The 144,179-nt window shown below is 36.6% G+C and overlaps 8 protein-coding genes across 18 annotated transcripts; 5 read left to right on the top strand and 3 right to left on the bottom strand.

Annotated features, from left to right (window-relative positions):
* The first annotated feature begins 8,260 nt into the window (after positions 1-8,260).
* Positions 8,261-14,164, top strand: LOC129744304 (threonine--tRNA ligase 1, cytoplasmic-like). Of its 3 annotated transcripts, none has more exons than XM_055736771.1 (6): positions 8,261-8,480; positions 9,421-9,466; positions 9,533-9,924; positions 11,974-12,051; positions 12,123-13,563; positions 13,878-14,164. In XM_055736771.1, exons 1-6 carry the CDS (start codon positions 8,463-8,465, stop codon positions 14,021-14,023), a joined length of 2,121 nt encoding a protein of 706 aa, XP_055592746.1. In that variant the 5' UTR covers positions 8,261-8,462; the 3' UTR covers positions 14,024-14,164. The 3 variants fall into 3 exon arrangements, with proteins under 3 accessions (XP_055592746.1, XP_055592745.1, XP_055592744.1); XM_055736770.1 differs by lacking the exon at positions 8,261-8,480 and adding an exon at positions 8,760-8,867; XM_055736769.1 differs by lacking the exon at positions 8,261-8,480 and adding an exon at positions 8,774-9,142.
* A 127-nt stretch (positions 14,165-14,291) lies between these two features.
* On the bottom strand, positions 14,292-52,582 carry LOC129744302 (E3 ubiquitin-protein ligase Su(dx)-like). The gene is made up of 6 exons (XM_055736768.1): positions 52,043-52,582; positions 19,023-19,206; positions 18,385-18,866; positions 16,238-18,195; positions 15,979-16,177; positions 14,292-15,893 (listed from the first exon to the last, which is right to left on the bottom strand). Exons 2-6 carry the CDS (start codon positions 19,054-19,056, stop codon positions 15,624-15,626), a joined length of 2,943 nt encoding a protein of 980 aa, XP_055592743.1. The 5' UTR covers positions 19,057-19,206; positions 52,043-52,582; the 3' UTR covers positions 14,292-15,623.
* Positions 52,583-53,638: 1,056 nt separating this feature from the next.
* Positions 53,639-58,270, top strand: LOC129747172 (ATP-dependent RNA helicase WM6). 3 transcript variants are annotated; one of them, XR_008737450.1, is made up of 8 exons: positions 53,639-53,746; positions 53,993-54,230; positions 54,432-54,836; positions 55,785-55,903; positions 57,153-57,284; positions 57,344-57,746; positions 57,811-58,163; positions 58,226-58,270. XR_008737450.1 is itself a non-coding variant. In XM_055741219.1 (7 exons), the coding sequence occupies exons 2-7, from the start codon at positions 54,032-54,034 to the stop codon at positions 57,822-57,824; spliced, it is 1,272 nt and encodes a 423-aa protein (XP_055597194.1). In that variant the 5' UTR covers positions 53,639-53,746; positions 53,993-54,031; the 3' UTR covers positions 57,825-58,270. The 3 variants fall into 3 exon arrangements, 1 of the variants encoding a protein (XP_055597194.1); XR_008737451.1 differs by having other exon boundaries at positions 57,811-58,159; XM_055741219.1 differs by having other exon boundaries at positions 57,811-58,270.
* Positions 58,271-59,611: 1,341 nt separating this feature from the next.
* Positions 59,612-63,690, bottom strand: LOC129744946 (uncharacterized). The gene is made up of 5 exons (XM_055737733.1): positions 63,228-63,690; positions 61,756-61,943; positions 61,574-61,691; positions 61,174-61,516; positions 59,612-61,107 (listed from the first exon to the last, which is right to left on the bottom strand). Exons 1-5 carry the CDS (start codon positions 63,290-63,292, stop codon positions 60,841-60,843), a joined length of 981 nt encoding a protein of 326 aa, XP_055593708.1. The 5' UTR covers positions 63,293-63,690; the 3' UTR covers positions 59,612-60,840.
* A 1,368-nt stretch (positions 63,691-65,058) lies between these two features.
* Positions 65,059-66,178, bottom strand: LOC129747781 (NADH dehydrogenase [ubiquinone] iron-sulfur protein 6, mitochondrial-like). The gene is made up of 4 exons (XM_055742126.1): positions 66,101-66,178; positions 65,563-65,802; positions 65,295-65,474; positions 65,059-65,232 (listed from the first exon to the last, which is right to left on the bottom strand). Exons 1-4 carry the CDS (start codon positions 66,161-66,163, stop codon positions 65,161-65,163), a joined length of 555 nt encoding a protein of 184 aa, XP_055598101.1. The 5' UTR covers positions 66,164-66,178; the 3' UTR covers positions 65,059-65,160.
* A 759-nt stretch (positions 66,179-66,937) lies between these two features.
* Positions 66,938-69,878, top strand: LOC129745178 (uncharacterized). The gene is made up of 4 exons (XM_055738103.1): positions 66,938-67,459; positions 67,522-67,800; positions 68,040-68,582; positions 68,688-69,878. The coding sequence occupies exons 2-4, from the start codon at positions 67,560-67,562 to the stop codon at positions 69,230-69,232; spliced, it is 1,329 nt and encodes a 442-aa protein (XP_055594078.1). The 5' UTR covers positions 66,938-67,459; positions 67,522-67,559; the 3' UTR covers positions 69,233-69,878.
* A 114-nt stretch (positions 69,879-69,992) lies between these two features.
* Positions 69,993-113,422, top strand: LOC129745544 (sodium-coupled monocarboxylate transporter 1-like). Of its 6 annotated transcripts, none has more exons than XM_055738668.1 (9): positions 69,993-70,199; positions 106,407-106,868; positions 106,935-107,000; positions 107,070-107,121; positions 108,911-108,978; positions 111,600-111,754; positions 111,815-111,955; positions 112,018-112,921; positions 112,983-113,422. In XM_055738668.1, the coding sequence occupies exons 2-9, from the start codon at positions 106,407-106,409 to the stop codon at positions 113,004-113,006; spliced, it is 1,872 nt and encodes a 623-aa protein (XP_055594643.1). In that variant the 5' UTR covers positions 69,993-70,199; the 3' UTR covers positions 113,007-113,422. The 6 variants fall into 6 exon arrangements, with proteins under 6 accessions (XP_055594643.1, XP_055594645.1, XP_055594644.1 ...); XM_055738670.1 differs by lacking the exon at positions 69,993-70,199 and adding an exon at positions 84,708-84,840; XM_055738669.1 differs by lacking the exon at positions 69,993-70,199 and adding an exon at positions 96,379-96,494.
* On the top strand, positions 84,851-87,800 carry LOC129745545 (uncharacterized). 2 transcript variants are annotated; one of them, XM_055738671.1, is made up of 3 exons: positions 84,851-85,132; positions 85,326-86,627; positions 87,122-87,800. In XM_055738671.1, exons 2-3 carry the CDS (start codon positions 85,331-85,333, stop codon positions 87,175-87,177), a joined length of 1,353 nt encoding a protein of 450 aa, XP_055594646.1. In that variant the 5' UTR covers positions 84,851-85,132; positions 85,326-85,330; the 3' UTR covers positions 87,178-87,800. The 2 variants fall into 2 exon arrangements, with proteins under 2 accessions (XP_055594646.1, XP_055594647.1); XM_055738672.1 differs by lacking the exon at positions 84,851-85,132 and having other exon boundaries at positions 85,204-86,627.
* Positions 113,423-144,179: the final 30,757 nt, after the last annotated feature.

A 144,179-nucleotide genomic window follows, 5' to 3' on the forward strand; every position in this document is an offset into this window, starting at 1 on the left:
AAAATCATGAGTGGGGGTGTAGGTCAGTTCCATTCATGGAGGAAATGCGTTAGGGGTCATCCAAATATAATTGGTACAAATCGAAAAGGAGTGGTTTATTGCTTAAAATTGGCAACGTAGAGAACGTCAGGTAATACTGAATTGTAAAATTTCATTGTTTGAAGCAATGCATCTCTGAAAATAGGAAATATCTGGATCAAGGATAAATTTGAATCCTCGATTGAATGGAGAGTAACAAATAGGTTCTATATTAGTTTTTGTTTTTTAACAAAGGTTTGTATATGTTCATCAGTTATTAATGATTAATTTAGCTCGACACTAATGCATTTTTAGAACTTTCAAACGCCAAATCACCAAAACAAAAGATGTTTGACAAAATACTGAAAAGGGTGGCAATGGATGTATGGGCAACATTTCATTATCGAATCTCTGAGATTGGCCGAAAATACTGATCTGTGTAAAACTTTCGTCGAATAAGACTTGATTTAGGGGTGCCCTAATAAGCTCACAGATTTTTTACGTCAAGATCTAATGTCATTCAATAAAATTGTTTGACGAAAACTAACTTTCTGGGACTTACTTGTATTTTTCAAAAAAAAAATTATTGCTTTATATAGCATGTTTCAGAGTTTCCTTTTAAAAGAAATCATTGACCCATCTTAAACAAAAATTTTGAAAAAAAAATTATCCTTATAAACTTACAAAAATAGCAAAAACTTCAAAAATAGCAAAAACAACAAAAAAAAAGCAAAAATGACTTATAGTATTCTCTACAATGACCTATTGACAAAAATAGTCAAAAGATAAAAATTACAAAAATGACACATATGACAAAAAGGAAAACAATGTCAAAAATTATAAAAATTATAGTAATTACAAAAATGACAAAAATAACAATAAATGACAGAAAGACGGATATGGCCTATTAACACGAAATGGTCAAATGACAAAAATGACAAACATGACCGAAGTGACAGAAATGACAGAATGAACAAACAAGAATAACAGATACAACAGAAATGACAAATTTAAAAAAAATAACAAAAATAATTAAATAACAGAAAAGGAAAAAATTAAACCAATGTCACAAATGACAAAAAATGAAAGAAATAACAAATAACGACAAAAAAGATCAAAATAACAGATTTGACCTATTGACAAAAAATGGCCAAATAACAGAAAAAACAAAACTGATAAAAATTTCACAATCTAAAAATCTGGCAAATGACAAAAAGGAAAAAAAACATACAAAAAATGACAAAAAATGACAAAATGACACAATGACAAAAATGACAGAATTGAAAAAAGTACAAAATCAATAAAAATAACAGGAAAACCCGGAAGGAAAAACATGAAAAAAATAACAAAAATGATAAAAATGATAAAAATGACATAAATGACAAAAATAACAAAAATAAGAAAAAAACAAAAATAAAAAAAATGATAAAAATGACATAAATTACAAAAATTACAAAAATTACAAAAATGACAAAAATGACAAAAATGACAAAAATGACAAAAATGACATAAATGACAAAAATTACAAAAATGACAAAAATAACAAAAATGACGAAAATGATGAAAATGACAAAAATGATAAAAATGACAAAAATGGCATAATGACATAAATGATAGAATATACAAGAGTGACAAAAATTACTGAAATGGTGAAAATTTAGAAAATGACAAAAAATGACGAAAATTGCAAAAATAACAATAAATAACACAAATGGCATAAGGACAAAAATGACAAACAATAAAAGATATGACCTATTTTACTAAAATTGGTCCAATGACAAAAATGACAAAAAAATGAAAATGGCAAAATGATAAAGTGACAAATGAGACAGAAATGTCAAAAAAGAAAAAAAAATTACGAAAATGACAAATATGACAAAAATGACAAAAATGACAAAAATGACAAAAATGACAAAAATGACAAAAATGACAAAAATGACAAAAAATGACAAAAAATGACAATACTGACTAAAAAGGACCAAAAATGACTAAAAAGACAAAAACTACGAAAATTGCTAAAATGACAATAATGACAGATATGTCGTTATGATAAAAAATGGTGCAGAGACAAAAATGACAAAATGATAAAAACCAAAAATATGAAAAAAAAAAAAAAAAAGACAAAAATGTCAAAAAGAAAAAAGAAATAACAAAAATGATACAAATAATAAAAGTGACAAAAAGATAAATTTGCCAAAAATTGACAAAAATAATAAAACCTACAAAAATGACAAACAAAAATGAAAAATTACAAAATTGAGAAATATGACATATTGACAAAAAATGGCCAAATGACAAAAATAACAGAAATGGAGCAAAATTACAAATGAACAAAAGTGACAAAAATGACAAAAATAACGATAAACAACAAAAATTTCAAAAAAAGACAAAACTGACAACAAATGGTGCAATGATAAAAAGGACAAAAATGATGAAAATGACCGATATGACCAATTGACATAAAATGCTCAAATGACAAAAATATGAAAAATAACAGAAATGACAAAATTGACAAAAAAATGACAAAAATGACAAAATAGACAAAAATGACAAAAAGTGGCAAAAATGACAAAAATGACAAAAATGACACAAATGACCAAAATAACTAAAATGACTAAAATAACATAAATAACAAAAATGACAAAAATCGTTTACATTGCAAAAAATAACAATAAATCACAGAAATGACAAAAAGAACAAAAATTACAAAAAATAGCAGATATGACACAGAAAATGGTCCAATGTCAAAAATGATAGAAATGGCAAAACGATGAAAATGATAAAAACGACAAAAATGACAGAAATATCAAAACAGAAAAAAAAAATGGCAAAAATGACAAAAAGCAAAATTTGCAAAATGACAAAACGACATAAACTACAAAAATGGCCAAATAGACAAAAATAACAAAAATTACAAAAACGGCAAAATGATAGAATGCCAAGAATGATAAAACTAACAAATATGAGATATATGAAATACTGACAAAAACAAATATATAATAATAATAATGATAAAAAAAATTAAAAAATTCCAAAAATGATAAAAGTAATAAAAGTCACAGAAATATCAAAAATGACAAAAAAGACAAAGTGACAAAATTGACAAAATTGACAAAAATGACAAAAATGACAAAAATGACAAAAATGACAAAAATGACAAAAATGACAAAAATGACAAAAATGACAAAAATGACAAAAATGCAAAATGACAAAAATGACAAAAATGACAAAAATGACAAAAATGATAAAATGACAAAAATAATAAAGATGACAAAAATGACAAAAACTGACAAAAATGACAAAAATGACAAAAATGACAAAAATGACAAAAATGACAAAAATGACAAAAATGACAAAAATGATACAGATGACAAAAATGACTAAAATGGCAAAAATGACAAAAATGACAAAAATGACAAAAATGACAAAAATGACAAAAATGACAAAAATGACAAAAATGACAAAAATGACAAAAATGAAAAAAAATGACAAAAATGATAAAGATGACAAAAATGACTAAAATGGCAAAAATGACAAAAATGATAAAAATGATAAAATGACAAAAATGACAAAAATGACAAAAATGACAAAAATGACAAAAAGGACAAAAATAACAAAAATTACAAAAATGGCAAAAATGGCAAAAATGGCAAAAATGACAAAAATGGCAAAAATGACAAAAATTACTAAAATGACAAAAATGACAAAAATTACAAAAATGGCAAAAATAGCAAAAATGACAAAAATAACAAAAATGATAAAGTGACAAAAATAATAAAGATGACAAAAATGACAAAAACTGACAAATAACAAAAATGACAAAAATGACCAAAATGACAAAAATGACCAAAATGACTAAAATGGGAAAAATAACAAAAATTACAAAAATTACAAAAAATTACAAAAATTACAAAAATTACAAAAATTACAAAAAATTACAAAAATTAAAAAAATTAACAAAATTACAAAAATTACAAAAATTACAAAAATTACAAAAATGACATAAATGCTAAAAATGACAAGAATTACAAAAATTACAAAAAATACAAAAATGACAATAATGACAAAAATAACGATAATGATAAAAAGGACAACAATGACCGATATGACCTATTGACAAAAAATGGCCGTATGACAAAAATGACCATAATAATAAAAATGACAAAAATGACACAAAAGACAAGAATGACAAAAAACAGCTATGACCTATTTGACAAAAAATGTTGCAATGACAAAATGATAAAAATGACAAATAGCTTAATTTATAAAAATGGTAAGAATTGCTAAAACGACAAAAATTACAAAATTGACCAAAAAGACAAAAAAATTACAAAAATGACAAAAAATAATAGAGTGCCAAAAATGATAAAAATTACAAACATTACGAAATGGAAAGGTATAAAATATTGACAAAAACGACCAAATGACCAAAATGACAAAAATGGCAAAATGATAAAAATGACAGTTCTTCTTTTTGGCAGTTTTTCTTGATTGTCCTCAAAGTCCTCAAGTATCCGTTACGTGTCATCAAATATTGCTTACTGACATCGCAATATGGGCACAGATGTGCTGACGAATGAGCCATTATGCCCGTTATAATATTTATGACTTTTAAATCTCCTGCAACATATCCATCGAAGTTTTGCAACTGTAGCCATTCCAAATTGGAGCAATATTCTCATATTTTTCTTCCAGTTTTGGGGCAAGAGCAAGAATCAAAAGCCTAATAGTTGATTAAATAATTTGACGTTATTATACTATAAGCCTAATGTTCATAACTATTTCTAAAATACCTTCGAACACCGCCATCCTTGAAACGTTCAGCTTTGTGCTGCTGTCCCAGTGAAATCACCGACAAAGTTATTTTAAAAGAACCACCTCCACCGTCCAATCCAAATTTAAAAATTCGTTCTTTATCAGTCATATTTTGCGAGTCTCGAATCTTTTGAATAATTTCTTGTACATCGACATAGTATACTACAGGTGCTTCTTTGACGCTTTCGTTTCCTCCCATATCACCCAACTTCTTTATTTCGAAGAAATCGTTTAGTTGCCGGTTATATGAGCCTAACTTTTCTTTAAGATTAGGCTCAAAATTTATACCCATTTTACGGAAATTTCGAGTAATACTATGGGTTTTCCTCACGCTTAAGTTGTTGTCAACATTCATTTCGAACACATTCTGGGCAGATACAGGAGCAGTTGGTTTCAAAGAGCTATGAGCTCGTATGATGACTATTACCCATAGATTTACTATTACATACACATTTGTGCTGAAAATTCTATCCCAAACAACTTTATCGAAGTCCCAAAAATGATTCAAACTACGCCTGGAAAGAAATTCGTTGTTTAGTGAAGCGGAATTGAAAAAAAACTTAAGAAACATGGAAAAATTTCAATCAGTCTAATGAAGTTTTAGAACATTGCCAATAACTATTCAGGATCAACTCAAATCTTTTTCCAGTCTTCCACAAAGTTGTCGGGCATGAAATTTTCTATAAAGTCATTGAACTGGGTGATTGTCGTAAAATATGAGTAGTCAGAAAAATCCATGGTCATAGAACATAAGGTCGAAAAACCCCATTGGAAATTTAATGCAAATTGACTTAAAATTTAAAATCGCTCTAATTTCAAAAAAGCCCGATGAAACATTTTCAAATTTTCAGGATAGATGCCTGAATACTATATCTTTCGAATGTCGAGTGCCGTTTTGGTGGTCATTTTTTATTTTTAATAACGTATTTTGGCACACCGTGAAAAATATGACAAAAATTACAAAAATGGCAAAAATAGCAAAAATGACAAAAATAACAAAAATGATAAAATGACAAAAATGATAAAGATGACAAAAATGACAAAAACTGACAAATATAACAAAAATGACAAAAATGACCAAAATGACAAAAATGACCAAAATGACTAAAATGGGAAAAATAACAAAAACTACAAAAATTACAAAAATTACAAAAATTACAAAAATTACAAAAATTACAAAAATTACAAAAATTACAAAAAATTACAAAAATTAAAAAAATTACAAAAATTGAAAAAATTACAAAAATGACATAAATGCTAAAAATGACAAGAATTACAAAAATTACAAAAAATACAAAAATGACAATAATGACAAAAATAACGATAATGATAAAAAGGACAACAATGACCGATATGACCTATTGACAAAAAATGGCCGTATGACAAAAATGACCATAATAAAAATGACAAAAATGACACAAAAGACAAGAATGACAAAAAACAGCTATGACCTATTGACAAAAAATGATGCAATGACAAAATGATAAAAATGACAAATAGCTAAATTTATTAAAATGGTAAGAATTGCTAAAACGACAAAAATTACAAAATTGACCAAAAAGACAAAAAAATTACAAAAATGACAAAAAATAATAGAGTGCCAAAAATGATAAAAATTACAAACATTACGAAATGGAAAGGTATAAAATATTGACAAAAAACGACCAAATGACCAAAATGACAAAAATGGCAAAATGATAAAAATGACAAAAATGATAAAAACTACAAAATTGACAAAATGACAAAAATTACAAAAATGAAAAAAATGAGAAACTTGACAAAAAAAAGACGAAAAAGACAAAAAGGTCAAAAAATGACTGTTGGACAAAAAAGCCTACTGACAAAATGATGAAAATGACAAAAATGGCAAAAATGACAAAATCAATAAAAATATCAGAAATGACCAAAAGGACAAAAACGACACAAAGACAAAAATGCCAAATAACAGAAATGGAGTAAAATAACAAAATTAATTAAAACGGACCCAAATGTTAAAAATTTCAAAAATGATAATAATAACAGAAATGACGTGAATGACGAAAGTAAAAGAAATGACAAACATCACAACAATGACAAAAATTATAAAAATACAAAATTATCAAAAATAATAAAAATGACAAAAGTAAAAGAAGAATTATAAATAATAAATTTAAAAATTACTTGAATTGTCAAAAAAAAAAAAAACAAAAATGTCCAGTATGCCAAAAATGTCAAACATTAGAAAAATGACCAAAGTGAAAAAGTACAGGAATTTCAAAAACGACTGTTCGGGCTCGGCCGATGGGGGGGGGTTCGGATTTCGAGGGATTTCTTCCCGTCTCCAGTCGACGGCATCAACCAACACAGGAATCCGGGGTAAGTCGCCGACTCTTGCTGGCAGAACAGCTGATCACCCGCTTGGGGGGAGATTTTGTTTGCACTATTCGGGTTCGGGTTCTGCTTGCGAGATAGCACCACACACTATGCAATCGATAGTTGTTGCCACCAAATACTTTTCCCAATTTTCGGAACTATTTAAGAAGTCGCTTGATTGGACTTTAACTAATTTATTGGGAACGAATTAAAATGCCGTGCGTTCAATTCAACTCTAGATTCTATTCTACTTATATCTAAAATGGCTTACTACACTATTATGTGAGAACTCTCTCAGCGTTATGTTTAGTGTTGCGAGAGAGTTAATGTTATTCTAGGGTACATGTACAGATATTGATGTTTTCGAACAAATTGATTACAGTGTCAAGTGAACATAGAGGACACATATTACAAACAGAAACAATTCAGATTTCCTGATCGGTGTAGTATCGATCAACGACCAAAAAGACAAATATTACAAGAATGAACGAAATGACCAAAATTCTAGAATTTACAAAATGTCGAAAATGACAAAAATTAAAATTTTATTTTCGTATCATTAGTCATTGTTGTTTTCTTATAATTTTTATCATTTAAAGCATTCGCATTTTTCTTCCTTTTTGTTGTTGGTTTTTTTTTTGAAGTTTTGTCATTTGATTGGCTTTGTGGCGGTTTTTTTGTTATTTTTGTAATTTTTTTCCTTTTTTAGCGCTCTTGTTATTTTCGTCATTTTTTATTTTTTTGTCTTTTTATTCATTTTTCGCATTTTTGTCATTTTAGTCTTTTTTGTCACTGAACAAAGCTTTGGAATTAGCTCTGGACTTGAAATATAAGTGCTGAGCTGAGGTCTGAAACTTGAGACCTGAGTCATGATAGGTACATGAAATACGAGACATAAGATATGAGACAAAGAGGAGAAATTATGCTAAACAGCCACTGTGCTTAGGTGTGAAATGATCAGCACCAGCTATAATTTTTGTGTCCAATTCAAAAATGCTTCAAATCCGCCCAATGTGAAATGGCAACTATTGCGTTTGCGCACTTTTTCCATTTATGTCACATTTTCCTGCTAAGGTAAAATAACATAGCAACTTAAAACAGAAAACACGACAGCCGATCATTATTTGTGCAAAGTTTGTTCCGAAAGTAACGTGAAAAACGCACTCCAGCGACGGGAAATAAAGTTCCACAAGTCTTGTGTTGAAGGCTAAAGAGGTTGAAAAATATTATCAGTTGAATACTTGATTTGCCACAACTTTCCGCAAAACCGGTGAAAAATGGGAAAAAATAATAAGGTTAGTTATGGTAATTATCGATTAACGTTGATTAAGGCTTGAAATTTTAACATAAATTTGTGTTGAGAAGCGCTGTTTCCTGCATCCGGAAAAAAGTTTGTCTGGTGAAAACGCCTAAAATGATGCAATTTGCATTCAAACTTTCGAACGCATTATGTCCCATGGAGCAAACAGGAGGCAGCGCTCCGTCCGCAAACTCCCACCCTGTGTTGGTTAAAAAAAATAGGGTAAACGTCATCGATCGATTTTGTTCGTACACCGATGGGGCGGTAAAGTGACAGCAGCAGTCTTTCCACTTTTTCCGTTCTGCTGTGTTGTGCAAAAGTTGAGATGACCGAAAACGTGCCCGTTGCCGAATTGCAAAATCTGGACCTAAACCAACAAAAGGCATGAACCAGTACTTCTGTTATAAGTAAAACTATCTTAAAAAACTGTAGTGCGTCGAAATGCGACTACTGTTGGCGGTATCCGGATGGTCCGGGACTGCCAATACGCGTTCCCATTTTACTTCCCTGCTAGCGTTGCAGCAGTTTCGTCATCGTCAATACCATCATCAGCAACAGCAGCAGCAGCAGCAGTTGCTGGAACAACCAATACTAGTAAAATTACCAGCTGCCGGACCGTTCGGATTGTTCGGTTCTCGGTGCCAGTTCGCTACCCTGGTTCGTGTTTATGGTCCCCGTATCACCAACCACACCTGGTGCACTTTGTTTTGTGTTCCAATTATGTTCTGATTTGAAAATATTCTGTGAACCGGGTGTAGTTTTGCTTGCGTAGCAAATTAGAGCTAGAGATAGTGCCCTTTGTTTTTTTATCTAGTGCCATCTCATCAGGAATGTTGAAACCGGTTTTTTTTTTCTTGAGAGTTAACGTTTACTAATTTTGTTTTATTTATGAAAAAACAGATTACCAACAATAAATTTTCTATTTTACTTTTCAGGCCAGCAAGATGAAGAAAGAGAAACAGAAAAATCAGCAGGAAAAAGGTACTTTCAATTGTATGATGCAATGGAAACTACCTGATTAATGATTCATCCATTTACTACCTATAGCTGGAAATGCGAGTGCAACTCCAAAGGCTGCTCAACCGGCGGAAATGCTTCCCGAGTTTATCGATCACCGTATCAAAATCTACGACGAACTGCGGGCCCAATATCTGGACGAGCTGTCTAAGAAACACAAAAATCCCATCAAGGTAACCCTGCCGGATGGTAAAGTCGTAGAAGCTACTAGCTGGGAGTCCACTCCGTATGATGTGGCCAAGGGTATCAGCCAAGGGTTGGCGGACAATACCATCATTTCCCGGGTCAATAACGAGCTGTGGGATCTTGATCGACCCCTGGAGGGCGACTGCAAGCTGCAACTGTTGAAGTTCGACGATCCCGAAGCGCAAGCCGTTTTCTGGCATAGCTCGGCACACATACTTGGCGAAGCCATGGAGAAGGTAAATTTTTTATCTTTTTAAAATATTCAATTTTTTTTAAATCATTTTAGTTTTACGTAAAATACCTAATTTTTTGTTGTTGTTATTAAGTGTTCAGTTAATTTTATGGTTTTAGTTTCAATACTTTTTTTTTAATCATAGGTTTGTTTATTAAGGCATATAGTTTCAATACTTATTGGAATTAATACCAATATGAATATTGGTTTCTTTTAAAATGCCTCATTGATTGATAGATGTGATTGATAACTACTCTTATCTATCTGCTCTTGCAATAAGTCAATTTTATTCAGTTGCAACAAAAATTACAATATGACCATTTCAAATATAACCTAGCCTAACAGCATCTCGGATCATCCCGCAAATCCGCGCTTGGAATCGAATTTCTGCGGCTCCTTTAGGCATAAATTTGGCAGAATTATCCTCTCCCAAATGGGCTTTTTCCATGCTTTTCTCCAAATCAGGCATATCCGTACTCGGCATGCAGATTACCGGAAGCACTAAGAAGCTCATGACAACACCAAATCTGCCGAAACGCTTTAGCTGTTTCTGAAAAACTTCCCTGGGGAAATGACGTTCCACACTCTCTCCGAAGTTTTTCAAAGCCTCTCCGAGGGATTCATAATATATATCCAAGAATTCCTCATAGTGCTTGGCACGTAGCTCTTCATCCGTTGAAAGAAAAATAAAATACACCAAATCCAAAATCGGAGAAACATAACGACACAGCTGCCAATCTATCAGGCAAATGTCTTCAAATGTTGAACCCTGTCAAAAGATTAAAAATGTTCAAAATATTCATACCACATTTTAACCCAAATAACTCACGTCTTTTCCATAACGATAAAGCATGTTATTGATCCAGCAATCTCCGTGGGCCAACACGGCATAGGGTTCGGCTTCATCAATTTTTACATCTTCCTGATACAACTCATGAATTTTTCCTCGAATACCGTTCAGTTTCTCGGTGGTTGCCTTGTCAGTACTTTCCAGCATTTTCACCAACATCTCGCACGTGCCATTCATCATCTTCGCAATGCTTTGTGTGGGGTCATAAGCAACTAAATTTAGAAATGGATCCGAATACTGTTTTAAAGGTTCAAACAATTCGGGAGCTTCAGCTTTTAACGCAAACGAAACCGCATGAAGTTTCCCCAGTTCTATCATCAGAAGTTTGGTTTGCTGATATCCAACCGGTTCCAATTTATTGCACATTCTGAAACTTTTTTCACGTAAATCTTCCATTATGACAACACCTTTCATTTTTGTTGGATCGCAATGAGCATAATACGTTTTAGGGTAACTCCAAAATCCTTTTGATGAGCCTTGTTGGAGGCCTTTATCCAGTTGAAACTTGTTGAGCGTGGGTAAAATTCTGTTGTAAGCTTCCACCTCACGATGGAATAAGCCTATTGAATACTGCCTTCGAGCTTCGTTATTTGGCAATGTTTTGCCAATTAACACCAGATCAGCTTTGCCGTCTTCTCGAATAGTTGCCTTGAATATATCTCCGATAAAACCATCTCCTTTGCTATCTCCAGTGTCGACTTCTAATCGGTACACTTCTGGCGTAAAACCTTGCTCTAGCGCGACTTTTTTCAACCCATCTTGAATGTACTTTGGAAAACTGGAGGACATTTTTGAAGTTTTATTGAACTCTTTAAGGCTTAAATTTCTGCACAAAATAAGAAAACAATGCTTCTGCACTTCGTTTATATTCCCGAAAAATTTTGCATCGCTTTTTTACACTAATCCTCAAGATTAGATTCAGGGCCAGATTCAATTGCAACCATCTGGTTGTACTCTGAAGACATGATTATACGATAACACGTATCACTAACTCGAGGTGCATAAAACGATGCCTATATAGCCTATGCTGATAAGTTTTCTTGGTTAGGAACCGATTGGATTCAATTGAGTATAATTAAGTATGGTGTTCTAGATATATTTGTCAGTTTCTAATTCAATATGTTATTTAGTTCGTAACCACAAAAACTCCAAATTGTTTTAAATGTGATATAAGAAGCCTAAATGTGTTTTCTCTCTTCCCAGCGCTATGGAGGTCATCTCTGTTACGGTCCTCCAATTGATAATGGATTCTATTACGACATGTTCTTGGACGGAAGTGGTGTAAGTTACATATATTGATTTTTTTTTTTGAATTCTTTTAGTAGGTATTAAGTACTTTTCCATTCAAACAGATTTCCAATCAAGATTACGGAGCACTGGAATCCGAAGTTAAGAAAATTGTCAAGGAAAAGCAACCTTTCGAGCGATTGGAAATGAAAAAGTCCGATCTGCTCAAAATGTTTGAATATAACGAATTCAAATGTCGCATTCTGAACGAGAAGGTTACCACAGATACTACAACAGTGTATCGCTGTGGTCCGTTGATCGATCTTTGCCGTGGACCTCACGTACGTCATACTGGCAAGGTTAAGGCTTTGAAGGTAGTCAAGAATTCATCCACATACTGGGAGGGAAAGGCCGACGCTGAAACGCTGCAACGTGTGTATGGAATTTCCTTCCCAGATCCCAAGCAGCTTAAGGAATGGGAGAAAATACAGGAGGAAGCAGCTAAACGGGATCACCGTAAACTTGGCAAGGAGCAGGAATTGTTCTTTTTCCACGAGCTGTCGCCGGGTTCTTGTTTCTTCCAGCCAAAGGGGGCTCACATCTACAACACCTTGATGAATTTTATTCGCAGCGAGTACAGAAAACGTGGTTTTCAGGAAGTCATTTCGCCGAATATTTACAATGCCAAACTTTGGCAAACGTCTGGCCATTGGCAGCATTATGCCGAAAACATGTTCTCCTTTGAAAGCGAGAAAGAAACCTTCGCTTTGAAACCGATGAATTGTCCAGGTCACTGTTTGATTTTCGATCATCGTAACCGTTCGTGGCGCGAACTTCCACTGCGTATGGCAGATTTTGGAGTTCTCCATAGGAACGAACTTTCTGGTGCGTTGACGGGATTGACACGTGTTCGTCGATTCCAACAGGATGATGCCCATATTTTCTGTATGCCCGAGCAAATTCGCCAAGAAATTACCGGCTGTTTGGACTTTTTGCGTCATGTTTATGGTATTTTCGGATTCACTTTCAACCTGGTTCTGTCCACCCGTCCAGAGAATTTCCTCGGAGAAATCGAAGTTTGGAACGAAGCTGAGAAAGCTTTGGCTGAATCGTTGAATGCTTTTGGTGAACCATGGAAAGAAAACCCAGGTGATGGAGCTTTCTATGGACCGAAGATTGACATCACGATAATGGATGCCCTCAAACGGAACCATCAGTGCGCTACTATTCAATTGGATTTCCAGTTGCCAATTAGGTTCAATCTGAACTACATCGATGATAATGGCGAAAAGAAACGGCCGGTCATTGTTCATCGCGCTGTTCTGGGATCAGTGGAACGTATGATTGCTATTCTGACTGAGAGCTACGCTGGAAAGTGGCCATTCTGGTTGTCTCCACGACAAATCATGGTTGTTCCAGTCGGACCCCAGTATGATGAGTATGCTGACACGGTACGTCAACGTTTGCATGATGCTGGTTTCATGGCTGAGGCGGATCTGGATGCTGGTGATACAATGAACAAAAAGATTCGAAACGCACAGATTGCGCAATTCAATTTTATCCTTGGTAAGACGAGAGATCAATTCGGTATCGAATTTTGAATACGGCGAATGCGCCAACATAACTGTTTCGAGAAAAACGCGTTCAAAGTTTGACAGCTCCATAAGCTCCCAGCAAAAATTTTATTTTGTTTTCTTTATTTCTCGTTAACCAAAAATATCCCCGTTATCGTTGTACACTCAAAATGTAGGTCTTCGAACGTACTTTATCACCCAACTGTTTACTCGATTTGTTTACATTTGGCGCATTCGCCCTTTTCAAAATTCACTACCGAATTGTATTATTTGATGAACATGTTTTAATTTTTTGCTTGATTTTAGTTGTTGGTGAGAAGGAGCGCAGCTCTGAAACGGTTAACGTTCGTACTCGGGATAACAAAGTCCATGGCGAAGTAACAGTTGCCGAACTTATCGTCAAGCTTCGCCGCTTAGCGGACGATTATGTACGAAGCGAAGATCAATTCTAAGACAAAGTAAGTTTACCTTTCAAATATTTTCTCAGCGCATTTTGTTCCGAATTAGAAGAATCCTAAACAAAGTGGAACTGTAATAATCGTTCACATAAGTTATTATTTGATAACCCCTTCAAATAAATCAATGAACTTTAAGTCAACTGTTCTACCACTAATCCGAACGCCATAAATGTAGAATTTTGAACTGTTTATTTTTAAAGGATTTTTCTACCATTAAACATATACAACGTTATTTTTTATGACATTCTGCTTTATTAGAAAAACAAAAAAAAACATAATAATACCCTCTATTGTATACAATCCCTCTTGATGAGCACAACCTATTTACACCGTTAAAAAACAAACGTTTAGTACACAGTTCTTCTGTCTTTAAAACTTATTGAAACAAAGGCTTACCAGAACATGTTTGACATTGTCGTTTCTGGCAATATTTTTTTTTTTCTATGTTGCTAGCAAGCAATTCAATTGCCTATAGTCATCATTTTTTTCGACTAGGGTCTTCTTGAAACTATCGAAAAACAGTTGCAGCTCTTATACTCTCGTACTGCTCTAAACCATTCAGAAAAATAAAGTATTCTTTTACAATGCTCCTACATAGAAAATTATGTTCTATTCTTCTTTTTTTAAAGTTTTTTGAGTTGTGATTGTAATCTTTGTTTTTCGTTTTCATTCTGCACGAGTCAAGACATATACAGCAAATGTGGCTGCTACTCAACACGAATAGGTATTATTTATTTTCTTTGTAACATGGCCCCAAATTTGTGAATTGTGGTAGACAAAACCCAGTAAAAACGGTCATATTGAACAACTGTGGATATGGAAATAATTAATATGTTTAGGTTGGAAACAGTTATGAAATCTAGTTTGAATTAGATTTGTTGTTGTCGAGTTTTCTTTTGTTAAAATTTCGTAATAAAGCAGACTAAGTTAATACGCATTTTGTTTTTAGTACAAGAATAACACTATCATAGACAACGATTTTCAATAGTGATGCGGTGTTACTTTAAAGGATTTTTTTTTCTTTACAAGATTTTCTACTTTAACTAGGCCTACAGTGTTGCATTATGTACAGGTTGGTTCAATTATACAATAATTTTTAATTGCCTACAAATTTATCACGTTTTTTGGAACAGGGAAATGCCGATTTTTAATCTAATCTGCGCATTGGTTTAAAAAATATTTACAGTATAACGTTTAATTGCGAGCAATGTCCTATGCCTTAATCGATTATTTTATATCATTTGCAAAAAAAGAAACTCAACAATTATTCAACTTCAAAATTTTGCAATTTCCGAAATATCTTTCAAAAAGGACCGGACGTTTAAAATATACAGAACTTTTGAGAAAAAAAAGAAACTATTATTTTGGTCAACGCTAACATTTTCTTTTCAAATGCAATTTATTCCAGTGCAACACCAGTGAAAATCTATGAATCTTGTGTCAATGTGTAAACGCTAAGCTTTGGATGCAGAATTCAATCGATGCTTCCACGTTGTAGACTTTCAACGGTATTGTTTAGGAACGAATTATTCTTCACAAATGCTTCCCTCTCAATGTCTGCACCCTTCGTTTGACCTAATACAGATTGCATAGTTTATTCCTGACCAAAGCCCTCAGTCTCTTCGATGGCGTAGTTTAGCTTTTCGACCAACTGATCGTAGCTTTTGTACGGTGGCAAATCCAGTCGATTGAAGCAGGTATGCGACCTGGGTAGCCACGTGTCCTTGCCAACTTTCTCGATACAGAATCGTTGCGGTCCATTGGATCCCATTAGTTCGGCAAAACCACCCACTGGTACCCGACAAGTCCCGGTCACGAATTGCAGGAGCCGAGCCCGTTTCTCATTATCGGTCTCGCGGACAAACTGTTGGGAAGAAGGAGGGATTTAAATATTGCTTAGAAATTTATTCCCACAGGTACTGAACAAAAATCTTCAAATAAAACCGTACCTGCCAAAACCAAACCACTTGTTTGCTATTACGATTGTAGTGCCTGTAGATGGAGTTTCGTTGCCAATCGTCAACGTCGATTTCTTGCATACCGCAGAGCATCAGTTCGAGCTCACGCTCGTCGAAGTATTTTAGCCACTCCAAAGGCACCACCTCGTTGAAACCATCCAGGAAAGTTTTGGTTTGCTCTTCGATACCGCTGCAATTTTAAAACAAACGGTTAGACATTTTAAAAACGAACTAGATAGTTCCGACATACCGTGTCATCCTCCATTCAGTCATTAGCGAAATGTACTCTTCTTTGTTTTCTTCCGTAACGCGTTCCTTATCGCCTTCTTCCTTCAGCTCGTGATGAATAATCTGTCCGAGCACTTCAAAATCAACGCTAAACCATAGCTCTAAGCCGCATTCGTCGATATTATTGTCGCGCACCCAAATGAGCGAGTTGTAGAACTCCGGATCGATCGATTCGATATCTTTGGTAGTAAGCTTCTTGTTTAGCATCCGTTTGTAGAACGGCATAGTAAAGCCGGAGTAAATAAACCTTCCATGGTACAGTGCCATGGCGATAAATCGACCGATAAATTTGAAATATTGCAGGTGGTCCGGATTGACGTAACTGGCAGGATTGATTTGCAGGCTGTAGTTGTTCTTATTAGCGTACTCAAACAAACAATACATGGGGTTAAGTACTTCATGGGACAGCAAGAAAAACCATTCTCTTGAAACACCACCGTAGTCGAGTCCTTCTTCGCCACGGAATATGATATACAACCTACGACGTAGTTCGTACGCAGGTAGTCGCATGATTTGATGATAGGAATCTTCAAACAACGTTTGACGCGTGAGGGTAATTTTGATATGGGACGCAAGGGCGTTACTTTGGCAAAGATACCGAAACTGACTTAATTTCCATCGGAAAGAACGCTCATAAGCTCGCGGGACTCCGTAGACACCTTTTCCACCTTTCGGTGCACCAGGCCGTGGGTCATCGAACGTAGTTTTACGATTGTTATGATCAACGAAAAATCGTTCTCCAGTTGCAGTATAACGTATTTCCCATCCTGGAGGAAGTGGCCCTTCGGCAAGCATGCTGACTTCTTGACCTTGGGTTCTAGGATCTTCCCATTGGGTGGTACGGTTTTTATGATTGACAAAGTAGACACGATTATCAGGCTGAACGCGTTTTTCCCAACCATCCGGAAGCGATCCTAGTCCATCATCCTCTTCCTGAACTGGTGCCGCATTTGACTGTTGAGCATGCTGCGGATAAAGGAATCTTTGATTGCCCTGGGAAATAATATGCTGACGTTGACCTTGCCAATGCTGAAAATGCATCAAACGTTCACTGTTTGGTCGTTGCCAGGTTGTTGTACGGGTATTGTGATCTACATAGTAAACCCTACCCCTAGCATCTCGACGCATTTCCCATCCCACTGGGAGTGGTTGTGGTTTTTCCCAATACGTAGACCTAGTATTGTGATCGACGTAATAACGACGACCATACTTATCCACTCGCATTTCCCACCCCGTTGGCAATGGCTCATCATCGACCTGCTGTTGTTGAGCTGCTGCTTGTAGCATCATTTGTTGGTCTGTGAGACTACCACCCATGGGAACCAACGCACCTGCTGCATTGACATTCGCAATTTGTCCTTGGACGGGACCACCATTTATCGGAACAATTACACCACTTTGACCATGATTAGCACCGTTGGGAACTCCATTTATTAACGAATCTTGTGAAGAGTTTGAATATGCTGGACCAAGCCGAGGATGTCCAGCGGCCATTGCTGGATGCACCACCTGAGCTTGCTGCTGTTGTTGTTGCTGTTGATCCCAATTGATACCACTGCTTCGTCTAACTGCGCCCGTTGCAACACCGACCATTGGCATGGATGCACCATTTCCCATTGCTGCTGCTGCTGGTAAGCCTCCAGCATTGGAATGTATGCTCAAATCATTGAAATTAGCAGCTACACTATTGACGGACGCACAATCGCCCGAACTGTTACCACCGTTGTTACTGCCAGTAGATGGGGAATGATGAGGTTGCAGAAGCTGTTGTCCACTCGACGTACCACTGCCTGGTGGTTGTAATTGCGACTGAGCGGCTAATGTTGTAGTGCCACGTAATCGCATACGAGCACGAATACCACCATTCAGGATACTACTTCTGCTGCTACTGCCGGCACCCATAGAATCCATCGATGAATGCTGAACGATAATGAAACATCCATAATTAATATACAAACAACACTTGGACGGTAAATGTTATTGATTTTCTCACTAGTTACTGCATGAATGTGATTTCATCAGATACCAAACAAGTTAATTATGTCCGTGTACAAACTCTGGGTGTACATTCAAAAATGAATGAAGTAGTCTGTCATGACAAATACTTACTCCGTTGCCGTTGACCTGACCCGGGATGTGTTGACCGGAAGAGACATCACCACTGCTCATAGCAGTCCCGTTGCCACTTCTTAATGCCAACGCTCGCAGGTCGATTCGCAGTCCATTCAGCACCACCACAAGTTCTCCTGTTTTGGTCGGTTGCCTTGGTTCACCCGCCTTCGAGGAGCCATCCGTCAACAAATCCATGCTGAGCTCCAGGTTGTCCAGCACACCGTTGTAGTGTTCTAGGATGTTGGCCAAGAAAACGGTTTGCTGGCCCAGAACCGAATCTTTTCGGAAACTCGAGTGATCTAGCACCCGAAAGTGGATAACGGAGCTTGGCGAAACTATCACCGTGAACCGTTCGTTCCATTTTGGAGCGTTCGTGTTCTTGAGAAAGTCGGTCTTGCGGCTACTTTTATTGTCGATGAATATGTCTACGTAGGGATTTGGCTTCAGAAAGCCGTTATTCCGAAGCGAAGCGTGCTCGACTGTTGATAAGGTTAGATCAGTTAATTCAAATTGAAAATAGTTCGATTTAAAAAAAAATAGTAGGTAATACCGTGCATAATTTTTGAAAATATTTAAATAAGGATTTTAACGTCACCAACATGTTTTAAAATAGAGAGATTGTAACTTGAACTTACTTGTTACGCTTAATTGGTGACTTCCTTCCTCCATTGGTAATAGCTTCCTGGTTCCTTTTTTATTAAATTTACTTATTCAAGTGCTGTTAACTAGCCTGAAGATTAAACAAACTAACAGGCCAATGTTTTTCAGTTACAAATCGGCGTTTGAATTATTCTTTTCAGTTTTGTTTTGTTGATGCACCTGTGATACATATAGAGAAAATAACATAAATTTTATGAAGAATCCATGAAAAAATATTTTGTGTTAAAAATACATATATGAGGTCATGGTCGTAGGAACGGGGGGGGTTTTGGGGGTTAAACCCCCCCCATGAGAGTCCAAAAAAGCAAGCGAGCTATTCTACTCTACACCCAAAATTTCAAATTCATCAAATTATAATAATAGAGCAAAAATAATCAAGAGCAACTATCTGAACTTAAAGCTAATACCAAAACCTCAAGACCCATTTCAAAATCAAAATTCTGCTGAAGTTTTTCAAAATTTTCTCACTTGTTCATAGAATAAGGTTGTCAGATTTTTTTTCTGCACGTATCCGGCTGTTTAATATAAAAACCTGGCAAAATCCGGGTATTTGATTTCAAAATTGTTGAACAAATCCAGGCAAAAACCGGTCAATTTTGGTCAAAACCTAGGAATTGCTCATCAAAAATCTAGGAAAAAAAAACTTAAAAGACCTTTCATGATATTTTTTTTTAACTTGCTGCAAAAATTTTGGACGCAGAAATAAAAAATAAATTACAGCACAATTTGTTTATTTTTTAGTTTGATTTTAGATCCAGAATGAGAACAAACCCGGCAAAATTGGGGCTTTTCCAATGAAATCTGGCAACCGGGTCGGACCGAACTTTTCCCAAATTTAATATTAAATATCCGGGCCAATCCGTTTAAAACCAGGCAATTTGGCAACTTTATCATAGAAAATCAGGTCTGTATTTGGAATTTTGGAGGTTCTTGTTCCATATTCATATAACCAAAATTGTTTTAGGTACTACATATTTTCGTATTTCTGATTTTGTATCAAGTTTAGGATTCTTGATGTTCAGTTCGAATGATCATAAGAAATAAGGAATGAAAAGCTGCTTTGAAATCCTTGTTCGAATTCGGTTTTGCATTTCATATCAAATTAGAATCATGTTTTTCGAAAATTCAATGCATTTTCAATATTTTAATATTATATGGAAAAAGAAGAAAATTGTTCTATATTAAAATTCAAAGTTCTTAAACTTTATTCTAACACAAAATTTAAACATTTAAAGCTTCTAAGTGGCGATCCAAATTTGAAAACCAGATTCTGATTCATCATTCGAAATTCATATTGTAAATCAGATTCACAAAACAGATTAAAAATAAATAAATGAAATAATGTATTAAGATTAAACCAGAACAACAGAATTTAAATAAAAGATTCATGAATGAGGGCTCTAAGATTTGGCTCATGAAATTCTGATCTGGATTTAAGATTTGGAAATCGTATTTTTTGTATATTTCGGAAATCGTATAGAAATTTGGAAACAGATTCAAAGTTCAATTTTTGAATTAAGGTTTAGAATTCAGAAAAAGATTTAGCTTGTGAATGAGTTTTTCAATCAACATAAAATTGTTGAGAAATTTATGAGAACATTTAAGAGAGTTAAAAATAAACTTAAAAATTTGCTTGTCAATTAAATTCAGATTTCAAAATTTATATTCAGAACAAGTTTGTACACACAATTTAGCTGGAAATAAAATATTTTCTAAGTTTTGATTTATGCATAATATCCCAAATTATATTAAAAAAAAAATCATCCACATGATTTTAAGTATGGAATTGTTTTTTATGAAAATTATTGCCTGTTTAAGAAACATGTACCCGATCTTCACCTTAAAAATCTGCAGAATTTTTTTATTTTTTCGATGTATTGTTTAACATTATTATTATTGCAGCTTTTCTTAAAGCCAAATTTCAAACTAAAATCATAAATTTAGTTTAAGTTTGCATCAAGCAAATTTAAATCAAAAAATTTTTAATCTCTTGCTGTTTTTTTTTGAAAATTTTATTTCTTTTCATCAATGGTTAAAATCTTGGAATTTGCAAAAGAGTTTAGAAAATTGGGCTTGTTTGATTTGAGTATAGAATAAGTTTTTTTTAAAGAAGTTGAAGGCTACATATTTTTTTAAAATATGTCTTTAATGGTACCAATTCATCATTACATTTATATTACATTATTACATTAAATTAGGTGATCAGTTCAATAATGAACTGTTCAGAGCCTAATGAACTGTTAGTTTACTAATTACTAAAATTTATTTATTCGACTTAAATTTGCTGAGCGCAATAAAGTTTTTTTTAAGTAGGAGAACATCCTGTGATGTCAAAAAGAAGGCTACCCTAAAAAGAATTTATTTTATGCTCAAATCAAATAACTTTGATCAACCAAACTTTAAAACAAATTCAACAATTTTAACCATCGATGAAAGCAAATTTCATATTTTGTTTTTAGCGGTTTCATTAAAAAAATTTAGCTCACCCTTTAGGCTAAGGACCACTTTTCAAAAGTTACTTTTTTATGGTTTTATTAATGACACTTTACCATCCTTGTGGCACTCGTGTCTTCTCTTAAGTTATAATTTCATACAAAAACTATTAATAAGTAGTAAATAATGAATTATGATATAGTTACAAACATAACTTGTTTTAATTTTTTTTATTCGTGTGTTTTTAGACAAAAAATCATAGGCAAAAATTAGTCACCAAAACCCCCCCCATGAGTCGGTTCTTCCTACGGCCCTGTATGAGGTGAATTTAATCCCTATCATATACGCATAAACCATGCATCGTTTGCAAAAACAGATTCTGAAGTCTGATGTCGATACGACGTCCGCCGGTTGGAGAATCCAGAGGTTAAAAGGGTATACGTTGAAAGCCTCGGAACTGCCGACAGACGAAACAGTCAAAGAACAGTAGTGTGGAATCAAGAATGACTTTATCACGACGGTACTCTCGGTAAAGTTTGTGGAAGGAGAAGTGAATGGAGCAGGCGTGTACCGGGTCAGCCAAAGCAGCCGCCCGCTTACGATATGCGGAGCTGGAAAAGGCAGTTAAGCTTGTAGACGAGACCAGAGAGCCTGCACAAACTCCATAACCGAAGGAATAGAAAGAGCAGCCGCCAATGGAGATATCCGATGACATTTCTCGCCACCTTAGTGGTACAAGGACTAATACAAGAATGCCGCTAAAAGACCGAGCAGGTCAGTTATTGACCGATCGAACAGATCAGCTCAAACGACGGACAGAGCACTTCGAACAACTCTTTCAAGTCACGATTAGCGATGGTCAACAAAACCCGCAGCTCGAAGCGCCAATAGGAAGTCGCATTAATGACGTCAACTCGAAAGCGCCCTTGCTGAATGAAATAGCAGCTACAATCAAAGCCATGAAATCCAACAAAGCACCTGGGATCGATTGCATCTCTGCTGAAATGCTGAAAGCCGACCTTGCCTTGTCAGCACAAATGTTGTATCGTCTTTTCGCTGACATCTGGTCTATTGCAACACATTCCCGGCCGACTGGATGCAGGATATCCTCGTAAAGGTCCCGAAGAAAGGAGACCTGAAAGAGTGCGGTAACTGGCGAGGCATAACGTTGATCTGTACAACCCTCAAAGTACTCTGTAAAGTGACCCTGAACAGGATCCAGGAGAAAATTGACGCTACCCTCCGATGGCAAAAAGCTGGATTCCGATCCAGGCGATCATGTGTGGACCACATCACAACGCTACGAATAATACTGGAACGAATCAACGAATTCCAGGACACTCTTCTACTAGAGTTCGTTGATTTCGAAAAAGCATTTGACCGACTCAGTCGAAAAGTAACCTCCACTGAGAGCTAAAGGCTACATTATCGTGTCGCAAAAAATCGCTTTTTTATAAGCGTTCAAGTCGATTTATTCCATAAATCCGACCCGGAATTACGGATAAAGTTGTCGTGGTGATAGGTTGATAGGAAAAATAGAGAAACTGTCCCGTTACACCAGCTTTTTCTTGAAAAACTTTATTAACACCTGCTCTTTGTTTTGATTAACCTCAAAAAGGGGCCTACTCATTCTTTCGCTCTGACCAAAACATCCACCAGTGACAAAAGAACAGCACTGGTCCTAGTGGACCATGAAGGACGCACCCCCCGGGAGTGGGGGGGGGGGGGGGGGCACCACATTTGTGGATAGTTCTCCATTACCCCCCTACATGCATAGCTCGGCATTCGATGGGAAAAAACGATGGCTGCAAATACGACGTCCGGGAGTTGACCCAGGCGAATTACCCAAGAATCCGTTTTTTATTGCTAATGCAATTGAAAACCAACTAAAGAAAGGATCTCTTAGAAAAGAGCTACAATTAAATCTGGAAAACAGCGGGAAAAGCTACTCTATCTCCACGTATAATGTGGAGCTATTTGAGCTTTTGAAGACCATTACCCGTCTGGATCTCAACACAGCAGTCGAGGTGGTTGACCACCCCACCCTGAATAAGATTCAGGGGATGTGCTACCAGGCGGACACCGTTGATCTGTCACCTGATTGTAGTATCGAGCTTGGGCCGTCGGGTAGGAGACGTCGTTCTCCGTTGCTCTCTCCAGTATAACTAACCTCATGTTCATACTCTCGCATCAGTCAGTAGGTGCAGAGCTCTGAGCCGTCAAACGTAATATGTTAATTTAGTACAATACTACATTACTTTTTTCTTTTCTTATTTTTTTTTTGTTATTAGAAAAGATTCTTAGCATTTACTCTTTCAAATGTTATTTCTGAATTTGCAAATAACTGGCTCTTGTAGTGTCTCCTCCAATCTGGGTACTGATATCTGATTTGTCAATCGAGTGTGGTGGTTTCGATTATAGCATCGACGATACGAAGATAACTGGATCAGGGCGACAAGCCGTGCCTTCGATTAAATACTCTCCAACATATCTCGACTGACCCCTTCGAACTATCACGCAAGGACTGGTCAACTGTTTTTTCTTTTTCGCCTCTTCAATCTATTCAGACATACCGTCACGTTACTCACAGTAACACATTCTCTATCTTTTTCTTCTTCTAACAGAATTTCAACTGGACAGCATTTCATTGTAGATACCATGACCAAAAACATCCTTGAGAAAGTTCCTGAACTGTCGAGAAGAAGGATGTCACTGATTCAACAAAAATATCCAGTTCACATCGCGGTGTACCAATGGAAAGCCTTTCAAAATCGAATGGTTCACCGTTTAACTTCACCGCCCTGTTATGGCTAATAATGAATCGTATCAACCCAACTCTTCGCTGATAGACCCCGAACCGTTTCTACTGATGAACGCTGGCCGAAAAACCCAAGGTCTGTGTTAACCAGTTAACAGCTTTATGACCTCACTGAAGTCTGTTTTCGTTTTATCAACGTCGATATGGTGGCTAATGAACTCAAAGACGGGCTGAGCCCGGTTGATAATGTGCTGTTAAAGTTGTTCTATAGCAACACAGAAAGGGTCTTCTATACTATATCAGTTCATCCATATCCGCCCCCTGACCTGTAACGCGCTTTGATCGAGTTTTCAACATCCAACCCTCTCTCACACCGAAATTTTCAAAGCAACTAGGACAACCAGAAAATATTAAATTTACTTATCATAAGTTTTTCCATTCCTTAGTAAACAAGTTTCAATTTCCCTGGTCGATGAATCCTTTTTCTATGAGGCTGTTTGTAAACCGTTTATCTTTATCTAATCATCAGGTTTTGAACATCGGTCTAATGGTTCATGTTCGGTTAATTGACAGGTCAATCGACCAAGCAGTTCTCTCTATATGAGCAAATCCCGTTTCTTCTATCGAATCAAGGCTTCGTGCGTTGATCTTCATCTCTGTGACTAACTAACATCACCCGCAAACAGGCTTGATTTGTTACATAAACACACCCGAGAATATAAGGTTCAACAATTAATTTCTCGAGTCATCGAACGCCATCTGACGCATATGCCAACTTAACCTGATTTCGAATAAATCCCCGCATCGGTCAAAAACACGGCTCCCGAACTCAAAGAATTCATTCTTACCCATCAAAATCCGAAACATTCCTATCAAAAGGCTCTCCAAACTTCTTAACAATTATATCGTTCACCAGACTCTCCACTATCATGTCGGTTCAACTACCTAATCCATTTCAACAAATTTCATTCCCCCGACATGGCTAACATGACGTTTATCTCTGCAGTGAATCCGAGAACATTCTCGTTTTGAGATAATTAACAGACTGACTGTGTTCTCTCCATCACCCTGCTAACGCTTTCCTTCACAACATTAAACTCAGCAGATCTACTCTAATTACCAAACTAGAACTAACGAAAAACTAATAACTTCTGACTCTTCATATAACCTTGTATTTACATATTTTCGGTTTTAATTTCCTCTTAGAAATGCCATCTCTAATTGGAATTAAATTTTAAGAAATTTACTCCCGGCATTAACTTCACAAGATACTATATTTTCTTCTATTACTTTCAAATTTCCAATATTTCATAATATGATTGGCATTTTCCTGTCGGATGTTTTTTTTTTTACTTGCAGTATTTTACTTCCAACTTTCATATGTTTAGCACCACAATTTCAATATCAACTATAAACTTCGAACTTTCAAGCCACTACCAACTTTTATCTTTGATTCATGCTTTTCAGAATCCAATAACCAATTGCAAACTTTAGTTTAAAAAAACAGTTTGCAACTAACAAATTCAAATTTTAAAGTTGTTTTTACGGATACTTTTTCGATCACGTTTCAATAATTGTACCATTCTCACATTTCAGAGTTTCATTTCTTGCATTGCATTTTCATTAATTCAAATTCTGCTATCAGCAATATAATCTGTGCTTTGAGTCCCATTTGCTCCCGAAGTCATCATACAATTTTTTTCATAGCTTTAGTCTTCAATTTCATACTTCCTGTTTATCCATTGACTTCTCTCATTCAAATCCAAATATGTATACAGTATTTTCGATATTTTTAAGCATATTTCAACTACAAGCAGTCAATCAAAGATTTTTTTCCTATTCCAGATTCAATTTGGAATAATTGCTGAAAGACTGCAAGTTTCATATTTCTGTTTATTTTTCATCCAATTGTTATTCTAATATGCAGTTTAACTTACATCTTCATGCTTTCAAGGAAATCTCTTTTCAACAAATATACAACACATAGAATTATATCTTTCAACTTCTATCTTCACCTCTTGACCTCTAAAGTTCAACTTTTTACTTTTTACTCACTATTAATTTCCTCTCCCATCATTTCGTTTATTTCAATTCCTTTTAAAAACTTCAACATTTTCACTCGATTTTCAAATTTACCTTTCTATTTTGTTTTTCAAGCATCATTATCCTAATTACCCTCCTTGCAGATCACAATTATTCATTTTTCAACTTATAAAATCATCATCTCAATCCTCATAAATAAACATTTCGGCCTTGATCTTGCAACATTTTATCTGCAATCTTTCAACTCATGATTTCCCAATAATTTACACGTTTTTGTGAATGGAAGAATATTTATCTTAGATATTTTCCAACCGAGTCAAACATTGTCAACTGGCAGCCCAGTTTACAAGCCTTCAAATTTCTCCACACATTGAACTCACTCTGTTTTGAATGCACTTTCTTTCTCTTTTGTTCGACCATCGTCGTTCCTTCTTCCATCTATAAACTATCTTTCCTTTCTTTTCGCATAGCAGCCAGCAGGGTACCCGCATTTAACCGATATCAGTGTTTTCCGCTCTGCCGTCTTTCATCCTCTTTCTTTCATCCGCATTTAAGCGATTCTACTTTTTTCCTGCTCTCCCGCAGAATAGAACAGAACCTTCTGTCATCCGCATTTAAGCGACTGTTCTATTTCCTTCCAATTTTCATGTTCCTGCTATTACGCAGAATGGTGTCAGACTTCCAATCTTCCGCATTTAAGCGACTGACCCATTTCAACTTACATGAATTCAACTTCTCAAGCTTTTTTATCCAAAAATTTCTACGGAAATACTTACATTTTCATCCTCGTCGTCAAATGTAGTATCGAGCTTGGGCCGTCGGGTAGGAGACGTCGTTCTCCGTTGCTCTCTCCAGTATAACTAACCTCATGTTCATACTCTCGCATCAGTCAGTAGGTGCAGAGCTCTGAGCCGTCAAACGTAATATGTTAATTTAGTACAATACTACACTGATGAACTGTTGAGCGAATTGAAATCACAGGGAGTGATAGCTGTTCGTCGAATTACTCGTAGAGAAAAAGAAAAAATCATCAACACTCCCCTGATTGTTCTTTCCTTCTCGGGAACACGACTTCCAACGGAAGTATATTTTGGTTGGACAAGGGTGCCGGTTCGAACATATTATGAATCGCCGATGGTGTGTAGGAACTGTCTTGAATACAGACACACAAAAAAGAGATGTACGAATAAAGCAAAATGTACCCGTTGTGCTAGAGACCATCCATTCGACCTTGAAAATCCCTGTCAACTCCCATTACACTGTCCACACTGTCCTGAAGGCTTCAATGATCATTCTGCAATCAGCCGAAATTGCACGAAGTTCCGAGAAGAGGAAGCTGTAATCCGCATTGAAACAGACGAGTCATTAACATGGTCTGAGGCTCGAAAGCGAGTCACAGCAAATCAATCCAACAAACCATCCTTTGCAGCTACAGTCGTAGAAAGCGCTGCGGCCGACGTCCAGCGAAAGGATGCACAAATAATGCAGCTCACAAAGAAGGTCGAGAAGCTTACGCAACTACAAAATGTGTGTGATAGCATGGAAGCTAGGTTCGAGAAACTGAAGAAGATGTATGAACGAAAATGTATTGAGTTTAACGCTCTACGTTCAGGAATCAACGAATCCGTGGCCGCCAAACCTGTTGCTGCATCGTTCAAGAAAACTCCAATAATATCCGCTCCCGAAATTGCACTGAACACACGCTCTAAAAGCAAAGCAACATCGGCAAACATCGCTATTCCCAAATCTGATCTTAGCCAAAACATTCCAAAAGGAAAACGAGGCAACCGATCTCCTTTGGATACAGAGCCAAAAAAGTTTATATGCACCTCCACCAACGAAAACAACTCCGAATCGCAAATGGACCAATCCAACAGCGACTCATCTGATTATGAAATCCCTGAAACCCCTGTGACAAACAATCTTGGAAGGAGCTCAAGCGAAAACAGCTTATTTCGTCTTGAACAAGGATAATATCTCCAAACATCTACGAACAAGAAATATCTACCACCTCTCATCCATCTGTAAATCCAACATCCATAATGGAATCTCAAAACGTCATCCAACATACCGGCAGTCACAGCACCAACCTCAAACTGGGGCAACCAGTTTGGAGTTACGAGAACCAGACACGCTTCAATCCGTTCCCACCCCAAGTTACGCCCCTCTTGAGCTTGAGCTTGAGCTTGAGCTTAGATAAACCGTACATTTCAGTAGTTGCTACTCCGTGATTGACAAGAACCATCAAAATTGCACATAGATCCAAATAAATGGGGCTTGGGATTAGCTTACCATTTTCTGTGTGCACGTTTCAAAGGTTCCTTATCTTAAATGGTCAATAACGGCGCCGGCCACGTCCTTACGGTTCATCGGGGAAAGGGAAGGATTGTTAGTTCGACTTCCGTTGCTACTAGAGACCGAATACACCTCTAAATCTCCACGGTCGTCACAGGAAGGGTGGTTTGTTAATGGGAAAGGTATATAAGATCTGGATTCCCTTTGGGAAGGGATGTGATCAAAGCAAAGTTAAAAATCGTCGCGTCGCACACTATCGAGTACATCGCGTTTTTATACGTCCTAACTAACAATGTACTTAGCACCGGCGTAACTCACTGAATTTTACCGCGCGCTTAAGACGAGAAGAGCAAAGCGTCCTAACGTGGCACTGTCATACACGTACAATGCACTTGGCAACGATGCAACTCACCGAATTTTATAACGCGTTTTCTAAAGTTGTGGATGAAGTATAGTAAGACAATTATTATGAAAATATTTTAATGCTGGTTGGAGTAGCTGGAACTTAATGAAAACGTGTGCTCATTAAAATACCCGAAAAATGCTAAAAACTCGGTACGAATTAATTTAAATATGAAAGAAAATTGATTTTTAACTGGTGGCTACTAGCTCCTACTTGCATAGCAGCGGCGACTAGCAAAAGTACAACTATCAAAAGCTTCGCTTTAGTGAACTTCCTTTCGAGCTTACTATACTTATTAGGTAGTGGGAAAGAGAAAAACAAGATACATAAAATTAAAAAACTCTCGATCCTCCTTTCTCACTCTGCTTCAATTGGAACTGGGGAATCAATCAATCCCGACCATATGAAACCATTATGATAGAAAAAGAAGTTAAAAAATGGAAATCTCTCACCGGTTTTCTGGTTTCCTGCTGTTGACTGGAAAGGGTGGCTCGCTGCGATTTCGAAAGTTCCATCTAAACATTGGCCTGTTTCGAAATCCAATTGGAATTATTAGCTGTCATCGGGGAGACCATTTAGCACAAAAGTATCAAAGTGGACTTTGAAAATTTAGCGAAAGCTTCACCACACCTTTATTAAGCTTTTTAGCACACACGTTTTAGCACAATTACAGCACTTCTTAATTTTCATCTGTTCTCTTATTCTTTTTCGAAACGAACATCGAAAATAACATCCAAATAACAGCGAATTTAATAAAAATTTGAACGCGATTCCACTTTTTAAGAGAGCAATAGCTCATCGCGCGGCCGAAACAATACTTCACGCAAAGAAATTCAGCGTATTTCATCAAATATTAATAAATTTATTGGAGCGGTGAAAACAAACAGTCTAAACATGGCAATGTTGCCATCTCTCCACCACCCCAAGTTACGCCCCTCTTGAGGATAGTAACTTGGGGTCACAAGTAAGTTCCGATTATAATTCTAAACGACCAGATCCCAACTCTGTTGACCGTTACAGATCCAGTACTCTTAGTAAAACGATCAGCAATCAACATCTCCGGACTTTATCGCCAAATTGGGACCCTGGCGAAGGGACCAGTACGAGACGCTTCCCACCGACAACTGCGACAATGATTGGCATTACATCAGCATCAGAACCTTCCATCAACATACCTCAACATCGTCTGCAGGATCAACCACCCACCTGTAACCGTGGGGTCGACGACAACTGGAAACCGAGAGTTATGGCTGTGCACTGGAATATAAGCGGCTTCCCAAGCAATCAAAAGTTCGGATAACATTCCTCTATCAGGTTTGATCAGCTTAATCGAGTATGCTAATATAACTTCTTTTCAGCTCAATTTTTAAGTAGTTAAACGAACTTTAAAGTTGACAAAAAGTTCGCATAAATTGTCAAACAACTTCTAACCAGCTTCAAAATCCACTTTATAAGCAGCATAAAAAATCGAAAAAATTACTGTTCCGCTCCTTCAATTGCCTTCTCAAGTCTACTATTTTGATTCATATTAATCAACTATATTTGTTACTAACTCACATTACATTTAAAAAACATGTTCTTACCAGGCCTCGAACCCGAGCTCACCTCTTGAAAGTTGAAATCCATACTTGTTGCCCTATATGAACATCATGAGTAGGCAACGATTTTACTCGATGTGATGATTTTCTTTAAAACGACTTTCAGGTTCTTTATTTCTACTTAATTCCCACTTTCAAGCTGTTAAAAAGTTCTTCCGGAACTTAATGTGTACTTCATATAGTTGTTTCCCAAGTAACCGATGTGTTTATTTATGCAAACACGTGTTGAAGCTCGAAAAAAGTAGATTTAAGCCTTTAAATCTACTTCAAAGTTTCTATAATACGAAGTTGCTTTGGAACGCCCGTTGGGACTAATTAAAAACTTTCAAGTTTACAAAATAGTATAACAGAGACTTTTTACGAACTATTGAGCTGTACAAAGAGACTTGCAACCCTTTGATAGCTACTTGATTTTGAAAAAAATGAGAAGTACGTAACAAGTAGATTGTTTTTGTTCATACAAACTTTAAAGTTCCCAAAAAGTAAAAACAGAAACCAAAACAGTACTTTAAAGCTTTTTTTGAGTATTGGCTGAACTTGATAAAGAATGAAGTTCCATGGACCTCGAAAAAGCGTTTTGAACAGCAAAAAAGTTCCACAGAACTTTTGTACAGCTATATATGAACTTATTAGTTCGTTCCTTAAGTGATATTCGAACTTTTGGTTGCCTGGGTTAAGAGGGCATCTTGCAGAACTACAAAACCTCATCCTGAACGATAATCCTGTGATCGTAGCCTTGCAAGAAACCAAATGCAGTATCAACGACTTTCCCACGTGTAATCTTCAAAAAGACTATCTTTGGAAACTCAAGGCTGGCCCCTCGTGTGCATCACAACATGGTGTAGCGTTAGGTGTACGATCCGACATACCGCATACATTTCTGCACGTACCCACCGAATTGCAGCTAGTGGCAGCCTCTTTGAATCATCCTGTTCAAGCAACGTTCGTGTCAGTATACTTATCTCCCAACGGTTCTCCCCAGCAATTTTTGACCAACCTCCAGGACGTTATGAGAACACTTCCTTCACCCATCGTCTTGATGGGAGATTTCAACGCCCATAGTCCTATATGGGGTAGCTCTAAAACTAACATAATGGGAGAAATGATCGAACAGTTCATAACCGATCACAACCTCACACTTCTAAATACTGGAGAACATACACGCCTCGATCCAGTTACTGGATCAACTTCCCCTCTGGATCTGACGTTGACATCCAACTGTTTGGTCAATAAATTTGTCTGGAGCGTTGACGACGACTGTAGAGGTAGCGACCACTTTCCAATAAAAATATCAATGCTCGCAGAAATCCAATCAACAAGCATCAGAACCCGCTGGAAATTGGAAGAAGCTGACTGGGAACAATTTGAATTAAGCATTCAGGAATCTCTGTCAATGAATTTGGATTTTGATAGTAACGAACTTCTTAAAATTTATTGGTATTCGGACGAGAGCCGTAGAACAAACTACTCTGCTTGGCAGTTAGAACAGGATTAAATTTATTTCTAATGACATACTTATTCTTAACATAGAATCGCTTACTATGATCTAATTAAAATCTAGGCGCAATTCAACACCACATGTTTCAACACTCCTCCTCGTCTAGATCTCCGATGATTCCAATTCGTTCACGCAGGAACTTGATTCGCTGGTGCTGCAACGGCTTCGTCAGAATATCTGCTTGCATGTTTTCCGTCGGACAGTACTGCATGTTGATAAAACCTTTTTCATGAAGATCTCGGACGTAGAAGTATTTCGTCTCGATATGCTTGCTCCGCTTCTCGATCCGATCACCTTCGACGAGCTTGATCGCACTTTGATTGTCCTCGAAGATGGGGATTGGCGTGGACGTATCTTCTCCAAAATCGGTTAAAAGCTTCTTCACCCAAGTTAGCTCTTGACAACCTGCGGTGAGTGCGATGAATTCCGCTTCAGTGGTAGATAAGGACACACACAAGTCTGTCGGCGAGATCCCCAACTAACGACACCTCCTCCGAATCGTATCAAGAAACCAGAATTGGATTTCCGGTCACGATGGTTACCAGCCCAATCAGCATCAGCATACATTCCCAGACCGGCTTGAGTGGCTCCTAGATGTAGGCGATGTGAACTGGTTCCAATCAGGTAACGCAAAACCCGTTTCGCTTCTTGCCAATCTCGCTGTGTCGGACGACTTGACTTCTGAGCTAAAATGGACACGCTAGCTGACACATCAGGGCGAGAGTGAACGGACACGTACAGTAGACCTCCGATGAGACTGAGGAAGTTTTTGTTGTTCGGAATTGATCATCCTCCTCCTCCTCCTTCTGCTGTAGGTGTGCAGGGTCCAAGGGAATTTTCGATGGTTTCGCGTTTTCTAATCCGAACCTTGCTGCGAGTTTCCGGATGTACTTCTGCTGGCATAACGAGTAGCTTCCATTTTCTCGTCGTATGTCGATTCCCAGAAAATGTTTGACCTCTCCAAGATTCGTCATCGCAAAGTTCTTTTCCAACACGGCAAAAATTTGTTGGAACTCCTTCTCCGTTTGTGTGGCAATTAGGACGTCGTCTACATAAATGATGATGTAGGCGAAACAATTGCCCCGCTTTCGAGTATACAGGCATGGATCAGCTTCGGACGACTTGAACCCCATATCTCGAAAAACGCCGTCTATTCGTTGGTTCCATACACGGGCCGACTGTTTCAACCCGTATAGACTCTTCTTGAGTAGGCAGACTGTGTTGGCTCCTCCTTTAGCGTACCCCTCTGGCTGGCGCATGAAAATGGTTTCCTCCAGTTCACCGTTGAGGTAAGCCGTTTTCACGTCGACGTGCTTCACAATCATACCACGACGACTTGCCACAGTCATCAGCGTCCGGAATGTGACCTGCTTCGCGACCGGGGCAAAAACTTCATCGAAGTCCACCCCGAACTTCTGGGTGAATCCTTGAGCGACCAGTCTGACCTTGTGCCTTACGATGTTGCCCTTCTCGTCTTGCTTCGTTTTGAACAGCCATTTGCAACCGATAGCCTTACGATTTGGGGGTAACTGGACCAGTTCCCAGGTACCGTTGGAAATTAAAGAACGGTACTCCTCGTCCATCGCGTCTCTCCACAAGGCAGCATCCGGTCCGGCCCACGCTTCGGTTGGTGTGCGTGGATCAGCACTATCCGCTGTGCGCCTCGCGACCAGTCCCAGCTCAGCATGGTTCGCCGCTGGTTTGGATACCGACATCGTTTGGTTGGTTGTACCACTTCCCATACGATTGGAGGACAAATATTTGCTCGGAACAAGAAAATCTTTTAACTTGCCTGGAATTGCGCGCTCCCTTCCGCTTCGCCTCAACGCCTGTGACACGGGCGGATTTGAAACTGTTTGCGTGGGGAGCGCAGAGGTTGTCACGTCACTGGATGGGAAGTTTTCTTGGCTGTCTTCTGCTTCAACAAAACTATTGTCGCTGACCTCGTCAATGGGAGGTACATCGTTCGGCTCACCATCGGCGTCGTTACCTTCAACCTTGGTCCCATCGATTTGCACATCGCCACTCAAGTTTAACGGTACCAACTTGGGGCGGCGTGCTCCGCTGGCTGGATCCTTGGGTTTCTCACTGATGAAAGTGACGTCTCGAGAAAAAACAATTTTCCTCGACTCCGGATTCCACACTCGGTAGGCCTTCGTGTCTTCGTCGAATCCAGTGAGAATGCACTCCACAGCTTTCCGATCCCACTTCCGTCGTTTCTTTCGTAGGAGAGCGATTGATCAAATAAACTGCTGTTCCGGTAGCCTCAGCCCAGAATCTCTTCGGTAGATTGGACTCGAAAAGCATACACCTCGCCCGTTCCACGATGGTTCGGTTCAACCTCTCCGTCAGTCCATTTTGCTCCGGCGTGTATTCCGTCGTTGTTTGATGACGGATTCCTCGACGACGCAGACGATCTTGAAGTTGCTTGTTGATGAATTCCTTGCCATTGTCCGTGCGTAACGTTTTCACCTTCTTTCCCGTTTGGTTTTCCGCCATGCTCACAAAATCGTCGAATGCTCTGCATACTTGGTCGGCTGATTTTTCCGGCAGGAAATAGATAAAAACTCTGCGAGACTTATCGTCAGTGAAAGTCAGGTAGTAACGACTGCCACCGAGCGATTCCGTTTCCATAGGCCCACAGATGTCAGAGTGAACCACTTCTAACAGTTCACTTGCACGCGAACCAGACTTGCTGAACAGAAGTCGGGTTTGTTTTCCCATCGCACAGATTCTGCAGTTTTCGTCGTTGGTCGTAGCTCCAGCATCACTCATTTCGACACCATTCACCAAACCGTTTCTCAATCGTTTCAGGCTGCTAAAGTTGAGGTGACCCATACGCCGATGCCAAAGTTCGGGACTTGTTTTCGACGAACATGACAACGCACACGACGACTCTAGTTGGTTCAGCTTGAAAAGGTTTCGCTCACGACTTCCTGTCGCCATCACCGTTCCTTCATGGTTGGTAACCTTGACACCGTCGATGTTGAACGTCACTGTGTGCCCCCGTTTGACAATTTGATTGACCGACACCAGATTCGCCGATAACTCCGGAAGTACTTGTACATCGTGCATCACAATCGGAGGGTCTTTCGGACAGCATTCGGGCAAAATTTCAACTTCACCTGTGGCGACTACTTTCATGGCTCCTTTGTTCGCTGCTATAACCGTTCCGCTGGACTTCTTGACATTCAGCAAATTTTTCTCCGACTTCGCAAAGTGACACGATGCTCCAGAATCAAAGTACCAGCTGTTGTCTTCCCCAGCAAACGTGGACAAAACGGTGCACCAAGCATTACCTGAGCGTTTCGAAGTACATGCTTTGGCAAAGTGACCGAATTTTCCACACCGTCGACACTTGGGACCGTTGCTTGATGATGGTTTTTCCTCGGGCTTCGGTTTGTGACCATGCTTTTTCCCAGCAAAAGCAACACCAGACGACGGCACTCTCGTTTCTTGCAGCAATTTGGTCTTGATGATGTCCGCATTTATCGCTGCTCCAGAATTTTCAAGCGCCATAATCATGGGGCGATACTCCTCAGGTAAACCAGCGAGCAACAACGTGCCCACCCATTCGTCGCTGATATCGAAACCAATGCCACGCAACTGATGTGCGGTTGCTATGACACTGTTTACGAATGTTTCCATGGAATCACAACAATCCAAATTAGTTGTGATAAGTTTTCGCAACAATCCAACTTTCCGGGTTAATCCGGAATCTTCAAATGCTGCTTCCAGGCGTGACCACGTTTCTCGAGCAGTTCGCACGTCCCTCACATGCACGTAATTAACGGGATCGAGCAGGAGAATAATTTTCCCACGTGCTCGTCTATCCTTATCTGCATCCACGTTCTCGAAACTTCCGTCAGGGTTCTGACCCGGCTTGACCGCTTCCCACAGGTCTTCCAGCTCCAAAAATGTCTGCACAGCGAACTTCCAGGTTGACCAGTTGTCTCGTCCCATCAGAAGCTCGATCGACGGCAGAGCCATGGAATTCTGGCTGCGACTGTGACCGGCGCCCGGCGCGTTAACTCCGTTCGGATTGGTTTGACCGTTCATCCTAAAACTGCTTGATGATTCAAATCTTCAGTTCTTGATGCGCTTCGATTTCTTCACGAACTCTCAAAAGGCCCATAACCTATTGGTATTCGGACGAGAGCCGTAGAACAAACTACTCTGCTTGGCAGTTAGAACAGGATTAAATTTATTTCTAATGACATACTTATTCTTAACATAGAATCGCTTACTATGATCTAATTAAAATCTAGGCGCAATTCAACACCACGTGTTTCAACAAAATTATTAAAAAAGCCGCCCATGTAAGCATTCCAAGAACATCTGGATGTGTCGGTAAGAAATCCTTACCTTGGTGGAATTCAAACATAGCCACGCTCATAAAAGATCGTCGTAAAAAGCTAAGAGTTCTTAGAAAACCATCAACCACCCACAAAAAGCTACAGCTCTGAAGGAATTCCAAACCACTCGAAACCTCACACGATCTGCAATTCGACAAGCCAAAATCTCATCATGGGAACAGTTTGTGGAAGGAATCAACCCAAACACACCAACACAGGACATCTGGAGAAGAGTCAATGCCTTGAGAGGACAACGTCGATGGCGCCAACCCTCCTTACTAATCAGCGGAAAAATTATTGAAGATTCTTTAGAAATTGCCAACGTTTTCGCGAATCAATTTTCCCAAATTTCTGCAACCGAAAATTACAACGTAGAATTCCAAGCACATAAACTCGAAGCAGAAAGAAATCTGTTGTCATTTGAGGGAGGAGAAAACCTGGAGTTCAACACTGCGTTTAAAATCGAGGAACTTTTATGGGCTTTAGACCGAAGCAATGGCAAATCTGCTGGATCGGACATGATAAGCTATCCGATTCTGAAACGTCTACCGTATACGGCAAAACTTACCCTCCTAAAAGTCTTCAATGGGATATGGAATTCTGGACAACTACCGTCTGAATGGAAGCACGGTATCGTAATTGCCATTCCTAAGCCAGGTAAAAATCCCAGAATAGTAGACAATAACCGCCCAATAACCCTGTTAAACTGTGTCGGAAAAGTGATGGAAAGAATGGTAAATAGACGGCTGACAGATTTACTCTTCAAAAACAATCTCCTTAAAGCAGAACAATACGCCTTCTTATCCGGCAAAGGGACAGATGCTTATTTCGGTGACCTGGAACTCTTACTTCATCCAGTGTTAGAGAAAGGTATGCACTGTGACATGGCACTTTTGGACATCAGTAAAGCATATGACCAAGCATGGAGATATTTGATCTTGTCAACTCTGCATAAGTGGGACGTGAAAGGGCAAATGGGAAAGTACTTACAAAGCTTCTTGAAAAACCGAACATTTATTGTTTCTGTAAATGGAAAGGAATCAGAATCAAAAATCCAAGAAAATGGAGTTCCTCAGGGGGCTGTGATATCTGTGACCCTATTTCTCATAGCTATGAACTCATTACTCGACAGAATTCCAGTAGACGTTAAGGCGCTAATATACGCAGACGACATTCTCCTTATAGCGTGGGGAAAAGATCAAAAGGAGATAAGAGCAAAAATTCAACATGCTGTTGAAATTACCAATCGCTGGACCAAAGAAGTGGGATTTACGCTGTCTTCAACAAAGTCCAAAATTCTACATATCTGTCGCAAAAATAAACATCTAGAAGTTCCAACTATCAAAATTGACGATCAAGAAATAGAAGAAGTTCCATCAGCTAAAATCCTTGGTCTTACAATTGATCGACGACTACGTTTAAGCGCGCACGCCAAAGAATGCAAAAGATCGCTGGGAACGACCAGCAGACTGTTTGAGATGATTGGTAACCGCTTGACTGGAGCCAATAGACGCACTCTACATCGTAACTTGACAATTCCAAAATTATTTTATGGGATTGGATTGTACAGTCTTGGTGGGGAAAAAATTGTAAAAACTCTAGAACCCTCTTACAACTCTATCGTTCGTAGAATAACAGGTGCCTTCAAATCGAGCCCTGTATTATCCGTATACGCAGAATCAGGTCTATTACCTTTCCGACACACATACGCAGAACAACTCGGTCTCAAAGCCATACAAATGTACCAAAGGGCAACGACACTTGAAGAATTTAGTCATCCTTTGATTGGCCGCACTAACAATATGCTTGAAAATCTCAACATAGAAACCATACGTCCCATCGAGCCTATGCTAAGACACGGTCACCGCCCTTGGTATTTACGTTCCCCAAAAATTGACTGGACATTTAGAAAATCCCTGAACGCAGGGGTCTCTTCTACAAGAGCAACGAAAATTTTCAAAGAACACGTGATACAAAACTATAACTGTTTCCAACAAATATTTACCGATGGTTCAGTTGTAGGAAATCAAGTTGGATCAGGAATTTGGACTTCATCACTAGCACTTAGCAAACGGTTACCTAAAGAATGCTCGATATTTTCAGCCGAAGCTTGGGGAATCTTAAAGGCCGTTACAATGATCACGTCGCCCATTGTCCCAACCATCATTTTTTCTGATTCAGCAAGCTGTATCGCCGCCATCGAAAGTGGTTCCTCAAAACACCCCTGGATTCAGGCGGTAGAAATGGAATCTAAAAAGAAAAACGTCACGTTCTGCTGGATCCCTGGACACGCCGGAATATCTGGTAATGAAAAAGCTGACCACCTCGCCAATGCTGGAAGATCTAATGAACCGATAGACATGAAAATACCTGCCCAAGACGCATCTAGAACAATAAAACTGAACATAAGGAAAAGTTGGGAGAACCAGTGGTTTAATGAACAGGAAAAGTTCCTTCGAAAGGTGAAATGCACAACGTTTGCCTGGAACGACAGAAAAAGCAGAGAAAAAAACCGGGCCCTCTGTCGGCTCCGAATTGGCCATACGAGATTGACACACTCTGGTCTGTTCAGCAGAGAAAGATGCAGAGCAACTTGCGAAGTCTGTGGGACATCGCTGTCGACCGAACACATTCTTCTGGATTGCCGAAAGTACGACGACGTGAGAACAAATCTACTCTTCAACGGAGATATCAGCGAGATCCTCTCGAACACACCTGAAAATGAAGATAAATTAATTTCTTTTCTTAAACAAACAAAACTGCTTCGTGAGCTATAAGGACCTACACAATTTGTAAAACCAGCAACTCAGACAAGAACTAATTGTAACACAATGAAATGCAAAAATTAAGAATAGACCCGAATAACCCGGGTGGTTAAAAGGTCTCAAATAAATAATAATAATAATAATAATAATAATAATTTGACCGACTGAATCGCGAAAACATCTGGGCTGCTCTTAGACGACGAGGAGTCCCAGAGAAATTAGTCCATCTCATCGAAGCACAGTACGAGGCATTTTCGAGCAATGTCTTGCCCGACCGTGTCTTGTCCGAACCAATCCCGGTAACTGCTGGAGTCAGACAAGGATGTATTTTATCATCGTTGCTTTTTCTCGTCGTAATGGATGAGATCTTGACTGGATCGATTGACTGTAGACTAAACCGAGAATTGCCGTGAAATCCTTCGACAACGGAGCAGCTAAACGACCTTGACATGGCAGACGATATTGTTTTGCTTGTCCAAAGACGACAAGACATGCAGATCAATCTCGACGACCTCACCGAAAGCTCCAAGCAGGTTTCAAAATCAATGTCGGAAAGACCAAGTCGAAGGAAATCAACACAGTAAATCCTTCCAATTTCTTGGTAGCTGGACACCAAGTTGAGAAAGTGGAGTGCCTCCAGTATTTTGGTAGCAAGATAACACCTGATGGTGGTAACAGGAAAGACATCGAAACCCGGATCAGAAAAGCCCGATTTGCGTTTGCAAGTCTCCGGGACATCTGAGCGCTGCAGTTTCGGCAGTTCAGATCGGGCACGTACGACTTATTGGAGAGTGACCTTCTTCGTTACAGTTACCACAATAGGGATTCTTTTTACATTTCTGGCTGTCGTGACTGGGAGAGCTACAGCCGTTATACACGCCAAAGTGGCTGTGCATGTGCTATCTTTGGATGACCATATTTGAGACAGGTTCTACATAGCAAAGGCAGAGAGTTCGAACGCGTAGAAGCCCAAAGTCTATATATTCTGGAATGATCGTGTTACTGATAGTTTTTTTTTTCGTAAATCTTTATTTGAAACGGCTCATACCTTCAGGTTTTACGGTGCCAAACTCTTTTTTTGTTTTTACAATATTTTGCTCAGCTAAACACTTTTATTTTAAATAAAAAGAAGATAGGAAAGAGAAATATGAAAATAAAAAGAATTATAGACGAAGATCAATAGCTTTTAGGAATAGATAGATTTCGAGATGCTACTGATAGTTAATATCAAAGTATTAGTGTCTTCTATTCCACTTGATGTTTTCTTTGTAATTCTTTTCACGTCGATTATTTTTTCGGGCGATAATGCGATCAGTAGTTCCTTTTCTTTCATGCCTTCGACCTCCGGACACATTACGACGAATTTGCGCTTATTTAACCTAGGGTGCTGCTCAATTTTAACAGGTGTACCATCACTTAATTCCGTTAATTTTATCAGCTCTCTACCTTGTTCTTTGTTGCGAATCTTGAGCACGTACCATCCTTGATTCTTCTCATAGAACGCACCTTCAATCTTCCCATACTGTTCGATAGATCTCCCTCATGATACAGATCTATGGGTCTGCCTCAAAGGAGTAGGGAAAAAATGGGGACTACAGCCGAAAATTATCTACTTGATATTTGCAGCTATTATAAGACCCAAAATCTCTTATGCCTCCTTAGTATGGTGGACTAAAACTATGCAAATAACGGCCCACTAGCGAAGCTCCAAAGACTAGCAACGCTAGCTATAACTGGCGCAAAGCGAAGTACACCGAATGAGGCTCTAAATGCACTACTAAATATTCTGCCTCTACATCAATTCATTGAGAGGCGGAACGTAGTGCCTTGAGACTCTCCACACACAAAACTCTCTATGAAGGAGATCTTACAGGACACCTCAAAATCCTAAAAAAAATTAAATTAAACTCACTTGTTGTGAAAAATGATGACTGAATGGATCCCATTTTTAACCTAGACATACCATACAATGTAACTATCAATGATAGGGACGTGTGAGAGTCAGGTGGACCTGCGGTTCCTCCCAGATCGATCCTATTCTTCACGGATGGGTCAAAAATGGATAAAAGAACTGGGGCAGGGGTGTTCGGACCTAGACTCAGGATCTCAATTCCTATGGGAAACTGGCCAACAGTATTCCAAGCCGACATTCAAGCAATTCTAGAATGCACTTTAGCCTGTTTGAAAAGGGGACACAGGTACACAAGTATCTGCATGTTCTCTGACAGCCAGGCTGCTCTCCGAGCACTAAGTACGTTCACATGTTACTCCAAACTAGTTTGGGAGTGTATAGTTGCACTAAGAAACCTGGCCATAAGGAACAGAGTATCTTTATTCTGGGTACCAGGCCACTGCGGTGTCCTAGGGAACGAAGAAGCAGACCAACTAGCTATGGAAGGATCTCAGGGACTGATGATTGGACCTGAACCTTTCTGCGGAGTATCGAGAAGTGCCTTGACTATGGAGCTCAAGAACTGGGAAAGCACCACTATTGTTTCCAACTGGAAAACAGCGGAGGGAGCAACTCAAGCAAAAAGATTCATTGAACCAAGCGCACGACTCTCAAAAACATGTTGAACTTAAGTAAGCACGAATTAAGTACTTACACAGGTCTCTTGACCGAACATTGTCCAACAAAACAGCATCTCAAAAGGATAAACATAATACGATGACTGTCGGTTCTGCGGGTTCGAAAAAGAAACTGCAGAGCATCTCTTATGCAACTGCTGCGCCCTCCTAAATAGGAGAGAGCGTGTACTTGGGGCAAAGTTAATAAGCGCACAAGACATATGGTTGTATATCAGCCCTAAGAAGGTTATATCATACATCTTTGATATCATACCCGATTGGGATAAAATGCTTAGTCAACAATCAACTGTCACTCCAATCAATAGTGCCGGTGAACCTGACAGCATATAGTAACGCGGGGTAAACACCACAATAGATCAACTACTGGTCGCAGTGGGCTCTCCCCTACAGGAAAAAAAAATGATACAGATTTTTATTACACTGGATTGTTCGTTCCCCGTAAAAACCGTCTTATTTACCGAAAACCCTTCTAATTGCGGAAAACGTGAAAAACCGCGGGACCTTTTCCAGGCAGTTTTCTGCCACCTCCGGTGTGCCTCAAGGTAGCCATCTCGGACCGATTATTTTCCTAATTTATTTTAACGACGTGTTGTCACTCCTCGACGTCCCCAAACTTTGCTATGCTGATGACCTAAAACTATTTTACTCCATAAACGACAACGACGACATAAATTTTCTGCAATGTCAATTCAACCTCTTCGCTGAGTGGTGCGACATTAACTGCCTGCCATTAAACCGCAGCAAATGTGCAGTCATCAGCTTTTCTCGTAAGCGGCAGCCTTTAATTGCGGAGTACTTCCTTGGAAACGAACCTATCTCACGTGTGAACCACGTTAACGATCTTGACGTAATCTTAGATCAGCGGCTGGAATTCAAGGCACACACCAACTACGTGATTGACAAAGCATCAAGAAGTCTCGGCTTCATTTTTAGAGTGGCGAAGTACTTCAAGGACGTGTATTGCCTGAAAAGCTTATGCTGCAGCATTGATCGTTCCATCCTTGAATACGCTTCTGCTGTTTGGTGTCCCTACTACCAGAACGGTGTCGATCGGCTCGAGGCCATTCAGCGGCGATTCTTGCGATATGCCCTTAGACACCTGTACTGGCAAGACCCTTTTCGCTTGCCCAGCTACGAAAATCGATGCCGCCTCATAGATATCGACACCCTTCAAGCCCGCAGACAAGCAACACGTGCCTCATTTGTCGCCGACTTCCTGACATCGCGAATCGACTGTACCACGCTACTGGAGGCTGATGTATCCGCTCTCAGCGTGTAGAACGCTTTCGACATCATGGGCTTAACCCCTTTCGAACAAGAGAGGAAATTCTCTCAGAGTATTAGAAGGTGATGATTGAGGGACCTAGACTTGTATAATGTAGGATTAATACAGCCTCTTTGATTCTATCCTCCAACCGAACAAGGTGTTTTTATTTGGTTCCTGATATTGGCTATCCCTTATAATAATTTATTAATTCCCCTGCGTTGAAGATATAAAAAGTGGCGACGAGGATTAAGCGGAACTTTTAAGTTTTATTTTACATTTTGCCTGGCAGTAAGTTTTTTGTTTTAAAAAAAAGATATTTACAAAGATTAAGCGTGAGTTAAAGAAAACCCAAATTTGCCGAAATTTATCAAAAATTGGATTGACTCCATAAGTGTGGTTTCTACAGCACGTGGTGAATATTCATTTGGAAAAACGAAGTTTTTGAAGAAATGCTTAAGTTTAATGATATAAACAATAATTGAAGAACTCAATGAGAATCGGATTTCGCTTTTAAAAGATTAGTGATTTTTATTCTTTATCATCGGTGTTGACCACGTTTTTTTTTGGTTATGCAGTTACCACGTTATTTTCAACAAAAGAGTTTAAGCATTGAAGAAGAAGAAGTTTGACAAAGAGTAGCGTGTTTTTCGTGTTCAACTCATCGACTCATCAACTCATCTATAATAGATTTGAGAAGGAAACGGAACACACCAACACTGTTGGAAAAAATTTTCGTGGAGTTGCTGAACTGCTGAACAGCTGTTTAATACCGTATTTTTTTTCACCTGGAGGCAAACTAGAGGCAACCTAGGTTCGCTCTAACTGCTGTCATCGTGCTCATTTATTGCTCGAGAGGCAACCTAGGTTCGCTCGAAAAAGGGACGGAGTCGCCCTGAGAAAAAAGTCAGTTTTGCGAGAAGTTCACCAATACTCTCAACGTTGTTGTCAAAACATTAAACAGCTGTTTTGGCTGAAAACAAAACAGTTGAAATAATGAACGGGCAAATGATTATTGCCGCGATTTTGAATCTCTCAGCCAAGCAAAATCGTACTATCTGCAGTCCAGTGCAATCCGGACACAAAAAACGGCAATCCGGATGTGAAGAACCGAATGAAGAAATCCAGAAGGGAGAACAAAATGACAGCTGCATGTAAACATTGCGCTCGTTCTCACGCACACCTACGTATGGAATAACTCGAAACCCGAAACTTGCTTTTTTATTCTGACGGTTCTAGAGCCAAATCCGGAATCAAAAAAAAAATACGCCATAAGAAATTCTTGCGACTTTTTGATGTTACTAGCTGTACTGCGGTATTCCGTAGGATTGGATGCTGCTGAGTTTGTTGCTGCTGCAGTTGTTGCTGAATGCTGAGTTTTTGTTGTTGTTTGCTGTTGATGTGCTAGATAGGAAATCTAATTGTTAGCCGGTTTTTTATATTGAAAAGGTGATTTTTGAAAACTAGCAAGAGGATTTTCAGGTATGTGATTTTTTATGATTTTTTCTATATAACTATATTTTTACCGTATTCATTTTTCAACATATTTTATTGAATCACTAATTAATTTTTTTTTTTAAATTTTTTTTGTGATTGTCTTTTTTGTGTTTTTTTTTCTTTATCGCAATTTGTTGATTATATAAACGTCTATTGATTGATTTTAAAGTATGGCTCTTTCAACAACTACGGAGCAGTTTATTCCTGGTTCAATTTCATTTGGGCAGTATGTTGAACAACTAGAATGGTTGTTCACCCACAATAGTTATGCTGAAGCGAGGTATAAAACTTCGTTTTTAGCTGTTTGCGGTACGGAAGTTTATTCCCGAATCAAAATGTTATTTCCGGGCAGGAACGTAAAAGATCTAACTTATAATGAGATTATTGAGTCACTTAAAAAGTACTACGATAAATCTGATTCCGAGGTTATTTCTCGAAACGATTTTTGGACTATGAGACAAAGACACGATCAAAAGGCAATAGATTTTTTATTAGCAGTCAAGTTAGCAGCAGAAGACTGTAACTTTGGAGTAATGAAAGAAAGTTTTATTAGGGACCTACTGGTGATTGCAGTTTATGACAAAAATCTTCAAAGTAGGTTTTTTGCAGAAGAGAATTTAACTGCTTCAAAAGCGGAAAAAATGCTTTTGAGCAATGAACTAGCTTTGGAAAAATCGCGTCGACTGAATGGTTCAGAGGAAAAATTAAACGTTATTGCCAGACTAGGACGAAGGGAAGATAGACAACCAAATCGAACTGACTACAGGTACCGCAACAGGAGTGGCAGCAGGGAAAGGACTTCGAGATTCAGAGAAAGAAGCTATAGCAGGGATGGAAGAAGAAATTTTAAATCTGTTTTTATTTGTTCATATTGTGACAAAAAAGGTCATACTCGAGATTATTGCTACTTGCTAAAAAGGCGCAATCAATCTCCAAGAAGGCGACAATTTAATCAGCAATCAGCAGTTAGATTTTTGGATTCTCCTAAACCAGAAGCTTCCACATCGACATTATTTAAAAGATTAAAACAAGACAATTCTTCAGATTCAGAAGAAGAAGAAGAAGATTTTTGTCTAATGATTTCAACGATTAAAAAAATAAATAATCCATGTTACATTCAAGCTATTGTTGGGAAGCAAAATTTGACATTGGAAATAGATTCGGGATCGGCAGAAAGCGTGATTTCAGAAAATTTATTTCTCAGAAAATTTCATGATTACAATTTGACTCCTTGCACTAAGCGACTGGTTGTGATTGACGGTAAACGATTGAATATTTTGGGTAAATTTGAAATCAAGGTACAGCTCAATGGAATCAAGGAAATGGTACATATGGTGGTGCTACAATGTGACAACGACTTCGTCCCTCTATTAGGACGAACATGGTTGGATATCTTCTGTGCTGATTGGAGAGCTGCGTTTGTAAAGCCAAGGATCCCAGAAGAAAACGTCAACTTACTGATTGAACAAAAAATGATTGACAATGTGAAGAGTAAGTTCCCTAGTGTTTTTGACAACAATAGGTCTAAGCCAATAGTTGGTTTTGAGGGGAATTTGGTTTTACGAGATAGCACTCCAATTTTTAAAAAGGCTTATGAAGTTCCTTTACGACTACGTGAAAGAGTTTTAAAACATTTAATGGATCTTGAAAAGGATAACATCATAACACCAGTTGAAGTGAGTGAGTGGGCTTCGCCAGTAGTCGTAGTCATAAAAAAAGATCAGGGTATCAGGCTAGTAATTGACTGCAAGGTTTCCATTAATAAGGTGATAGTACCGAACACGTATCCACTTCCTTTGGCTCAAGATATTTTTTCGAAGATTTCGGGTTCCAGTTATTTTTGTTCCTTAGATTTAGCGGGGGCGTACACCCAGTTGCTGCTTTCGGAAAGCTCAAAAAAGTTTATGATTATCAATACAATAAAAGGCCTTTATTCATATAACAGATTACCCCAAGGAGCGGCTTCTAGTGCATCGATTTTCCAAAAAGTAATGGACACGGTGCTACAAGGTTTAGAAGGTGTTTGCTGTTATCTGGATGACGTATTAATAGCAGGGAAGAATTTCAGCGACTGTAAAAATAAACTTTTTTTGGTTTTGGAAAGGCTAGAGAAAGCGAATATTAAAGTAAATTATAAAAAATGCAAATTTTTTGTTAACAAATTACCGTACTTAGGACACATATTAACGGACAAAGGTATTTTACCGTGCCCAGATAAGGTAGAAACAATTCGTGAGGCAAAATCTCCTAAGAATGTTTCAGAATTGAAGGCTTTCCTGGGTCTAATAACATTTTATTCCAAGTTTATTCCGAAACTATCTTCTCGCTTGTATTGTTTGTATTCTCTTTTAAAAAAAGATGTGAAATTTAACTGGACTGATGAATGTGAAGAAGTATTTAAGAATTGCAAACATTATTTACTGAAACCAAATCTTTTGGAATATTTTGACCCGGCTAAACCGGTGGTGATTGTTACGGATGCAAGTTCATATGGTTTGGGAGGTGTGATTGCACATTTGGTTGATGGAGAGGAGAGACCAATTAGTTTTACTTCATTTTCTCTAAATTCGGCGCAAAAGAACTATCCGATATTACATCTGGAGGCTTTGGCAATTGTTACTACAGTAAAAAAATTTCATAAATTTCTCTATGGTCAAAAATTTACGATATTTACAGATCATAAACCTTTGATAGGTATTTTTGGAAAACAGGGTAAAAATGCGATCTCAGTAACAAGGCTACAACGATATCTTTTGGAATTGTCGATTTATGACTACGATATTTTCTATCGTCAATCATCAAAAATGGGAAATGCAGATTTCTGCTCAAGGTACCCTCTAGACCAGCCTGTGCCAAAGGATTTGGACAGAGAATACATAAAAAGTCTAAATTTTTCGTCGGAGTTTCCATTAGACTATAAAGAGATTGCCAAGGAAACGAAGATTGATAGATTTACTGCACAAATTTTACAATATTTGGTTAAAGGATGGCCTGAGCGAATAAATAGAGAATTTAAAGATGTTTATTCAGCTCACCAAGAATTGGAAGAGATTGATGGTTGTTTACTATTTCAAGATCGTGTTATTATTCCTTCAAAAATGAAGCAACCTATTTTAAAAATGTTGCATGCCAATCACTCGGGCATTACAAAATTTAAACAACTTGCAAGAAAAACTGTCTACTGGTTCGGTATGAACAAAGACATTGAGGAGTTTGTAAAATCTTGTAGAATATGTAATGAAATGAATTCTGTTTCGAAGCCAGCAAGCTATTCTAGCTGGATACCGACAAACAAGCCATTTAGTAGGATACATGCAGATTTTTTTCATTTAGAAAAAAAGACTTATCTAGTTATTGTAGATAGCCATAGCAAGTGGATTGAATTAGAACATATGAAAAATGGAACTGATTGTGCCAAGGTAATCAAAGTATTTATCAATATGTTTGCACGTTTTGGTCTTCCGGACGTGTTGGTCACGGATGGGGGTCCTCCATTTAATTCAGAAAATTTTATAAATTTCTTTCAAAAACAAGGTATAATTGTAATGAAAAGTCCACCTTACCATCCTGAAAGTAACGGTCAAGCAGAGCGTATGGTGCGATTAGTTAAAGAGGTACTCAGGCTTGCAATTTCTCTAACGAGAATCACCGATGTGCTCGGTTTTCGATTCTCGGTAGAGATTCTCTGAAACGCACCGCAGAGATTTTTAGCCGAACCTCTGTAGAGAATCTGTAAATCAACACGACAGAGCTAACACACACTACAGTGAAAAAATGTTTTCACCAAGGAGAGCGACAGCGACGGTAGCTGGCTTGGCTTGTTGCGTTTACCAACACATACGAAGCTGAACCACTCGCCCGAAACATTCATCGTTTGTTGATGCTATTATTATGCACACCTTCGTGTTTGTTGTTGTCTTTGCTTTTTGGTGGCTTCAACTAGTCGGTTCTGTGTTTTCACCGGGGTGCTCTACAGTGACAAATCGTCACACGCCGGAGCTATTGAACTTAGGTGTGTGTGGCTTTCGAAACCGGGGTGCGAATAATGTGTGGAGAGGATCGAAAAATCTCACCCGGGTGATTTGCAACTATCGCACGGGGGTGTTTTTTTCTCCGTTCTCCGTTTTTCTCGGTAGAGAATGGCATCTCTGGAGGTACTGAAAAAGTTTATTTTGGAGCCTAAGATAAGAAAATTAGATACAGAGGAACAAATAGCATTATTCTTATTCAACTATAGAAATACTTGTGTTGGGAAAGATCAAGAGTATCCCTCAGAGATAATATTTAATTATAAACCAAAAGGATTAATTGATCTCATAAATCCCAAACATAATTTCAAATCAAATCTTACGAAACCTCATGATGAGGCAGATGTTCTTTTTAAATGTGATGATACATATCTTGAAGGCGTACAACCGGAAACAACATGCCAAGATGATTTTAAGAATCTGACTAAAGGAGATACAATTTATTATAAAAATAATAATAAAAATTCTATTCAAAAATGGGTGCAAGCACAGTTTTTAAAACAGCTTTCTACGACTATTTCTCAGGTGATGGTAGGCGGAAGGATTGTTCTGGCCCATAGGCGCCAGCTGAAATTGATGCCAGCTTCTCAACGAAGGACATCGGTACATTTTACAATCCAAGAAGAAGAAGATGATGATTTATTACAAAACCGTGAATTTGGCAATGGCAAAAGGCGACGCAGCGTAGATGAAACAGCTCAGTTTTTGTCCGATTCAGATTCTGACTTTTATGGATATCCAGCTGATTCGTTTATCTACATGGAAACAGATCAACCAGATGATACTGCACCGACCATGGATTTAAATGCTTTGAAGGCAATTCGAATAAGAAGATCTGATCGAAGATCAAAGAGAAGACGCAAAGAAGATTATATTTACTACTAAACAACGAACATTATGAGAGAATCAAAATATCGATTGAATTATTGGTTACGTTTTAATAAGTGCATTCAAATATCATTTGAATAGTTAAAGTTTGGTTGTTACATTTATACTATAATATTTAAGTAAGTCTTCGCTTAAAAGGGTGGAGAAGTTGATGTATCCGCTCTCAGCGTGTAGAACGCTTTCGACATCATGGGCTTAACCCCTTTCGAACAAGAGAGGAAATTCTCTCAGAGTATTAGAAGGTGATGATTGAGGGACCTAGACTTGTATAATGTAGGATTAATACAGCCTCTTTGATTCTATCCTCCAACCGAACAAGGTGTTTTTATTTGGTTCCTGATATTGGCTATCCCTTATAATAATTTATTAATTCCCCTGCGTTGAAGATATAAAAGAGGCTATTCCGCTTAGTGTACGACCCCGTGGATTTAGGAATCAGGATCTTCAATTGTACATTTCCTTTCGAATGAACAATTACGGAGCTAACAGCGCCCTCATCGGTGCAATGAAATCGTTCAACCGTTTTTCGGAGCATTTTGACTTCGACATTTCGAGGGATGTTTTCCGAAGAAAAGTGATTAGGGCCTTGAGAACCCCATAGTTAGATTGAAATGTTTTGTTTTTAACTTTGGATCAACATGTGATCCGTTGATCAGAAATAAATAACAAATGACCTGAGATCCGATGTCTGAGATCTTAGATCAGCGATCTTTGACATGGGAACCTGAATGATTAATGGGGCTTGAGACCTGAGTAAAACCTGAAACTTGAGACATAAGAATTGACACTTGAGACGTGAGACATTAGTTTTGTAATTGTAATAATTATACTTTTATTGAGTTACGAATTGTGACATTAGACCTGAGAAGTAAGAAGTGGAAGACGTGAGAATTTAGACGTTAGAAGTGAGACGTGAAACTTGCAGAGGGAGTCATGAAAAATGTAAAGTGCGACGCAAGACATGAGACGTGAGTGAGCAATGAGACGTGAAACGTGAGATGTGAGACATGTGACTTGAGAATTTAGACGTGAAAATTTTGACGTTAGAAACGAAAAATGAGACGTGAGAAGTCACATCTAACTTCTCACGTCTCACTTTTGGTTCTCATTTCTCACGTCCTGCTTTTCAATTTTCACTACTTAATCCTTTCTTCTTTTGTTTCCCTCTTCACGTTCACGTTTCATGTCTCAAATCTCGGATCTCAGATCTCAAGGTAGCATGTCTCAGGTATCATAGCTCATGTTTCAAGTCTCATATTTCATGGTTATGGATTCAGGTCTCATGTCACATCTCTCAAGTCTAAAGTTCCATTTTTAATTTCCCAGGTCTCATGTCTCAGAACTAAAATCTTAGGCTCAGGTTTCAGTTCTCAATTCTTTATATCTTATGTCTCATGTCTCACGTCTTGTTTCGTGTTTCGTGTCTTAGGTCTCATCATGACTCATTTTTCAAGCCTCAGAGCTAAGCTTTCCTCAGCTTATAAAATTTCCAAGTGTTTTTCATTTAAAAGAAATATTTTCTCTCAAATAGTGTGTTAATTGCGCAACCGTGTTAAAAAGCCTTACAAATTGCGAAAAAAAATGTAAAAAAACCATTCAATATTTTGAACTGGATGACAAAAAGTAGATTATAGAGTCAAATTTGATGAATTTTAACTCAAATATTGTATTATTGTTGTTCCACAGAGTTGATAGATTTTTCAACAGAACGAATCAAAGATATCATTTATTTGCGGCTTCGTGAATTTCACCCTTATCAGTCAACTATCATGCTGTACAAATTGAGATGTTTGCCAACTATGGCGCCTTATTTAATTTACTTCGAGCAATATTTTTCATGATTTCATGAACTCACAACAATGAAGGATGTTTATAAAAAGCTAATATCAAGAATTCAACATTTAACAACAATGCATTGTAAGCTTATTGTTACTAAAAATTTTCGGCTGCACTAATGCAGAGGCCTGATAAAAACACGAAAATTTCTATCCGCTACATTTCAACTTTAATTGTCTAATTAATCGCATACCAACTGGTGGTTGGTGAGTTAGTGGGACTAATGTAAGCTTTTCTACCAGCAGCTGACTCTTGTCTATCTCCCTCTCAACCGGAGCCGAATGAAGCTACTAATTTTGCGACTAGGCACCCACAACTCGACAAATCGAGGTGCTGATTAATAATTCATATCTTTCGCTGGCTGTGCGAAGAAATGTAGGTCCAATAGTCTCTTGATTAAAACAATGATGCATTTATAGGTGAAGGTATGGGTTCAGTTAATGGCCCCTGCAATCTGGTCACAGTTTGTTTCAGCTGTTGTAAGGATTCCCCTTCTGATAGTTTTTTTTTCACCTCTGCGATTTTCTATACGCTTCTTTAAATTTCATTGGCAAAAATTTGACCACAAGAATTTCCTCCTGCCGTGACACAAACTTATATAATTTCGTCATCAGTCACGGATGTTGGTTTACCATTCCGAAAGCCCTTTGAAATTGTCAACTATTTTACGCCTTTGATTTGTTCGTCGCATTACGCTCTCGAGAAGCAAAAGTGGATTACCAAAAATCGCCCAGTGATTACTCACCTTTTTCACACGAAACTTATTGATGATTGAGGATTTTGTATATTTTTTCGCTTGACGTTGCAAGAAATTTTCATTAAACACCTACTGTTACGTTAATTAATCACACTATTAAATGCCTCCCTAAAGCAGAGGAATCAAAACATTCAGAGCTAGTTATCGCTCAGCCAGGAGTTTCCATTTCGTAGGGAACCAAATAACACCAATCCGGAATCCCGTTTTTCATTACCCAACAAACAACAATGCACTTGAACTCCCCTCACTTGATATGGTGGCACATAATCGTCACAATTTTCACTCTTCCCAATATGAGTCCCACAGTGCAGATTAGGATAACTTCGTTTTAATTCCGATATTGGAAGTCACATAATGAAAATCACCACACACATATGATCGGTAGCTGTTTCTTTAATGTAAAATCACTTTTTGTAAGCTGAAAACCTATTTTTTAATCCATTTTTATTTTAATTTTCGCTGATGGCGAACGAGTCAAGTGATTGCAGGATAGAAATTTCAGCGACTTTTCGACGACATCGTCGAGTCGCGGAGCAGAACTCGCCAAAAAACGACCAGCTGTCAAAGTGGGCGACAGGTTGCACGATTAATGATAAAAGAAAAAAATCGTGTTAATGTTTACACAAATAAGGGTGGCTTCCATAAACGAGAGAATAAAAAAAATGAAAACAAAGTTGTCTTTGAAGTTTTTTTTAAAAAATGTTAATAAAATCATAACCGTGATTGATTTATTCAGTTAAAATATTCAAACATATAGGCCCATGAAATAACTTGTAATTTGTAATTTATTAACTTTAACGCAGCCTGTCGGTTACAATTAACTATTAGTTCAGGTTAAGGAAATCACTTGTGTCACAAAACGCGTGGAATATTAATAAATGTTTTGATAACGAAATCTAATATTTGCGTTATGAAGCTCTGTTCAACGCGGGCTTGAAGGTTGTTAGCGAGCTGGTTTGCCTTGTCGCCAAAGGCAAGTTGTTCCAACAGGAATAACAGGCTGATTCAGAACATTGATAAACGATTCAAAACAAATTGCAGTAGAGCACCGAAAAACTTTGTATGAACGAAAAAAATATACAGGTATGGTTTGGTGAGGTGTTTATGTTTTTTTTTTTTGGAACAAAGTTCCCAAAAAAAAATTTACAAACGAACATGTCAGCAGCACAAATCCAAATTTCTATAGATTTTGGGACAAATTAAAAAATTCTTTGTTTCAAATCCATTTTTTGCCTTTGACATTGAAGTAAATTCCTTGGTTTAAATGATTGTATTAAATGTACCTATAGGTATGTATGTATGTATGTATTTATGTATTTATTGTATTTATGTATTTATGTAAATGTACATTTGAATGAATTTATTGGTTAGAACTAGGTATTATTATACGCATTTTTCTTAAGGGATTTAAAGCTTGTGAAAAAAATGTAGATTTTTTTCACCTTTAACCCTTTTTATTCGTATAAAAAATCTACTATGTATATATACAAAACAAAAGTGGTTACAAACAAAATTACATTTCGGATTAAGTGTGTATTTGATTTCGATCTCCATATATTTTTTCCGTGCAATTCTACCCCGGGCTCTTGGTCTACCTACAGCCCACTGCGAAAACTTCACGCGTTTTTTCTTCATTCGTGTCCCTTCCTGAAATCAGTGACGACCGCATTGACTCGTGCAGCATACATTTTGGTAAGTTATGAAGAATTTATTGTCTGTTATCTAATAATTTTACGGTTTTCATGCCCAAAACGTATCAATGATTTAGGATTTGTTAAAGTTCATTAGAATTTTATACGATTGAAAGGTGAAAATCGCAAAGTTTTCGGCTTGTAATAACCTCAGGCTGAAAAAATCAAAATGGCGTCCGGGTAGCCGGTTAACTGCAAGAGGAGCGTATGTTGAATCTTCTCCATTTTTGTTTCCTTCATTTTGCAGTTGGTCAAATCACTGTTCTAGATCAAAAAACCTATTACCATGGCCGATAATGATGATCTTTTGGACTACGAGGATGAGGACCAGACCGAGCAGGTGGCAGCAGAGCCAACGGAACAACCTAAGAAAGACGTTAAGGGAACGTACGTGTCGATTCACAGTTCCGGTTTCCGGGATTTCTTGCTGAAGCCGGAAATTTTGCGCGCAATTGTCGACTGCGGTTTCGAACATCCATCGGAAGGTGAGATAATTTTTTTTTTTTAATTTTTAATATCAAGTTAAAACTCGATGATGAGATACGACCAATTTTGTAGATAGGGACAGCTGATCAAAGTGTATGATTGATTTGGTAGCATTCTGACTAATGAAATTAACAATTCTTAGAATAAGTCCCTCGAATGTCTGGTGATTAATGTTTCCTTATAAAATATTTTCTTCACAGTTCAACACGAATGTATCCCCCAGGCGGTTCTTGGTATGGACATTCTGTGCCAGGCCAAGTCCGGTATGGGTAAGACGGCCGTGTTTGTGCTGGCTACCCTGCAGCAGCTGGAACCTACCGAGAGCGTGCCGTACGTGCTGGTCATGTGCCATACCCGTGAGTTGGCCTTCCAGATCAGCAAGGAGTACGAGCGGTTCTCCAAGTACATGCCCAGCATCAAAGTGGCCGTTTTCTTCGGCGGTTTGCCGATCCAGAAGGACGAAGAGGTGCTGAAATCGACCAACCCGCACATCATCGTCGGCACACCCGGCCGAGTGTTGGCTCTGATTCGCAACAAGAAACTGAACCTGAAGCATTTGAAGCATTTCATCCTGGATGAGTGCGACAAAATGTTGGAACAGTTAGGTATGTATCTATTCTAGGGAATTTATATCAATGGGATTACTTGTCTTTTTATATGGTTGGATTATGTTGATATCTTATGTTTGAGTGAGACCCAAAAAGCTGATAAGTCCTTGAATTTAACTTATTTTGAATTTGTGATTCCTCTACCTGTACTATTGATATCACAAAACATAAAAAGCAATTTAACACATTGCAGACCAAGTTCGAGAACTCCCCCCCCCCCCCAGGTATTTTACTAAAGACTGATTTAAAAAAATTCAAACAGTTATGAAAACAAAAGTAAAATTGTAGAAGTTGGGACTGTATCACTGTACGAGACTGTTTTCAAATTTTCGATTTGAAATAATTCGATCATTCGATTTTGTTCAATTTACATTCTATGCAAGTTTGTTGCATGCAAGTTTTTGTTCAATTTATTAAAAATATGGATTATGTTTTTATTATCAAATTTATAGTACAATCAATAAAATTAAAAAAGGGTAAGCCCTTTTCAGAAATCGATACCAGATTAGTTAATACCGCTACAGATATTTCATTTTTAATATCATGCTGTAGTAAGATGTTATGAACAATGGGAAAGCTGAAGTTGAGAAATAGAAGCCGCGAAGCAATTTGTTTTGGAAAAAAATGAAAAACATACAGTTATTCCTAACGTCAAGTTATGGATATAGCATTAATCATTGACCTAACCCTTTTTCTAATTTACAAACAAAACAATCACTCATCGAAACACGTTTCGAAATCGAGTCCAATATATCAAACCATATGAGAAGATGATCGTTGAACACATTTTCATGATGAGAATAAACACCATTTTGTAGATAGGGACATCTGAGTTTCCAACGGTGATGTTTCTATGTTAACGAACTGATAACGACATTCTCTTAAAACATCAGCACCTAAAAGATTTCACCGAACTAAGCCAACGGTTTTGTTCTTCGTTTTCAGACATGCGCCGGGATGTGCAGGAAATTTTCCGTAACACCCCGCACGGCAAGCAGGTGATGATGTTCTCCGCCACGCTCAGCAAGGAGATCCGGCCGGTGTGCAAAAAGTTCATGCAAGATGTAATTACAACCAATTCTAGTACTTCTACCCCTCTTATCACTACTACTACTACTACAAGTGCTGTCGCCTGTACCTGCTCTGATTGCCACAGTTGTTGGGAGTTTTCTCATCGCTCCCGGAACGACCCTCGGACTGCCGTTTCCGCTCAAAAGATTCAAACTTTAATACACCACCAAACTCATAATAGTGAACCTTGGAAGGCAACCGGAATGGTTAGCTGAACCGAGTCGCCCCAAAACAACTTTAAAACTTTTAAACGCGCACTACCGTAAATTCCTTGAATCTTGAAATGACGGCAGTCTGATTCTAAAAGCTATCTTTCTCGGGGATAAGACGCCTAGCCGCGTAAGGTTTGTATCGTCCCTGGGCGACGAAAACCGCTGGATATGCCAAATCAAGAAGATTGATCAGTAGACAAATAAAAATTTCAAATCAACCGATAATACACCACCAACCCGTTAATAAATGGTTTTTAGGAAATATTCAATAGTTTTCAACCGTATAATTTTAAACAATAAATAATAACCATGTCCACAAGTCTACTGATCAAGTAAGCTGAACGGCAATTCAACCTCTGGAGAAGATTGGAACCTGCAACTGGAGCGTTAGGATGTCCCAAGTGAACGATTCTGATGAAACCCCAATTGTTGAAATCGGAAGCATACGATGAGATAGTTGAAGACGCCTCTCTGGTGGTGAATTCGGAACCCCTCAAATTTCGAATTGAGGAAAGGCCGCCGCAAACAGGAACTCGTGAGCTGCGAGTTCAAATCCGTATGTAGTTAGTCAGTATTTTCTTAAATTCTATAGACCTTATTTTGTTTCAGATTCGCTTTTTCCTCTTCCGCTTGTCTTGAACAAATATGAACCGCTCTTCGTTTCAAAAATATTTGATAGAAATTATCTGGGCTTATCATGGTATCGTAACCATGGGCTATTTTCGTCCCTGTCAAAGTTTAAGCGGGTAGGGTGGAGAATTGTTTTATCATAAGCTGGATCGCGTTCTTGAGCGAAATTTCACCCCATCGAGAGGAGAACCTGTATGCGATCGTTCAGCGCAGTATCGGTTGGCAGCCAATAGTAGAATGTCTCCCTATTGAAAATTCTCTTCGAATCACTGCGATCCTAAGAGACCTCAGACGCGGAAGACGAACACTTTTGTAATCCATGTATATTTTTTTCTACTGTTATCCGTTTCATGTTTTTTGAATCGTTTCCAATGTGAATCCTTCACTGAAAACAATACAGCCTATGGAAGTCTATGTTGACGATGAAACCAAATTAACATTGCACGGTCTGCAACAACATTACGTCAAGTTGAAGGAGAACGAGAAAAACAAAAAGCTTTTCGAATTGCTGGATGTTTTGGAATTTAACCAGGTTTGTTAACAGTTTTCTTTTTGGGTTATTTTCAAATAACACATTTTGTTTGCGTTTAGGTGGTCATTTTTGTGAAATCGGTACAGCGTTGTATGGCTCTGGCGCAGCTTCTTACTGAGCAAAATTTCCCGGCCATCGGAATCCACCGTGGAATGGTTCAGGAAGAACGTCTATCTCGGTACCAGCAGTTTAAAGATTTCCAGAAACGCATTTTGGTGGCCACTAACTTGTTCGGCCGTGGTATGGATATTGAGCGGGTGAACATCGTTTTCAACTACGACATGCCGGAGGATTCCGACACTTACCTGCATCGAGTGGCTCGTGCCGGTCGTTTTGGTACCAAGGGATTGGCCATCACTTTTGTATCGGATGAAACCGATGCCAAGATTTTGAACGAAGTTCAAGACCGGTTCGACGTTAACATCACTGAACTACCTGACGAAATTGATCTCTCGTCATACAGTAAGTTTTCTTAGTCAAACATTAATCTTGGCCAGTTTCTTAACGTTATTTATTTATTTTTCAGTTGAAGGACGATAAAACTGTGCACCAGAATAATCCTACAAAAGTTCTTGCTAAATTTAGTTTGTAACCAATAACCATTACCTAGAGTGTAAGGCAGCAGCAATTTAGTTGGATTTCCAAGGAACTTTTTGCACAGCGGCTACCCCGAAATTGAAGGGTAACCGTAAAAAAACAACTTCAAGGCATATTTAACGCTTACCATCTTCAAAGAAATTATCACCGTCAAAAAAATCCTGTGGATTATCCCTCGTTCATTAACAACAAACATTCGATAAAGAAGTTCTCCAGACTCATCATCTTATATAAACAGAACACAAAAACGCAAAACCAATTTATCTACTGCTTTTTCAGTAGGTGTGTATTTTTTTTAAATATAAATTTAAAAGCAAATAACTATAGAGGATTCTCTTTTTTAGACATTGTCAGTCTCTTCGATAAGTAATAAAAAATGATGTACGAAATCCGATTTTCTTATTATTCCTGAGAAATGTTGTAAATCCAGTGTTCTCGTGCGGTCGATGACATACTATACTAGGTATACAGATAACAGCCATACACCGGTAGTTAGATATGTATGCGTAAAATATTACATACTTAATTTATTAGATACTTTTTCGTGTTTTTTTTGGTAGTATGACATTTTAACACCTTGGATTATAATATTTTAGATAAAAAAACTATATTTAATAAAAAAATAACTTCAATTAGATAGGGAAGAAATTGATACATTAAAACAAAAAAATATTGATTATTGATCCATTTCTGTAAACATTTGTTAAAAAGAAATTTTTTTTCACTTCATCACTGTGTATGTGCTTTAAAATAGAAAACATTTTAAAAATATAACGACTTGTTCTGAGCGGTGCAAGATATTGTAGCACTTAAAATACTCGCTTCGCCTGACTTTATGCGCCTATTCAGACGGAAAAGTGACACAAATGGACTTCGCGAAACCATCGAAGGCCATTTCGAAGTGACGATTCTCATGTGGAGTCTGACGGAGCGAGTATTTTGAGTCATCTCACGTCACTCATCACGCTAAATAAGCCTCAATTACTTTTAATTTTTTTATTTGTTTTCTTATATTCTTTTAGCTGCATTTGATTTAAAAAAAACTGTATTAAACCTCCAAATTGATCCAAGTCGTGCGGCAACAGTGTGATGCGGTGTAGGTTCGCGACCACATTCTCACGTAACCGGCCGATTACCTACTAGTACAAGATGCCGTTCTACGTTCTCGTACGTAACGCAAGATTATATTTGCGTACAGGAACACGAAGTTGGGATCGCCCAAACATGTGCAGGTGACGTTGTAGGGTTTGGCCTGCATTAGTCGAAATTCACACAACAGTCCGAAAGGGATTTGATGGTAAGTTCTTTGCCAACCTTAAACATTCTACCTATTTCAAAATTTTTGTCATAGACCGAATAGAGCGCCATGAAATTTGCCGAATTATCTGCTTACTTTTACCTCATATCAGAAAAGATAAAAAAGCATGTTTTCAGCAAGTGAAAATAAATTCACTGATGTTTGCTATGATTTTTTGACGAAGAAAAGACTTGTTCAGGTAAAGGTTCTCACTCACATGTCATTGCAATTCTTCAAGAAATTTAAAGAATGTACATAGTTGAAAATTTAGTGCCATACCTACTTTTTATATTTTTCACTTAAGCATATATTTTTAATACTTGTTTGGTCCCTTCTCGTGGTCGGATCGATGTATGCAGCACCACGTAATTCGACAAAACCAACTGTTAAGGGAAATTTCGGAATAATGATTTATAGGCTCACTTGCTAATGCTTTCATTCTAAGGGGGAATATTGTGTATTTTTGTAAATCGGTTTTTCCATTTCTTATAAGGAAAGCTAAACGGACAGATATTGTTATGTTGTGTTTGCTTATAAAGTTTTGCATTTTACATTTGTGTGAAATAGAATATGTAGAGCCTTTGTCTGATTTCGATTCAGTTCCGCATTCTTTCTCTCCTGTTTTTTTTTCAAATAAAAACCTATCTTCAAGTTAGTAAAAAATTCTTACACAGTAAAAATATATAATCATCTGTTTTTTTTTCCTGGTCTCAAAAAACATCTACCTAAAAGGTTGCACGCGACACTTCAATTTCCGCATTCCAAACTCGTGGGGATTTGCTTCATCGATTCTGTTGTTTATACGTTCACTCAAAATTTAGTCTCTTGCCTCTTGTTAGAACCCTTTCATCACTTACGCTTGGTGATCATTTTGGTGGATAATGTTCCAGTAAAAAGACATTCCCGTCCCTAGGGTGATGTCGCGCAAGGATGTTGGATCAACCTCAATCAGCTGAAATTAACATTAGTAGTACTAATTGCAAACTTATTCGATAGGACGCATCGATAACTTTCTAATTTAAATGTATATCACAAACACAAACGTCTTCTGGCCAGAGAAGAAGAGTGCACAGATCGGCAACACCAGTAGCTATAGCAGCAGCAGTAACAGTTGTCGTTAACAAGTTGGGGAACCTGTTTTCATAACTGTCTGCCTACGTGGGAGTACCTCCGGTTGCCATTAATACTGATGACTGACAATCGTTGATGAACAGCTTCTTCGCTGGCAACAAAAACTAAGAGCTGTTGAACACTACTTAAACTAAAGATTATTAAAACTAAAAGTATGTTACGTACTATTGAATAAAGATAAACAAGACGATATTCGAATTCGACTGTCTGGGCGCTTAGCTTGTTCTGCAACACCATAATCAGATATAGCTCGGAGTAGTTATCAATGGCATGACCATTGATAGGAAAGTGATTTATATTGTTCTGAGGGTAAGATTTGTAAGAGTTATCAAGTTTGCTTGTCGAAATGACATTTTCTACTAAGTCTACACACATATTTGGCTCACTGAACAATGACAATATTGTTGGAACAATTATGAATGACGTTCCGACGGCAGAGCGGAAGTTATTTTTGTGAAAAGAGTAATGGAAATTGTACCGATGATCTACTATAACTGTAGTTAGCTCATTACGGCTGGTCTGCGCTTGAAGTCACCACAGGTTCTTGGGTAAAACATAACCATTCTGGGTGAAAAGGTGCTTACGACCCCCAATGTTAAGGTTCAGGAGAGTACTAGCGAGAGAGTTGTCGTTTACCAACGGCGACTCTGTTTGTTTTTCGATGAAAGATTTGGATGCCGGCCCTCCGTCGTCCCCGTAAGTTGTTATGGTCTCTTGTTTTCCATCCTGGGTCGAACGGGTTATAGTTGTTTTAGTGTGACCCTCGGAGTCACGTACGGTTTTACGGGTTTCGTAAGTCTGTAACACAAAATCGGATCAACTCGATGTTATTAGAAGAAAAAGTAAACGAATACAGAAACATACCCCATCCGGTTTACGTATGGTTTGCGAAATGATGCTTTGTCCAAACATACGCGGTCCTTGGAAGGTACCCTCAAAAATACCGTCGTGGAAACGTTGCGGTGGCGTCTTACGTGACATGCGGGGTCTATTTGAAGTCGAAGGCATGTCGTCCGATTGCTTAAATCCATGAATCAAGTCCAATATTTTTTGTTCGTCAGTTAGTTTCACCTTTCGCTCCATCCGAGCCTTGCCATCTTGGTCGGCATCCGCTGAGGGAATTTCAACCGCGCGACGTTTAGGCAAAAGCTCCTTCAAATCAGGAGAAATCCGTTGAAGCAAGGTGTGCAATTGATCCGGATAAATTCTGCAGAAAAAAAAGTTCTTTCAAGAGGCGTCTTAAAGAAGAAACCCGTTTACTTACTCTCCATCCAAGTCAGTATCCAACAACTTTTCCTTATTGAGATCCTTCTTAACCTCGTTCTCAAAACCAGGCTTCAGGAAGTCTTGTTTAATATCGCGGTCGAATGCCTTGAAGGTATCTGCAAAACAAGGTCATTTTTATTACTCTGAAAGGAATGAAAACTTTCACCCAACAAGACGCACCATCATACTCTTCCAGGCTTTTCATCATCTCCGCAATTTGGTGCTCAAAATGTTTTTGCATTTCCAGCGGATTGGTAAACACTTGAACACCCATGATCTTCTGGTTGTCGAACAGATCATCGTCACTGTCGTATTCCTCGACCCAAACAGGCTTGCGAAATTCATCCTTTAGCATCGGTTTCTTCTTTCTGTAAAATCAAGTTTTAAAGAGGTCGTGAGCTTTTGCTGACATAAGTAACGGTAACAGTGGTGATAACGATATGAATACAAGGTTCTAAGATTAACCAATCTTTCAAACTTGCAATAAGATTGGTATTTCATATTTTTTTTTAAATATTATTGTCTATTTTTCTAACTTAAAATCTAACGAAATATTTAATTGTACCGTTTTTCAGAGACCACTAAATTTTAATTCTTCTGTTGAAATATTTCTGTTCCATGTTAAAAATTCCCGATATTTTCACAACAAATCATTAAAATTTTATGACTTCACTGTTACTGCTTCAACAATTTAAGCAAGGCCAGATTAATTTGGAAATCCTGTCTCTCAATTTCGAGTCATTGGTTTGTTGGAAAGATCTAGAAGCAAGACGTAGGGAATTTGCATTTCATCAAGCTATGTTCAATGTCATCTTTTTTTTCCCAAAGGTAAGCCTTAAACCCTGGTTTAATAGATTGAACCTGACTCGGGATTTTATTCGTATATTTTCCCGTCTCATGTCCAATCATTATTCCATGAATGCGGTACTCTATCGTTTAAATATTGCTGGCAGCAATTTATGCGGATGTGGTCTAGGTTACCATGACATCGAGCATATTGTTTGGTCATGTGAGGACCACCTATTCGCCAGAGCGAACTTTATAGATTCCCTTCGGGCCCGAGGAAAACCACCCGACGTTCCAGTGAGGGATGTATTAGGTATGATGGACTTGGACTATATGTTCGAGATATACCTTTTCCTAAAAGCTATCGATCTTCGACTATAATTCTCTTTATTTTCATATTTCCCTTTCTATCTTTCTTTTTCTTCAAAAAAAAAAGTGAACTAGATCTAAGTACACAATTGTAATCAAACAAAACGAGTTTGGCTCCTTAAAGCCTAAAGGTATGAGCCGTTTCAAATAAATAATTTACAAAAAAAAAAAAATGTCATCTTTTCAGGGTCGGCATTTGGAAATAGGCATAACCTCTGGTCGGGTTCTAACTTTCTTGTAGTTATCACTCATTTTGACGCCAAACTCCGACCCTTATCAGAACTAAATTGAAATCGTCATAATAAAAAAATCTTGCAGGCATAATTTTTTTCTGCTTTGACCTTTATGTTTTTCTCGAAACTGCTTTGTAACGGGAAAAATAACAAAAAAAAATTGTGTCGTAATATGTTGTTTTGTCCGAGAAGATTGTCGACAATGCAAAACGAAGACAAAATACAATAATCTTCTCTTTCATCTTGTTCTTTAGTTCAGCTCACCTCTTATCACCCTCGTCGTCGTCCTTGTGACCATCAAGGCCCATCATCTTCTTCAACAGATCCATCTTTACGACGCAAATTTTGACGAATTTAGGAAAACGAGGCGCAGGAAAATTGGGCGATTGCTCGCTTTTTTTTGTCCGGCCGGGCTTTGGCTTTTCACCTAGAGCTGGGTTGGTGCTTGAGGGGAATAAAATTTTCTTCCTTCCACTGAAGGATTCGCAAGACAACGTCCAAAATCACGACTAATCCAAACGCGATGGCTCCAATTTCAATCGTAACAAAAGCCTCGGACACTGCACTAACGCCAAATAACAATTTAATACACTTTAAAGTTTTTTTTGCAAACAAATTTTGCAATTTTCTTTCCTAGACAAAAGGACTTTACTGACGCAAAATGAGAAAACTTATCAGCTGAACGAGATGGAAAAATTCGATGGCCGCCGACTGTGGGGTGTAAGAAAGTTGTCAAAACTTACGCTTGGGACGTTCTTGCGCAGTAACAAGACGTCGGGTCGCCACCGAGCTTTGAACAAAAGTCACGTACGCGAAAGCTCTCGTTGTTATGATTGCTTCGGACGTTCGGGCGGGTTACCAAGGGGTTACCATAGAGGTAAAAGTGTGAGTGTGTTTACGAAAGCTCAGCCTTTCATCGCCAAATCGCCAAAGAGGTGTGTCCACGAGCTACGGTACAAAAAACGAATGCCTTAAATAAATTTAACATTCGTTTTTAAGATTGATGTTATTTTTGGAAACTATCATTTCCCGTTTTGGCCAAAAGGTAGTCGATATTATCTTATATATAAAAATGGAGGCGTTTTCTTTGTAACAACATCACGTATGAATGGTCGGTCGAAATGAAGTGAAGTTGGGTATCCGAGGGTTTTTTGGGTCAGAGATGGTTTGTATAATAGTTTGAAGGATCTCACTTTTTATGGAAGGTGGTCCCAATACAAATCCAGCTTTATTTTTTACGATTTCCATAAGAATCTATTCGCGAGCACGATGCAGTTGAGGAAGTGTAGATGAAATTAAATATTTATTACGATTTATACTTTACGAGGTAAAACGAAGTTTACCGGGTCAGCTAGTCTCGTATAAAATTTTGATGTTTTTTTATCCATATGCTGGGAAGCTGAGCGTATTTCGAGGGTCACTTTCTATAGCGTTTCCATTCGTTCCAATGCTTGAATCTTGATATTATTTTGAAGAATAAATGATTTGCCTCCGGACATAGATGCCAAATTTGGTAGTTAATGAATAACAATAGCTACATGAAATAATTTAAATAAAACCTTAAACACAAAGAATAAAGAACATAACTTTGTATCTTTATTAGAAATTTAGCGAAATATCGCTAATTTTTTAAGTGTTTTAATATCAAAAATAAAAATTGTTTTTTAACAAAAACTTCGATTTGAAGGCGTAACTCATCAAAATTTATTGGAGTTTTTTTAATTTCATTTAAAGGGGTGTGTATGCTTTAATCAAACCATTTCTGGGTGGTAAATGACTGAGTCAAATCTGCAATAAACAGTAATGCATGGCAAAATTTATACTGGGATGAGAGTGATTTGATGCATAACTTTGATATTTCACAAACGATCAACTTTCATTAGCAGATAGAAATTATGTGGAAATAGTAATTAACCGTTTACATTACTATTAAACGATGCTTTGTGGCATTATCATTATGTCAAACGGTGCAAATTATTCAAACATTTCTGGTAAGTCTTATTCAGATTGAAGTAAAACATCAACTAAGCGACAAACGAATCTTCTTGGTTCGGTTTGGTCGAATCCTGATCAAATTCATTAAAAAATTAAAAAATTGTTTTATTAGTTTACACCAAAAATTGCCTACTTTTATTTATTTTTCTTTCAGATGTTTACAGAAAATCCAACCAATTCAAACCAAACCAACATGTACCACTTAGTGATGGTGGCCTTCTTTCTTCTGGAATCGCTGGCCACAATATCCGCAGATATGGGCTCCCGGTTTATCCTGTAAGGTAGGTCACAATTTAAAAAAAAATCAACTACAAACTTTCGAACACGTTCACTTACCAAATTTATGTACACCTTTGGGTGGCCCAGTGCCGGTTCGATTCCTCCGTCACAGTAAACAACTCGAGCAGTGCTTTCGATGATGGGAGCCTCGTCGACCAGTTTGATGGCCCAATTCTGGTTGACCACCTTGTCGGCATTCACGAAGCGAGCATTGCGATAATCCTTGTCATCGTAGTACTGTTTCCGAAAGTTTATTATTCCCATTATTATTCTGCTTGCGTAATCGATCGCAATGAATTTCTTTCTCTCGTGGGAAAGTCCTTACCTGTCCGGTGTGCGTAATTTCGTCCTTGATAGTGGAATATTGGCTACCGTAAATTTGATTACTGATGACACGGCGTCTCATGAGTTGCAGTGCACGAGTCGAGGTGCTGAAAATTCGGCTGGCCATCCTTGCGAATCGAATTTCGGAACGAACAGCTGAAGGTTTATTTTGGTTCTGCGAGTGAGAAATCTTTCGTACGGTTGATGGAAATGTCAGATGTTTTGTAAACACAAGGGTCATCTACAAATTCCGTAATGGAAAATATGTGTTATACTAATCTCAAGTATTTAATGTTTATAATAAAGTGAATAAAGTGAAGTCGAGCATAAGAGCGCCTGTAATCGTGGTCCAAACAGCCACCAATGCGGTTGCTTTGGTCGGAATTTGGGTTTAAACCGACTGTTTGGACCAGGGATACAAGTGCTCTAATAATTAAAAAAATCGATAAGTTTGTTCTAAATCTAAATCTATTGCAATTCTATTGATTTAAAATAAATAAATAAATAGAATTTCCGAGATGTGAATAAGCACAACTCACCAGATGTGCAGAAGAGTTTATACCAGGTCGGTTCTTCGCATTCACATAAGATTTGACGAACATTGCACCTGATGGGTTTTCCACGCCTTCGAAATGAAAATTGCCCTTTCTGCACCTCTCTGTCCCGCAGAATCCCTTATTTTTTTTCGATAATCCGTAGAAAATCAGTAGGAAATGCTGAAAATCCGTGGATTTCGAGCATCGATCCGTAGCTCCGTAGAAATGCTGAAAATCCGTAGAACTATGGAGAAATTCGTAGATCTGGCAAGGCTGGTTCTCAGCAACCAAAATCTGAGTGGGAGTTACGAAGTTACCTGTGTGGACTAGACTCGGAGATTTAATCAGAAGATTTATTTTGATAGCTAAACTCGAAATTGAAAAAAGACAATTAATAACGTTCTGCATTCAAAAAATGTTGGTCTTGCTTTACTGAAACCGATAACGATAAGTCATTGTATTTATACAGTTTTATGTAATAAGTTGGTAAATGTTAATCTTTTTATTGTGATTTTTTTTAACGTGAGTAAAGTGACATTTAAAATAAATGAAAGTGATTCATTGTTATAACAGTTCAAATGAATCGATTCATGTTCACGTCCTTCGATAACGTACCAAATGAAAACAAATTATGTTATCAAAATGTTCAATCAAATTAAAATTTTGGGAAACTTTACAAAAACATTCCTTCTGAAAATAATTAAAAATCTTAAAACTCACTCTTCAATCTTTCTGTAATTAATCCATGCATTTTTTTTTCCAATGAACAAGACAGCATGAGCTTCACGTAGGTTCATCCGTGGAACCATGATTTGTGGACGAGTCTCGAGTTGAAGTGAATAAGTCTTTAAAATATTTTGGTGGCTGTCAGTGGTTGGGACAGCAGCAGAGCGAAATAAAATTAAAATTGCAATCGCGTTTCAAAAGTAAAGAATTCTGGAGTGTTCTTTTGAACAGGACCTCTAGCGATTATGTCATTAGCTTATTAAAAGAATTTGTCACGATTGTGGGCGACTAACTGGGAAGCTATCGATCAGGTGCAAAAAGCAAAAGTGCTACGCGGGTGTGAAAGTTCAATCGAATTGGCAGCTGCCACCAACCCTCTCTGTGGTGCGTTTCATTTTCGGATCTTTCTCTCTCTCTGGTGTCCCACCACCCAACTCCACCAAATCGAAAGTGCAGCCGAAGTAGAGAAACAGCAGCAGCAGCAGCAGGTACGTGAAGAAAACATAATACGTATCGAATCGAAAGAAATTGCAAGATACCATCGGTAGCTCAACCAGAAGCACATCGCCAGCAAAAGTGGGACAAAATTGTTGTACTGGGCATTGACTGATCATCTACGCGGTAGCGGTACAGAATGTAAGATTTTCGTGACACAGCTGACTTGTTAAATTTTTTTAAACTTTTAAATCAAATTTCAGAAAAAAATACAACTTATATTCACGATTCATCGGGCAAAATGTCTTCCGCCCAAAATCAGCAGGAGGATTTGGAGGCTCGAATTGCACGTATCAAAAAGCGCAATGAAGAGATCGAGAAGAAACACCGGGAAGCAGAGGCTGATCGTCTGATGGCCATGAAGGAAAACGCCATGGTTGAAATGAAACCCCCGAAAGATGAGGACTGGCCTCGGGAACACAAATACGACAAGATAGATTTCACTTACGATTTGGACGAGGAAGCCTTGGCAGAACTCGAGGGTAAGCTTATTTATGATGGCCGATTTGGGGCGGTGTGATTTACCGCTAATTGAGCGGCAATTCAGCACCAGTTCCGTTATTTAGTATGAATTGCTTGTGTCATTTTGTTTCGTTCATGGGTGCCGACTCTTGATCGGTGAAGCGTGGCTGGTTAATTGCACGAAAGTTGCAAGATTGATAGAATGTACATATGTACGTACTTAGTTGGTAATCGATCTTTCTATGTATTTTATTCTCAGCAAAAAAGAAAGAAAAGAATGCTTTCATTCAAAAGATTGCAAAGGATTATAAAGTTTTCGCCGAGGGAGAAGGTCCTCCACCAGATCCGGCGTACAGTTTTCTAGCGGATGTGGAACGAGACGGCGAAAAGGCTCCTCTACCCGGTTCGAATAATATTCAGGGTAGAATGAATAACAAGGGTGGAAATTTTGATCGTAAAAATCCCAACAACAGAAGTGGTCGCCTAGGAAGTGGTCCTGGCCCAGGTGGCATTCGTGGAGGAGGTAGTGGTGCTGGACGTGGTGGTCTTCGGGGTGGGTTCGGTGGAAATCTGCAGCGTTCTCAGTCGACTAATGAGCACGATGGTCGGAGACCGGATCACACTCGACACGGAGGCCATAAGAATGGGGCACCTGGCCCTTTAAATGATAGCAAGTGGCGGCGTGAAGGAGCTGGTAGCAAGGACGATGGCTGCATAAACAATTTTAGCAATGGTGGATACAAAGGGGAACCCAACTTAACCGTTTCTGTATCCCAGGATGGCGAATTCAAGAGTGTGAAAGGTAAATTCAATTGTTGTCTATTAATGAGGTCTCATTTGATATGGGAAACATAATTGAAATTCTGTTGTTAAGCATTATTAAAATCCTTCTAAATTTTGTTCGCAGTAACATCTCCTCCAATCATAGGAAGTGGTCGGGTTGGCCCTCGCCAACCAGCGAAACCACAGTTCCAGTTTCAGACCGACCCACATAATCCTCATCATCACCAGAATCTGGGCGCTGGAAAACCTCATCATCGCAGCAACAATGAGAATTTTAATCGCAATGCTTCCGGACGAAAGTCTGACAAGGACGCGAAACGACTTCCCAAACCCGGCAGCGGTGGAGGACCATCGCCTTCGCCGTCGTCGTCTTCATCGTCGGCAAACGCAAGCAATAAATCGACCAACGGCGGAGGCAGTCTCCAGGATCGACTCAATCGCAACCGTGTGGTCAATATCGATAGAAACGAAAACACGATCCGTGTCAGTACCAGTGGCAGTGCCGCCGAAGCGGGCGCTGGAACGCATGCTAAAGCTAATGCCACTCTAAAAACTATTTCAAAAATAATTGAAAAAAATGCAGAGATCGACGAGAAGCTGGCTCGTCAGATGCATCATGAAAATGAACGAATGGTTAATCGTATGAAGGAGTTAAGAATGCAAGATTGAAGCAACGTGGTTTAAAGGCAGCTGAATCGAACGAATTTCAAGTAAAACAATTGCCGCTTTTACTAAAAAAAGTAAATCCAGTTGAAATTGGTAGCACGCACGCACGCATAACATATAAATCAATAACTTTTAGTGCATAAAAAGATAAAATAATTCACCCATTTCTAATGTACACGTTGCTGAATATAAATTAAAAAAATCATCATATTATGTGCGAAAAAGAACTTTGATACCATTAGCCACGTTAGCAGCTCGGAATGTAACGGAACGTTGATACTGGAAGGATATATCGATTTTACTGGAATGCAGGCGAGCAAATTTCGTGAAGAAACCAGTTTTATTACTTAGATTTTGTTCTATTTATTTATGCATCTATTTTAATCCTAGACTATTCAAATTAGTTATTCGGCATATTTTATCAGTACCGTGAGTGAATATCAAGTACGAAAAGTATATTATTTGTTTTAAATTTCGTATCGTAATCGGAAGCATTTAGTGTACTCGTTTAACTTGTTAAAGGTCGAAATTTTTGTCCGAGATTACCATTCACTTTTATTATGACTACTGTATATAGTTTTACAAGCATCCAATTGTATGCGCATTCATAAATGTTGAAATATATTGAACATAACATTTGAAGATAAAATACTCTGCCTTTGAATTCATTGAAATGAGAAATGAACGTCATCATCCCCTGTTCATCATTATGTTCTCTTGGGGTTTTTGTTCATTTTGCGCATGTAAACGTGGTAAACTAATGGGTGCGATGGGTGTGATGCACGGAAAAAGCAACCAGCTAAAGGTTTGCAGACGGCCTTCATCAATCAAGGTGTAAAGTGTAAACAAAGGTTTCGAGTGGAGTTTTGTGTTGCATGTGAATAGTTGTAATCAGGATACTGCCTAATTGAAGTGATTGCTGTTCGACTTTGGAATATCAAGACCAGCACAGATATTTCAGTGCCATCAAGTAAGTAGTCCTCTTACAAAGCTCACAAACGATATGGCTATCCCTAATGTGTCAATGTCGTCAATGACTGTTCATTTACATCGGTCATCGTATTTTTTCGATTTTTGCATTGCATAATTTTGATCATTTTGAAGACCTACTGTGATGAACACCATTCATCATATTGAACATGGACAGCGGTTTAAAGTGCTTAACAGGCACTTAGAATTAAAAATAAATTGTTCAATAATAATATATAATAATAATGATACTTTAACAGCTGCTATTCGTAAACTGACCCATGCGCAGTTTCATCATTTTTCAGATTATCTTAAAAATCGTTTTTATTTTGATAGCAGAATTGTCGAGCTTATTTCTAAAATCCCGCGTGAACTTTCATTACGTCGTATGAAACAATATGTAAACAAGGAGTTATTACGAAAAAAAAAAAAATAATACAAAAACTGACCTAAATTAGTCGCATCTTCTTTCCATTTAGAATATTTGTAGCCTGGACAACATGCATACTTTAAAACTTTGAATTCAACTCATTCAATTCAGCGCCAATATTGATTGAACAATACAGGGTAGATCTATGAAATATGATTCGCATTTTTATTAAATCATGATGTTTTTAAAATTTATTAAGTATACAAAAAATTGTGTAACTGTCATATATTGCATATATTGCAAAAAAAAAAATTGTGCACTGATAGCGACATCTTTTGGATGTTAGTCCATTTACGAATTTGGTTTGGAACTTAGGTTGGTATTCTCACACACGTTTTGAGCTCCAGCTCGAACTCTGTTTTCTGTGGTATCAGTTCAACCGCCTTTCTTCCCAGCCATGCGTGCGATTCCTTCAGTCTGCTATAGGAAGGCAGATTTCGAGAGCACAACCTGGAGAGCAATGGATTTTGTCTGGGCTAAGTTCTCCCGGAGGCATGGGTGGCAAAACTCCTCAGATCGGCTTGTCCAGTGAAAGAGAGTGCAATTTTTTTCGTCTGCTCCCCCAATCGGTGCGGGGAGAGATAAATCGCACTGAAATGAAGAGTGAGATTGTCAACACATAAGAGTGAGTGAGAGCATTCACATCCGCTGATCAAGAGAATTCCCTTCTCCGGAAAAATCAGTTGCGCAATGTGCTGAGGAGAATTCGCTCCCAGCGGTGTCCTGATTTTCTAGAAGCCGTTCTGATCTTAATTGCAATTGATTTTGTAATAAAAACAGTTTAACCTCTTAAACCAATGATAATCTTCGGTTCAGGTGATATTTGAACGGTGTCTTTCGGTATAAACTAAAAGCCCCCAAACTTCATATCTCTTCTGTTGCATAAATTAAGGCGTATACTGCACCGCTATTTCGCCTTAATTTATGCAATCTAAGAAGAGCTGCATTTCATTTCCTGGTTTTTGTTCTTCGCGGTGTCCTGATTTTTTGATGAAACCACCTGTCACCTATTCTTCGAACGCTATCTTTTGCAAAAAAAAAGAGTTCAAAACAGCTAACAGCAGTGGGCATGGTAGCGGAGTAGAAATTGTTTATATTTTTTCTACGTTGTGTGGTGGGAGTCTAAATAATTGTTTCCTTCTTTACTCTGAGGTGTATGACTGAAACACAGGGCGCTCTTTGTTTAGAATTCTCTTTCTCCCACTCGGATGCAAATGCTCTCACACTTGCCGTCCGAGTCACTTACAGCGCGTGTAAACTCGGGTAACGAGTGGAGCACGATCAGCGAAAGAGGATTACACTCGGAAGCCGAACTGAAAACAGTGTTGGTTTCTCCCGGCTCTTTGTTGTTTGAGAAGAGCCGACCAACCCTGCCCGGAGGGTTGTGTGTAGCTGTTGACTCCAGGGGTGTCAGGTGTCCTGATTTTTCAGGATTTGTCCTGATTTTTAAGAGGCCGTCCTGATTTTTCAAAAACGCTTGAATTGTCCTGATTTTTGAAAAATGACATTTAAAATGTCCTGATTTGTCCTGATTTTTGAAAAATATCCAAACTTTAACTAAATTTATTGTTAAATGGTGAGAAAATCAAACAAATCTTCTATAAAATAGTTAAACTAACTTAACCGATGATAATCTTTGTTTCAAATGATGTTTAAATAGTGTTCTTCAATGTTAACTTCAGGACATAGAAAGTTCTTCTCGCTGTAGTTGCATAACTTTAGGCATTTTCAGCACCTGTATTTCGCCTTTAGTTATGCAATCTAACAGAGCTGCATGTTATTTTCATCAATTTAGTGGTGTCCTGATAAATCCTGATTTTTATCATCGCGGTGTCCTGATTTTTATCAAAACCACTTGGCACCCCTGGTTGACTCGCTTGCATCAAAACGTTTGAAAATCTGGTCGAACTTCGACATCTTTTTGTAAATTCGGAAAACGTTGTTACAAATTTTTGAAAAACGTCATAAAAAGCATACGAATTGTTTTTAACCTTTTACTGTGTGTATAAAAAGTAGGCAGTTTTGATGAAATTTTTAACGGATTAGATGCAAAGGATTTCTTATTTGTTCCAGAATCAAAGAGATTTCACCAGGCTTCCGAAAAGTACAGCTTTGCTATGACAGCTTTTTTCTTGCCAAACAAACCGTCTCGGTTTTCCTTTTACCACTCGGTTCGCTGCTGTACCGTCGGTAACGAATCGAACACTTCGGCTACATCGCACACGTGCGACAACCCAGGCTGTATCTGAACAATCGGCTTAAAGCATGCGTTGCCGAAAATGTTGTGCTTTAAGCTGTAGCGAACCCAACCGACAGTTCTGTTTTCATCCGTTCATGCCTCCTGTTTCGAAAATAATTTCATCCTAACTGTCGGCTGCAGGGCGTGACAGTTTTGGGCAGGACTGTCACGGGTGACTGTCGTGCACATACCGTACCCATGCCCGATCGTATGAGCTGCTGCTCGGTTCGAATAGATCGCACGAGCCATATATTCACACCGAGCAGCAGCATACGACCAAGGCGTAACGGGATGTGTGGTGCCGGTGCAGGTTAGGCGAAAAGGGGAGGGGAGGGTGATTGGGGTGATCACCACCCGCAGTAGCTTCAACCAGAAAGGAAAATACATTCGTTCGAAATTAACTCGGCCCGAGCGAATCTCGGCTACAGTCGGACGTAGTAAGTAGTACTGTCATGCGAAATTCAACGCATTGAAAACTGTCACGAAGATTTTCCCAAAACTGTCACGGAGCTTATTAAAAAACTTCACACCAAAAATTTTATAAATTTAAACGTGACAGAAACGCTTGGAGCCCTAATTGTTTTTCGCTCTAATCGAAAAAAGATATAATATTAAATCAATTCGAATGTAAATAGAACGAACATTTACACTCATACTCTTATAAGACATAATTTTGAATCGAAGAATCTATTTTTACATTACTATGAGTCTAATTCACACCAACACACAAACAAAATAAGTTGAATCTGTTTTCAATACTCTAATTTTACGTGAAATTGCATCGAAATCGACCGGGAATGGTCCTGTGGAAACTTTTCGTTAGTTTTCACAGCATCGTGTTGTAAATAGTCGATCGGATTATTTTTTCTGAAAAAGTGGTGTAAAATGGTAAATTTCGAATAGCTATGGTTTTCGTTTCAATTCTGCTTCGGTCAAGTACCTGCTACAGTTGAACCTTAGTTGACATATAGCATTCACACTTCGTTTTACAGTTAGTTTTCCTCAAGTCTATCATTATATTCAACATGGCTCAAAAACCAGGAAGGTAAGCAGATCTATACGAATACGAATTCTTAAAATAATCAGTATTTAAAATTAACTTTTCAGCTATCTGTAGAACTTCAGCATGTAAGTGGCCTACAATATTTCCGTCAGCTCAGCAATTAGAGTTCGATAGGAATTAAGAACGATTAAAAGTAAGCGTAGTTCAAATTTAGTGAATATTTTTAAATGCCTGTTTGAAGCCCGAGTACCAATGATATAAGTTTATTGATATGAGTCTTGTAAGTGATATCAGAAATTTGTTTTTATACGTAATCCGTCCACTAATTAGTTTTATTCCGCCTCTAGGCCACTGAGGTTACTTTCATAATCTGCATCATTGCGATAAGGTTCAGGAACAGAGCATAAAACCTTTTTTTCGGCGCTTGCAAACAATCAAGTGCTGAGGTTGTAAGCGTTTCCCTTGGTCAATCAGCGAATATTTTGAGACGGAAAGCCAAACAGTATTAACGATCGCACATACGTCCGATAAAGATCAAATCGCAGACACTTGGTGTCTGCGATCAAATTTAGCTCATGTTCTGGGAGATCGAAATCCAAATAGACCGAATGGCGTGTATCCGATAGATCATAACTGTAAGAATCTTCTGTTCAATGAAACACAGACCTTAGGTTTAGATTCCAGCAACTCCAGAAAAAGATTGTTCAAGAAGTTGGCGTAGTAAAACTCTAGAACTGACTGCAACTGCAATTGATAATCGTTTGAAGTTCAAGGTCAATTTTATTTTGTTTATGTTTGAGCCTCGACACGTTAAACGGAAATTATTGAAATTAGTATCTAAACATTAACGCAGAAATACCGAGCGTACCATTTGAAAAGGGTGAAACTGCGAAATAGAAATGGTTTCGCATTTCACAAGGCGTTCGTAAGTTTTTTTTTCGGTCAAAACTTTTGTTTACGATAAGGTTATTCAAAATTTGTTCAAACTACTTTTTTCTTTCTTTAAAAATTTATTCCGGAAAGCTTCTTGAATCATTCATAATCTTTTAAACAAAGCATAAAATAATTTGAACTTTATTGACTGTGGCTACGCCTTTTGTCATTTCACGTAAAATATAGTTAATTAGCAAACGTTTTTAATAACTATAAACATTCAGTGGTAGTCATAATATCGGCTTATGAGAATCAGATGCTTCACATATATGCAGCGACAGAGAATTTTTTTTATTATTTTAAATAAAGCTGATTTTTATTAAATTAGCTTCATATAGATAATAAAAATGTGATATGTTAGATGTTAATGAAAATTAGCTATAATTTTCGGAAATGATTTTGATGGCAAAACTTTACTGCGCTTTGCAACGTATCTATTCCATCACCTCTTTTTCCACCTTATTGGTTTGATCTTTATTCAAACCTTACTTTGAGTGCCAAATCGGGAGCGTGTATTATTTGTTTTCAGTCATGCTAATTTCATTTTTCTAATCGACTCAAAAGTTTTGGTCCCGGTTTATTTGAGAGTAAATTGAATTTCTCATACCGGCGTTTTTTTTTAGATATTTTTAAAATCCCTAGTACAAAAAAAGGAAATCATTTGTAGCCAAGTATCACAGGTAAACATCTTTTTTCAAACATTGTTTACATTCTATCGCAATATTTATGTTCCTCATGCACATCTTTTATTTGTTTCAGATAATGGCATAAGAAGAATCTTCCGGTGTAACCTGTACTGTGGCGCAAACTGCCTGCTACGAAACTAGTTCGATTTTGTTTTTTATCAAGCCGGATGAGTAGATCTTATCGTGAAAACCTGAAACAAATCCGCAATCAACAATGTGTCACCTGGCGAGTTACTATCTGGACAGTGTATGAAGTGGAAATTTTGTACCTAGTTTATGAAGTAAATTTTTAACTTTATCTACATTGTTTCAGAAAAATGAACCGCTTTTTAACATCCGAATCACCAATCCGGACTGTCTAATCCAGAAGTACGTTGTGCTGGCTCTAGAAGAAGTTGACTCGATGGAACGTAATATCTTTTTTTGGATGTTCAGGTCGAGTCCTGATCGCTTGCTTTGGAAGAGCGATGAAGTACCTAGAGGTGGAAAAAACTTCGCCTTCCAAACATTTATATTTGACTGACAAGTACTACCCGGATGCGGATTCAAATTTCAAAAAGTTTACTAAGCGTTTCGGATAGGAAGGTGAGAATTTTTATGCTTTTTGAAAAGTGGTCTAAGGAGTAACAATGACATCACGAATATGATACTTTCGGTTAACGAAAATTTTCTAAAAAGTTTACCACTACATTCATGTCCTGTCCTGTGAAATCCATGAATAGAATGATTACCAAATCAACGATATCTGCCGCTGGCTTGCCACTAGTGATGAAAATGCTTTTACAGTGAAGTCTCAACGAGACCCACTGATAAACAATTCGATCTTGGGAATGTTTTTCCTCGACCCGCGGATGTCCAGTAGGTCTCTTGATTGCAGTGAAGAGCTGATCAATGCAAACGAAATAAAGTTTGGATTCAAGTAGGTTTTCCTGTCAGCATCTTACTAGATACTGAAAATTAAGCGACAAGACAAGTGGAAATTATACAAATCGATTGGCACTAGTCATGCTATAAAACTAGAAAAACCATTTCGACAAGGCCATTGTTTTATCGTTCGATCAAAGCGATGTTGAATACATTGAATACGGAGACGAAATTTTCAATTTAGGGTAAAATTGTAATTAAGCTTAGAATGTTTTAAAATTGGACAAGTAGCTTAGCAATGATGGGAATTCTGACCTTCATATTACGGTACATATTGTGAAAACCTAAATTCATTTAGTAAAATGCTTTGAAATTAGGCGACAGGAAATGAAAACGGAGCCTGATCCAGGCGAATCAATAGTAAGGTGCACGAAGATACCAACAGAATGTAGCAGTCCCATCAAACTCGCACTAAGGATTTCTTTTGTAAGATCGCTCAGCTCTGGAGTTATCGTTAAGTAAGTAACTGATACTTTCTTATTTTAGAATCTGACGAGCTGTTCAGTCATTTTTAGGTTGTTGATTGTTGACGTTAGAAGTTATAACGAAAGGCCCAACATGCTTCCGGTTCTTAGCAGGTGGCTTAAATTCCACTTCCAATGGAAGACCACCTACCCTTTCCATATTTCGTTCAAACAAGATTATTTCTGTGCTTTTTGTAGTTTGACTGCAAATTTGAAATTACATACTCGATTGTTTTCTGCTTTAGAGAAACTTTAAATTAAGGCGCGCTTAGTGCAAAGAACTTTCTTAGCCCTGGATTAGTTGTGTTTTAGAGTGTCTTACTAGTTTAATGACAACTTTCAATGTTATCAGATATTCTTATTAATTAAACAAAATTGTTGGATGGCTTTAAATAAATTTCAATATAAAAATATTTATCAAGTCTTTTTCTTCAATTGAAAAAAAAAAATCCTTCAAACAGTAACATATACTTTCTGAAAGTTGTTTGACTTCTGCGAATAGGAGAATTGGTTTCAAATTCACCATTACTTAACCTCTTGAAATTTCTTCAGAATCCGTTTGCACAAAAGTGAAGTGTTTTGATATAAACTTCGATCGTTTCCAGAAAAACATTTCTTGTGTAAAATTTCACAGTTTGCAGAAATTCTTGTTAATAAGCGTTAATTTAGTTTCGAAATTTTGGCATCACTTAGAGGATCTCTGTGATTCCATTATTTTTAAACTAAAATAACGTTTAATAACAATTTTTTTCGTAAAATTTGAAATTTTACACCTTGACATGTTTTTTTCGGTAACGATCTAAATTTATGTCCAAAACGATGCTTTTCTTTTGTGCGTCTAATTAACCACAAATTTACATCATCAATGATTTAATATTATGTTAAATACGTTATTAAATTTACGTCACGGAATTTATGTCTTCAAGCGTTTCTGCTTTTTTTCGTGTAATTTTATGTCAAAAGTGATGCTTCTTTTTTGTGCATCCTTTTTGACATAAATTTACACCAAAAAATTAATAGTGTGTTTCATACCCACGAACAAACTCTCGCACGAGGTAAAACAAGGCATCGCTGTACATCGCACGATCGTTTTTTTTTTAAACTGTCGGGGAAGAAATATTCGGGAAGCTTTCATCGAGGTGCATGTGCGACGTTCGCAAGAATACTGTCGTTCGCCAGTACTTTTCAGAAGCCTGGATTTCACTAAAGGGGCGGCTAAAGAAGAAAAATTTCTTGTGACTTCTTGTCTTAAAAAAAGTTTCGAGCTAACAAAAAATGTTCATTTTTATTTGATCGGCTCTGTTTCTACACCCAAAATAATTTTCACTTAAAAAATAAATGACATCTGTAGTAAATTCTCGCCATACGTAATTTCATTTGAATTTTAAGTGATGGGTCAAGTGAATTCACTTAAGTGACCGGTCAAGTGAATTAAACTATGAAATTCGAGTGAAATTTATCTGAGTTTCTAAGTAAGTTTCTAGTTAATTATCTCACGCGTTTATAAATAAAAGAACATTTATAGAACACCACTTCGATTTCAAATACTTACATTACGCTTTCACCATAAATTTATTGATTGGAAAATTCCATCGTAATCCCAAGGCAGATCGGTTACTGCGGATAGTGCGACTTCCAAATCTTCCCTGCTGCAAACCAGAAAATCTGTCCAGTTCAACCCACAAGCTGAAACATGATAACCTTTAAATAACTTTTCCTTACATCACGTTTAACACAAACTACCGCCAAAACCGCCTAGTAAAGAATTGGGAAAATCCAAATCCAGCATAAGCTTTAAACGCTGCTCTTTAGAATTTGCCATTTTGAACTCTGAGAATAAACACAACCGACCCGACATTCACTTGAAATTCAAGTGATGGGGAAGTGAATATTTTTTCTCACTTCAAATTCAAGTGACGACTGAAGTGAATGTGGATGTATTCACTTGAAATTTAAGTGACTGCCAAGTGAAATGTATATGTCGCACTTGAATGGAAGAAAATCACTGGATCCTTGTTTTTAAGTGAAAAATCATGTGTATTTTAAGAGTGGTTTGGGTTCAGTGTAGTGTAACTTTATGACAATTTTTAAAAATCGCTATACACAACAAAAATTATTTCCTGTAAAATTACGCAAATGTCCTGTAACAAAAAGGAGCAGGACATTTACCGTAATTTTACAGGTCGAATAACAAATTACGTGACATTTAATTTTCAGTGTACAACTTTTTTACAGGACATTTGCTGTAATAATAAATGATAAGGCATGATGATGAGGCACAATTTTCCCGTATGTTTGGATAACGTGTCGCTATTAAGCCTACCCCCATTCTGAATAGTCAATTTTTTTTCTGTGTACAGTAAGGTTTTTTTTACACTGATATATGTACCGCGTAAAAAAACCGTGTTAATTCCAGAAAATCGTGTAAAAAACCGTGCTAATTCCCGAAAACCGTGTAAAAAAAAACTTTGCTAATTCCCGAAAACCGTGTAAAAAAACCATTCAAATTCTGCAGATCTGAAATTTGAAACAATAAGACATGTAACTTGTAACATTTAAGACCTGAGACCTGAGACCTGAGACGACTTGAGACTTTAGACATGACACCTGAGACCTGAGTCTAGGGACCTGAGATCTGAGACCTGAGACCTAAAGAATGAGACCAAAGACATGGGACATTGACATTAGACCTGAGATTTGAAACCTAAGACATAAAACACGAGACCTGAGATCTGAGGCATGGGACATGAGACCTGAGATTCGAGATTTAACATATGACACCTGAGTTCGCTAGACCAAGCTACTAGTATTAGTCTGTGCAACTAGTGTCAATACTGGTAGAAATAATCTACTTGTACTACGTTGTACAAGCTTGTATCAAGTAACTGCAATTTGCAGTCTGCAGTCTGCAAAAACAAATTCTCATCAATTTCAACCCTTTTAATAATCAGGTCGCAAGTTAAAATCGATCTTACATATTTTCTGTCGGTGCTACACTTTTTTTCATCACCTACAAGTCAAACCCTTTCACTAGAGGGGTCGCATGTTGAAATCGGAGCTAAACTAATTTCTCGCGGTACCAACACTAGTAGCTTGTCTCAGGTCTCAGGTCTAAAGTCTCGTGACTCAGGTCTCATGTTTCATGGCTCTTGTCTTATGCCTCAGGTCTCATGTCTTATGTCTCAGGTCTCATGTCGCATGTCTTTTTTCTCAGGTCTCAAGAATCATGTCTCTTATGTCTCAGAACTCTGGTCTTATGTTACAGGTCTCTTGTCTCCGGTCTCAGGTCCAAAGTCTCATGTCTCAGGTCTCATGTTTTATGGCTCTTGTCTCGTGCCTCAGGTCCCATGTCTTATGTCTCATGTCTCATATCTCATGTCACATGTCTCAGCTCTTATGTCTCTTGTCTCAGGTCTTAAGTCTCATGTCTCAGGTCTCCTGTCTCAGGTCTCATGTCTCAGGTCTCATGTCTCAGGTCTCATTTTTCATGGTTCTTGTCTCATGACTCAGGTCTCATGTATTCTATTTTATGTCTCATGCTGAGGTCTCATGTCTAATATCTCTTGTCTCAGGCAGGGAAGCAAATCGAACAGATCTGATGATGATAACTGGTTTATCACTTGTGTTGCACTTAGCGATAAATATGAGAACGTGATAACTTCTCATCCCATTCCAATAGTGGGCATCAGATTTCTTGATGTGCGCCCCGTGCAATTGTTGGTATTTTTTGTTGGTGCGTCTAGCGGTCGGGTCGGCCCGGCACCTTGTGCATCAACCAATTGTTGGTGTCCTCCTTGGGTGCCAGCAAATTGTTGGTGCTTATCCTTAACGTTACAAGAGACGATAAATTTGAATCGGAATGCACAACTTATCGAGAGCAAAATTGAAGTTGATAAGCGCTAGGTATAGTGTTCTTGCGGATGGAAATCTCTCTCACAGGTGTTTTGATCTGCAAATTCTATCGGAGGATGACGATTTTTGGATTCCCTGGTCTCAGGCCGCAGATCTCAGGTCTCATGTCTCGTGTCTCAGATCTCATATCTCAGGTTTCCGGTCTCAGGTCTCAGGTCTCATGTATCATGTTCTTAGTGTCAGAGCTAAGATTTTCCCAACTTCAAAAAGATTCTAAGTGTTTTCCTTTGAAATGGGCTTATTTTCTCTCCAAAACCGTGTTAATTCGCAAAATCCGTGTTAAAAACTGTGTTAATTCCCGAAAACCGTTTTAAAAAACCGTGTATAAAAACCTTGGAAAGTGATCCCTCTGTAAACCTCTTTCTTCCCCTTTCTTAAATTACGCTTATAGTTGAGTTTAGCGTCTATTACTGTCCTACTGTCCTCCTCCCCTGCTAAACCTAGTAAAATTAACTAAATTTAAACACACTTGCCACAAACAAATTGTAAAAGTAAACGGCTTTCAATAAACTACAGCAAATTTAAAGGATTTGAAAAATAATTTTGTCACATAAGAGCTTTCCCAAGCAACCAAAAGTTCGGATAACATTCCTCTATCAGGTTTGATCATCTTAATCGAGTATGCTAATACAACTTCTTTTCGGCTCAATTTTTAAGTAGTTAAACAAACTTTAAAGTTGACAAAAGTTCGCATAAATCGCCAAACAGCTTCAAAATCCACTTTATAAGCAGCATAAAAAATCGGAAAAATTACTCTTTCGCTCCTTTAATTGCCTTCTCAAGTCCGCTAATTTGATTTATATTAATCAACCATATTTGTTACTAATAGAGAATTCGTTTTCAAGTGGTGGTGCACCGGTGCACTACCGGTAGTGCACTTTTTATCGTTTTCATGCTCGTTTTCACGATAAGTAGTGCACTGGTAGTGCACCATAAAGTGGACGGTGGAACACTCTGAAAATATTTGGTGTTGCTTGCGCTCTCACCAATACTATCATGAATTTTGAAAACACGTGCTTCCCGATGTAAACAAATATCAGCTGGTTGGTTTATTTCTATACCGCAAAAATTGCGTTCGAGATGTTTTTTTCTCTTTTTATCCCGAAGAACGGAAACTTGTTCCGGATTCAATACCAGTGTCGTTTCCAACAGAGGCAGAGAATTTCACCTGGATGGCACGTTCCAAAGCAAACAACGCTCCCAAGAAGAAATGTGTCCAGAAGGCTTGCTGCAATCGGTTCCAGGCGATGCCGAAAAAGAGCAGCAAATCAGAGTGCAAAAAGGCCAACCCAAAGATCTGGTGGAATCGCCCAAACCGAAAAGTATTTTTGTTCGGGAGGGTTCTATAAGTTGGTCTTCACAGCAAGAAGCGTTCAGCTGCATCGAAGCTACTCTACTAGCAGCAAGCTTCGAGCTGTGCCTTAGAGTGACGATGCTCGGTTGCGCCAATTCCCGGATTCCCACCCGTTGCCCTCCAAAAACGGTAGTTCGATACTACACCCGCACCCAAGATTTTTTTTTTTGTAATCTTAAATGGAAATAGGTACTCGAACGAAGGATTTGCGAGAAATAAACGTTCAAAATACCGGAACCTTCAAGCTGGGGTAACTGCAGTCTAGCAGCAGCAAACATAGACCGCCCAGAATCAGCCGGTATTGCAGTTCATCAGAGCCAGAGGCGAATCTACTAAGCAAAATAAATCTGAAATCTTAACAATTCAACATAATACATAAATTCATGCTAAAATTTTCATATTGTTTAAAAGACAATGATCAACTAAAGTAAATTTCATTTCAATTTTCGAAGTAAAACGAAAACAAAATACCAGCTGTAATGGATTTTTGACAGCTTGATGTTTTTTGTTGACACTGCCGATTTCACGCACACCTACAAAGGAGAGTGCAAAACTCGATTCATGCTCGTTTTCAGCGTGGATGGTGCAAAACTTTCGGGTGGTGAAAACGAATACGGTATAACTCACAAAACATTTAAATAACATGTTCTTACCAAGCCTCGAACCCGAGCTCACCGCTTGAAAGTCGAGATCCATACTTGCTGCTCTATATGAACATCAACGATTTTACTCGATGTGATGATTTTCTTTCAAACGACTTTCAGGCAGGCTTCGGACTCACAAAAGAGCCCAACGCACGCGGAGTAAAAATTCTCTTTCATCTTTGAGCGGCATTCTATAAAGAGAAAGAGTGATCGTTCGCCTCAATCCTAAAGTTATCTTAGAGAGTTCTTGCCGCCTCCCACACTGCTCTTGCAGAGAAATGAGTTCTCTTTGCGTGCGTCTCCCAGGGAGCACTCCAAGGGAGATGCTTTTGTGCTAACAAATGTTCAGTCATTTTCGTTTGTTCAGCTCGCGCATTGGTACCGTTTCAAAATAGTGAAAAATGAACAGTTTAAAAGAAATTGATATCAAATCCAAGTTTACTGAACGGCAAGGACCTGATGGAAAAAAAATTGTGCTTTGCAACCTGTGTGGGGACTTATCCAGAGTGTTTACGTTTCATTCGAAATATAACCTCGCACGTCATCTGAAAAATAGTCACCGGAAAGAAGCTGAAGAAATGGGACTGTTGAAAAAAGATGATTCCTTGGTGCCAGCATCTTCATCCAAACGGAATAAAATAGTTGTGGACTTGGATCGCGAAACATATTTTTTGTCATTGGTAGGTTGGGTGACGGAATGTAACATTCCGTTGAATTTTTTCAACAAACCGAGTGCCCGGAAAATTTTGCATCGATTAGACGATGGTTTGAAAATCCCTCACACCAATAGTACGAATGTATCCGTTAAAGTTTTGGAAGTTGCAACAAAAATAAAACAATACATTGGCAATGAAATGAAAAACAAAATGTATTGTTTAAAAGCGGACATTGCCAGTCGTCGGGGAAGAACAGTTTTGGGAATCAACGCCCAAACCATAGGCGCCTCTTCCATCGAGGTAAGAACACTTGCCATGGTTGAGAGATTTTCGAGAAACACCGCTGATTCCATCGTGATCGACATTTTAAATGTCCTCAGGGATTACGACCTCGATCTGAGAAATATGTACGCTCTTACAACCGACAATGGGTCAAACTTTTTGAAGGCTTCCACTATTTTGAAAGAAATAGTTGGGAATGCCGAATCAAAGTCACAGGAATCAGGATCTGATTTGGAAGAACTTCCAGAATCAGAAAATGATGTAGGCCAAGAGAAAGAAAATGATGATTCAGAGTACGAAATGGAAATTGAAGAACTGGATTGGTAAGTCACTTTAGAATATCTTGATTTTGTAGTGTTCGGCCAAATAGGATTTCGAGTTCCTGTTAAAACCCCTTCTGGGAACACTGTGTCGCGACAAGCAAAAGAAGATTATAGCATAGGACTAAATTGTACATATGAATAAACGAAGCCCTGACTTTTGAAGGTGACTTCAAACTGAACAGTTAACGCGTTTTTACTATCGTTATTTGAAACCCCTATTTTGAAATAATTATAAATTTCCATAAAGTTTAATTATAACAATTGGCGACGAGTGGGATTTCTGCGGATATTACGGCTTGTGCTATTTTTTTTTTCTAAGCCGTACTGTAAGTATAGTGAGATTTTGTGATTCCGGAAATTGTTACTCTAATGGTGGCAAAGCCTTTTATTAGAAGTTAATTTTGTTCCGATCCGAATCACAATTTTTAAACACCGGTTATTCGGTTTTAAAGCGCGTCAGATTTTTTTAATATTTTGTTTCTTTTCCCTTTTGTTTTGGGAAATTGTGGTGAAAACTACAGTTTTTTTGTTCCTGTTTAGCGAAAAGCACATTTTTTGGTTTTAAACGCCATTTTGCTTTTCCTCAATGATTTCGTTTTACTAATTCTTTTTCGTTTTATTTTCTTCCAACAGCGTTTATTTGGAGAGTGAGTTCCGTCATTTCCTCACTTTGCTCCGAGTGTTTGGCAGCACGGTCGGTGCTCGAAAATTGAGTGACCCTCTCATCACGAGCTGAATTTTTTTTCCGTTGACGTTTGGAGAGTGACTGACAGCTGGTGTTCAAGAGTGTTGGTGAGTTGCATCGGTCGGAATTTAGCTGTTGCATTCGGAAGCCAAACTTTACGTAGAATTTCGTCGAAAGAAATAAGCTGAATCCGCTATTTGGTTGGGTTCAATTGCTGCTGCTGTTGCTGAAGTGGTTAGTTGTTGTTGCTGTTGTTGGACCTTTGCGCTGCTGGGAGAGGATTGCTGAAGTTGTAAGTGTGCTGTTTAGCATTGATCAGTTCGGTTGATTATCCATTTCGAGTGGCTGCAGCATAATTGCAGAGGAGTGTTTTGTTTTCGGGAACAACATTTGATTCAGGTATGTGATTTTGTTGAACAATTTTTTTGTCTCAAAGTTTTTTTTGGATTTTGAATTTATATTGTACTGTGATATTTTATGACGACTGATGATATAGTCGTATTTTAATAATTTTATTTTATTGCATATTTTTTATTTTATTCGGTTTTTTGACTGACCATTTTTATCTTTTGATATTTTATTTAACTAAAAGCAAACATGTCTTTGACCACTACAATGGATCCTTACATCCCAGGATCGATACCTTTTGCGCAATATATTGAGCAACTTGAATGGATTTTTATTCACCACAACTATAAGGAGGAGCAGTACAAAGCATCCTTCCTTGCAATTTGTGGGCAAGAAGTGTACTCTAAATTGAAACTTTTATTTCCTGGGAGAAACATTAAAGAAATTTCGTATCATGAGTTAACGGCTGAACTTACAAAAAGCTATGACAAAAGTGATTCTGATGTAGTGCATAGCTACAATTTTTGGTCCCGTCGACAAGGAAATAACGAAAAAAATGTTGACTTTGTTTTGTCGGTGAAGTTTTTAGCCGAATTATGTAATTTTGGAGATTTTAAGCAGCGAGCGATAAGGGACGTTTTGGTAATGGGAATCAAGGATCCCAAATTAAGGAAAAAACTTTTTGATGAGGAAGATTTGACAGCGGTTAAGGCTGAAAAAATCATAGTGAATCAAGAGCTTGCTTGGGACAGAACTCAAAAATTGGAAAATTCAGAAACTAATCGGGTCAGTGTAGTGGCCAGACTTGGACGTAATAGGGATTATCAACCTAATAAGTCGAGCTATAGATCGAGAAGTCGTAGTAGCAGTTTTAATCGCTCAGCATCCTTTAGTGAACCGAGAGACGAAAGAGGTAACAACAAGTTCAGAACTAAGCCGGTTTTTCTTTGTACTTTTTGTAACCGTAAGGGACATACCAAGGCTTATTGCTATCGACGAAAGAACAAAAGTCCTCGGGTTCGTCGGTCTAGCGTAAAATTTGTTGATTCGCCTAAATCTACTAGCTCTGGTCTTTTCAAAAGACTTAAAAAAGATTTGCAATCTGACAGTGAGGAAGATTTGTCTTGCATGAAAATCGCTTCTATAAACAAAATTAATGAACCATGCTACATTGATGTTTTAGTGGAAAACAAGTTTATAAAAATGGAGTTAGATTGTGGTTCAGCTGAGTCGGTAATTTCTGAAAAGCAATATTTGAAATATTTCAAATTTTTATCTCTCAAGCAATGTTCTAAGCGGTTGGTGGTCATTGACGGTAAACGTCTCAACATTTTGGGACGGGTTGATGCTTTGGTTATTTTAAATGGTAGTCAGCACCGATTATCTTTAGTGATCCTGCGTTGCGATAATGATTTCGTTCCTCTGATGGGCCGTTCTTGGATGGACGTTTTTTATGCTGGCTGGAGGGATACTTTTATCAAACCACAAATGAGCGACGAGACTATACATGCCTTAAAGGATATGGAAATGGTGGAAGAAATAAAGAGTAAGTTCCCAACTGTTTTCGATAAGTTTTTTGAAAAACAAGGCATTAAAACACTAAAAAGTCCGCCATACCATCCTGAAAGTAACGGACAAGCTGAAAGAATGGTCCGTCTGGTGAAAGATGTCTTGAAAAAGTTTCTGTTAGATTCAAACATAAAAAAACTTGACACAGATGAACAAATTTGTTTGTTTTTATTTAATTACAGAAACACTTGTTTGAGCAAGGATTATAAATTCCCCTCTGAGCGGTTACTTTCTTATAAGCCAAAGATTTTACTAGATTTGATCAATCCCAAGAGTAATTTAAAAAATAATTCACAATTTAAAAATGATGATAGTTCTAGACCATCTTGTTTAATCTCACCAAAGTTGAAAGATCCTTTTTTAAATGTGAGAAATGGACATCTGATATATTATAAAAATCCGGATAGATCAGCTTTGAAGAGATGGTTGCCAGTAACGTTTTTAAAATGGTATTCTCCAAACGTTTCACAGGTTTCCCTGGGAGGACGAGTCATTTTGGCGCACAAACGCCAGTTGAAGGTCTGTGACGATTCACATCGGAAAGCTAGGCGTTCTACAGCTTTCAACGAGGGACGGTTCTTGGAATTGAATCGATCTGACAATTTTGCCTCGTTAGGAAACGATGTTGAACCAGTTCTACCGCACGCTGAATTACCCGTGGAGCCTGGCCGCAGTGCTAGTTTCAAAAGGAGAAGACATAAAGATGAAGAAGCAGATAGTGATTCCGATAGTGATTTTTATGGGTTTGCTGCCGACTCTTTCATCTTTTCGGAGAATGAAAATATTAGGAATGAAGATAGAGATTATGATTCAGGAAAGATCAGAAGATCAAAAAGATCCACGAAAAGAAAAAGGATAGACGATTTTGTTTATTATTAGTACACATCGATAAATTTAGTGATAGGTGAAGTTTCATTATTTTGATTTGGTATTTTCAATACTTTCGATTAGAAACATGAATTTAAAATCATAGGATTAGCTTTGAAATGAATGTATAATTTAAATTGATTGAAATTTGAAAACTATCTACTAACTTCTAATGGATGAAGGAGTTGTAGTGTTCGGCCAAATAGGATTTCGAGTTCCTGTTAAAACCCCTTCTGGGAACACTGTGTCGCGACAAGCAAAAGAAGATTATAGCATAGGACTAAATTGTACATATGAATAAACGAAGCCCTGACTTTTGAAGGTGACTTCAAACTGAACAGTTAACGCGTTTTTACTATCGTTATTTGAAACCCCTATTTTGAAATAATTATAAATTTCCATAAAGTTTAATTATAACAGATTTATGTTTAACTATTTTACATTTTTTTATTTCTCAGTGATCGTATGCTGGACGAAGCATATTTTCATGACATCGCTTCTGAAGTAAGCCCTGACCAACATGACGAACTGCCGTCCATTGAAGATAATAACCATTTCACTGGAGTCAAATGCGCAGCTCATGATGTGCAGCTGGCTGTCTACGATATTTTAAAGAAACCATCAACAGATTCCTCGCTAAAGTTAGACAGCTTGTAAAACTAATGCGAACACAACCATATAGGAACGCCTTTCGATTAGATAAAACGAAAAAACTCCCTTTTTATGATGGTGATACCCGTTGGGGCTCATCTTACCTCATGGCGGAATGTATTAAAGGCGGAAAAGATTTCATAACTGAAATGCTTACAACGGATCAACGCAAGCCATTTGGACCGCAATTTTGGGATTGCGTTGAAAAATTTGTCACAGCCACCAAGCCACTGTACATATTAACGAAAAGAATACAGGAAGAGGCTTTGGTGTGTGGATCTTTTTTTCTGTTCTGGAAAGAGTGTGTCCTGGAATTAGAGGACATCAACACCCTTCTTGCTAATCAACTGAAGGAAGCCATGTTCAAACGCCAAAGCCTTTGGTTGGACAACGATGCTTTTCTAGCATCATTGTATGTGGATCTGCGTCTAGCTTCATTCGATCCACCGGTTTTGTCATCGGCAAAAAAAGAACGAGCAATTGTAAGTATAACACTAACTAAAAAATCGTTGTATATCTTCCAATGTTCATTTATTGTTTGCAGCAACACTTATTAGCCACCTGGATGACTTTAAAAGACCTCCTGGATTGTCCGGTAACAGATACCGTACGTGCTGAATCCGTCGAAGCATCAGGTTCCTCATCAATCTAACCCGAGTCGAACAGCTGTTAAAAACAAATTCAAGAACGAAATCTGCCAATGAAAATATTGAGAATAGGATCCGTCGAATCTGGTTGGAACCCGCACTGAATCTTCAGGAGGATATAATTCAGTGGTGGATTAAGCACAAAAGAACGGACCCTGAATTGGCTAATTTATGCCTCACAGCACTTCAATTACCTTGCACACAAGTGAGCGTGGAAAGGTGTTTTAATAGTCTTGGCCAAATTTTAACTCTAAACCGCCAGAATCTGGGATCCATAAAGCTGGAAACTCTTTTATTTGTTAAAGCTAATCACGACATCACACAAAGATATGATTTTAAAATTGATTTTTAGCTGTCTCACTGTTTTTTTTTTTCAAAGTATTTTTTACCATTTTTTCCCTAAAGCACTTTCCTTATGTACATATGTAAATATTTTTATTGATTTTTTTGTTTGGAATAAAATAATTACAAAAAGCCTAAAAGATTTTTTGTTTGACACTTAACTTCAGCTTACACCAGATGGCAAATAGAAAAGATAAACTTTTGCATGTTGATCGAGAAAAGATTATGTAAAATACAAACATCGTTTCTATAGGAACGTCTTACATTAAAAAAGAACAAGAATATGTGATTTGGTTCTTATGATAATGTATATATAATTGCCTTCACAGCGGCATTCAAAAGCATCGCGACGCTTTTAAGACTCAAACTATTTGCCTCTAGCAAGGCATGAAATCAACCTGCATACTACGATATCCACATGTTGTTTTTATTTCATTCATACAACTTATATACAACAGATCATGGGATTTCATAACTTACTTGCTATGATGAGAATAACACATTAGCTGAAAGCACGTGGTGAGAAGAGATTATTTGAATGATGTTGATCACATCAGGCCATGCGTTTCACCATTCTTATATTTAAACGCACCGCGATGCTTATATTTCAAATGCATCGCGATGCTTGCATATCAACGACGTTTCATATTCGAATTTATTATGAATTTGATTGTCATTCACAAACATCACTTTACAGCATGATTAGTTTTGTATTGAATTTTGGTTTACAAACATCACTTTAAGGTAGGGTTGGTTTGAGCGAAAGGAATTCTAACTTCGAACACAAACCAGTTAGCTTCAAGCGTTTCCAAAATGAGTCTAAAAAAAGCAAATGCGTTTAATGGAAATACTAACTATTTAATTCTATTAAAACCATGCTTAAGAACATGAGAGCTTAGGCCCTGAAGGCATTTCCAATTTGATTGAAGTCATCTTGTTCTTTCCCCTCAGCAGCATTTCGGTTAGAGTTGATTATTGTCTGTAACAACTATCGTAGCTAGAAATTCCAAGACAAAATTGTCTGCACTTAATAATCTTGCACAGGCGTCGAGCAGTTTTCAATGGACATATGAATGTATCTGAAACTATATTGATTCTTTCAACGACTACAAAAATTAACTGTACGATGTATGAACTTTATTGTTTACTAAATTTGGATGTGTTATCAAATTGCAAACTCCTACTTTGATGATACCTTATGCATTTATGCCTTTCAAATCGACCAACTGCTAACAAATTTGGGTTTACTTTTGCATGTGATCGAGAGAGATGCATATATAATTTCAGCCAATTTTTGACAGAATTTGTTAATATATCTGAAGGAGTAAAGGGTTGCTTTCATTTCAATCCGCAATGTTCTATGTAGTTTTTGTTGGATTTAAAACATCTTAAAAGCTACAATTGCGTGTCTCATCTTCTAGTCTGTGCTTTTATTCGGATATCGATTGAGTTGGAGCTTATATTTAAATAAAATTTAAATTCAATTTTGTATTAATTTTTTAATTTACATTCCGGATCAACCAAACCACATAAGCGTTCTGAAAAAGAATCAAAACGAAATAATTAAAATAATAAGTTTTATTATCAATTATAATATAAATGTAAGCAATTTTTGAAAGTTTGCTTTCTTGGTATTTCTTACTTTTTTGGTTTTTGAAATCTAACGCTTGCTCAACATTTTGAGTACATTCATCGGCTTAATTTATCAAAATAACTTATTTCGACTCGAAAAGAAACTTAACATTAGAATGTAAAAATTGAAAAGCAAGAAAACAAAACGATTGCTCGTACACCGTGCCCGCGCTGATAAGAATAATTCAATTCAATTTTGGCTGCTTTGAAGCGAGACACAACCAGAGCAGCCATATAAGCTAGATGTATCTCGAACGCAGCGCCACTCGCTACACTAAGGCTGATGTCATGCTGAAGCAACTAGCAACGCGACCTACAACGCAACGTTCACACGACTAACCAGCTCTCATTTGATCTCCATGGAAATCGCGAAGACCTGTCATACTGGTCGCTTTGTGTAGCGCGACCAATCTGATGCCAATGTGTTTAGTAGCGCGACTAGTAGGAAATCCAATAGGAACATTGTTTTTTCTCGATTTGAAGCAGTGATTCCGGGTTTTAAGCACAATAGTACGAAGATCTGTCCGAACTTGTGATAATAAACTAAAAACTATCTTAATCGGCGAGAAAATTTTCATAAATTCTTAGTTCCGGCAAAAAAACAAGGAATTTTGTCTGTTCAAATTTCGGCATTCTTGCAATCCGGGTCTTGATTTGATAAGTTTTTGATGGCTCCCGAAAGAAAGGAGACGATTCAATGCATTATCAGATGTAGAGAAGTGATGATTTGTAGGGAATTTCAAAGTGACAGGTCGCGCCAGCATGACATACCAATGCAATGCAACGCAATCTTATTGGAACGTTGCGTTGCGTTGCGTTGCTAGTTGTTTCAGCATGACATCAGCCTAAAGGAGACCTCTTAAAGAAAAGCTCTGAGGGAGCAAAGATAAGCTCCTAGAGAGCATTGAGTGGCTAGCTCACTTCAGCGTGTCTTATGTAAGAGAAAAGAAAGAGTTTCTTAACCGGCTCATTCGGAGTGTGTGAGTTCCTCCTCATAGAGAAGCTTCACTCCCGCTCTAATGAAGCGCACCTCAGGATGCAGACGAAGCCTGCTTTCAGGTTCTTAATTTCTACTTAATTCCCACTTTCAAGTTGTTAAAAAGTTCTTCTGGAACTAAATGTGTACTTCACATTGTTTTCCCCCAAGTAACGAAGCGTTTATTTATGAAAACACGTGTTGAAGTTCGAAAAAAGTAGATTTAAGCCTTTAAATCTACTTCAAAGTTTCTATATTGCGAAGTTGCTTCTGAACGTCCGTTGGAACTAATTAAAAACTTTCAAGTTTACAAAATAGTACAACAGAGATTTTTTACGAACTATTGAGCTGTACAATAAAACTTGCAACCCTTTGATAGCTACTTGATTTTGAAAAAAAAATGAGAAGTACGTAACAAGTAGATTGTTTTTTTTTTTTCATACAAATTTTAAAGTTCCCAAAAAGTAGAAACAGAAACCAAAACAGTAGGGAAGAGTGGGGATACTTGATCCCCTTTTTTTAATTTTACCAAATCTTTTCGGAAAAATTTAGCAACTCACCGTCTTTGACATTTTCTGACAGCTTGTAACTTCAAGTTTCTATGCTCCAAATATTAGAACGATACTTGAACCCGTTGATAAGCTAGAAGCATTTTCGTGAGAGTAAAAAAATTGCGATTTTTCTGAAGTTAGGGGAGACTTGATCCCCTTTTGAAGGAGACTTGATCTTTTATTCAGGAAGCCCTAATCCTTGTATAAAAATCAAACAAAACCCCAAGATAGAATGTTAATTGACTATTTTGGTCATGTTTGTTCTCATTTCACAATTTATAGCAGACATAAGAAGAAAATTCTATAACTTTGTCTCAACGCTAATAATACTGCATACTTAAAGGCGCTATTTTTTATAATAATTTAAATTAATTACACTAGTTTACAGCATTTTTGAACTCAGTAAACTGAAGGTCATTTCCAATGTAAAATCGGGCGCTGAATCCGAAAATGAAATTCAAAAAAATCTCAGTAGAACCGTTTTTGAGTTATACTCCAAATATGAAATTTCGAAAAAATTAAAAAAGTTCTTGTACTTAGATTAAAATATCTCGGACGGCACAACAGTAATTTGAAATCTCTCTTTTGCATATTGAAGGTGAATAAGTTATCTATCGATCATCTGAACACTGTTTTTGCGTTTGACCAACAGTATTGTTGATATTAGAGACTTTATGAGAAAAAAAATTATAAAAAACGCATTTTTTTAGAAAAAATTCTGTTTCAACGAAAGTTTTAGACTCGATGGTAGCATTTAAAAATCTGATTTTCTTTTGCGCTTAAATATCAATTTAAAACAAAGATTTTAAGTGCTTATTTATCAAAATCGGTTGAAAATTGAAGAAGTTATGGCTACTTTACCATAACTGAAATTTTTGGAGTTTTTAATAATTTAACGAACCGCAGTACACTTATCATAGTATAGGAAGAATGGAACATGATAAATCTCACTCGCTCTAAGTCAAAATTATTCATTAGCTTACCAGAAAGTCACATGCCAAATTTCAGGAAGATCTGACCATAGGGAGGGGTTGCTTAAGTTTTAAACGTAAATAAAATTTTGAGGTATTTTGCCCGGAAGGAATGAAAAATACTGGTTTTTCATCAATAACTTTTTTCATCACTAGCTGATTGTTTTTAATGGTTGATTTTCTTAAAGCCTAAGTTGAGACAAATATTTCACCCATAGACTGTAATTCGATTGGATTTGAAACAGAAAAGTTATTGCGGGTCAAAGATTGTATTTTGGTCGAAAATTGTCGTATAAAATGCAATGCGTAAAAAGTACTCATTGCGTATTGGACAAAATTTGCGGCCTTTGAACCGCAATAACTTTTCTGTTTCTAATCCAATCGAGTTGCAGTCTTCGGGTGAAATATTTGTCTCAACTTAGGCTTTAAGATAATCAACCATAAAAAACAATCAGCTAGTGATGAAAAAAGTTATTGATGAAAAACCAGTATTTTTCGTTCCTTCCGGGCAAAATACCTCAAAATTTTATTCTCGTTTGAGACTTAAGCAACCCCTCCCTATGGTCAGATCTTCCTGAAATTTGGCATGTGACTTTCTGGTAAGCTAATGAATAATTTTGACTTAGAGCGAGTGAGATATATCATGTTCCATTCTTCCTATACTATGATAAGTGTACTGCGGTTCGTTAAATTATTAAAAACTCCAAAAATTTCAGTTATGGTAAAGTAGCCATAACTTCTTCAATTTTCAACCGATTTTGATAAATAAGCACTTAAAATCTTTGTTTTAAATTGATATTTAAGCGCAAAAGAAAATCAGATTTTTAAATGCTACCATCGAGTCTAAAACTTTCGTTGAAACAAAATTTTCTCTAAAAAAAATGCGTTTTTTATAATTTTTTTTCTCATAAAGTCACTAATATCAACAATACTGTTGGTCAAACGCAAAAACAGTGTTCAGATGATCGATAGATAACTTATTCACCTTCAATATGCAAAAGAGAGATTTCAAATTACTGTTGTGCCGTCCGAGATATTTTAATCTAAGTACAAGAACTTTTTTAATTATTTCGAAATTTCATATTTGGAGTATAACTCAAAAACGGTTCTACTGAGATTTTTTTGAATTTCATTTTCGGATTCAGCGCCCGATTTTACTTTAAAAATGTTGGTCAGTTAATCAAGTTCATGATTTTTTTTAAATTTTGTAAACTAGTGTTATTTTTGCTCATTTCTTCAGACAATTGTTTGATAAATATTAGTTTTTGGATAAATATTAGTAATTTCGTAATCAGTAATCATAATGATCAATTCAGAAGAAGAATATGCCGTTTGGAAGGGGGATCAATTGTACCCAACTCTAAGGGATCAATTGTACCCATATTCAACATTTTAGAAAACTTTTCCTGAAAAAAGTTGAGAGTTTTCCATTGCTTTGAAAATATGGCATTATGAAGTTCATTTTACGCTCGAACGATTGATACATTGGAACAAATATTTTTTTCATAATTTTCCCATGTAAGGAACATTTTAAAGTGAAGAAAAAAGATCTGCAAGTAACATTTGGTAAAATTTTTCAAACAAAGCTCAATTACTCAAACAATTATTTTTTTAAAATTTTGTTAACTGCAAGCATTGTTATTTTGCTCATTTTGGCACATTTTTCTAGAACATTTGATCTTTGTAAGACATTCCAGTTTCGAGATATAGCTAAGGAATCAAGTATCCCCAGGGATCAAGTATCCTCATTCTCCCCTACTTTAAAGCTTTTTTGAGTATTGGCTGAACTTGAATCTCTTGAATCTCGATATTGTATCCCATTTACCCGAAAACCATTGCCCAGAATGAATTTTTTCCAGAATGACAAATACCCGAAATCAAACCCCAGAATGAATCATTTCCCAAAAAAATTCCCCAGAATGCACCATTTACCAGAATTTTTTTTCCCAGAATGGAGCTTTTCCCAGATTTTTTTTTCCCCAAAATGTAAAATTTTCCAGAATGGCACACGTCCCAGATTTTTTCCTCTAGTATTTTTATTTGTTTTTTTCCTAATGAATTCTTGTAATTCAAAATGATTTTTTAAATGAAATTACAACTTTGAAATTTTCCAACTAAATTTATTTTAGAACCAATATTGTGCTTTGTTTATGGTTTGGGTACTTTAATTGATTCAATGCTTACCATGGTCCTTTAAAAAACCGTTTTGGTATCCGACTCCTCACGCTGCACGTTCGAACTTAAAAGACGTTTTGTCCTTCACGCTGTCGCGTGGCGGACGGGGCTAAGGGGTCACCTCTAGCTTTCACGCAGACCTAGGAAGCCCCGGCGGGTCGGCGGCCACCTCGGATTTGGGAGCTTCGGCGGTTTTTGAATTTCAGGTTGGATTAATATATTAAATTCTCTGGGAAATGTCAAATCTGGCGAAAATTTTTAGGGAAATGGTTCATTCTGGTAAATTTTTTTCTGGGAAATGGTTCATTCTGGGAAAAAAATCTGGTAAATGATGGTGAATTCTGGGAAAAAAAAAATCTGGGGAAGTAGATTTCTGGTGATTGAAATTCTGGCTAATTTTTTTTGTGTTATTTTTCAACCTCGTTTAAATAGGTCCCATTTGCAATATTACATTCAGAGCGAAAGTGGAGCACCCTAACTTAGGTATACTTGAATTGATTCATGGCTGGTTTGCAAGTTCGCGCTAACTCCGAAGCTTTCTGGCGCATGGTGGGTACAAAGTTCAATCGAACCAAGGGGGTTACTCAGCTCGGCTAAGGCACAGTTCAAGAATTGAAAGATAACAAATAATAATTTTTCGCACAGTCACAGCCACTGGCCGGTTGACGTACATATGCGTGTATAGCTATGTCAATGGTGATACATATTAAAGTGTTTTATCTTGCGGTCGGTCTCCGAAACACTGAATTACACCGTGTAACAGAATAAATTGAACCTAATTGATTGATGAATCGATCAAAATTGTAGTTCATCTACATCGATTACTCCATGTGGATATTTTCGTTACACGACTACAGAAATTCTCTACTTTTCTAAGAGCCTAACGAGCAGCGCCAATCAGTTGCGGATTGTTGAGATTGTTTCGTGGTAGACGAGTTCAGGCCACACCGGTGTTCGGGCAGTTGTGTTTTGACTGTCGACCTGTACGGACATCCTAAGCTAAGCGAGAGTTGCTGTTCTACTAGTTCAAAAGTACGTTCCGTTTTGGCTCTGTTCGATTTTCGTTTCACCGCTATCTGATTATAGAGCTTCGCGAATACCACACCGGTGAATAGTTGTCATCGCTTATATAAGGTGAAACTGTTTATCGACAGAATTCCTAGGTACTACAATAAGTAAATGTGTTCAACCTAGTCCTACGCAGTCTAGCTGCTATCAGCGTTTTTACAGTCGGTGCTTCAAAGTCAGTGCACTTCCTCCGAATACACCAGCTCTATAAATAAAGCCGACCGAATGCATCACCATAGAATAAGTCTATAAGTGGAAAGTGAAGTTCGTATCTAGTCATATACTTACATTCTGTGTCGCTCGAATTACGCATCTACAGGTTGTGCACTTTGAGGCGACCGTCATTGAATGTTGTTTACTTACTGTTAAAAAGTCAGCCACTTCGAGTGAGTGATAATGAAACGCGTATGATGACAACCGCATATAGTAGTGAAGAGCGTGACCTTCTGACGATGGGCGCTGAGGAGGAAAACCATATTCTTGGAAGATTATGTGAAAAGTTCATGGTAAAAAAACGGGCCTCGGTTCGATGCACAGTTCCTCTTGGCCTAGCCTAGCAGCTTGAAAGAAGTAGGGAAGCTAAAGCTAATTTTGTAAACCGGCTTCGGCGTATCGTTTGGGCCAGTTAATCCGTTTGTTTACTCGTCATGAATGGATAACCAGTTTCGGGGTGCTGCACCGTGAATGCTCGGGGAGTGATCTCTGATATGTTATCTGCAGTAGACACGAACGCTTCGTCTCGTCCGTATTCCGTACGCCTGCACTGAACGGGCTTTCCCAAGGTTTTGTTGCGGTTTTAATCAATACTACACATACATTATAGCGATCCCTAGCATAAACATACTTTAGGTGGCACGTGCTTTTTCCGTTACGAAGAACAAACGGCACGTGCCGAATTGATCATCTAAGAACAATTTATTTAGAAATATTTTTTTTTTCATTTAAAATTTTTATATTTCGTTAACGTTTATAATACCTACAGTACTTCAAACTTCAATTTTTTTTTTACCCAATCCTTCCTTAAATAAGATTACTAACGATTGATTGTGTTTTTCAAATCGCTGATCTCGGCCTTCATATTTGCTCCGTTCGTATTTTTCTGTATGCATTGGTGAAGCCAACACATTTTTTACGTTTTCGAAATTTAAATTTTGATGGGGTGTTTCCCTCTAACCACAGTTTTGGCTTTAAGGCTTCTATAAATAAATAAATAACACAAAAAACACATTTTTGGAGAAACATATCTGCTTAGTTTTGGAAAAAAATATACAAAATTAAATACAATTTCTAAACTAAAAACCATTTCAGAGACACACCTGAAATAGTTGAAAGTGTATGCTTTAGTTTAAAATACCGTCAACTGGGGCAACATGCAACAATTTTCAACTTCAATGGCTTCTAAAAAACTTATGTTCACAGTTAATCCTACGACTTATGCACCAAAAGTTTTAAGGATGATGGGACATCAAATTGGCGTAGTTAGAAAAATTATTGATTTCTTTAATTATTTTTAATTTTCTAAAAACATGCGATTTTCACCCTCCTTAGAAAATGGGGTAACTTGCAACAAACTTTGTTCTAATGAAAAATCTCATGAACACGTATGAAAATTTATAGTTTTGAATATATTTGGGATGCCTTAAAGACCATTACGCATGAAACACCAATTGCAGTAAGTTTTTGGTCTGTAAAAAAAACTAATTTTCACATTTTTTCTGAAAATAAGGATGCTGCATACATTTAGGGGTTAAATAATACTAAGTAAAAATCTACAATCTGAAAACATGAAAATACATGTTTGGATGAAAGAAATTTCAATGCTTACAAATGCGTGATGCGAAACATTCATATTCCAGCACATGGAAACGAGATTTACGATGTGTTTCTTCGATTTGCATTTTGTTGCATTTTACCCCAGACATCTAACTGAATTATAAAAATATTTATTTAAAAAATTGGGTGATTGTTCGAAAAATATTTTTACACCAACAGTGTTGGTATAGCATGAGGAAACCAGTAAAAAGTTTGTAGGTAAGCCAATCCGTCATACTAAGTAAAGTTTTTTTCGGCACCGAAAAATGTTAAAATTTGTACAATTATTGCACGATTTTTCAAATTTTATATAAAAATAAAAAACTTGAAAAAACTAGCTTAAGATGCGAAAAATTATGTCACCATCGTTTTGTTATCATTAAAATATAACTTTATTACAATAAATTAAATTTAAAATTGATTCAGTGTGGTGTTATATAAATGTTGCATCTAACCCCGCTGTGGCATGATGCCCCGTTTGACGGTAATGGTTATCAACCAGAATCAAAGGCTCTGTTTTTTTGGTCACACAGCTGATATTGAAATTCTGATGAATTGAAAATTTCCCATAGAATTTATTGCGTGATATGTTCAGTGTCTCAGATTTCACGAACAGAAAAATCTACGTAGAGTGATAACCAAGTACTTTTCAACGCTTTCCGCCTTCCGCACATTCAATTTAACCAGACTGTATATCTAGGGGAGATGAGGGCATAACGAGCACCCGAGGCATAATGAGAAGTCCATTTTTCTACATAAGTACGTATTTTATTAAACAAATTTTCATGAGGACTTGTTTCGTACTACCTATAGTATTAATTTTTCACCAAAAAACAAATATCCTTTTCATATTTACAGAAATATTAAATAATAACCAGCTAGGTTCTCAAGTGACGAAAATATTATAATTTTTGAGCACCACCAAATAAGCTTTTACGACCTTTAAATCATCTTGATCTGAAATGTACGCACTGCAACATGATCTACACATTGTTTCTAAATTTTCAGCATCATAAAATTTTTGATTTTTCACTTTAATCAATTGTGAAACGCGTTTTTGCTTTAATTTGTTCACTAGAGGCGAACAGAGCACTTTCAATGAAGGCATATTGAGCATTTTCTGCCGGAGAATCTAGCAGCGAATTCAACTCGATGAAGTCAACTGAATAATAGAGCTACAGCTTAACTTGTATCGTCTGACGATTTGGCCTATTGGTTAGATGTCGGAGAGGTAATCAGTAGACTCGAGTTCGATTCCTGTTCGAGGGGATTTTTTTTTGCACATACCATTCATGATTGATTTTTTTTATTGTTACATTACACGGCTAATAGCATCAAAGCATCATCCGTCAAACAAAACACCAGAAACATAATGTATGAACATGTGTTAATTCTTTGAATTCTACAAACAGCCCTAGATTATTTTGTTTTTGCTTTGTTTGATGAATCTACGCCTCACCGTTTAGTGCAATCAGGATCATAAATGATAAATGAAGAAAAAAAATCACCTCCACCAGGAATCGAACTCGAGCCTACTGATTATCTCTCCGACATCTAACCAATAGGCCAAATCGTCAGACGATACAAGTTGAGCTGTAGCTCTATTACTCAATTGACTTCATCGAGTCGAATTCGCTGCTAGATTCCCGGCAGAAAATGCTCATTATGCCTTCATTAATGGTGCTCATACTGCCTCGGGGGGTTTCTCATTATGCCTCTACAGTGACTGGTTTTCAGCTTTCGGCAAAATTTTTTAAAATGCATCTTTAAACGTTTTTATCTACTTTTTCAAGTTTCATCCAATTAGACAATAGACTATTTGAGTGTCGGAACACGAAACAATGATGTAATTCACATATTACAGCTGTTCTCTATGGTTAAATAAGCATTTTCCTTAAGGTGCCCATTATGCCCTCATCTCCCCTACCTTAGCTTAAAATAACCAAAAAGTACGGATCATGCAATATTTTGATCGATTTTTTCGTTAGATTGAATGAATTCCTGGTGCAGCAGTTTATCTTTAAAAATGATACATTCCAACTCGTTTGCATAACAATTTGATATGAAATTATTCTGGTCATTTGGAAATGACAAAAATTATGAAAATGACAATGTTATCTTATTTTAATCGCCGCTGGGATATATTCTTATTCAATTTTTGGCATTCCGGCGAGTTATGAAAATAACCTACCGAAATGCCAAAAATTAAATAAGAAAAATGACAATGAAAAACTGACATATATTACAAAATTAACTAAAAAAATCATCAAAACAAAGATTTGTTATCTTATCTAATGTAATCACTAAAATAAAAAATTGGAACAAAAAAGATAAAAATAAGACAAAAATGACTATTGAGACAAAATTCAAAAAAAGAGAAAAAAATCATATATAAAGAATCATAAATTAGACAAAAATGACCAGAAGAGAGAAAAAAATCAGACAAATTTAGAAGAAAACTAGACAAAAATGAAAGAATTGAAAAAGGAAAACAACATAACAAAACTTTTGTTGAAAATTTATTTAAGAAATTTTGTTTATCATTTGGCGAGATTGATTTTCTTAATCAGCAACAATAAATTGTGCTCCGATTAAGCGCTTAGGGTAAGAGAGGTCAAGAGAGGTCAACAATATGTTGACTCCGAGAAAAGAGGCCTCAAAGTTTTTTTATTCAAGATTATACCAAACCGCCTGCTTAGTCAATTTTTTAGATAATTCTAGAAAAAATCGAAGTTTAAGTGTTAATTTGTGGTAGAGGTAGAATAACTGACAATTTTTTGTGAAAAAAAATTACTTGCTGCCGTCTGATCCCACCAATCCTTTTGAAACCAAATATTTTCGAGGTTTTGATTATGTCGTGTAAATATTTTTACTATTGACTAGCTGATTTTACCCGGCCTTGCTAGGATTCACATAAAATATAAAACGAAATGAGTCGTTTGACATTTTGAAAGACTTTTATTCATCATTGTCAAGGAATATTTAAAGAAGGTAGTGCCAAGGCAGCCCTGCTCTAGTATTGGTACAGGCTGAGACGTCACAGGAAACTAGGAAACTTTTCTATTGCGATGATAAGTCGAAGAATCTGCTGGAAATTTTCCAGTTAGAAAACATTTTACTTTAGAAGAATTCTTGCTCTTCAAGATGGGTGCCAAAAAAGTTGCATTTCGAATAATTTTTCTTTGAAAAAGACCATCGAAGTTCGAAAAAATTGTGGATTTTTACCACTGAAATTTGCAAAACTTTAAAATTAGTTTGAAGTCTTCTATGAAAATGCTCAAGTCATTACAATGAAGTGATCAAAACACAAATTTTTATTCAAAACCACAATCTTTTACTGCATTTAAGTAAACTGAGTTAACAATCATCAATTGATATTAATTGTTCTACATAAGAATTGAATATGGTAAACCGTTTGGATTAAAATCGTTACAATTAGTTGAACACTCAATATCTACCAGCTAGACCTTTTCGAAGCTGATATTTTCTTCATTTTTGCACGTTTTAGCTTCAAGGAGACATTGCATTCATTAATAAATTAAGAAAAAAAAACATAATGCAATCTTCAAAGGACCAAAAAACTTCATAACATAGTGAAATAGAGGCCTTACAACAAAATCAAAATAAAATTGGAATTCGATTTCGTTCTAAAACGTGTTTTTTTTTAATTCCTACCATTCTCACATAAATTTTCGATACAATCGTTTTTGTAACGTCACAAAAAAAAACAAATATGGCTCTCGACACTACCTTGTTTAAATATTCCTTGCATCATTGTAACAAATTTGACCATGTTTTGCCATGTAGAATATGGTGGGGTAAAAGTACGACCTTAGTGCTATCCCATTTTTAGAAAATTTTTGCAAAAAACTAAGAACAGCATTTTATTCTCTTGACTTTTATCTTTCTTCTAAAAAATTACGAAGGTAATCGATCGCCGCATTTGATAGCAGTAGTGAAAATGCCCAACTGCTATCGAAACGTACTCTTATTCCACCTCTGGGGCAAAAGTACGAATGATGTGGGGTAAAAGTACGACCATTCAAAACTCCACATTTCTGCATGAACTAAAGATGAAAATTATTTTATATAAATCTTTGCTTACGGCAGCAGCTTCTGCGTTCGCTTCTGATACAAATCCTATACATAGGCGAACAAACTGCGCGAATCAGGAGCTCTTCACTAATTGTCCATATTCAACAGGTTTACGAAATACAGTTCTCATCGCATTTGAGCAATTTTTCGCACGAGCAAGTCTTTGTAGAAACAAAAATATGCGCTGATGTTTCCAGGGCATTTTAGAAAAAAATGATGAGTTTCCGTTCAGATTCACTTCAGTGGACCCTGTATATCATTCGTACTTTTGCCCCATTTGAAGTTCGTACTTTTGCCCCTCCAAGGTTTCATGTGATTCACAGTTTATTGTGCAAATCAGAGACAAATAAATGCAATTCTTTCTTCGGCATTTGTTAGTGGTTTTAAACACCTAAACAGACTCATTTACACTTTCATTGAAAGCCAGAATTTTGTTTGCTTAAACATGTTTGCTACTATTTCGAATATTACATCATTTATGCAAAAAAGCAACTTTGCCTCATTTTTCGAAGTATTTTCAACTTCTAAGAAAAAAAATGTCTGAATGTACGATTCCTAAATCATTATCAATCCACGACAGAGTTTTGAATTTTGCTGTACTCAGTTTGTGACAATCTCAAAACGTACTTTTACCCGACTCGTACTTTTATCCCACCTTACTCTAAGCTTGTTTTGTTATGTCTTCTTAATGTTTTTGTTGGGATCATTAACAAACAAAGTTTTCATAGTAGGCCTGAACAAATTTTTAAATCCTTCTTTTGTCCTTCGGAGTTGGAACATCGCAAAAGGGGGGGGGGGTTGGGGGTTCCTATTACCACTTCAAATTTATGCTGCCGGTGGAGCAACTTCTAGATGTGGCTTCGTGGCATCGTGTTTGGCTATAATCTTGAAGGGCCTCGGTTCAAATCTGGTATCAGGACTCCTTATTTTTTTCATTCCTTAGTTTGGGACTTTATCCATCGCCACAGAACGCCAATTTTTGATCGCTATGCTTTCTTATTTTCTAATCCAAAAAAAAAAACAAAATTTCACAATGACAAATGACTTAAATTCAAAAATTTATTTTTCACAGCGACAGAGCGAATAAAACACGTGCGAAAAGTACCTGTAAGCATAATCGCCACATCGATACCAACAAGCGATCGCCTACTCTCTCCCCAATGATCTATTTATTATAATTAAAAAAAACTTGCATTCCTTAATTATTTTCGGACACACATCATTTTGAGAAATAATCGGACCATTCTTAGGAAAAATAGATTTCTTATGGTTTATAAAAATTAAAATGGGTTATATTTGGAGCGAGTTATAAAAACTTTGGACACATTCCACGCGCTTGTACCGCTCAAAAGTGATTTTTATCCGTTCGCGTATCAAAAAATCTCAAACTTGATAATTCTTCTATTATTTCGATAATTCAAATCACACAAAACCAACGGAAAAAAGAGAAAAAAAATTTACACATGTTTTATATGATTTTGAAAATAATTTTTTTTGTTGGAAAAAGAGGTTATTTTGACAACTTTTATAAAATCATTTATTAAAATACATATGTGGATGAATTTGTTTTGAATTTTTTATACTACGTTTTGAAGCCAAAAAACACTGCTTCATTTTGTAGAAAAAAGAATTTGTTTATATTCAATGTGGTTGTTTTGAAAAGTGATTGAGTGAATTCATGTCACAAAAAAGGGAACTTTTTATTTTTTCGAGAAAACTTTGACATTTTCTTACATAAAAAAATGAGATCTTCTTTAAAAAAAAAGTAAGGTGAAGATACTGAAAATTTATGATTGTAAAAGTCGGAACAACAAAATATTGTTTTTGGAAGTGCACATAAAATTTGAAGGCTCTAAAGAATGGTTCAGTATAGCTTTATATTTCGTGACGTGAATTCAGTCAACTACCCTACGCACATCAAATTGTGGGTATTTGTTTATTCTACAACTTATTTCAAGATACCGATATCCTATTTCCACAGAGAACAGAAAATCAAAGTTGTATGTACTGAAAATTGATCAATTCTAGCGTGAATTCACGTCACAAAAGTAATCGATCACAACAAAAACAACTTAAATTTTTAATGACCAAATTATATCCGTTTTGAAAAAAATTCAATTTTCGACCGTTTGCCACCATTTTTTTCTTCATTTTCAAGTAAACTGGTTGATTTCTAGAATGATAACAGTGCAGAAAAGTCCGGAAAAGCGATTTTACGTCACGGTGGAATGTGTCTTTGGCATTTTTTTTTACAATACTCGTCATTAAATCCGCCGTACCTTTATTCAATTTCAATAATCTTAAAATATTCACACATTTATTTGGACCAAAAAGGAAACTTTAGACTCCAAGCGTTTTATAATTCGTTTTATAATAATTTATAATTTTTATAAAATTTTGAAATTAATCGGAGATATCACTGAGTTTGTGAGAACCTTAATGAAAATTTATTTTTGAGATTTTGATTGATTCTTACTTAAAATTGTCTCAAAACTACGATGAAATCATCAGAATGAAATTAAAGGTCTACGTGCGAATTTGTCCTTGAAAATATTTTTTTTCACCAAAAACAGAAATACACTACCGGCTCTAAGTTTGGGAACACCCTCTCAAAAACATAAAATTTTTTTTGGCCGTATCTCAACCATCTTATGACATATTGCATTTCTTTTGATCTCATTCCAAAGATCATGAACCTTCTTCATATGTTTATGGTAAAATGTATAGATATGTTAACTTTATATGACATAAACAAAGCTTAAAGTTGGAACATTTTGCAAAAACAGCACTTAAATTTTAGACCCGATCTTCTCAGGGTGAGGTGGACCAAATGTCAGAATTCAAGTTACTTTCGAATCCTTATCCCTTACTTATCAAAACACATTTGTTGAATTTTGTGCAAAAAATTAGCTACGTGCTTAAAATAAATAAAATATCTACCGTCCAAAAGTTTGGAATCATCCCGCAGTATGGTTTATCGGCCAAAAGTTTGGGATCAGTCTTCTAAAACAGGCAATTTTATTTCGTGCGTATCTCTGTTATCAAACAACGTATTGTTAATCTGGTAACCTGATTTGGAAGCTTATAAATTGAACATGCTTTGTAGATATGATGAAGTATTCAATTAATTCAAATTCAAATCAAATAATTAGATGCACACCAGTTTTAACTCATTTTAGAGCTTCACAAGGATAGCTGTTTTCAATTTTCGATTTCTTAGTTATGGCTTGAGTTTGTGTAGTTATAAAAAAAGAAGGTTAAAAATGTCTACTAAATCTAAAGATTCATTTTTGTTCGTATTGCTTAACCTAACCTAACCCTAAAAATTCTGGAATTCATTGTGCAATAACTATTTTAACAAATAGTATAAATTCTGTATTTTTGAGAAATTCAAAGTGTAGTGTTTTGGTAGATTATAGCATTGCAATATTTTTAAGATTCGAGTAATATTTTGTATTTGAGCCTCAATATGTTGAGACGGAAAGCTTAATGTAGCTCACTCGATGAGCTAGCTCCATTTTATCGAAAACAGACGACGCGACGTGCCTCGAATAGGTTTTTCTTTGTCATAGGAAAATCCTTTCCACGAAGCAGTTGGTTGTGTTGATTCGCCTCAATCGAGGTTCGTTACATGGCTTCGATACAGTATGTAAATATGTTATACGCTGTCAGCATGTCGTCGAAAATTAATGGTCACGTAACCGGAAAGATTTTGGCATTCATTTTAACTGGGTTATTACAACTGATAGAGGGTGGCTTCACGTCGTCCGTCGGCTAGCAATCCATTATATGGTCACTCGACTTTCTTATCACGTAAATTAGGGTTGTTAAGCTAGACTGTAGATAAGTTAAGATCATGATATCGCAGTTTAACTCATTGTTGGCTGTAATTCATAGCATTTTCCTACTTTTCCTGTTGCAGTTAACGCATTTTTTTTCGGTAAATCTGACATTGATTTATTGTTCCAGATGGCACTCCAGGGCAGTTTGGAGGACCTGTACAAATTTAGCGTGCTTGACTATGGCGTATTCGTGGTAATGCTGTTTCTGTCCGCGGCCTGCGGAATCTACTTTGGTTTCTTCAAACGTACCACTGCACAGCAAACTCCGGAAAGTAGTGACGATGAGTTTGGGCTAGGCGGTTCCAAGACAGCGGCAAATGCTGGCAAAGGTACCCGAATTACGACCTTCGGGTCCTCCACTATGGATGAATATCTGCTTGGATCTCGGAAGCTGAAAGCATTCCCGGTGGCCATGAGTCTAGTGGCCGGCTATATCTCTGGGGTGACCATACTGGGAACGCCATCGGAAATATACAATTTCGGAACACAGTATTGGCTCATAGTGATACCGATTCTGTTGATGGGTATTGCCGTGTGCACGGTCTACCTTCCAGTATTTTGCTCGCTGAAACTGAACTCATCGTATGAGGTGAATATTAAAAAAATAATGAAATCAATGCATATTAAACCTCTAACAACTGATCATTCCTTTCAGTACTTGGAGCTTCGATTCAACTCGTCGGTCCGTTCGATTGCATCCATAACGTTCGTCATGGATGAGGTAGGTGTTTGCCGCTGAACTACCGCTAATAGACTGAGCCTAATACTTCTTTCCATTTTCATGCTTTAGTTATTTTTCCTGCCGATGATCATTTACGTACCATCACTCGCTTTCAATCAAGGTATATTGTTTTGTTTTTTATTCCAAATTAAATCGTAACTACTTCAATCAACTGACAATCGCTTGTTTATTTATATGTGGAGTGTGTTTTCGTGTAGAGTTAGTTTTTTTTTATTTAAATTAAAATTTAAAAGAAGACAGTAAAACAATATGCGTGGTAGATATGAATGTATACAAGAAGAAAAACAACGGAAATCGAAGTCAGACATTTTGGATAAAGCATTATGAGTTGTTTTGTGGGAGCTTAGCGCAATTTTAGAACAAATGCTCTGCACTGAGTTGGATTTAAATGAAGGAAGGATGACTTATTTCTAAGACGATAACTCAATAATAATGGACTTTAAACTTTAATTTGCGAGGATTTCAATGAAAACTTGATATGCCTCATGTGATAAATGATAGAGTATATCAAGCGCTTAAGATCAGAGAAATGCAAGTGCTTAAATGATAGTTTCGAAAAAATGCATTTTAAAGTTGTCAAGGTGCTCGATTTTCATACATTTATCTTATTTGAGCAGTTAAAATTCAATCGAAAGACAAAAAAACCTGAGTTTCACCAGGCATAGATTGAGATATGAAAAATCGTTTTGTATATGTAATTAACTCAAAATTTATGATCATCATCTAATCTAAAGGGGAGCTAGAAAGTTAGGTATTTTTTTTTAAATGAACACAAACACATACAAGATCTCAATTCTTTTTACCAAACTCTAATCGTACATCTTCCGAGGATATGATAGCTAGCGACTTAAACATACTAAAACCACCAACCCACAGAAAGTGTACTATGTATGCCGTGACCCGGTCACGATCTCATGATCGTTGGCTTAAAAGATTTGAAGGCTATCCTCTACGCCGCGGACTGCGGCTTATTTGCTGATTTGTTCCATCAGGTTTTTTTATTCTTTTTCTTCTTCTAACATAAACATGTTAAAAATTTGTAAGCATACTGGAAAATGAAAGACTTTCGTCCTTTATTTTGTCAACTTAGTATCTGTTACATATTGATTGTATTGCAGATACAACTGATGGACACCGTAAAAAATACAGCATCTAGGGGAGGAATAAATCGTTGAATTCCCTGCTAAACGCTTCATGATGATGAATACATTTATGATTATAAGTATTGACATGTTCAATTGGACAAGATTAATTTTAAAAGAGAGAAAAAAGGATTGATCTTATCAAAAACTACCAAAGCATGACGCAGATGAAAATAAGTTCCTTGATTCCATCTGGGATCGTTTTTCAACTATGATGGTATTTCCTGTGGACTGTGGAAAAACTTCAAAATTTTGTAGACTATAGCTTCTTCGTAGACATTATTGCCTTCAGAAATGTCTTTTCCAGGTCCAGGTTTTCTCAATTCAAGTTAGTTTTTCTTAACTTTCACTGTACCACAAACTACTCAAAAGTTTCTTGTGCAACTCCAACTCGTAACTTTCACATGAACTGGTTCTTTAGCGAATTTTAACACTTTAATTGAATTGGGGCGTTAAAATTTGTTATTTTTCAATGAAATCAGTATAAAATTTGGGAAGCCGAAAAAAAACGCGTGATGACCATTCCATCTGGTTTTCTTGTTTGAAAATTGAGTAATTACATATATGTAAATAATTCTGAAACTCTCGGATATTCAAGCCGAACATAGAAATAAACGTCTCCTTAACTGTATTAATAGTATTTTTTACAATGAAAATTAACAAATGTCATTAACATGATTGTCGTTGTATCCTGTAGGCTTGTAACTTGTTTATGATTTTATTTAATACTTTTCCTCTGTATTTCAGTTACCGGTTTCAATCTTTATATTATTGGAGCAGTTGTATGCATTGTTTGCGTGTTTTACACTTTGTTGGTAAGTACTTTTTTAGGTTATAAAAGCAAAAATATTCGAATTGTAAAAATAATCGTTACTTTACTTTTCATACTGAAAAGCTCTAGGTGGTAATTAATCCATCCATATTACTGGATAGCATTATGAATCATTTCCTAAATGAATTGATTCTGAGCTAATCTGTCAATTGAGCCCATTAAAGCCACTTTTTTTTTTATAGAATAACACTTGGAATAATGCTTCAAATTTTCAACTCTCCTCATAACAGTTACAGAAATGAAAATTTCGTACAAAATACTTGATACGGTATTTCGTTTTCGCTATCTTCCTAATTGTTAAATTTAGAAAAATAACACAAAACTTTTTTAAAATAAAAAAACAACGTTATTTGATTCATCGGCCTTCTCGGTGAAAAGTGATGGATTTTAAGAAGAAAATTTCAAATCCTTAAGATGTTTGTACTACAAAGAGCATCGCTTTGCACCGATAAAGCCGATAAATCAAGTAACAAACGAAAATTACGGTGATTAATCTCTTCTTAAAACATTTCGGACTAACAAGGTACGAGATGTCTCGTTTTTTCGATTGACGCATGTCCGCTTTACTGAGAAGCATAACTCAAATGTAATACATTTTATATTTAAACTTCGTTCTACAGAATTCTTAACAACACTTTCGATAACTCAAAGAAACTGAATTTGAAGAATTATGTTCAGTGTTGTGGGGTTTAGATATTTTTTCGATCCTTAATGTGTAAATATCAAAACTTAGAGCCACCAAATTTATGAAATTAGTTTCATTTGTGGTCCGTTGCTATGTCTCAGCACTTTGATTTTCTGAATTACCTTAACGGGTAGACTGAGGCGATTTGGGACTATTTTTGAATTTCTAAAACCTTGAGGTCTTAAAAGCTTCGTTTTTTTACATAAGTAAAGTTATTAGCTGTTAACCAGGGGTATTTTTTGGCATTTAAAAACAATAAAACTGACATCACTGCCAGTGCCTAGCGAAGTATTGCTTTGAAAATAGTCATTCAATACCTCGATAGACACCAGCAGTGATGCCAGATGAATTGATAGTTTTTCAATGCCAAAAAACTATCAGTTCTTCTGCCATTACTTTGAGGGCCTTTAAAGAGGATTCCTAGTGCATATTTGGAATACATAAAAAAACTACATATGTAGATTTGAGGTTCAAAAGTTTTCATTCTAAAGAAATTAGACCAATATGACCTAATCCAACCTGAGTCACTGTTTTTCATTTTATTCTTCAATGTACTTTAAAGTCTGTTTCACATAGAATCTGGGCGGATAAAATAGATCATTTCTCCGCAAAGAAATAACGTACAACAAAAGTAAAAATGTCATTTTGTGGGTTTTTTATTGCACTTAAAGGAAAAAAATACATAAACATCATTCGTCAGCTTTTCGGATGAATTTTCGAACTTTTTTTGTGATACCACCCATCATTTTCTGCACAGTACTGCTTGTAACCTCATTCGCCATCTTGTTCCACCACTTTTCCATTTGAGCGGGTTTTTTCATGGTTCTGCCACATTTCTTCAGTTTGGCCTTAACTATTGCCCAATATTTCTCGATGGGAAGAAAATCCGGACAGTTTGGTGGATTGATACTTTTTTCAACAAAATCGATCTTGTTCTCCTTATACCACTTAACGACATCCCGGCTGTAGTGGTAGCTTGCCAGGTCCGGCCTGAGCTTCACCGGAACTTTGTGGGACCGAATGAATGGCAAAACCCTCTTCTGGAGACATTCTTCTTTGTAAACATTCCCATTCATTGTGTCCCCAGTGATGAAAATCTTAGTCTTCTTCCCACAACTACAGATCCTTTGCCAAATCATCAACTTACGAGCAAATGTATCTGCGAAAACAAACTTGAATCTACCCGCAACATTTTCTTTACGCTTCGCAAGGTAAAGTTTGTTGCCCGATATGTGTCCAAAATCCATTTTTACGTAAGTTTCGTCGTCCATCAAAATGCATCCGTTGTACTTGGTCAACACTTTCTCGTACAACTTCCTTGCCCTGGTTTTGGCAACCAGGTTTTGCTTCAGCGTCCTGTTGGGGTGGTTGCTTGCATGATACGACCGCAAGCCTTCTCGCAAACAAATTCGTCGAGCTGTACTGTGGTTCGTCTTGAACTTTTTCGCCAAATCACGCAAGGAGATTCCAGGATTATCGTGAACTGATGGAATTACCTTTGCTCGCAGCTTCCGGTCATATGTTTCACTTTTACGCCTGGTTTGTTTTGCTCGATCCACCATAAGAGTCTCCCGGTAACGTTGCAGCACCGAATTTGCAGTCGATTTTGGATATTTAAGGGATTTTGCGATCTTTACCCCTGACCACGTCGGTTTCTCTACGTGAGTGTGCAGAATTTTCTCTCGCCTTTCGCGTTCCATCGTCGATAACTTTTGACTGACTGCTTCAATCTTCAGTAAATGAAAAGATGCAACCAGATTCTATGTGAAACAGACTTTATGATGATACATATGAAATGGGCGTAGAGATTTGATCTTATCGGGGATTGTTCTGTGTATCATAATTCATAATCGTTCTTTTACTAGCTAGAACTAACTTTAATCAAAACCTTATTTATTCATACTGTTTCCATTTTCCAGGGTGGCATAAAGGCGGTGGTTTTCACCGATGCATGGCAAGTTCTGGTGATGTTCATTTCGGTAGTCATCGTAGTCGTTTTGGGAACTATTTCCATTGCTGGACCGGATGTGATCTGGGACCGTGCCGTTCAGGGCAATAGGATTGATTTCTTCAAGTAAGTTTGCTGTATCTTTTCGATGGAAATTTCAAATTAACCGTATTGGTATTCCTTCAGCTTCAATCCATCCATGTATGAGAGACAGACCTTTTGGGCGGTTTTGATCGGTGGTTTCTTCTACTGGACATCCTTCAATTCGGTCAACCAAACCATGGTGCAGCGTTACATGTCCTTGCCAAACCTCAAGAAAGCTAGATTGTGAGTAGTTTTGTAACATTTCTTTCAGTGGAAAAATAATAATTTAATAATGTTTTTTACAGATCCATCGGAATGTTCACAATTGGTATTGCGATTTTTGTTTCAGTTTGCTGCTATGCTGGCTTGTTGATCTACGCTTATTATTACCAATGTGATCCGATGTCCATGGGATTGGTAAAGACAGACGATCAGCTGTTCCCGCATTACGTCATGGAGATCGTGGGACATTTGCGAGGAATTCCTGGCCTGTTCATTGCCGGTGTATTTGGAGCGGCACTCAGTTCTTTGTCCGTAGTACTTAATTCGACGTCAGCTGTTTTGCTGGAAGACATCCTGAAGGGACTGTTCCGAGTGAAACCTAGTCCCTTTGTGGCTAACATCTTCGTTCGGGTCTGTGTTGTCGTTCTGGGAATGGCGGCCATGGGTTGTCTGTTTATTATCGAAAAATTAGGAGGAATATTGAGTGTCGCAACTTCTTTGTCGGCTATTGCTGCGGGTACAACCTGTGGAATGTTTACATTGGGAATGCTTGTACCTTGGAGTAACTCCAAAGGAGCGATCATTGGCGGCGTTTCGGGTGCTCTACTATCCGGTTGGGTTTCCTTAGGATCACAATTTGCAAGCGCCAATGGCGAAATTGTTCCTCACAAACTACCCGTATCCGTTGAATCATGTCCCAGCGATCTGCTATCCAACAGTACCATTGTCAATCCCATCTACCCGGATGAATCGGGAGTGTTTCCACTGTACCGATTATCTTACCACTGGATAACTCCGATTGGTGTGGTTACAGTGATGATCATTGGAACGATTGTGTCATTCATTACCAAACCTAGAAACCTAAAGGACATCGACCCGGAACTGATTTCACCAGTGATTCATCGTTTTCTTCCTCAGGAATGCTTCGCAAATTACGGAACAGCATGCAAAGACGTGGAACAACCAAGAACTACTTATGGAACAGATGTAAGTGTCAGATCATTAAAAAAATATTTTTCTTTTTTAAATGTACTTTTTTTCTTTTTAGGCAACTTCGTCGAAACGGTCTTGATGATAGTGAGATATTGAAGATCAGGCGTTGAACGGAACGCTTAACTCAGCTAGGTACTTAATCCTATAAGTATAGCCCGTTGTCTTATGGGTGTAATCTCCTGGAGCTGTTGGAAATCTTAGTTAAGACAATGATGTACAAATACAATCTTACTAAAAACGATCGCTACCATACACAAACACTAACACAATAAACACATAAAAAACGGTTACTGAAATGGAGCGTTTGGGAACAATCTCTCTGGATTGACCACCGTTCCACCGAAACTTAATTCTGTAGATTGTAAAGTACAATGTGCTAAACATTTACACGCAACTTGCCTGTGATACAATCAAAACTATTATGTAGTTAGAAACGTTTTTTATATTTTTTAACGAACGTGATGAAAAAAAGAAATAAACAAATTTTGAAGTAAATTATGTTGTTTTTAGCACCAAGTTTGAACTTTAAACTTTGAAGAAAGGGACCTTTATAAGATAATCGGTAAACCGCAATTTAGAAGAAAAAATACTTTGTAAACGTATAAAAGGTACCAGATTAGCCAGTTTACAAGAAACTCGGTTCATAAAAATTCTTAAATTTACTTTTACTTGATGCAACTACAGGTATACTGTTTTCATTCATAAGTTTCGAAAAAAAACCTGTTCCAAGTGACCAGTTACCAACAAACAAGTTCAGAATTATACATAATTTTACCATCATGCCTTAAAAGTAAGTCAATTTGCCCGAATAAAGGTGGTAGAATGCCAAAATTTGGGCCTCAATTTTCATATTTAATCATTCCAAGTGTAGGTTTCACTGAAACTTTGATGATACCTTGTTTTATCTCCATTTTTTAAATAAGTTGGTGTCGAATGATATCAAAATTAGGCCTCTTTGTGCTATCAAAATTCCTTCAAAAAGACTGGTTTAGGTATCAGGTATCAGAGAAGGGTTGGCTCAATAGCGGCACGTTAACCAAACAAGCGGGAAAATTGTGCCTGGTCATTTATTTTATAGATTTCATCATTTACCTGAGAAAACCTAGAACCAATTAGAAGGTTTCAAATTTGAGACTTTAAAGCTCTTTTCCACAAAGGGTAAGGAAAGATAGTACGTTTGTAAGTTTTAATTTCTTAAAATCGGATTCACTTATAACGTGTTGCCCTAGGGCACGAAAACGTAGTTGGGCCAATGAGGGACAGTTACATATCAGGTGAAATGAATCTTCCACGTTTGATTCACAACTTCCACATAAAGAGGATTCAGCACGCTGGATATTTTACATGTGATAATTAAGTTTACAATGATCAGAAAGTGCTCTGATCAAGATGCTACAGTGAGATTTACACAAAGTTTACAAATATTTTGATGCCACTTGGGATGGTTTTGCTGAAAATAGTTTAGTTTGGCGTCAAGTGTCCAACTTTTCCAATATCGTTCATGCTGAGCAGAAGCCTAAGAACATTTGATTACTGACCCAGCATGGCGAGATTGGGACAGCCGGTTCTGGTCCGCAAAATTTCTTTTCCGATCCAGCTCTGGCTAGTTCGTAGGCGTACTCGTTTCCAAAAATTTCCTTGTGTCAGGGTACCCATAGAACGTTCAAACCGTTGCTTTCATCGACTGCTTTTCGACATTCGATAACCAGTTTTGATCCGTAACTTGTGCTAACGTTATTAGTGAACCGCCCCTAAGAGTTGGGTAATAATCTTTACGATTTCTCTGTTTGTGAATTGAAAAGTGAGTGTTTCGCCGTTTATTTGCCATTTGAGTATTTTTTCACTAAAAAAAAGTTATATTCAACTAAACTATAATTGGTTTTGTAAGTCCATAAATCTATATGCCTTCTCATTGCTGAAGAAAATAGAATTGATGAAATCCAAAACGAATTTAACAAACCCTTCGAGAGCATAAAATTCACAGTTGAAAAAGAAACAAACTGTTCTATTCGCTTCCTAGACATGACAACAAAATAAACAAACATTGGTTCACAAAACAAACGAACGGATGATACCTAGATTTCTCATCCGCCAGTCCTCATGCACACAAAATGAACACAGCCATTGCTTTAATTGATCGCGCACTAAGACTGACCGACGTAGAAGAAAGGACAAAAAGCATCCAGAACGTAAAAGGAATCCTTCTTTCTAATAACTATCCAGACAGTTTCATAAACCACATTTTAAAAACAAGAACAGATGCAATTTATTACTCGCTACAATACGAAAACCGAGACACTCAAATGGGTAGATATGCTTCCTTAACGTACATCCCCAACTTGAGTGAAAAAGTGAGCAAAATACTACGAAAACACGACATTATTGCTTCATCAAAACCCGTGAACAAAATCAAACATTGCATCTTTTCTAAGCTCAAAGATGAAATCCCAAAAATGAAGCAAACACAGGTGGTTTACGAAATCCCATGCGAATGCGGCCGTGTATATTGTGGACAAACCTCCCAAACTATAGAAAAACGCATTAAAAATCACAAATATAGTTTTAAACCGAATGCCTCCACAACCGGCCTAACACAACATGCGGTGGAAAACCATCACACGTTCAACTACAACGATGTCAGGATTCTGGAAAAAGTGAGCGATGACAATAAGAGGAAAACTGGGGAAACTCTGCATATAAAATTGAGAGGAGAGAAGGCAGTCAACATACAGAGAGACGCAATAGAAATTTCCTCGATATACAACGTGCTCATTAAGAAGCTGAGAGAGACACCACAATTTAACACGTTCGTCGCCACGCTCATTTTGGTAGTTTTACTTGACGGGCCCAAAGAAATTTTCAGAGAGAGAACTCCCATATTTGAAACGTGTGGCGGAGCTGAGCGTTAAACTCAAATAAGAGAGCGTCACACGCTTTTTGATGTGACGGCCCCCCCAGGAAATACACCCGTCACCCGAATATGGGTGCCGTGGCGACGAACGTGTTAAGAGAGCGAACAAACCCAAAACACAACCGACGACGAACCAATCAGGAAGGCACTCGATGACATCATCACTGGACGACGGCTGACCAGGAGCAATTAGATGACGTCGATTTTAAAAATCGTGAGACGGCCGTTGAGGAAACACGCGGCAAAAAAGTTGTAAGTTTCAATTTCCGAGTGCGCAGTGCATTGATAAACTAGTTTGTAATTAATTTCATCCTTTAATTTTATTAAATAAATATAGTTTTTCTGAGGATGGCCGAAAGATAAGTAGGCCGAAAACGTTAAAAACAGCATTTTTATTTCGTCTTGCGCTCATCGAAAAATATCAATCAAAAAAGATTATATTAAATCAATAAATCTAAATATAGCTATGTTCTCTGCCGCTCAACTGATCTAATAATTGTTTTAGAAATTTCGCTTTCTTTATTTTTCTTTTTTTAGGTCCTTACCACTGCAACCCGCTGTAAAATCCTTGTGTTTAGATCACTCTGATTGATTACAGTGGTGTCACTTTCTTATTGATCAGCATTTTCCTTATTATAACTTACCTTATTGGAATCTAAAGAAAATACATCAGAAGGAATATTGGATTCCTTTACCGAGTAGATTAATTCTATTTGACATAAAACAAGGGCATTCACATAGAAGCTGCCCCGATGTTTCCTTCTTAGCCTGACAAAAACGACAAATGTCAGATTGACTTTTTCTCATTTGTTTTAGATGACATCGACATTCACAGGGTCCTGTAAACAATTCTGTAGAAGTTTTAAATCTTTTTTTGATAATGTTAAAATTTTTCCGATTTGTAAATATTTGGAACAATCATTCGCTTTGATTGTCTTGATCCTTCAACGTTTTTCCAGTTTCTTTCAATCGTGCTTTTATCTTTTTAATATCTTATTTCCATTTTTTCCGTTGCAAAAAGATATGGGGCCTAAGAACGGAATTGAAAAGCCTAAATTGTTTTTGAAAGTGGCTCCAGCGAGCTTTTTCCCATTAACCCTCATCCGCATTAGGGTGTCATTTTGACACCATTGCAAGTTTGAAGGCTTGTAACTTTTTTCAGAAGGTTCAAAATATAAAAATTTCTTCGGGGACCCTAAATGAATTCAAAAGTTCTTCAATATTGCATCTTTACTTTTTTTATGGACGAACCCTGGAAGCCTGGACAAAAAAACTCCCTTTTCCGACTTTTGGTGTCATTTTGACACCACAAAAGTAAAATCTATTTAAGTCGTTTGAATTATTATGAACTTCATATAAAACTTATATCAATAGAAACCTTGTAATGTCAGTAAAATATGTTTAGAACATTATATACAGCTAAAGTTACAAGTTTTCTCGTTATTCAGCATGAAAGAAAAAAAATCTGAAAAAACATGCCTCACGAAAACTGCTGTAGTTCATATGTTACACGTCCAAAAAAATATTTACCTACCTACCTAAGGGTCCAGCGCCGATTGACCGGCGCATAGGGCTGAGATAAAAGATCTCCACTGCTGGCGATCCGGAGCCAGCGTCTTCACTTGCTGCCAGCCAAGGTTCTCGTCAACTGTGCGGATTTCAGCGGCTAGACTTCGCCGCCACGAGCTTTTGGGCCTGCCTCTTCTTCGATGCCCATCTGGATTCCAGTCAAGCGCCTCTCTGCAAATCTCGTTTTCATCTCTTCGCAGCGTGTGCCCAATCCATCTCCACTTACGTTCCCGAATCTCGATTTCTAGCGCCTTTTGATGACACCGGCTGGTAAACGGTGGATAATGTGCAACTCGAGACCCCATAGTGGTCATATCACCTCTTATTCACAACTCCTATCTCTACCTCCCCGCGGTGCCGGCTGGGGTGCGAGTAACCTAAGCGGAGATCGGGTACCCAACCCCGGTGGATGCTTTGGTCGCATGCAGACTGAGAAGGTGGCCGCACGCGTCTGTTCCCCAGGTCAGGGGCGGCGTGCAACAACAACCGAGCGTCTGTTCTCCAGGTCAGGGGCGGCTCAAGCAGCGTCTGTCTCGCAGCGAGCGGCTGAATTTATGAAATGCGGATCCCGCCAGCTAAGTCCAAGATGGCAGCCCCATCGCGGGATAGGGACTTTAGGCTAACAACCTACTGCTCCTGATATCTTGTATTGTTACAGAAACTGAGAGAAGAAAAAAAATATTTGCCTTATGCATATGAAAGCTGAAGTTAATGCCTACATGTCGTACGTTTCTTAGTTGGAAATTTTCTATTGACAGTAGTTCACGTTTGCTAGTCACGACACGCATCATTATTTCGTCTGTCGGCTTCGCTCTCTGCCGAAATCACCACCCACCGTACCTACTCGGAGAGCAAACAAACACGTTTTGCTGGACGAGGTGCTTGTAGTTCTAGAAATTCAGGAATGATTTTACGTTTATAATTTTCATCTTTTTGTGAAATCTCACAGCGTGAATTGTAGCACCTCACTAGAATGGAGATTAAATGTGCTTTCCAATGAATATACTCTTGGTTGGTCCAAACAAAGTAAAAGCACTGATAATCCGGGTACAACCTGACGGTGGACCACAAAAACAGATGAAATTTCAATTTGTAAAAAAATCGCGCAAAGTAGTGAACTTTGAAAAATTCCAGTAAACTCAATTTTTGTTGCATCAAAAATCTAAAGACAGCAAAATGTTGGAATTTTAATACATTTTGTAGTCATATTTTTTTCAAAACTCTACCATCGCTCAAACAGTATTTACTAGCAATCGAATGAAAAGTAGGTTTTTTAGACCACTTTTTTGAACTTTTTGTGACCATTTCATTAAAAAAAATTTAAAAAAATATTTCTTGTCTTCATGATGTAGACATTAACTTCAGCTTTTATATGCATAAGACAAATATTTTTTTGGACGTGTAAAATATGAAGTACAGCAGTTTTCGTGAGGCATGTTTTTTCGGATTTTTTTTTCTTCATGCTGAATAACGAGAAAACTAGTAACTTTAGCTATATATAATGTTCTAAACATATTTTACTGACATTACAAGGTTTCTTTTGATGTAAGTTTTGTTTAAATCGGTCTAACACGCCAAAAGTTATAACGATTTGAGCTTGTGGTGTCAAATTGACACCACAAGTGCTGATTAGGGTAATGAAATCTAATGCGGATGAGGGTTAAGTATACTAAATATCAGAAAATAATAATTATTTATTTATTTATTAGAACAAAGTATCACAACATTATTTCGTTAAATTTCCGTTCTGGCCCTTGTTTTTGTCATTTCTGTACTGGCATCGATCTCGAAAAAACTGATTGGAGAAGGATTTTGCTCCCTGAATTTAAATAATTTGTCAGATTCGAGTTTGGCGATATTTCGTTAGGAATTTTGAAATATATCGAGTTTTGTGTAAAAGCAATCATTTATAACTCTTAAACTACAAACTTGGAAAAATCCACTTAAAGCGGGCCATAGACTACACAAATGGCTTGAGCAAATTCGATGATTCCACGACGATTGTTTGATTCTATGTTCGCCCACACACGATACAAACATATTTCACGCGAACACAAACGATTGCTGGCGAAAACAGCAACAGCAACAACAAAAACCCCTCCATCTCAGCTGGGGATGAGTAAATGGCCTGAGTTTTGTACAAGCAGCACCATGCCGCATAGGGTTGCTTGTACAAAAGATTTCGATCCTGACCGATTTCACTCAAACGGTTTGTGCGGGCATTCAAGCATTGCCATACACGATGCAAATCGTATTCACAGCGACAGAATTCGATGGAATTTCATCGCATTTGTACAAATGTGGTGTAGTCTATGGCCCGCTTAACGTTACATGCAATAACATGGTTAGACAGAAATCTGGTATTTAGATGTAACAACACTGCTTATTTCATGTTAACTTCCCACCCTGCTTTGTTCTTGTAGGTTTACATTTCCAACAGCAGCTCTCTAATATTTGTTTTTTTTTTATTATGGAATGATTGAAATTCAATAAACAGGCTAGAGCAGTCTTTATTTCTAAGGAATCTTTATTCAAAACCAACTTAATACACTTCATAAAATCGTTTTGTTTTTTTCTTACATAGGCAAACATGTTATACGCTTATTATTTATGATTGATCACCGTGAGTTTTTTTTAACGGCCTTATCGGTGAATGTTATGTTTTCATAGTGAGAACATTTCACGATTTGAAAAATATAGATGGTTCCTTTCGTTCGCACTTAAAGTTTGGTGTTATCGAATGTTTGTTAAATTGGCATGAAAAAACGCCTTCTTCGATAATATGATGCCCATAACTCTAGATAATTACATTTTAAAACTTAAAATGTTAAACAAAGTTAAAGTCTGCTTCATTTAATATTGAAACAAATTCTTTTGCTCATTGTGGCGCTCCTAGTGGACAGATTTGTAAACTTTTTTCACCCACGTGTCGGGAAATTCATTACCTTTCACCATGTATTTATGTCATAACACCAAACGATAGCATTTTGTAAACAACCGCCATGGAAGCCGAACGGAGAGATCAAATTGTGCACAGTTTTCTTGAAAATCCATTGTTGTCGGCATCGAAGCTAGCTAAACAGCTTAAAATGCCCAGAAATACCGTATGGCGTGTTATCAAGCAGTACAAGGAAACATTGACGACGGCTCGGAAGCCGCATTCGAAGCGTCGGAGTGGAACTGTCGACCGGAAACTGCGTGGGAAAGTCATCAAGGCCGTCAAGAGGAATCCCAATCTTTCAGACCGCGATTTGGCCAATATGTTCCAGGCCGCTCACAGTACGGTGCGACGAATTCGTCTCCGGGAAGGAATAAGGTCATTCCGAGCTAGGATTGTTCGATCTTCAGGAAAAGATAGATTCCAAAAATCGATCCAGCTGAATGGTTCCAGGATCGATCCACCTAAAAAATCGGACCAGAAGGATCGATCTCTGCAAGATCGATCTTTAAATTTTGTTTAAGAGGAGTGCTACCTGAAGGCTACTTTATTCTGAAGTAAATAGTAAAAATCAAATGTATAAGCAATATTTTTTTTTAAATTTCAACATCAGAATGTTCAACTTTTCACAACTTCGGTTGAGTGTTTGTGACATATAAAAAATAAATATATGTTATTCTCCATACGACATACTAAAAAGTTAAAATTTTAGGCAGATAAAAATGGAATATTTACATATAAATATTGTAACTTGAATGATAAATTCAATTTAACAATTTCAGGTTAGCTAATTTTGTGAAATGCTGATTTTGAAAAGGCTTCAGATTTTTATTTAAGGTGGTCTTTTGAAATACCATAAGTTCAGCCACAGGTCATGGTACAACGATTACGTATTCAGATATCATCTGAAAGGGTAAAGTTCATTTTTTCAAGTATATAAATTGTAAATTTTTTATTAAGAAAAGAGGCAATAATAAAATAATTTTTGATATTTATAATAATTCAAATGTAGATAATATCTCATAGAAAAATCAAGCGTTTTGATTATATTATAATCAAAACGCTTGATTTTTCTATGAGTAATTTTGTTATGGTGTTCTCATTCAGAACGCCAACAGCCTTCTAACAAGCTTTAACTATCAAACTTAAAAATTTCGATAAGGGAACATCCATAAATGACGTAGCATTTGAGGGGGAGGGGGGGAGTTTGACTTTGTGTGACGATGTGTGACGAGAGGGGGGGTAGGGGTTCAAGTAAAGCTACGTAGCTTTAATTAAATATCGAAAAAAAAAAATCAAAATTGAGCAAAATAATGCCTAATTCAATCCAGTCTGAACATGTAGCTTTTGGCTCCTACTGCCCGACTGTTTTCAAGCGTATCAAGGAGCATACATGCAAGAAATGCAATTTATATTTTGCTTCAAATGTTCTTCAAAAGGAGCATAGCAAAATCCACAAGGCCCCAGCCTCGGATAGAAAGATTCGTCCAAAGCGAATCGTAGGCAAATGAGGACACGAAGTGCTGGTCATCACTCCGAAGGGCGATAGAGAGTGGGTGGAGGCAGCTGACATCGCAGATGCAATTATTCCAGCCGAACAGACGATGGAGGAAAGCTGCCCAACGATTTCATTTGAATCCCGAATGGAGATAATTTGGACCGACGCAACTGATTGAATACTTACTAGCTATCCCGTTTGTTGAAAGGTAGCTTGATTTTTTTTGACTGATTGATATGCTTTTTTAAACTTCCAATTATAACTTCTTTCCCTTTTTTCGTTATTTTTTGTATAATTCTTGCAAAATGCTGATAATAAAAGTAAAAATTAAAAACCGATTTTTAAAAAAGGGGGGGGGGGGGGGTTAATTAAAGCTACGTTATTATCTATGGGGAGTCTATGACTTTGTGACGAAATGCTACGAGGGGGGGAGAGGGGGTTATAAAAACTCAAAAAAAGCTACGTCATTTATGGATGTTCCCTAACAACTTTATTCTTGACCTGAGTAAAATGCTATGAATGCTTATTTAAAATCTGAGTAAGCTATAAAGTGGCATTCTTTGGAGCTTTCCAGAACTATTTCCGCACATAGCCGGGCCGGGAAATTATGGGTAATTTATCTCAAAATGTAGCAAAGACCGGGCAAACTATTTGAAGTTTTCCATTCCAAAAACCGGGCAAATCTAAGCAAATGCCAGACAATAATCTGAAAAATGTAAGGGAAAAGTAAAGACAAATTATTTAATTTTTTTTCGCAAGATATGCAATGTTCAATTTATGTAAATGCATCCGTAAAACAAATTTGGTTTATTTTGAAGAATCAAACTATCACAAAACCGGTTTTTTAGAGTAGTTTGTTCCATTTTTAGAAAAAAATAAATAAAACCGAGCAAAATTCGGGCATTACTCGACCTGGGACCGGACTCGTTTCCAAAATTTCATTGAGAAACCAGGCTATCTGAAATGTTTAATATAAAGGTAAAAAACGTAATCTTTTAAGTTGGTCTTGAATCTGTTAGAAGCATGGTAGCACCAGTGATGGAAAGCAATCTTTTTGGTGGTGCCAGGTATTAAAATCCTGTACGAAACTGATTCTGAGAATCTCCGGAATAAATATAAAAAAAAACTTCAAAAGATCGAAAGATCGGATCGAAAATAAACCGATTTAATCGATTTATAGCAAACAGCCAAATCGGACGCTGAAGCAGAACAATGTGGCCAGAATCCGTGCTCGAAAGCTGTACGACCAAGTGCTGACCAAGTTCGACGGATGTATTCTGATGGACGATGAGACCTACGTGAAGGCGGACTTTGGGCAAATCCCAGGTCAAAAATTTTATTTGGCGACGGCTCGGGGGGATGTACCTGCAAAATTTAAGTTCGTGTTTGCGGATAAATTCGCCCGCAAGTACATGATTTGGCAGGGGATATGCAGTTGTGGACAGAAAACCAAAGTCTTTCTCACTGACAAGACAATGGCATCAGAAGTCTACAAAAAAGAGTGCCTACAGAAACGGGTTCTGCCGTTTATTCGTGCCCACGACCGTCCAGTAATGTTTTGGCCGGACCTCGCAAGCTGCCATTACAGCAAAACGGTTATGGAATGGTACGCAACGAACGGGGTCAGCGTAATACCGAAGGACCTCAACCCCCCAAACTGCCCCCAGTTCCGGCCGATAGAGAAATACTGGGCAATCACGAAGCGGAGGCTTAAGGCAAAGGGAAAACTTTTTTTTTTTTTTTTTGTCTTTATTTAAGAGGTTTTCAGCCACAGGCTGGTTCACCTCTGAAAGGGAAAACTTGTTAGGAACATGACTCAAATGAAGAACTGGTGGAATCAAATCGCCAAAACGGTGGACGAAAAGGGTGTGCGCCGCCTAATGTGCCGTATTACGGGAAAAGTACGAGAATTTCTTCGAAACAGCAATGAATAATTTTTTTAATTTTTTTTTTATGAAAGAGTAAAGAAAATGCTACATTTGTATGAAAAACAAATTATGAATTCGTTAATAAATGACTGAACTACACGCAATTGTTTGTGTTCCAATATTAAATGAAGCAGACTTTATGTGTATCACTAAGTTGAACAGCTTTGTGGATAGAGTTAAAAATCTTAAAATTGTCGAAAAAATGTTATGATTAAAAACGGACTTTCAGAGGTTATTTTTTTAACTAAGCCCATATATCGAAAGATAATCATTTTTGAAATTTGACTTTAGAAACAAAGTTGTATAAAAATTTATTTTAAGCAAGTTTAAGTAAGTTTCCGAGAAGTTAGAACCAATAACAGAGAAGTTAGAAATTTTATCAGACTTCTAGGGGTATTCATCAGAAAAAAAAAAGTTTTTATAGAGCTAATTTTACTGAATAACTTCTACGAAGACATCAATAACCTTCAATGTAAAATAAAAAAGTTATAAGCAACGATCACGTTTTTCGCATTTTAGACCATTGTGTGATGGTGTGAAAATGTATAACTACTTGTATTGCGGAATTTGCACCCATTTAGACTCCTGTGCAAATAATTTCCGCGCAGAAATATTTTCGCACTGACACACACATAAACAATCGGTGTCAGTTTTACAAATCAGCCGTTGCTCGCTTCTAATTTTCAAATCACATTTCCAAACCGCATAATCGTCGTTATTTTGAACGAAAATTATTATGAAATGCGAGCGGAGGAGTTTAGTAACGAAAATTTACCGAACTACGTAAATAAAAAAACTAACGGGAAACAGAATGCATTCTGTACATTCCGGTACCATAATGTTAGTGGAACAAACAAATCATGGGGGGCGTTTTTCGAATTTCTGAAAAATTAGCTTAAAATTAAGAAATCGTCGAATATTGTCAATAACACACGTCGCAATTATTTTCAATTCAATTTCATCTAAATTGTACGTATTATTCATAATACAATAATACGTACAATATACCTGTACGGACCAGTGAAAATTGTGTTTTTTACATACACAGCCAAAAATTTTGATCTTACACGGTAACCAAAGTTACTCTATTCTGTATAAAATTTCATACAGTTTCGGGAAAACTGTCTCCACTTAATTTTATGTTTGGGCGCCTTACGCAGAGCGTGAGCAAAGAGTTTTTATACATTTGAAAGCTTTCGGCCAGTTGCTCAATTATGTATATTTTGACATGGGGATGCCCATGCATTTTCAAGATTTCTTCAGAAAAGTGAAAGTTGAGGAAATTCCTCAAAAAAAAAACCCATTTATTTTCCGTAGCAATAAAATCTTTATTTTCAATGAAACATACCGGTCATTTAAATGGAGGATTGTCGATTTCAAATGTTTTTATATCGATAGCAAACACAACACAAAAAATTGTTTAACGTGTACGAACAGGGGGATGTCAAAAACTGTTGGGTCCCAAACATTGATGGTTGTCAAAATCAATGACAAAGGATACGGATGCCTATACGACCACTTCCGGTACTGATTCCGGTACGTCTTCTTGTAGGCCAACCTCGAGGAAGCAAGGAGTAAATCTTTTATAATTATTATGCATTGTGAAATACTATTTACAGTGAAAAACTACGATTTTTTAAATAAATTGTTTGGAAATTAATTTTAGCACTACAGCTCAATTGGAAATCGAAGAAGACATGGAAAATCTTTGTCAGATTCGAATCTTTAAATTTTTTTTCTGATTTTAAAATAAAAATTGGCCAATAAAGTTATTCGAGATATGTGCCTTTTTGAACAGTTTCGACGATCTGACCAGAATAACTCGGCTGTTCTCTGAATTTTGCAGAATATAGTTGTCGAAACCAGCTCAAAAAGCTGCTTTCCATTTTGCCTCGCTGTTTTGTCGTGGTTTTTATAGGAACAAATAAAGCACCGCAGTAGCTTGTTTCGGAAGTGCCATGATGAGTAAGAAGCTGGAAATGTTGTTCTGAATGTTATCGTTGCTAAGTCCAGCTCATCTTCGGAAGCATTTTTTCGCAACGTTTCTACGTCGATTATCCCAGCGCAATGAACTGAAACAAAAAATTTCATTAACATCACATTTTTAATAGCCTAACCAAGCAGCTAACCCTGAACCCTGGTTCAAAATCCGGGGATGCCAGGCACAGAACAATTTCGGGTTGAACTACAGGCAAAGTTCCGTGAATTTTCCGTTTCAGTTTTGAAATGCTTGGACTTTCCTGAAAATAAAGTTGATAATAAATGGAATAAGAAAACTAAGACACAATGGACTTACTCATTTTGGCGGAACCAATTGATGTACTTCCGGCGGAAGTTTCATGAGTCATAATTGTTTGTTCCAGCTCGTTTCTCAGCTTTTTCTTCAGTATCCATACCTGCACATTGTCTTCTCCTTCCATTTTCTTGCGAGTGCGCATTCCATTGGTTTTCTTCTGCAAGAATCCCCCAATGTACTTGACCAGATTTCATCGGATCACGAGCGTTGGCCTCCCTGAAAATCAAACAATTAGATCAAAAAAACAAGTTAAATGGTGTAAAACGTACCTTTTACGAGTTTTAATGTTGATTCAAACGCAAAAATGACGAATAATTAAAACGTTTACAATAAACGTAGTCAAATCTAAAATCTTTTAATGCTTTGACATCCCCTTCCAAAGCTTTCCAACAACAACAAACTTTTTATACAGAGCTGAATAATCGAGTTTTAGTTTACATCTGCATATTGTCGTCCCAAAATAACCCAAAACTGAATTAGGGATAAACAAATTTTGAGCAACAATCCATTAGTTATTATGAATGTGTAATCGCAACACATTTTATGAATAACTAAATTTTTCCGTGTACATTTTCAAATCAATGTGGGAAAAAATATGAATAAAGTATAGCATCTTCAATCGCACCTGCTTTTTCATGAATAATAACATGAGAATGCATGTTAAGCCTCGGCTGTATTTGACAGTACTTTGTTATACCGGTTGTATCTGACCGGATGCTGGTTGCTGTTTGTTTTACTCTTTGGTTTCAAGTGGTGCGTGACAAAGCTTTATATAAAAACATTGAAAAATCTTCAAAAAACTATTCTGAGGTGAACGAACCCTTCAATAAATTTGTTCAAACTAATAGACGCACGCAATAAAACAAAAATAGATGACCTAACAAGTGTTTTTATTTGATATTGCCATCATTCAGAACATTTATAGAATGAGAGACTTAATGTTAATCTGGAATAAACAAATTGATTTAGAGTGAAAAAAGGTGTACATGAAATAAGCAGGATTATCACACGTAAAAAGCTGAATCCTTTCTATCCATCCAGTTGCATGTAATGTTACAGGGATTTTTTCTAACTATGTAGGCGACTCGAGGAGATTAGCTGATTTTTTTTGCCGTGTGTAATCAAATAAAGTCAATTAATAAGACACAACATCAATTAATTAAGTTATTATTTTGTATGGTGACAATTAAAAATAAATAATTGACCTTCATTATAAGAAGCTATTAGTACTTTCAAAATAGTGGAAAAGGATCTCAAACAATTCACTATATATTTTTTAATTGTTCTTAAAACTTCCTTGAATATTTCAATAAAATATGTTCTTTGAAGATAAATTTAAATTTTAATAACTCCTATAATAGTTAGGTGGGGATTTTCTGTTGTTATTTCATAATTTTTCATTGAAATTTAATTATTTGTTTACTGTACTAAATGTTTTATTGGAAACCGCTTCCGCTTCAACGGTTGATAAAAACATAATTATTTTATTTTATGCAGGAATATGTTAAACTGAAAGTTTACGAAATTCTTTTCTTCAGTTTTATCAGAAAGACGTGTACCCAAAACGCTTAAAATCACAATTAAAAACGTGTAGAGGCACTCGATAGTTTTTTTTACTTTTTTATACGCATTGGAATTTGAAAAATCATAGTTGTATTTCAGTTTCGTCAAAAAGCAGTGGCTCCAGAGAGCTTGTTTTAAAAATTAAGTTTATTGTAAGAAAATGGATAGTTTTTCTTTAAATAGCATTATATTATTGAAGCTGATCAATATTTGCTCTTGGCTTGGTGAAATATTTCGTTGAAAGCTGGTTTCTTGCAGTGAGATGTCTGTCTTTTTTTCACTAATACAGTTTCGATTATAGTCGTTTCAACATTTTTGTGTCTTTGGCGACTATATATCAACGATGCATTTGGCGGACAGTTAGCGAAAAACTATACGTGCTTTTACGGTACTACTGTATTCGATGTTTTCTCGTGGACTCGAACTCATGGAAATCGGCTCAGGAAGCAACAGCTTTGCCAACTGAGCTGTATAACAAGCCCAATTTTGTTTGCATTTATAAAATCAATTTTATATAGCAAACAGTGATTGTACAATTGATTTGAATTATTAAATTTTATGCTTAAACTAAATTTGAACTTATATTTTTGAACTGCTCTGCAGTTCTGAATCTAAAGACGGAATCTAATTCTGAATCTATTTTCTAACTTTAAGTTTTATAATGTGTAAATTTGACTTTTTATTGTTTTCTTATTGCGTGAGGCCGGATTGAACGTAACTGTAATTCACTTTCATTTCCTCAAACATTTCAATAAAATCGAAATCAATCTACATTATTCAATCAAAATTATAGGGAATCGCTTTTGTCACATCGAGTTGATGCAATTTTCCCTCCTACCAAAGCCATATCGTTAAAAACCCAAAAATGTTTCCAAACAATTTTACGACGTACGACGAACAATTAGAGCGTTGTTGTGCCAACTTTTGTGCAAAATTAATTTTCGTCCTCTGAAAATGTACACACCTACCCACATACCTGCTTCCTGCTGCTGCATCAACAGCGAGCGAGCGTGTTCGTCGCTCCGGGAAAAAGGAAAAACTTTTTCTTGGAGCGGAAAAATGAAGAGCGACCACTTATTATAAATGCCAAAGCCAATGTAATATGCAACGTTAATTATGGGTACACATATTCGTATGCATAAAAAAGGAAGCTCCATGGTTAGGAACCAGTTGGGTGTAAAATTGTGTACCTACCTTTTTCTTGGGTTTAAAACACTTTTTGGGTGATTGAAAAAAGGGTGCCCACAATGTGAAATTTATTATCAATTAGTAAGATGGTTTCATATTGAACAGACTTGATCATTAAAATATATTTTAATGATTACAGGATCGTCTTTTTAAAATAACAGTTCTAGGAAAGGGTGTTGATAATTTACTTTGCCATTTGTTGAATTTAGTCATTTAAGCTTAATATTCGAGTTCCAAAATCAAGCCAAAAACCTTTACCGGATGTGTTTTTTTTCGAATTTTCTAAAAGATTGAATTAATTCCCTAAAAATGAGAGATTAATTCACTTTAGGGATAACAAAAACATTTAAACTATCATCCAGTTTCTTAGCTTTGCTGAGCCCAGAAATGATAATGATGCTATTGTAACTTTCAAAGTACACAAATCATGTAGCATGCATGTCATAGAGGGAATGGCAAAATAAAAGGTTCATGCAACTGAAACCCCTGGTGAAAATTTCGTAAACATAATAGTACAAAACTTTTTAACGACCAACGCTTGAAACCTTTCCGCTGTTGTTCCGAGTGGTGCTGCCTGGAAGCGTATGTTGTGTTACGATGATCTGGAAAACGAAAAAAAAAATTAAGGGTTTCATCCCGGGGAAAAAGGACCAGATCCGGTAGGACCACGGGAGCGTTCGTCAAATGAGGAGGGAAAAACGAGCATAACAGAGGAAGTTTCTCGAGTGGAATAATATAATTTTTGATAGTGTTTTAAAATTTTCCATCACTTTGTGCCATTTCGTCCGTCACCCGTTGTTTTATGATAAAGTGTGTACCTATTCAAGGGGTACATATCTATAGCTACCGAAAGTTGGCGGATGCTGTTTTGTGGTGAATAAATCTAAATTTTCAATGGGTGGCTTCCTACCCAGGAATCAGCTTTGGAGAGTTTGCAGTTAAAATAAGCCGAGTGATGGGCACGTTAGAGAATTGTCACCATTGTTTTTGACTTAAATTTTTGTGATTTTGATTTTTTCTTAATCATTATTTCAATTATTAAACCAGGTTCAGAAATCTGCTTCAGTTCGTTGATGAAAAATCGTTTCAGAACATTAAATTTTAGAGGAGATTAAACTCAGAGGTTTTGGTTTCATGTTATCAAAATCTTAATTGTTTTTCTGTTTTTACATTTTAAATGAAATTTACAAGTCGTTGGGGAATTCAAATTGCAAGAGATCGCGTGATTTTTTGCAAGTTCCAGCAATGACCTTTTTTTATCACCCCCACTTATATTCGAAGAAATGTTGATGGTGGTGCCTAACTCAAGGGGCAAAAAAATCAAATAAAATTTAGATTTTTATTTCTAGACTTCCTGCGAAAGCTGGAAGCCGGATTTTATTATGCTTCAAAAAACAAGCCAGCGGCCTTGACTTAGAGGTTAGAGCGTATGTCTTCTGAGCCAGAGGTCATGATATCGGATCGTGATGTTGTACTTTGGATCTCTCATAAGTGTGAGCTCATCAAATGCTCAACCAGTGTTCACCTGGCACTTATCAATAGTGGCAGTGTATCTGGAAGCATATAATAAAAAGAAACAACGCAAAGCTGGCCAAATCGCTAAAAGTTTCCAAATCAACCGTTACAAATGTAATTAAAGTGTTTGGGGAACGTTTGTCGACAGCCAGGAAGTCTGAATCGGGGGGAAATCGAAAACCGGAAGCCGCTGAGACGACAAAGAGAGTTGCCGGCAGTTTCAAGCGAAACCCTAACTTCTCTCCCCGAGATGCCGCAAATAAGCTGGGTGTATCGTCTACAACCGTGCATCGAGCCAAAAAACTAGCCGGACTATCGACTTACAAGAAGGTAGTGACTCCAAATCGCGATGATAAACAAAATACGACTACCAAAGCGCGATCCCGGAGGCTGTCCACGACGATGCTGACGAAGTTTGACTGCGTGTTAATGGACGACGAAACCTACGTCAAAGCCGACTACAAGCAGCTTCCGGGACAGGAGCACAGAGAACCAGAGTTCGGGCTGGTGCCCCAATCGTGTGTAAAAATATCAACCGTGATTTCAAAATAAACGACGCCATTTTTGCAACTTAGCTAAGAGCCAACAGATGTCGTTACCGGTACTTTTATTGTTTCCATTTTTTCTACACGCTCAGACGATAGTACCTTCAACGAATGAAAAATGCGCTCAAGGCCAAATTTATTTTTAGTCACTCAATCGGGTTTTTGGCCTGTGTTTATTTTTGTCGACATGAAATTCACTACATCAAGACTAAATTGAATTTTGTTTATAATTTAGAATAAATTTCGATGATGAACACAAATTTAAAATCCCGTTCAGTATTCTTTTTCTTTCACAAAATTGTTATCTCGGTAGGATTGATGAAAAATTGGCCCATGGTGTTATCGGATATCTGTAATATGTATAATAAAAGGGGGGAAAATTTGACGAATTTATAAAATTTTGATATCGAGTTGCTTTTAAATGCCTTTTGCTATGCCCTTAAATTCTTAGGATTCTTAGATGTCTGGGTAACCTCCATGCAATTACTTTGCTCTTTCTAGAGGCAAATTTCGATATTAAGAAGCTATTCCAATTTTCGAATATTTTCGGAAGTGGGTACTGAAGTCCTATCCTGGCAGAAACGACGCGATGTTTACATGCTAGAATTTCGCAATGTTCGAAGGAAGATGGGTGGTGATACTTTCGATTAATTAGATTTGAAATGCTTCGTTATGAGTGAAATTTGATTAAAAAAATCTAATCCCAAACAAAAAGTGGAGTTTATCCATTAGAGGGGTATCATAAATTAACACATCATACAGAAATTCTGCGGCAAAAGTTGACTAAACTATTTTTGAATTTTTTTTTTCGATTATAGTCGTTTTACCATCTTTATGGCATTCGCGACTTTATCAACGTTGCAGTTGGCGGATCGTTATTGAAAAACTATCCGGTACAACTGTGTTCGATGTTTACTTTTGGGCTCGAACTCGTGGACATCGGCTGAGGAGACAACTAACTTGCCAACTGAGCTATATCACAAGCCCATCTTTTGAAATTATAATTCATATTAAAACAGACACATAATTAAAATCTTATATGAACTTTCTCTTCAAACAACTAAATAATGTTGTTTTTTTTTTCTCAAACAAAATCAGTGGCTCAATACAAAACGCGTACCAAATGCGGCAGCATTGCCAAAAAAAAAGATTTCGTTTAAAGAGCATATAGTTCCTGCTGCAAATTTCATTATGTTGCTTTTTCTACACCCCAAAAAAAGAAAACTAACTGAACTCTGTTTTGGTGCGACCTGGAAGTAAATTTTGGGTTATTTATGTTCTGAGTGTTCTCAACTGTTGACAAAAAAATCGACAACAACAGCTGAGTCACTTAGCTAAGAGCCACTAGATGGTGCTGTTTTTAGACCAATTTTAACGGCTTTAAAATGGCCGACGATTCAAATTCTTACACATGGATTCGACACATATTTGTTCGGGGCCGTTCTCTGGTTCTCTGTGACAGGAGTTTTACACTGCAAAAGGAAGGGGAAAGGTAGCAGATATTTTTAAGCACATGAAACTGTCAAAGTTCGCGAAGAAATATCTGGTTTGGCAAGCCATCTGTACCTGTGGCTTGAAAAGCAGTATTTTCATAGCTTCTGGGACTGTCAACCAAGATATTTACGTGATAGAGTGTTTGAATAAACTTCTGCTGCCTTTCCTGAAGAAACACGGTTGTTCCGTACTGTTTTGGCCGGATTTGGCATCTTGCCATTACGGTAAAAAGGCCATGGAGTGGTACGCCGCCATCAAGGAGAAGAAGAAACTTTTCTGGAAACTTTGGGATTTTTCCTAGAAGCAACAATTTTTGCCCTAACGGGACAGTCTATCGAATTCGAGGAATGATTACCTGCGCAGTTCGCACACTTGAAAAATTCTGTTTGTGGTTTATCACCACCAAAAAGGCATTCAGATTTTTCATGATCGAATGAGCCTCAAACATGCATCTGGCATTAATTCTACAATTTTTAGTTCCGTGACAAAAAGCTTGACAACGACGACATTGCATAATATTTTGAAGAAAATTGGTAGACGATTTTCGAAAAGGTTCAAATTTGACTCGACAATGAAACATAAGACGAGCCTTTTCAAGAGTTTATAAATTATTCACTTGATCCTTTTTAAAATGGATCAAATAAAGCTCAGGAGCAAAACCAACACTAAAGGGTGATACGGTCAAAATTTGGTCAAGGGAAAACGCGTGTATACCGGTGAAATCGTTTATTTAAAAAATAAAATTAAATTTATGTTTCAAGTTTAATTAGTACAAAATTCAGGAAAAATATTCTGTTAGGCTTCCGCTTTTCCAAATCCGAATTGCCGGGCCTTACGCTTAACCTGCCATCAGATTTTGTACAGCCACCTTGTCCACATTCTTCGCCGCAGAAAGCCAGTTTGCCTTGAACTGTTTCTCGTCCTTAGCAGTTTTTTGGTCTTCTTTAGGTTCCGCTTGACAATAGCCCAGTATTTCTCAATTGAGCGGAGCTCTGGCGTGTTGGGAGGGTTCTTGTTCTTGGAAACCACCTGCACGTTGTTGGCGGCGTAACACTCCATGGTATTTTTATCGTAATGGCAAGATGCCAAATCCGGCCAAAACAGTACGGAACAACCGTGTTTCTTCAGGAAAGGCAGCTGATGTTTATTCAAACACTCTTTCACGTAAATTTCTTGGTTGACAGTCCCGGAAGCTATGAAAATGCTGCTTTTCAAGCCACAGGGGCAGATGGCTCGCCAAACCAGATATTTCTTCGCGAACTTTGACAGTTTCATGTGCTTGAAAATATCTGCTTCCTTTCCCCTTCCTTTTGCCGTATAAAACTCCTGTCCCGGAAGCTGCTTGTAGTCGGCTTTGACGTAGGTTTCGTCGTCCATTACCACGCAGTCAAACTTCGTCAGCATCGTCGTGTACAGCCTCCGGGATCGCACTTTGGCCGTCGTATTTTGTTATTCATCGCGATTTGTAGTCACTACCTTCTTGTAAGTCGATAGTCCCGCTCGTTTTTTGGCTCGATGCACGGATGTAGACGATACACCCATCTTATTTGCGGCATCTCGGAGAGAGAGGTTCGGGTTTCGCTTGAAACTACAGGCAACTCTCTTTGTCGTCTCAGCGGCTTCCGGTGTTCGATTTCCCCCCGATCCAGACTTCCTGGCTGTCGACGAACGTTTCCCAAACACTTTAATTACATTTGTAACGGTTGATTTGGCAACTTTTAGCGATTTTGTCAGCTTTGCGTGCGAGTAGGTCGGATTTTCGCGATGCGCGAGCAAAATTTTAATTCGCTGCTCTTCTTCGTTGGACGGCATTTTGACAACTGAAGAGTGAATTCCAAAATCAAAATAGGAGCAACATTCTACACACACACACACACACACACCTTCAAAATGAGGGGTGTTCAGGTTTTTAAATGCAAAATTGAAAGAAATTCGTCAAGTTAATATTTACCAAATTTTGACCATATCATTCTTTATGGCTCTAGAATTTTTCAAAACCTTTTAAACTTTATTATATTTTTATATTGGAACTTACTTACCTAATGGTCCCGCAAAAGAAGGAAAAATTCAACTATGTAATCTGGGCAAAGTGCCCACCACCGGATCTCGGATGCACCTCCCTCGCAACCGAATACAGTTATATTATAATGATAAATAGCTATTTATTTATGGCTTTTTGCTCTACAATGTTGGCAAAGCGCTTCCTTGCCCTGCCCGGCGTGGTGCAAGTTTCTCCTCATGGTGAATAGTTTGGTGCGGTTACAAAAGCTGAAATGTTTTGCGGCAGCCAAGCGAGTGCAAAATGACGACCGACCCACCACCCACTTTAATTTGAGTATAATAGAATTACATGGTACTCTTGTGCTATTAGTTGTCCGAAAATTGGCTTCCGCTTAGGGCGCCCGCTTTAGAAAATGATGGCAAATGCTGCGTGTTTAATTACGACCACTCAAAAAACTACGAAACTAAAGTCCCTCTTTCTCGACGAGCCGAAACCAATTCGGAGTAATTTTTGGAACTTCATCATTTTGACAAAGCTGCAACTTGCGTTCGCCGAATGACTAATTACATAATTCATAGAATTCAATAGCCAAATGGGCACAAAAAAGTACACTTCTTAGAGCAGCAATTCGTGACCAAAAGGTTCGCCGCCATCCTGAAACGATTATAATTTTGTGCCAACCATACTAACCTACACTTGTGGTTCCACGGTAATGAAAAGCAAATGTTAAATTTCTGTAAGGTACAAAAGAAAATGAATTCCAGTGGGATGGGCAGAATTTTATATGATACGTGGAAAAGATACAACGGAGGAAAAAATTGACTTAACCTGGTTAATTTTCGGTCCGAAATGCGATTCATCTGGCTTTTATTTGGCTTAGGAATGCAAATTAGAAAAAAAGGCTCTGAACGCGTTAAGTATGGAAGTACGGGGAAAAGGATTTTAATTTGCTACCACCATGTGTGGTAGATGTTTAATTTACGCGGAAAAATGTGTAGGAACTGGGTTTACAATTTCAATCTAGCTCAGTGAAAGGAAAAGTTGAAAATGACCATTAGCCAGAAAAAAGCTTGTACGATTGGATTATTGAAAAAAAAAGTAGTTACACATTTTCCGGTTTTTTTTAAACTTAAATTATTTTATCGGCTGTATCGGTGAAATTTTATATTCTTTGAGAAAGAATATTTAAGAATTGAAAGAATATAGACGGATAGAAGATAAGAATAAGGTGAAAGATGTTGAAAATGAGCTGAGATTTTTGTCATTTTTGTCATGTTTGTCATGTTTGACATTTTTGACATTTTTGTCATTTTTGTCATTTCTGTCATTTGTGTCATTTTTGTCATTTATGTCATTTTTGTGATTTTTGTGATTTTTGTGATTTTTGTCATTTTCGTCATTTTCGTCATTTTCGTCATTTTCGTCATTTTCGTCATTTTTGTCATTTTTGTCATATTTGTCATTTTTGTCATTTTTGTCATTTTTGTCATTTTTGTCATTTTTGTCATTTTTGTCATTTTTGTCATTTTTGTCATTTTTGTCATTTTTGTCATTTTTGTCATTTTTGTCATTTTTGTCATTTTTGTCATTTTTGTCATTTTTGTCATTTTTGTCATTTTTGTCATTTTTGTCATTTTTGTCATTTTTGTCATTTTTGTCATTTTTGTCATTTTTGTCATTTTTGTCATTTTTGTCATTTTTGTCATTTTTGTCATTTTTGTCATTTTTGTCATTTTTGTCATTTTTGTCATTTTTGTCATTTTTGTCATTTTTGTCATTTTTGTCATTTTTGTCATTTTTGTCATTTTTGTCATTTTTGTCATTTTTGTCATTTTTGTCATTTTTGTCATTTTTGTCATTTTTGTCATTTTTGTCATTTTTGTCATTTTCGTCATTTTTGTCATTTTTGTCATTTTTGTCATTTTTGTCATTTTTGTCATTTTTGTCATTTTTGTCATTTTTGTCATTTTTGTCATTTTTGTCATTTTTGTCATTTTTGTCATTTTTGTCATTTTTGTCATTTTTGTCATTTTTGTCATTTTTGTCATTTTTGTCATTTTTGTCATTTTTGTCATTTTTGTCATTTTTGTCATTTTTGTCATTTTTGTCATTTTTGTCATTTTTGTCATTTTTGTCATTTTTGTCATTTTTGTCATTTTTGTCATTTTTGTCATTTTTGTCATTTTTGTCATTTTTGTCATTTTTGTCATTTTTGTCATTTTTGTCATTTTTGTCATTTTTGTCATTTTTGTCATTTTTGTCATTTTTGTCATTTTTGTCATTTTTGTCATTTTTGTCATTTTTGTCATTTTTGTCATTTTTGTCATTTTTGTCATTTTTGTCATTTTTGTCATTTTTGTCATTTTTGTCATTTTTGTCATTTTTGTCATTTTTGTCATTTTTGTCATTTTTGTCATTTTTGTCATTTTTGTCATTTTTGTCATTTTTGTCATTTTTGTCATTTTTGTCATTTTTGTCATTTTTGTCATTTTTGTCATTTTTGTCATTTTTGTCATTTTTGTCATTTTTGTCATTTTTGTCATTTTTGTCATTTTTGTCATTTTTGTCATTTTTGTCATTTTTGTCATTTTTGTCATTTTTGTCATTTTTGTCATTTTTGTCATTTTTGTCATTTTTGTCATTTTTGTCATTTTTGTCATTTTTGTCATTTTTGTCATTTTTGTCATTTTTGTCATTTTTGTCATTTTTGTCATTTTTGTCATTTTTGTCATTTTTGTCATTTTTGTGATTTTTGTGATTTTTGTCATTCTTGTCATTTTTGTCATTTTTGAGATTTTTGTCATTTTTGTCATTTTTGTCATTTTTTGTCATTTTTGTCATTTTTGTCATTTTTGTCATTTTTGTTATTTTTGTCATTTTTTGTCATTTTTGTCATTTTTGTCATTTTTGTCATTTTTGTGATTTTTGTCATTTTTGTCATTTTTGTCATTTTTGTCATTTTTGTCATTTTTGTAATTTTTGTCATTTTTGTCATTTTTGTCATTTTGTCATTTTTGTCATTTTTGTCATTTTTGTCATTTTTGTCATTTTTGTCATTTTTGTCATTTTTGTCATTTTTGTCATTTTTGTCATTTTTGTCATTTTTGTCATTTTTGTCATTTTTGTCATTTTTGTCATTTTTGTCATTTTTGTCATTTTTGTCATTTTTGTCATTTTTGTCATTTTTGTCATTTTTGTCATTTTTGTCATTTTTGTCATTTTTGTCATTTTTGTCATTTTTGTCATTTTTGTCATTTTTGTCATTTTTGTCATTTTTGTCATTTTTGTCATTTTTGTCATTTTTGTCATTTTTGTCATTTTTGTCATTTTTGTCATTTTTGTCATTTTTGTCATTTTTGTCATTTTTGTCATTTTTGCCATTTTTGTCATTTTTGTCATTTTTGTCATTTTTGTCATTTTTTTAAATTTTCTGTCATTTTTGTCATTTTTGTCATTTTTGTCATTTTTGTCATTTTTGTCATTTTTGTCATTTTTGTCATTTTTGTCATTTTTGTCATTTTTGTCATTTTTGTCATTTTTGTCATTTTTGTCATTTTTGTCATTTTTGTCATTTTTGTCATTTTTGTCATTTTTGTCATTTTTGTCATTTTTGTCATTTTTGTCATTTTTGTCATTTTTGTCATTTTTGTCATTTTTGTCATTTTTGTCATTTTTGTCATTTTTGTGATTTTTGTCATTTTTGTGATTTTTGTCATTCGTGTCATTTTTGTCATTTTTGTCATTTTTGTCATTTTTGTCATTTTTGTCATTTTTGTCATTTTTGTCATTTTTGTCATTTTTGTCATTTTTGTCATTTTTGTCATTTTTGTCATTTTTGTCATTTTTGTCATTTTTGTCATTTTTGTCATTTTTGTCATTTTTGTCATTTTTGTCATTTTTGTCATTTTTGTCATTTTTGTCATTTTTGTCATTTTTGTCATTTTTGTCATTTTTGTCATTTTTGTCATTTTTGTCATTTTTGTCATTTTTGACATTTTTGTCATTTTTGTCATTTTTGTCATTTTTGTCATTTTTGTCATTTTTGTCATTTTTGTCATTTTTGTTATTTTTGTCATTTTTGTCATTTTTGTCATTTTTGTCATTTTTGTCATTTTTGTCATTTTTGTCATTTTTGTCATTTTTGTCATTTTTGTCATTTTTGTCATTTTTGTCATTTTTGTCATTTTTGTCATTTTTGTCATTTTTGTCATTTTTGTCATTTTTGTCATTTTTGTCATTTTTGTCATTTTTGTCATTTTTGTCATTTTTGTCATTTTTGTCATTTTTGTCATTTTTGTCATTTTTGTCATTTTTGTCATTTTTGTCATTTTTGTCATTTTTGTCATTTTTGTCATTTTTGTCATTTTTGTCATTTTTGTCATTTTTGTCATTTTTGTCATTTTTGTCATTTTTGTCATTTTTGTCATTTTTGTCATTGTTGTCATTGTTGTCATTGTTGTCATTTTTGTCATTTTTGTCATTTTTGTCATTTTTGTCATTTTTGTCATTTTTGTCATTTTTGTCATTTTTGTCATTTTTGTCATTTTTGTCATTTTTGTCATTTTTGTTATTTTTGTCATTTTGTCATTTTTGTCATTTTGTCATTTTTGTCATTTTGTCATTTTTGTCATTTTTGTCATTTTTGTCATTTTTGTCATTTTTGTCATTTTTGTCATTTTTGTCATTTTTGTCATTTTTGTCATTTTTGTCATTTTTGTCATTTTTGTCATTTTTGTCATTTTTGTCATTTTTGTCATTTTTGTCATTTTTGTCATTTTTGTCATTTTTGTCATTTTTGTCATTTTTGTCATTTTTGTCATTTTTGTCATTTTTGTCATTTTTGTCATTTTTGTCATTTTTGTCATTTTTGTCATTTTTGTCATTTTTGTCATTTTTGTCATTTTTGTCATTTTTGTCATTTTTGTCATTTTTGTCATTTTTGTCATTTTTGTCAATTTTGTCATTTTTGTCATTTTTGTCAGTTTTGTCAGTTTTGTCATTTTTGTCATTTTTGTCATTTTTGTCATTTTTGTCATTTTTGTCATTTTTGTCATTTTTGTCATTTTTGTCATTTTTGTCATTTTTGTCATTTTTGTCATTTTTGTCATTTTTGTCATTGTTGTCATTGTTGTCATTTTTGTCATTTTTGTCATTTTTGTCATTTTTGTCATTTTTGTCATTTTTGTCATTTTTGTCATTTTTGTCATTTTTGTCATTTTTGTCATTTTTGTCATTTTTGTCATTTTTGTCATTTTTGTCATTTTTGTTATTTTTGTCATTTTGTCATTTTTGTCATTTTGTCATTTTTGTCATTTTGTCATTTTTGTCATTTTTGTCATTTTTGTCATTTTTGTCATTTTTGTCATTTTTGTCATTTTTGACATTTTTGACATTTTTGTCATTTTTGTCATTTTTGTCATTTTTGTCATTTTTGTCATTTTTGTCATTTTTGTCATTTTTGTCATTTTTGTCATTTTTGTCAATTTTGTCATTTTTGTCATTTTTGTCATTTTTTTCACTTTTGTCATTTTTGTCATTTTTGTCATTTTTGTCATTTTTGTCATTTTTGTCATTTTTGTCATTTTTGTCATTTTTGTCATTTTTGTCATTTTTGTCATTTTTGTAATTTTTGTAATTTTTGTCATTTTTGTCATTTTTGTCATTTTTGTCATTTTTGTCATTTTTGTCATTTTTGTCATTTTTTGTCATTTTTGTCATTTTTGTCATTTTTGTCATTTTTGTCATTTTTGCCATTTTTGTCATTTTTGTCATTTTTGTCATTTTTGTCATTTTTGTCATTTTTGTCATTTTTGTCATTTTTGTCATTTTTGTCATTTTTGTCATTTTTGTCATTTTTGTCATTTTTTTCATTTTTGTCATTTTTGTCATTTTTGTCATTTTGGTCATTTTTGTCATTTTTGTCATTTTTGTCATTTTTGTCATTTTTGTCATTTTTGTCATTTTTGTCATTTTTGTCATTTTTGTCATTTTTGTCATTTTTGTCATTTTTGTCATTTTTGTCATTTTTGTCATTTTTGTCATTTTTGTCGTTTTTGCCATTTTTATCATTTTTGTCATTTTTGTCATTTGTCAATTTTGTAATTTTTGTAATTTTTGTAATTTTTGTCATTTTTGTCATTTTTGTAATTTTTGTCATTTTTGCCATTTTTGTAATTTTTTTCATTTTTGTCATTTTTGTCATTTTTGTCATTTTTGTCATTTTTGTCATTTTTTTTAATTTTTGTATTTTTGTCATTTTTCAATAATTCATTGAGGGTGCTTGATTTTTATTGAATAATTCCGTGGTTTTGACCAAATTTGCCCGGATATTGTCTTTATTTCCAGTTGAAACTTTTGAAACAGATAGCTGGATTTGAAGATTAAATTGCTTGTATTTTCCTGGTCCTGCTCGCCTGGGAAAAACTCTGGAAATCTTGGCTAGTATAATCAAATCTGTATACTCTAATTTTCGAAGTGTGATGAACCAGTAGTTAAAAAAAAGAAAATCATAAGAACAGCACATAGTTTCTTTTTTTGTTTGGAAGATAAATTTTTAAATGCTTTTATTCTAAATGGAGAAAATTTTCAACTAAACTTCATAAACTACTGTTTTACTTTTACAGCTGTTTTGTTAAAAACTATTTTATGTTTTATCACATTTCATCTAACTTTTCTTAGCCCTTTTGAGAAATTTCGATATTTTTCGGATTGCTTATTAGAAAGTTCTAACATTAGTTTTTATCCCAGTTTTCCGATAATTATAAAAACAACAGAAAATTGCTCTCGTAGCAGTTTATTCATCGTTGAATTCAGATTTCGCTGAACTCATTCATAAAGCTTGTTTGGGCAAAATATCTCGTTGACCGCCGCTTGTCGTTCTATTCAGATGCAAAACAGCCTAGTTGGGTACACTTTGCGGAACTGTTTGAGATAATAAGTGCAGCTCTCTGTCTGAGTGTGTATTCCATTAATGATCGACAACACGCAAAAGGGACCATTTATGAGTTCATTATTCAAATTTATGACCGGATTGAAAACAGTCGGGCACCCCGTCGCGGTTTGTCATTTATTTGATCCACCGGATATGGCAAGTGGGCGAGGACGACGAGACGGTTGAAAAGTATCGTTTAAATGTCCATTATGAAATCAAACATTAGTGGAAGGAATGAGAAAGTGGTACAGCAAATGTGGACTTCAGAAAAAAAAAATCGGAATCCACTCCATTCAAGTAGGATTGAATGTTCTTTAACAATTGCCCGGTCCATTATTATTATCTTGAAGTATCTGGCGGTTGAATGATGGAAACATAATCGCAGATCAATGCCACTTGAGATTTTGATTCCTCGGAGGGGAACGGAATGGGAAAACTCGCTAAGCAGCTTACCGCATTTTATAAACATGGTCTTTGATGGTTTCTCGTGTTTTTTTCTCTTTTAACACTCCGCAGAATCCAATTGATGTTAAACTTTGATGGACTTCGGTGGAAATTGTGAATGGACGAAAACATATCACTTTTCTTAAAGATCAAATGAATGTTTTGATTATCGATGTCATAGAATGTTTATTCTTTGGTGTTTTTTTGATTGATTTTCAATAAAATAAATGATAAGTTTTCAAATTCATTAACTTATTTTTTTGTTTGCCCTTGTGAATACTTAGCGAAGGTCTTTTCTCATACGAACCTTAGAAGGATGTAGGTAACTGAATACCAGTTATGGTTTTTTAACATTGCTAGCTCACAATTGTACAGAATTCTCATTAAACAATGTGAAACGTCCATTTGCTGGAACGCGTTTGTTTATTCTACTTCGTTGGGGAATTCCTTTGAATTCTTTTGATTTTTTCGCAGTAATTTTTCGGTTTGCCAAAATGACCACTTTCAAAGGACTCGCACTTATAAAAGGCCGAATAAAAATAAAATAAACAACACCCACAACAGCCGTACAATCTGGCCTTTGAAAAGAAAAGCCAAACAAGCTTCTCATTTGTGTATAATATGAGAGCATTATTTGCACAAATCTTCTCATCGTTCCAACCCCCGCTAGAGGAAAAAAAAGCGTGTAGGAATAAAAAGTAAACAAAACCAACTCTCCAGGTTCCGTTTCCGCTGGACATGTTTTGCTGTCTATTTTTCCTTTCCATAAAAAATGGGAGGGGTCGGGGGTGAACTTCTTCTACATGCCGCTGTGGAAATTTCTATCCTCCGACAAGCAGTGGCTCTGATGGCGCGGATGTTTATGTGTAATTTATTTGCTTTTCTTTAAAATATAAAAATCCTTCCCTGAAGGGGGCAGGGCCAAGCCAAATATGTGGAAAAAGGTTTCCTCCCGTTTACTATCGAAACTAAATAAGCTAAAAGACTTTCCGACGACCCAGGCAGCCAGGCAGCGCCAAAGAGATGTGCGATGTGCTTCTGACATTCATGATATGGGGAACTGAGAAATTTCAAACATTTACATTCTGTATGAGCTAAGGTCGGGGAAAGGGTTCAAAAATCTCGCAATAAAATTCAAAATAAAATAACACTTCAACTTACAACATGTGGAACAGCTCAGCTCGGGTGGGTTTTTTTGGTGCCCATCAGCAAACCCGAAGCTGGCAAATTCCACAGCGTCGAGAGCGTGTTGCGATTTAGTTTTTTCCTTTCAGAAAACATATTTTTTAGCTGATACAAACTACGGTTTCGTGGGTGGATCCTGAGATAAAGAATTTCTGAGGCAAACTGGAGCCCGGCTATATTATTTCGTGCTAGGATAATATTAGGAAGCAAACCACTAGTGGCATTTCTGACAACGTTCTGGCAATTTATTTAGGGAATTTTCTATGAGTCTAAAAATAAATTTAAAAAAAGAAAATTTAAAACGAGATCCACTGATCTCAACAAATATACATATTTAATCAAAATTCTACAAAATACTAAAAAAGCGTTTCAAGTTTTAGTGAAAATTGAAATATCTACTACTTCACATTTCTCTAACAAACAATCCAGATAAACAAAACAAACTTTTATTAAGGTCTTAAAAGAATAACAGAATGTACGTTTTGAATAAATCATCAAACTATACATGTATTTCTAAATATCAGAAGTTGAGAAGAGCTACTAGTGGTTAAGAAGTTCAACACAGGAAGAAAAGCAAGAATTCAAAGTTAAAATTTGAATTCAATTCTGAAAACATCAAAAAACACAATAATGATGAAGATGATAAAAATGACAAAAAAGGTCAAGAAAGACAAATAAGACAAACAAAATGACAAAACTGGAAAAAAATTACAAAAATGACAAAAATGACAAAAATGACAAAAATGACAAAAATGACAAAAATGACAAAAATGACAAAAATGACAAAAATGACAAAAATGACAAAAATGACAAAAATGACAAAAATGACAAAAATGACAAAAATGACAAAAATGACAAAAATGACAAAAATGACAAAAATGACAAAAATGATAAAAATGACAAAAATGACAAAAATGACAAAAATGACAAAAATGACAAAAATGACAAAAATGACAAAAATGACAAAAATGACAAAAATGACAAAAATGACAAAAATGACAAAAATGACAAAAATGACAAAAATGACAAAAATGACAAAAATGACAAAAATGACAAAAATGACAAAAATGACAAAAATGACAAAAATGACAAAAATGACAAAAATGACAAAAATGACAAAAATGACAAAAATGACAAAAATGACAAAAATGACAAAAATGACAAAAATGACAAAAATGACAAAAATGACAAAAATGACAAAAATGACAAAAATGACAAAAATGACAAAAATGACAAAAATGACAA

This window comes from Uranotaenia lowii, chromosome 2, assembly GCF_029784155.1.
Source record: "Uranotaenia lowii strain MFRU-FL chromosome 2, ASM2978415v1, whole genome shotgun sequence".
Taxonomy (NCBI): Eukaryota; Metazoa; Arthropoda; class Insecta; order Diptera; family Culicidae; genus Uranotaenia; species Uranotaenia lowii.

Coding starts and splice junctions, on each gene's coding strand:
- LOC129744304 (XM_055736769.1), top strand. CDS start 8,927: ATGCGACTACTGTTGGCGGTATCCGGATGGTCCGGGACTGCCAATACG. Junction 9,925..11,973: donor TTGGCGAAGCCATGGAGAAG/GTAAATTTTTTA, acceptor CTCTCTTCCCAG/CGCTATGGAGGTCATCTCTG. Junction 12,052..12,122: donor TGTTCTTGGACGGAAGTGGT/GTAAGTTACATA, acceptor CCATTCAAACAG/ATTTCCAATCAAGATTACGG.
- LOC129744302 (XM_055736768.1), bottom strand. CDS start 19,056: ATGGAGGAAGGAAGTCACCAATTAAGCGTAACAA. Junction 18,196..18,384: donor GTCAGGTCAACGGCAACGGA/GTAAGTATTTGT, acceptor ATTATCGTTCAG/CATTCATCGATGGATTCTAT. Junction 16,178..16,237: donor ACTGAATGGAGGATGACACG/GTATGTCGGAAC, acceptor TTAAAATTGCAG/CGGTATCGAAGAGCAAACCA.
- LOC129747172 (XM_055741219.1), top strand. CDS start 54,032: ATGGCCGATAATGATGATCTTTTGGACTACGAGGATGAGGACCAGACC. Junction 55,904..57,152: donor GCAAAAAGTTCATGCAAGAT/GTAATTACAACC, acceptor AAAACAATACAG/CCTATGGAAGTCTATGTTGA. Junction 57,285..57,343: donor ATGTTTTGGAATTTAACCAG/GTTTGTTAACAG, acceptor GTTTGCGTTTAG/GTGGTCATTTTTGTGAAATC.
- LOC129744946 (XM_055737733.1), bottom strand. CDS start 63,292: ATGGATCTGTTGAAGAAGATGATGGGCCTTGATGGTCACAAGGACGAC. Junction 61,517..61,573: donor GATACTGACTTGGATGGAGA/GTAAGTAAACGG, acceptor TTTTTTCTGCAG/AATTTATCCGGATCAATTGC. Junction 61,108..61,173: donor CCATACGTAAACCGGATGGG/GTATGTTTCTGT, acceptor TTTGTGTTACAG/ACTTACGAAACCCGTAAAAC.
- LOC129747781 (XM_055742126.1), bottom strand. CDS start 66,163: ATGTTCGTCAAATCTTATGTGAATGCGAAGAACCGACCTGGTATAAAC. Junction 65,803..66,100: donor TAAACTCTTCTGCACATCTG/GTGAGTTGTGCT, acceptor CGGAATTTGTAG/ATGACCCTTGTGTTTACAAA. Junction 65,233..65,294: donor CAAAGGTGTACATAAATTTG/GTAAGTGAACGT, acceptor CCTACCTTACAG/GATAAACCGGGAGCCCATAT.
- LOC129745178 (XM_055738103.1), top strand. CDS start 67,560: ATGTCTTCCGCCCAAAATCAGCAGGAGGATTTGGAGGCTCGAATTGCA. Junction 67,801..68,039: donor AGCCTTGGCAGAACTCGAGG/GTAAGCTTATTT, acceptor TTTTATTCTCAG/CAAAAAAGAAAGAAAAGAAT. Junction 68,583..68,687: donor CGAATTCAAGAGTGTGAAAG/GTAAATTCAATT, acceptor TTTTGTTCGCAG/TAACATCTCCTCCAATCATA.
- LOC129745545 (XM_055738671.1), top strand. CDS start 85,331: ATGTCTTTGACCACTACAATGGATCCTTACATCCCAGGATCGATACCT. Junction 86,628..87,121: donor AATGGTGGAAGAAATAAAGA/GTAAGTTCCCAA, acceptor AACGTTTCACAG/GTTTCCCTGGGAGGACGAGT.
- LOC129745544 (XM_055738664.1), top strand. CDS start 96,938: ATGATGACAACCGCATATAGTAGTGAAGAGCGTGACCTTCTGACGATG. Junction 97,037..106,406: donor GATTATGTGAAAAGTTCATG/GTAAAAAAACGG, acceptor TTATTGTTCCAG/ATGGCACTCCAGGGCAGTTT. Junction 111,956..112,017: donor AACCTCAAGAAAGCTAGATT/GTGAGTAGTTTT, acceptor TGTTTTTTACAG/ATCCATCGGAATGTTCACAA.